Source organism: Tachypleus tridentatus, chromosome 7 (assembly GCF_004210375.1).
Source record: "Tachypleus tridentatus isolate NWPU-2018 chromosome 7, ASM421037v1, whole genome shotgun sequence".
NCBI lineage: Eukaryota > Metazoa > Arthropoda > Merostomata > Xiphosura > Limulidae > Tachypleus > Tachypleus tridentatus.
The window spans coordinates 20,367,166-20,511,344 of NC_134831.1; the positions used below are offsets into that span (position 1 = coordinate 20,367,166).

At 33.2% G+C, this 144,179-nt stretch overlaps 2 protein-coding genes across 4 annotated transcripts; both read right to left on the reverse strand.

The window, feature by feature from the left end:
* Positions 1-24,779: 24,779 nt before the first annotated feature.
* Positions 24,780-106,339, reverse strand: LOC143255255 (TGF-beta-activated kinase 1 and MAP3K7-binding protein 1-like). 3 transcript variants are annotated; one of them, XM_076510645.1, is made up of 8 exons: positions 105,720-106,339; positions 93,982-94,115; positions 81,668-81,917; positions 58,283-58,421; positions 57,034-57,262; positions 47,078-47,213; positions 30,842-31,012; positions 24,780-25,719 (listed from the first exon to the last, which is right to left on the reverse strand). In XM_076510645.1, exons 1-8 carry the CDS (start codon positions 105,828-105,830, stop codon positions 25,348-25,350), a joined length of 1,542 nt encoding a protein of 513 aa, XP_076366760.1. In that variant the 5' UTR covers positions 105,831-106,339; the 3' UTR covers positions 24,780-25,347. The 3 variants fall into 3 exon arrangements, with proteins under 3 accessions (XP_076366760.1, XP_076366759.1, XP_076366761.1); XM_076510644.1 differs by having other exon boundaries at positions 47,078-47,228; XM_076510646.1 differs by lacking the exon at positions 105,720-106,339 and adding an exon at positions 98,079-98,204 and having other exon boundaries at positions 47,078-47,228.
* LOC143255257 (uncharacterized) lies at positions 31,196-36,079 on the reverse strand. Its single transcript, XM_076510647.1, has 2 exons — positions 35,611-36,079; positions 31,196-31,277 (listed from the first exon to the last, which is right to left on the reverse strand). Exons 1-2 carry the CDS (start codon positions 35,982-35,984, stop codon positions 31,247-31,249), a joined length of 405 nt encoding a protein of 134 aa, XP_076366762.1. The 5' UTR covers positions 35,985-36,079; the 3' UTR covers positions 31,196-31,246.
* Positions 106,340-144,179: the final 37,840 nt, after the last annotated feature.

The following is a 144,179-nucleotide window of genomic DNA, read 5'->3' on the forward strand; positions in this document are numbered from 1 at the left end:
TTGTTGAAAATGGTACTTAAAAACAGTTGTCCTCCTAAGTGAGAATGATTATGAAAATATTAGAAGTGGCATAAATATAAACCAAATATTACCAAGTAGGATCTTAAATATGTCAGTCTTGTATTTTTAAATATAAACAAGCTCCTCCAAAACAAAACGTGTGAATATATTAAATTTATAAATTTATTGAAGCAACGTGTTCTGAGATATAAACTGGTTATACCGAACAAAACGTTTGGCCTGGCATGGCCAAGCGCGTAAGGCGTGCGACTCGTAATCCGAGGGTCGCGGGTTCGCATCCCGGTCGCGCTAAATATGCTCGCCCTCTCAGCCGTGGGGTGTAATAATGTGACAGTCAATCCCACTATTCGTTGCTAAAAGAGTAGCCCAAGAGTTGGCGGTGGGTGGTGATGACTAGCTGCCTTCCCTCTAGTCTTACACTGCTAAATTAGGGACAGCTAGCACAGATAGCCCTCGAGTAGCTTTGTGCGAAATTCCAAAACAAACAAACCGATTGATTTATTGATTTAGTGTTTTATGGCACAAAGCAGCGAGGCTATCTCCGCCAGACATTCGGTAAAAATGTAAAAAAAATAAAATAAAAATAAATAAATAAATGTAGTAATAGACATAAATGGAAATGAAGGTAAAACAAAAAAGTATAAAACCAATGTTGACACCTAGTCTACAATGTTAAGATAGAAGGCAGAGTATAAGAAGTTGCAAGGTATTTACTCTAGCAAAAAGGTAATGATCATAACCCGCCAGGAAGATTAACAGGTAAGTTCAAGAACCACCGTCAATCACCTGAAGTTGGCCTTTCCAGTCCTGGTTCCGGGTTATGTGTCATAGCAGCTATTATCAAAATGTAAAAGAATAAAAGTTTTAAAAGACACTCCGCAAAATCGTTATAATGAGTAGCCAAATGTCCAGTAAAAAGATAAAGTCAAGTAAATGGAGTAAAATTTGTAAAAGTAAATGAAGGTAAAAACAAAACAGCAATTAAAACAGAAAATGGTGTAAAAACCAATGGTGACATCCAGTCTTCAAAGTTGTAAAATATTTATTTTAGCAAAATGTTAATGATCATAACCCGCCAGGAAGACTAACAGGTAAGTTCAAGAACCACCGTCAATCACCTGAAGTTGGCCTTTCCAGTCCTGGTTCCGGGTTATGTGTCATAGCAGCTATTATCAAAATGTAAAAGAATAAAAGTTTTAAAAGACACCCGCAAAATCGTAATAATGAGTAGCCAAATGTCCAGTAAAAAGATAAAAGTCAAGTAAATGGAGTAAAATTTGTAAAAGTAATTGAAGATAAAAGCAAAACGGCAATTAAAACAGAAAATGGCGTAAAAACCAATGTTGACATCCAGTCAACAAAGTTGTAAAGAACTACCTGTAGCAGAATGGTAATGATCGTAACCCGCCAGGAAGACTAACAGGTAAGTATAAAAACCACCGTCAGTCACCTGACCTGGTTCCGGGTTATGAGTCAATATGGCCAGTACTAAAAAGTTAAGTAGTAAAAGTGTGAAATGATATGCAGCAAAAGTATAATAACAACTCGCCAGGATGACTAACGCGTAGTTCAAACGGATAGTTCAAACAGGAGCGTTAGTCACCTGAAGTTGGCCTTTCCAGTCCTGGTGTCGAGTTATTTAATGTTCTGGCCATTGTCCAATGTCAAATGGAAGGAGAGAGATTAAAACTGTAAAAAATGAACCACAATTAAAAAGGTGTAATGAATAAATATGCAACACTTAAATGAGATTAAAAAGGTCAATGGCCATTAAAAAATTAAAAACATTATCAAGGTGGACAGAGTCACCATCACCAATAACTCTGTCCAATGTTATAGACTGACCCTGGGAAAAAATATGTTTAAAATATTGCCGTCGTTGAGAATTGTAACGATGGCAAGAAAGTAAAACGTGGCTGATAGTGATTTGAGTGTTACACAAACTACACATTGGTGCATCAGTTCCAGATAAAAGAAAATGATGAGTTAAAAACTGTGACCAATGCGTAGCCTAGTGAGAACAACTTCCTCCTTCCGAACTTTACGGAAGCTAGATGGCCAAAGTCCAATTTTGGGTTTGATTTGAAAAAGTTTGTTGTCACGTTGCTCATTCCAAGTGGACTGCCAGCTGGCACGGAGCCGAGCCTTGAAGACAACACCATAGTCCATGTACGGAATAGGCATAGGAGTGATGGTGCTGAAGCAGACATATTTAGCTGCCATGTCTGCAAGCTCGTTCCCGCGAATACCAACATGGCCTGGTATCCAGAAAAACTGGATTGAAGTAGCTGCTAATGAGAAATGGGCCAGTCGGCTTCGAATATCAGCGAGAATAGGATGTGAGCTAACGTGTAGCGATTCCAAGGCAAGTATAGAACTAAGCGAATCAGTATAAATAGTGCAGTTGGAGTACTGTTCAGCTGCAATATGATCCAGGGCAAGAGATATGGCATACAGTTCAGCAGTGAACACAGAAGCTGTAGAAGGGATTCTGCGTGCAACTACTGACCCATAGCAAACCATAGCAGAGCCCATTGAATTACCTGATTTGGAACCATCTGTATAAATGGGAACTGAATGATTGTTTGAAAGATATTCATTGAATAAAAGACGGTACTTCCAATCTGGAGTATCTGCCTTTTTAGGTGACTGAAAGAAAGGTCACATTTGGGGGCTGTAATAAGCCATGGTGGGATGGGCCGACCTGTGGAATCTGCAATGTTATCCAAGGACAGACCCAATTCATCCAATTGCTCCCGGATGTGAAGGCCAAACGGAGCAATGACAGATCGTCTGTTCTGAAAAAGTACTGCCCACCGAGGAAGGAAAACACATTTCCAGGTGGGATGCTTTGGTAAGGAATGAAGTTTCGAAGTATATTGTAAAGATAGTTGCAAACGGCGAAGGTGTAGAGAAGGTTCATGAGATTCAATGTATATACTTTGAACTGGAGAGGTACGGAAAGCCCCAGTGCAGAGTCGAAGTCCTTGGTGATGAACGGGATCCAGCATCTTTAAGGCCGAGGGTCTGGCAGAGCCATAGACCATTGATCCATAATCGAGTTTCGATCTAATAAGAGCACGATATACCTTTAACATTGAACAGCGATCTGCCCCCAACTGGTAGAAGAGAGAACACGGAGGATGTTCAGTGCTCTTGTGCATTTGACCCGAAGCTGCTTTAAGTGTGGTATAAAGGTCAGTTTATGATCAAAGATAAGCCCCAAGAACTTGGTCTCCGGGACCACTGGCAGCAAAACTTCACCGATATGAAGTTCAGGATCAGGGTGAATACCCCGTCGACGGCAAAAGTGCAGGCATACAGTTTTGGAGAGAGAGAAATTAAAGCCGTTCGCCAGAGTCCACTTCCGTACACAATTGAGGGCGGTTTGTAGTTGCCGCTCAATATATCTCATGTTTGATGACTGACATGAGATGTGAAAGTCGTCGACATGCAGCCCATTCGCAACAGTGAGAGGGAGTTGTTCAGTGATGGCATTTATCTTTATACTGAAGAGTGTAACACTCAATACACAGCCTTGAGGGACTCCAAGTTCCTGTACAAAAGAACGGGAAAGTGTTGAACCCACACGAACTTGGAATCTCCTGTCCATTAAATTTTTTTAATAAATATGGGTAGATGGCCACGTAACCCATATGTATGGAGGTCTCGCAAAACGCCATACCTCCATGTTGTGTCGTAAGCCTTCTCTATGTCAAAGAATATTGATACAAGGTGTTGGCGGTTGAGAAAGGCTTCTCTGATAGATGTTTCAAGACGAATTAGGTGGTCTGTGGTGGAGTGCTGTCGACGGAACCCACACTGGGTAGGCGAGAGGAGGTTGTTTGATTCAAGGAACCAAACAAGACGAGCATTAACCATCCTTTCTAATGTCTTACAGAGACAGCTCGTCAAAGCAATTGGACGGTAGTTTGAAGGAATCTTGGGATCTTTCCCTGGCTTAGAGAAAGGTAAAATAATAGCCTGGCGCCAGGCATCAGGAAAAACATTCTCCTGCCAGATCCGGTTGAAAACAATCAGAAGGACATCAAGAGAAGCAGGAGATAGATGGTGCAGCATGTCATAATGAATATCATCAGGTCCAACAGACGTACTGGCAGACCGATGAAGGGCCATTTTTAGTTCCACCAGGGTAAAGGGACAATTATAGTCAAAGAAACAGTCAGTTCGAAAGGAAAGAGGTGATCGCTCTGCCCGAGTCTTGATGGCCAGGAAGGTGGAGGAACAAGCAGAAGTGCTAGATACCCGGCAAAAGCTTTCACCTAGAGTGTTAGCGATGTTCCGAACATCAGTCACCTCCTGACCATCAGAGTAAGATCGAGAGGGGGATAGAATTGTAGTGTCCATTAACCTTTCGAATCCTGTCCCATATGATCTTGGAACTGGTGGTAGAAGATATACTGGTTGTGAACTTAATCCAAGATTCCTTCTGGCTGTGACGTCTTACCCACCTAGCATGTGCACGGGCCCGTTGGAAAGCAACCCGGTTTGAAAGTGTGGGATATCTACGAAAAGTATCCCAGGCCCGCTTTTGAGCCTTCCGTGCTAAGTGGCAAGCAGGATTCCACCACGGACGAGGATATCGTGGAAAACGTGTCGAGGTTTTAGGAATACACTGAGCAGCTGCATGTGTAATACAGTCAGTTACCGCTGCTACACAGTCGTCTATTGATGGCTGATTTACGATGGCAGGATCAAGTTCTGCGAGAGCAGTGAAAGTGGACCAGTCTGCCTGACCCAGCTTCCACCGGGGCACGCGGGTAGGGTGGCATCGACCACGGCCAGTCTCTCTCAAAAGGATCGGAAAATGATCACTGCCTAGTGGATTACTGTCAACCCTCCATGAAAAATGGGAGAATAATGAAGGGGAGCAAACTGAGAGATCAATAGCGGTAAAGGACTGACTAGGTGTATGAAAGTAAGTGGAAGAACCAGTATTGAAAAGAGAAAGATTGTGATCAGAGAGCATCCGCTCTTCAGATCGGCCCCTCCCATCAATAATAGCACTTCCCAGAGGGATGATGTCCATTAAAATCCCCTAGGATTAGAAATGGAGATGGCAATTGTTCAACGAGAGCATCAAGATCTGATTGATCATATGTCTTTCCAGGGGACAGGTACAGAGAACAAACAGTGATGGTATGACCCAAGGAAACACGGATGGCTACAGCCTCCAAGGGTGTGTTGAGTGACAAAGACAGGGTGGGCACGTGTTGATCAACCAACAGTGCCACCCCTCCATGTACTCGACCATCACACAACCTGTCATTTCTGTACAGAGAAAACTGCCGAATGGAGACAGTATCAGCAGTTTTGAGAAATGTTTCTTGTAAAGAAAGACAAACAGGATGGTAGGAAGCAATCAGCGTTTTGATATCATCCAGATTAGAACGTAAACCTCGACAGTTCCATTGTATCAAGGTGGCCATTTTTAAGAACGGGTAGGTGAAGTGGCTGGAGAACCCTTCGGTTCACGACCTTTTCACGGTCTTTTTTTCTTTACTGTCTTTAGTCGGAGGAGGTCTATAAACCTCCATGGATCCTGCTCTGTGTCGGGTGGGCAGGTTTTTGTTATTGGAAGGGGAATCCAGTGACTGAGGACGCGAACGAATAATTGTTTTGTCTCTTGTGGTGGGAGAAAAAGATGTATCAGAAGAAATGCCTGTATATGAAACTGAAGGACGTGGATCTTGAGGTTTGTTGGAAGGTATGGGAGGAACAGAGATAGGTGTGGAAGTCGATTCATCAACCTTTTTAACCACGGAGGTCAAAGGCTTTTCATTTGTTTCGAAAACGATTCTCTTGGAGGCACAGAGAGATTTGTCTGCACTCCCACTGTAGTTGTGGAATGAAGTGCAGCAGCATATGTCCGAGATGGAGTTGTGGACAGCAATTTCCGAGCCTCAGGATAACTAATGTTATGTGTCGTTTTCAAACGCTGCATCTCTTTTTCCTCCAACCATTTTGGGCAAGAATGAAAGTAAGAGGGGTGAGAACCATTGCAGTTTACGCAATGTGGGTTCATGTCACAGTAATAGGCATCGTGGTCCTTGCCTCCACAACGAGCACATGTCAGGAAACCACGACAGGATGTCTTTGAGTGGCCGAATCTCTGACATTGGAAACATCGAAGAGGGTTTGGTATGTATGGCCGAACCCTGCAAATGAGATAACCTGCCTTGATGGTGGCAGGTGCACGTGGTGAAGTAAATGTTAAAACGAGGGTATTTGTTGGCAGTGTAATTCCATCTTTGCGTGTGGAGATGGGCCTCACTGCAGAAACTCCTTGAGTGGAGAGACCAGCGAGAATCTCTGACTCGGGAACGTTCTTCAAATCCCTTTCAACAATAACTCCTCGTGAAGAATTCAAGGTAGCATGGGGTGTAACCTCAATAGGTATATCCCCAATTGCCTTTGAATTCAATAGGAGTTCACTGTGTTGGGATGTGGATGTTTCAACAAATATGTCACCAGATCGAAGTTTCTTTACTGATTTTGGAGAGCCAGCAAGTACCTCTAGTCCCTTTGAATAAAAAAAAAGGGACATTTGCCCTAAAGGTTTTTCCGAAAGAGAATGTAATATAAGAAAATGAGGTACGTGTGTTACTGATGTTGAAGATTGCTGTTCTGAGTATTCAAGACGTGGTCGCTTACCCATTGACTGTTTTTTATAATTTTATTTAAATTTTTAGAGGATCCATAGGAAAAGGAAAAAATTTCGGTACCCACTGACCCCACCCACCATGGAGCCCTACAAGGGGACGCACTACAAAGTCACGCAAGGACAATGCAGCAACGCCAGGGTTTCGTGAGCACTATACCCAAACACCAGCATCAGGCACAATGTCCACAACACCCGTTGAGAACTTCCAACACTGGTACTTGGTTGACTCTAGCCCAAGTGGACCAGCCGAATGACCCAAGGGGGGCCACCCAAAGGCCGCCCGTCTACAGGAATTCGAGGCCAAAGTGGTGTGTTAGGGTTGGACCCCTAAACCACCAGGATCCTCTCCTCCCCTTCACGGGTCGCCACGCACGGCAAACACGTGGGTGGATGTTTAGATCCCAGAGGAGGTAACCAGATAGAACAGAACCTTCCCTGGGAGGTCCCCTCACCACGTACAGGAATCCACACCGAGGGGAAACAAACCGAACAAAACATTAAACAATAATAAAGTTACTTATGTATGAAAAAAAAAAAAAAAAACTACCTGTCTAAAAATCCTTAAATTGTATAAATTTAATTCTAAATTTTCTGAATTAAATGCGTTTACAGTAATAGTAAAAAAAGGAAAATTCGATAAGTGTCATATTTGTAAAATATTTCTAAGTACAAATTTAGAGAATCACATTCAGATTCAGAAATGCCAGTCACCTTACTCGGTGTTGCGTTCTTTTAATTATGAAATAACAATTTGACTATGAAAGAATATTTTAAAAAGTAGATTTTTATATACGTTTTACAGTTGTGTGAGTGTTTTGTTAAAGCAATGTCACATCTGGCTGACTGTTATGTCCTCTGAGAGGAATCGAACGCCTGACTGTAGTATTGCAAATCTGAATACTTATTAGGTGGAAGGTCGTTGTGTAGAGAGAAATGCATTTTCTGTATTGGAAAATTATGTCTGTGTTTGTTAATCAACACGAACTTGCATTAACATGTAAACAATTACATACATCATACAATCTGTACGATGTAAACGTGGGACTTTGTTTGTATATGAGATAAGTTAAAACAATGGTTCTGAAAATTATATCCCCTCTCCCCTCTGGACGCACGATTATGTTTTTTAAGGGGGTGCATGAGTAACTACGCTTATTTCTGTGAACATCAGCTGTACAACATACAGATAGGTAAATATAAATATGTAATCTAAAACACTCTAGATGTGAAGAGAGGTGTAGGCAAAAAAGCAATGAAATCAAAGTTGGCGTATCAATCTTGACGTATCATGCCCAAACCAAAAGAACTCAGTTAGTAGGTGGCATAGTGTCCGTGATTAGCTTGTTTGTTTGTTTTTGAATTTCGCACAAATCTACTCGAGGGCTATCTGTGCTAGCCGTCCCTAATTTAGCGGTGTAAGACTAGAGGGAAGGCAACTAGTCATCACCACCCACCGCCAACTCTTGGGCTACTCTTTTACCAACGAATAGTGGGATTGACCGTCACATTACAACGCCCCCACAGCTGAAAGGGCGAGCATGTTTGGCGCGACGGGGATGCGAACCTGCGACCCTCAGATTACGAGTCGCACGCCTCAACACGTTTGGTCATGCCGGGCCTTCAATAAAATAATTATTTTGTGTGTGTGTGTGTTTTTTTTTCTTATAGCAAAGCCACAATGGGCTATCTGCTGGGCCCACTATGGGAATCGAACCCCTGATTTTAGCACTGGGGGGCTTTTATATATATATAAAATAAGTTTATATTTTATATACATACATAACTATAAAACTTACGAACCATTTGCTCTATATTCAAGATAAACTCATTTGATACTAATCGTTTCACTTGAACAATTCTAATAGAAAAAGATAAACCTGAGGACACATAACATTAAAAGTCATGTCTTAATACTCGTGGTGGGAAAAATATAGTTAGCTTATTGGGTAATTTTATGCTCAACAACGAACAAATAAGTTTCAATTTATTGTTCAATAAATATTTTAATGAGCATAATATCCTACTCCTATAGGATTTTTATGATTTTTTCAATTTACAAATTCTGTTGTTATAAAACATATAAATTAAAAACAAATTATTATTTATTTTTCTCTTGTTGTTTTAGTTCAAAGCTACACAGTTGGCTATCTGAGCTCTGCAACAAGATTAGAACCCCATACTTTAGCATTTCATGACAACGAGAAACCCACCTGAAATAAAAATGTGTCTCAGAACGGCTGTAATGGATATTAACACTTTTACTAATAAAGCAGAGAACAACATTTCCTTCTTCCTAGGTCATCTTCAGGTTGAGAAAGAGAGAGTTTTGAATGTGACCGTTGACGGATACATGTCTTATGCATGAGAGTATAAAGGGGTCGGGATTGTAGGGAGGGTGCGTGGGACGATTCAGATGGATGTTAAGTTATTAATTAGTATAGGTATAAAGGTGTAGGAAAACAAATATAAACAAACGTAAAATCAAAGAACCTCTACTTATACAGCAACTAAAACCAAAATCAACCCAAAAAAAGAAACACCTTTGTACCTATACTACTTAATAGTCTAACTTACATCTGCAACGCCCCCTAAAATCCCGTCCCCGTTTATACTCTCGTTCCTAAGACTTGTGTCTTATAGTAGTGTAAACGTTGTTCTCTCCTTATCAATAAGTGTTAATATTCATAAGAGCTGTTCTGAGATACATTTTACCATGTAACCTCATAAACATTTTACTAGCCCGGTGGAGGGCAAAAGAAAAGTAAATTTAACTGATGTGTTTCGTATTGGAGATGCTTTTGATATGTTTGTTGTTTTTTCTCTCCATATAACCTACGTTATTATAAGGAATTAATTAATAAAACTATGATCATACACAAAAGCAAAACTTTTTAAAATGTGTATCTAATATGCCTGAAGATTGATTTCCATATACAGTGACAGTGTATATTGTTCCGACTGACGTCATCAACAACGTTAGGTTTTACAGTATTTTAATTAAACTTACGGTACCTTCAAAAAGCACATGAAAACAGGGCAGACGAAGGCACTCGTGATAAATGGTCACTATCCTATAACAGTATAATGTACAGGGTATTATCCCTAACTAGATTAATGACTTCAGTAGTTTCAGCCAATAATAATACAGTGGGTGAAAAGAACCTATTCATAGCAGACGAATGTATGTACATTGTTATTGAATTTGTTTTTTTTTTTTATGTCACATTACTTATATTCACAGAGGGCATGTGGGGCCCTGTTACTAAAGAAATGGCAAATTGTACAAGTAAAATGAAATGGACCTACTTGAGAACGATATTTATGTCAAACGAAGCACTATCATTCAATTGAAGGCAATTGCACACGAAATTCAATTTTGGTCATAAATGGCAAATAAATAACAAGCAGATGAATCTTGAAAAAATAAAGTCTAAGAAAAGTTTAAAATTAATTTTTCAATGAATAATAATTTGAAAATACAAAATATCAAAAGAAAAAACAAAACAGGATAGGGCTTGTAGAGATTTGTAATTGGGAAAAGTTTCATTAACTGTGAAATAGTTAATGATATTCTAAAATAACTGTAAGAAATAAAGGCTTGGTTAAAAATCACTTTATAAGTTAATTACACATCATTTTACTGCTTGTAATGATAATTTGAATTCCATTTTAACACTAAAAGTATTTTTAAATGAAACAAATGATATGTTTTTTGGTTTGGCTTTCATTTTAGGGTTTTACCAATTTCATTTTCAAATACAATACCTTCAGCTCACTGGTTTACTTGCATAAAATAATTGTACATTTTAATTGAGAATTCTGAGATCCAAAACTACAGATGATAATGAAAAAGATTTATTGATTATCATCAAGATCATGTTACAACAAGCACTTTGAAAATAAAAAACTTAAAATGAAAACAGTTTAAACCTTAAATCTAAATATTGGTTGTTGTAGAAGTAAAATTGAAAAAAATAATGTATCTATGAAGTAAAAAAAATTTAACAACTAAATTTAGAAAATCATTTACCTTTACATTAACAAGATTTTCTTTCTCAACCTATCTGTTTCTTATTGTTGCCACCCTTCCAGTTTTATTGGTTGGATGGATCCATGTGATTAAACTATAGACAAAGCATCTGTAACGAAGATGTTTAGAGGAAACAAAAAATGGAAGAATCAGTGCAGAGCATTGTTAAAAATTCAATAAATTGATGTATAAAACTTCTTTATACCCACACAATTTACAATAACTTGCACAGTGTACTTACAAAAAATACTTGTAGATCTTACACAATCTGATTGTTTTGTCTACCTTGAGACATTCAGAGTTTCCATTCTATAGAAAAGTAGTTAGTCAGTACTATCTACTTATTATTCTGTGTGAATTAAACTGAACTTTAAACATGGACATTAAATGATGTTTTAATCTAACTTCTAGTTGTTAACAAAGATCTTTAAATTCTGTTTTGTTCATCATGCATTTTATTTTATACTATTCTTTTAGACCTGTGGATGGATTAGTTAACTGATGAGTTCAGGCTTGCCATGTCTGAAGCTGAAAGATAAAGTGTTCCTTAGTTGTTTTGAGAGAGCTGCATGTGATTATCTGTGTAAGTGCTAAAAATAAAAGAAGTTGGCATTATTCTTATATGATTAATGTAGGAAGAAATAAATTAAAAATGAATTTTACTGGTATGGGGAAAGAAAAAAAAGGTTTCTATTTATAATTACCTGTACATGCCCTTAAATATATACACTGCCACATTAATATTCATGTGAATATAGACTTTGAATATATAGAAGAGGAAATTGGTAGGACTGTAATATTTATTCATTCATCATTTTCAAGTCAGTAAACTTAACTTTGCTTTAGTTATGATATGAAAATTAAGATAATTAATAGCTAAAATATTTTAATATTATGTTGTGATAAGTTCTCTAGAAATTATGAAAGTTCTAGATAAAGAAAGAAATCAGTAAAAATGTATTACAACATATCTATGTAAACTTTAGGTTAATCAGTTACATACTTGTTTTTGTTTTAACATTTTATTACCAGACTTGTTTTTAGTACATAAAGACTCTAGAAAGGTTACATGTTGACAGGTGAATGTGCATTAAAATTGCTTTAAAACTATATTCATGATTAATTGCACTTTGTACATGATAATGCAACAGATCTGAACAGAATTTAATTTTTATATGTTTTATTATTAATTTTCAGTTTAAACATCACAGTACACATACCAAACTGTATTATCAAGGCTGTTCTTATTGTTTTCTGAGATGTTACTCAAAAGTTATAACACACCTGTTCAGCAACAATGAGATATTTTCTTTTCCATATTGGAGAAGCCTCCACAACACTTTTCTAAACAGATTCTTTGGTCTTTTCATAGTGCTGATGATGGGTTATAACCTTGGCTCTGTTGAGTTATAATTTAGGGACAATAATTGGATACTTCTGTATCATGATGATTCACAGTTTTACAAGACAAACAACAGTTCATGGTGAATATTGTATCTGTTGAAGATCACACATAGAGCTTTATTTTACTGTTTTAGGTTACTGGGGGGAGTCATGATCAGAAAATTCTTTTTGGGAACAGTTTGGTTTTACATAAGTATTTTAATATTTTTTGTATATAGTAGGTCAACAGCAGTTATTCTAGATGTATGATAACTATTTGTAGTTTTTTTTAATAAGCTTTGATTCATAGTTTTTACACTATACACTATTATACTGTTCTGTTTTTACTTATTTTTTTTTACTGTGTAACATTCTTTGTTACATATTTTTCTAAATGTAGTGACAATGTATTTTTAATGCAGATGTATTATATGAATACCAATATTTATATCACAGACAAAAGTTATATGCTACAGCTGTTGTGCTATAACAGTTATAATTCTTTTGTGATGTTTGTTATCATTGCCATCATGAAGTGAGACTATGTCATTCCAAGTAGTATTTACTGTGGGTTTACATCTTAAGTGTAATGGTACTTTTTCTTAACTTTTGTTAAAATGCATAACTGTCTGAGTTTGATTTGATAAAGTAATAGCTATAAATAATGTTATGTTGCTCTGTTATATCAGAATAACATACATTTGTTTTCTCTCTTTAGTCTGGCTCAGGTTTTGATGATGCATTAAGAACACAAGACAAAAGAAATAAAGGAACAAAGTTATTGTGTGCTTTCAAATAACATTTGTCTATACCACTGATTAGAAAGCATTTTTATAAACAAGACTTAATTCTTATATTGTCTTTGTAATATACTTTGAATATGGGTTGTATTTTTTACACTTCAGTTCTTACAGCTGTTTGAGTTTACTTGTTTCTTACAAGTAGAATATTGAAATAAGCTTTTCTATTAGTGCTTAAAAGAAATTTTTTTGCTTTCATCTTTTTATACATAAATATCTATGTACGTTTTACTTTGTCAGATCAGTTTATTGGAAAATAAGTATGTCATTAAGGTCACAAATTGGTCACATGCTCAACCTACCTACTTTGTTTTATTTATTGTTTGTAGCTGACAATCTTAATTTCAAAAACTTTGAGCTGAAGCTAAACCCAAAAAACCTAACTGCATGCAAGTTTGGGGTGAGACATATCAATAGATTTGCATAGATTGTTCCAGTTATGGCCCTGTTGTAGTTTAACAAGCTTTTTGATATGGTTGTTGGAATTATTAAAGTTTTTGTATGGAGATCACATGAATGGATAAATTCTCATCTAAGATGTCTCCTTTCCAGTAATTAGTTTGAGGATTTTTGGAGTGAGTTTCCATGCATTGAGAGCAGGAGTGCATTTTTTACTAGGTTTGATTGCTTGGGTTATATAAAATGTTGATTTAGTTGGCATAATTATCAATACCATTTTTGTCAGAAGCACTTACACCCAATTAAGTGTAAGAGTTTAGTGATATTTTCATTAAAAAATAACCAATCAGTGTGTGAGTATTTGAATATTGGCAAGTTACATAGTATGATATTTCTGTGTTCAGGGTAGACTGATAGGGATATCGGATAATGATTGCTTCCCATTGTTTGTCTCTCTGGCTAGAGAGATAGGGGCTATTGCTAGATCTAAGAAAGTTTCAGTGCCATAATGTAAAGTGAGTGTGTGGCATATAGTTCTGTTTAAGGAAATTAAAATGTTGTTACTATCAAAAAATTTTCATGTGCTATTGATTATAAACACTTTGGAAACGTGTAAGTGTCGTGTTTGTGCTTAGGTGAAACATTTTCAATAGTGATAGTAATAGGTGATGCATTAGGGGGATGTACTTGGCAGAGAATTATTTCGTTATCCTTGGGCAGAGAATGCTGGAAAAGTATAGCCTTGATGCCCTTAAGTTACAGCATCACAATGTTGTGTTGGCCCTGACTACAAGGTTTGTGAACTATTTTGTATCCAGAGTTACTGAATTTACTTTGTTTCTTGAGTGAGATTTCATTAATACTAATAATATTGGCATTAATTAATAGACTTAAGTGGAATAATTCTTATTTTTATAGCATAACCCACCTCAAATGAGTTTGATTGGCAGGATTAGGTTATAGTCTTCGAGAGGTTTGAAACAGTAAGATGTTGTGGTGCAGACTTTGGTTGTAAGATAGTCAAAATTGTCGGTGAGTTGGTTTTCACACATGGTCATGAGGACATTGGTGATTAAGGCATTTATTATTCCAAATAGGACTTCAAGCTTAAATGGAAGGTAATCATCTTTTGAACTAATTTTGGTAGTATCTGGGTACGTCTGAGGTTTTTGGGTTGGAGCATGACTGGTTCTGTTGTGGTAAGAAGTAGGGGTATTAGGTCGATGAAAATTTAGAAGAGGACATGACATATAATGATATTCATATCTAGTAATCCATCCACACCAACATGAATGGATAGTTTGGCTCCATGAAAGGCTGTGCTTGACCATGGGTTGAGGACTGGGGCATAACCTTGGGGGTGTTAGCATTTGATCACCACACCACCTCTTGGTAGGCAATGTAAGTGGAAAAAAGTGTTGAGAAAAAGCTGTAATCTCAGATTGATGTACTGTGTTCAGGATACTTTCTATGACAACAGATGGATGCATCTTGGAGGTGGCAGAATCAAAATTCTGATTGAGATCATTTACTAGTCTAGATGCAACTTGGGAAGCTGTCTTGATATGTTCAGTGTTGAAAGTGGTGATAGATCTAAAAGGGACAGTGTACCATGTCCCATGTAGTAGAAATATATTATCTATATCCAGTTTGAGGAATGAAGCTGTACTGTCTGAGATTGATTTGCACCACCTGCTTAAGACTGTGTGCCAGTATCCCAGAATACAGCCATAACACAACAGACAAAATTGTGATTGGTCTTCAGTTCTTGACATCTCATAGATTACTTCTCCCTTTTAGAACAAGCACTGACCTGTTGGTCTTCATGCATTTGGGAGTGCGACCTGAAATTGGTCATAGGTTAAATACATTTGTAAAGGAAACTTTGATCCCATATTTGAAGTGTTCAAAAAGGAAGAGAAGGGTAATGTTATTGGACCATGCTGCCCTTTTCTTCATGCCTTAAGTGCCACCCTATGTTATAGGTTTCAGAAGTTCAGTGTTGTTATCCCTTGATGGCATAGGGCAACTGTCAAAATTTATATTATCATATGCAACAACATAGATCTGATCACAATGATCTTTTTTGAGGCTACATCTAATAGCATCCTGACTGTCAGTCATTTTCTTAGTTGGGCATTTTAATTGGAAATCGGACATTTTCTGAAACTATTCATAACATTTCACTCAATAGAGACACCTCTTATATGATTTTGGTACAGGTAGTGTGTTTTCTATCACCTGTTTGGTTGTTCTCTCATGATTCCAAGTTGCCTACGTATGGACAAAATCTTCTACTCTTTTTTTGTCACAGTTTCAATTTCCTTCCATATTTGTTCACTGAGTCCATTCTGATCTCTCAGCTAATGTAAGTATGAACAGAGTTGAGCCTAGGTGAGGGAGGTAGAGAATTCCTTCCTGGTTTAGCTCCTTAAACTGAATGACCATATCAACAGGATCTCCATGACTCAAGATGTTAACTGAACCCTTTTCATAAGAAGATTGTACCTTATATAGATCATGGAACTTGTCCAAGACCTGTTCAGGAACCATGTCTGACAGATGTTCTACCCTTAAGACATTAATGTTCTATTTTGTCTCCCCTCGGTGTGGATTTCTTTATGTGGTGAGGGGACCTCCCAGGGAAAGTTCTCTTCTTTCAATTTATCTCCTCTTGGATCTAAACATCCACCCACATGTTTGCCATGCAAACAGTTCAATCTGTGAAGGGGAGGAGAGGAACCTGGTGATTGGGGGATCTAACCCAAACACACCACTTTGGCCTTGAATTCCTGTAAATGGGTGGCCCTCGTTGGGTCAGTCGGCTGGTCCAATTGGGCTAGTGTTAACCAAGTAACAGTGTTGGATGTTCTCAACAGGTGTTGCGGACATTGCATCTAATACTGTTGTTTGGGTATAGTGCTCACGAAACCCTGGTGTTGTTGCAGCGTCCTTGTTTGACATTGTAGTGCATCCCCTCATAGGGCTCCATGGTGAGTGCAGTCAGTGGGCACCGAAATTTCCCTTTTTTATTATGGATTCTCCAAATAAAAATTTAATAAAATAGTGAAAAATAGTCCATAGGTAAACAGTACATCTTGAAGATTCTGAGCAGCAATCTTCAACATCTGTAAAACCTGTTGTACCTCATATTCTTATATTACATTCTCTTTTAGACAAACCTTTAGGGCAAATGTCTCCCTTTTCTTTCATAAGGGACTAGAGGGACTTGCTGGCTCTCCAAAGTCAGCAAAGAAGCTTCGATATGGTGACATATGGATGAAATATCCACATCTCAACACAATGAACTCCTCTTGCATCTAAAGGCAATTAGGGATATACCTATTGAGGTTACACTTCATGCTACTTTGAATTCTTCACAAGGAGTTATTGTTGAGAGGGATTTGAAGAACGTCCCCGAGACAGAGTTTCTCCACATAAGGAGTTTCTGCAGTGAGGTGTATCTCCAGTGAGGTTATCTAAATTGCAGGGTACAGGTATTTCCTCGGATACACCTTCTTCTCCCACTTCAAAATGCAAAACAATAATTTGTTCATGTCCTCAGTCACTGGAATTCCCTTCCAATAGCAAAGACCTGCCCAATTGACCCAGAGCAGGATCCATGGAGGTCGACAGACCTCACTGGAATAAAGACAGTAAGGAAAAAAAGATTTGGTCGTAAACAGAAGGGTTCTCCACCCAATTTGCCTACACATAAATAAACATGGCCACCTTGACATAATAGAACTGTCTAGGTTTACATTCTAATCTGGATGACATCAAAACACTGTTTGCTTCCTACTGTCCTATTTTTACTGACTCGCTTTGTTCTTTACTGGCCCTGGAATCACTTCATGTTAGTTCATACCCTGTTCTCACTGATATTCAAAACTGACTGGCCCATTTCTCTTTAACATCTACTTCTATCCAGTTTTTCTGGATACTGAACAACTTTGGTATTCATGGGAATGAGCTTGCTGACACTGCAGCTAAATCTATCTGCTTTGCACTGTCACCATTGTGCCTGTTCTGTACATGGACTATGGTCCTGTATTCAAGGCTAGGCTCCATGCCAGCTTGCAGTCGACATGGAGTGAGCAAAAATAAGCTTTTCCAAATAAAACCCTATATTGGACTTTGGCCGTCTTGCTTCTGTAAGGATTGGAAAGAGGAAGTTGTTCTAACTAGACTATGCATTGGTCACAGTTTTCTAACTTGTTTTCTTTTCTCTGGAACTGATGCACCAATGTGTTGTCTGTATAACACTCAGGTCACATTAAGTCACACTTTATTGTCTTTCCAACATTATGGCTCTCAACGAGGGCACCATGTGAAACATGTTTTGTCCCAAGGTTTATCTGTAACATTAGACAGTCTTACTGGTGATGGTGACACTGTCCACCTTAGAAATTTTTTAGTTTTTTTAAAGGCCATTAATCTTTTTAATGTTATTTCACTTTTTTAATTTATACATTACACCTTTTTTAATGTGATTCTCTTTGAAATTAGAAAATGACCGTAATGTCAAATAACTCAAAACCAGGACTGGAAAGGCTAACTAACTTCAGGTGACTAACGCTGCTGTTTGAACTAGCCATTAGTCGTCCTGGCAAATTATTATTAAAATTTTGCTACAAGTCTTTTAAAACTCTTATTACTTTACTTTTTGAAAATGGCCATAACATCAAATAACTTGGAACTAGGACTGGAAAGGCCAACTTAGGTGACTGATAGTGGTTTTTGTACTTACCTGTTAGTCTTCCTCGCGAGTTACAAGTATTACAGTTATGCTACAGAAAGTCTTTTACTACTTGAATTACTGTAGTTTTTCTTTTAACATTGTAGACTAGATGTAAACAGTGGCTTTATGCTATTTATTTTGTTTTACCTTAATTTCCTTTTATGAATTTTACTAAATTTACTTTAATTTTAACTTTTTACCAGATATTTGGCACAGATAGCCTAGCTGCTTTGTGCCATAAAACACCAAGCAATCAACCAACCATTTTGTCTAAGTACACTACTTCCACTGCCTGGAGAGTTTGTGTTTCTTCCTTGCATCATACTGCCTGGCATAAGTGCACCTACAGTGTCCTAACTACTTGAGAGATGGTTCTTTCAGCATTTCAAATAATAGAATGCTAATGTCTTTTGTGTTGAGAAATTCCTGTTTTTGACTTGTATCTTAGATTGCAGTTTTTACAACCAAAACTGCTTTTACCTATGGCAAATTTAATAGTTCACTGGTAAGGACATTTGGGAGCATGATGGTTGGTATCGTGCAAATTTGGAAAAAATCAAAAGCTCATGAGAACACAGGACACATGCCATCTTTGGAAAGTAAAGCAGCACAAACATGGTTAAGCCGACCCATTCATCTCTGCTCATATAAGTGTTTGATGGTTGGTTTCTTGTTCCCTTATTTGAATTGTCTGCAGTTGCAGACAATAATAGTTTGATTATGACTAGGTGTTGTTGTTATATACGACCCAGTTTCTACTGAGAGTAGAGTTGTCAGCCAATAAAATTGTACCTAGGTCATTATTGTTGGATATAGAGATATATTCTTGTCACACACCTTGCACAGGGAAGCATTATAACTTAAGCTGTCCACTTTTGTGATTTGGCACCTATTTCAAGTGGTAAGTTGAGAGTCAGCTGCACAGGTTTCACTTTAGGTATCTGAGCCAGTATTGGAATTGATTTTATACAACACCTCTATTCCTGATCTTTGGAATTCCCATCCTGCATTGCTGCAGAGTTGCTCAGAAGCTACCATTTCAGGTTGGTGCCATGTACTTTGGATTTGGTCACCACCCTGGCACCTCATGGATGCCAAACCATAGTTTTTATCAATTATTCAACTTTCCATATTGAAAATGTGGCTCACTCTGATATAGGGTACTCAGGTAGCTGATGGAGTTGGTAAGTCCACATCATAGTTTGTTCTGGGGTTGACTTTTTGGACATGTGGTGGTTGATGAGGTCACCATCTGGACTGGAGATGATTTCCCCTGCCTTTGGACACATTTTTTTAAAACAACAAACAAGATCTTAAGGTGATGGGGTTGTCATTCCTCAGGCACCTCATTACCAAACCCCTGAGTAGGCTGACAATAACACTTGTAACAATAGAAGCTAATATATACTTTTCACATCAAAAATTACTTAAAGCAATAATTCTTCTTTCACTTTTCATGTTTTGATATATTCTGAAGAAAGGAGCTATATATCCGGTGTGTCTTTTTCATGCAGTACAACTGTAAGATTTGTATCTGTGAACAATTCAAACCAAGTTTTTGCACGTAGTAAATACTGTTACATAATATGGTACCTCTATAATCAAATTACAAAGCAATATAATTAACTTCTTTATTTGGCCACTTCTTCAGCCACCACTATATAATGCTTCTTTTTTTTATCTATAATAGTACCTTTTTGAAGTTGTACTGCATTTCTAGGTATTTGGTACCCGTTTTACATGATATGGCAATTTTGACAACATATACATTTTTGTCATCTATTACCACAATATCTGATGTATATAACTTGCCTGATATGGTATTATGCATTTTGGGTTTCTAAATAATCATTTTGTGTTTCCTGTGCATTTCTTCCAATTGTTGAGAGCAAGCTTCTGCAGTAATGCTCCTGCACTGTTCAAGATAGTTGTAATGGATGATGCCTTTGGCAAACCACGATACTGTGATTGTAATCTCCTTCTGATGCAACTGTGAGTTTGGGAAGTGTTTAGGGGATTCATCACAGTCAACCCAATGTGAAGATTTCTTTTTGTTGTCATAAAATACCCACTTTTCATTAGAAGTGATTAAGCAATCAAGAAATGGATCGTTTTTGTTGTATGCAAGAAGTGTCTTGCTCAATGCAAAACATCAATTTTTCTGCTCTTCATTGATTTCATGTAGAACACATTTGTCAAGCTTTTTCACTTTTCCAATTTCCTTAAGATGACGTAATATTGTGGAAATTGAAACACCCAATTCCTGTGCCATTTCTTGAACAGTAAGTTGTGAATTTTCTTCCTCTAACACCCTCAAGTTTTCATTGTCAACACAGGAATGACACCCTCTACCCTCCTCATCTTGGAGTATCCTTTTCTATACTTTAGAAATCAATGCTAAAATGTTTTCTCAGAAGTAGCTTCATCTCCCAATGCTTGCTTTATATTGCAACTTACCTGAGCAGCACTGATACAGTTTTAATTCATGCAGAAAAATGTCTGTTAAATGCATTTTTTCCATCTTGAGAAAAGGGCTCTAGAATACTGATAATTAACACTGTAAAAAAACAACAAAGAAAACTGATGAATAGATGACACATTCAAATTTCCCATAATATACAAGTCATGACATAAAACAATCCTTATTTATTACAATGTGTATGTTAAATTACTGAAATTAAATCTGCCATTATTTGCTGAACAATCTAATATTATGTTTAATCATGAATTGATTCTCAGTTATAGTCTTGATTCTGGTGTATTTTCTTTCGGACCATAGTGACAAAGCCATGCATTTATGTGGGTGTTGCAAAAGACTTTTTTCCTTAAAGAAGATTAATGTGATATTTAATTGATAAGATATTCCTGCAATATTCTATCCCAAAAATTATCATCAGCAAGATAAGTCTTTCCTATCTGATGTTTTCTAACATCTGAATTCAAAACAATTTTTATAATGACCATATTAAATAGTAATGGGGATAGTGGGTCATCTTTACACTTTGTCATAGTGGAATTCCCAGTATAGAGATATTTCATAATTTTAGACCAGTAAAACAATCCTTGTATGTATTGGCAATATATTCACTCATATTCTTGTTAATGTTAAATCTTAATGCTCTTTTAATGGAAGTATGTGAGACAGAGTCAAATGCTTTAGCTAGGACAAAGAATGCAATGTGAAATCCACGGGAATAAGTTCTGGCAGATCTTATGACGTAATAAACAGGTGTTAATTTATGTGCCACTGCAGGGCAAGAAAGCAGTTTGTACAGAATTTAAATGGATGATGCTCTGAATCCTTTCAGATAAGACATTATGAAAGGTCTTTACAATTGTCAACATAATAGTAATGGATCTCCAATTCTTGGCTTGTTTAAGGTCTCCTTTCTATGGAATATTTTTATACTTCTTCGAACAGGATATAAACCTTTTTAAGGACTTAAACACGATGCATATAATGTTGACTGGAACTTTCTTTAAATCTTTGGCTGTTATCCCATCAGCTCCCAGTGACATATTAGTTTCCTATATTGTGGTAAATATTATCTAAAATCCTATTATTTAAGTCAAAGGATTGATAGCCTCCTTTCAACATAAAGTGGATGATCTCTTCCCATCTAGAGTGATGAATGCAGAGAAATGGACAGGATATAACATGTGAAACTTATAGGGGATTCCTCATTCTCATCAAACAATTTGTGAATAAAATAATCGATAGGGTCTACATTACTAGTGTAGCCCATGTCTCTAACATTATGTAAAATTAAAAGTCTTGGGAAAAACTATGTTTTGTTGTTGAATTATCAGTAGTAAAATGAGGTCCCTCCTCTTCCTCATTTAAGGCTGGAAGACTAAACAGTTGCCTTTGATCAATCACTTTCTCTTTATATCCATAATTATGTATTTGCCCCTTAATTAAGCTATTAAGCTTCAGTAGTTTGCCTTGGGAATTAACAAGTGTGAATGCTATTAATATTGAGGCTATTGAGGGATAATCTTACTTTCTCATCCAAGGCCAGATTAAGCTAGTGCAGGGCCTGTAGCATATGTTATGAAGGGGCCCTAAATGAAAAAAACACAAATTTTAAAATACACAAAATTTTAACTTGCATAGTAAAGTATTTTTCATTTGCTATACAGCCAGATAATATGACAAATATGTCTGACATTTGAGTAATAGTATTACTTGCATGTAGGCATCAGTTTCAAATGTCAAAAGTAGAAAAACCACAACTTAAAAATTACATTTCCTAGATCTAGCATGAGCACATTTGTTGATGATACTGGAAGTGTGCATTTCATGCAGAAGTTCATGTTCAATGGTCATTAGAGTGAGATTATTCAATCTGTTTTGACCCATGGTGCTCCTTAGTTCATTTTTAATCCTTTTCAGTTTTGAAAATGAGCATTCTTTACTGCATTTGGTAACAATGATTGACAAATAGATGCACAAGAAAATTTCTACATTTGCAAAACAAGACTCCAAAGAATTGTCAATTATCAAATGGTAAAACTGTAACTACAAGGTCTTGTTTGGTGCCAGTATGAGAAGCATTCTTAAAGTGCATAATGAAATGAACAATCCATTTTTATCAACATAGAATTTGGGAATGGCCAACCCATGTTGATAGCTTGAAAGTGCAGGTCCTGTAGCATATGCTACTTTTGTTACTAAAATAATCTGGCACTGTTCTCATCTACCAATAACCACTTCTCTCCCATGGTCCATCTGAGTTTAATATGAAAGGTTACCTGTTCCTGGTTATATTCAGCTGGATGATTTTTAAGTCATTTTTAGGCATTAGGCATTGCATCTAATTCATCATTCAATATTTACATATTTTCACACTGCAGTTTATATTTATGTATTTATATAATATATTTTGTGTTACCTTAGGTGAAAAGAATATAATCATTAAACACCCTCTACCCTGTTAGTTTACTAATATGGTAAGTTAAAAAAAGGACCCAAAACTCCATAAATATTATATACACATCATTATAAAAGGCCTAACTGTATGCCTGTGGTTTGAAGACCCAAGTTGTGCTGATGAGTCTTGAATAGGTGATAGTCTACAGAAGAGGGTATGGCCTACCAAGGAATGTACTAGGCCTTCACAAATCACAGATTATATTTTCTATTTCATCTCTGGTGGAAGTAAAATAAGTCTGTACTATAATTACAGATCAGACTACTGCTCTAAATTTGAGATTTTAACTTAAATAAACTAAATAAAGCCCAAGGAAAATATAAAACAGAATTTAATACCTGTTCACATAAAAGAAGTAAAGAATTTTATGAGAGACTATATCATTATGATATTAGCAACCAATAAAAGAAACTGTACTGAAGTTATGAACATATGAAAAAAATCAAAACTATTATCAGTGAATATTCAAAAGTATTTTAGTCAAAGCCTATAGTAAAATTGAAAATTAAGTAAAGTAAAAACATAAGGCACTGCTTAAAATGGGGGTATTAAATGCATATTATAATAAGAGATTATCACCCTTGAATTGTTGCATGGTGAAGTTCAATAGTTATCTTTTCATTCACTGATATGCCACACAGTTTAAACCGGATTAGATGTTTGTTCAACAAGTAAACTTGAGTGCTCATTAGCTACACATACTTATTCCACATTCCACAGTTTCTTCTTTAAAATTACTTTTAGGTGTTAGTGCTTTCTTGTCATTGAAGAATGACTCAAAATGCAGGGTATCTGTTTGTAGTTATTTTCATGTAGACATCAGTCATGAGGTCCTGAGCAGTTTTTCAAATAATCCATCCATCAGTGACAATTGGTTTATTGGTAGAATTTTCTTATGAGGATTGATAACCTTGATGCTTACTTTTCAAATGAAGTAAACATTTTTTATTAGTATTCTTGCACATAAGATTGTATCACAAATTTAACATCAACAAAACAAAGTTAAAATTTGAAATCATTTTTAAAATATCTCAAAGTATAGCTGCCATATGACAGGTAGTAATGTTGGTCCCATGAAAATACCATCAATCATGTTAAAAAAGGACTTCAAAAAATACTAAGTTAATTTTAAGTTGTTCTAATGAATTGAGTCTTAATGTTCACCTTTTCATAATTCATTCAACACAAGAGAGAGAGCATCTGTGACAAGAACTTTTGTAAGTAAAGATGTAACATCAAGCTTTGCAACAAGATCCATTTCAATAACTACGATGTTATTTAAAATGTCTTTCAAGTGTAAGGAGTCCTTGATAATGGTGTTTATATGTGGCACATATTTTTCTTAAACATTTTATGTACATGTATATTCTTTATAAAATGCCATTTCCTTATAATATTACTTATGTAACAGCATTCATTTTTTTATTGTTTCCTTTCTCATATTTAATTCAGTTATGCTATCCTTCTTATGGTTCATTCATGATGCTTACTGTTGCTTGTTACACATTCTTTGATAACAAATAAACTCTGAAGATTTTGTGAGACTTGCCTTTACTCTTCCAATTATATGAATTGTACTTTAAATCTGAATTCAGTTTTGCTTTATAATAATTCCAGTAAAGTATGCAAATCTTACAATGAACAAATTTCAGTTTGGAGTAAAATCTGTTCATGGAATGTTTCCCACTCACATTTTTGGATGAAAGTTAGAGAAGTGTTATTCTAAATAAAATTCATGTAAAATTATGCTGTTTTTTATATAAAAAAGAACAATACTAAGGTCTGAATAACTGTCACATTTAATCACTTTTATTTTTTGCACTCTAAAGCAACTTTTGCTGTAGTTTTATTATTGATTTCAGACTAACATTGTTTAAATAAGAAAGAATCATAAATTCATCAAAGGTTGGGTACCATACTCTCAGTAATGAATAACTTTCAGAAACTATTTTTAATTTTTACAAATTTCTTCAGTAAAAGTCATCCTCCAGTATAAATAAGAAATATTTAAAGTCATATTTTTTTGTTTCAAACTATTAAAATTTCACATACAAATTGACATAATTTCTGTAGGGTTAAAGGGGTGGGTTTTGAAAAAAAAATTTACACACATAAAAAAATCAGTGAGGCATAGCAAATAATGTGACCTAGTTGTTACATAGTTATTTTAATCAAATCATTTCAGCTTTCTCATATTCTTTAAAACATTCTCAATGTAACAACAACACAAGTCTACTTCAGTTTTTTTATATCCAAACTGAGCAAGTTTTACTTTTAGGCAGTATCACATTAACTTCTTATGCACAAGTGTTAGTCAAGTATTTTGAGTTTAACAAATACACACATATACAATGCTATGGAATGAAGTCTTCTGAGAGATATCCTTGCAGTTTTGCTTCTTCAACTAGTTGAAAATAGCTAGAGAAATCAACATATGGCAATAGTCTGCCATCACTATCCAATGGTAAAGAATGTTTAGATGACTGAAATGGGCTTGATGATTCAGAGCTACTTGTTTCTGTATGAGTTGAGTAAGTAACAGTGGCACTGGCTGCTTCTGGATGAACAGAATACTCGGATGTTTCAAGTGTTGGGTTCACATTAATAGACAGCCCAGCCTTAAACTGACTAATATCTGATGGAGAATGCAATCCCACCAATGGGCTTACTGGTCGTAAAGGACTACCCAGTGGATTAGGAGGAAAGGGTTGGTTAAACTTTCGAACCTAAATAAAAATGATACATTAATGAACTCACTGGGAAATATTCCATACACACACATATACCAACAAATTATCTTAAACAGAGGGTTGAGCGCATTATATAGTAAAATGTTTTCAGCCATTAACACATTGTTAACTTCCAGTAACCATCTTCAGACTTGCTCTATCTGACAAACATGCATCTTGAGAAAAGTTCTGCAGCATAAGTTTCTTCCCTTTTTCCAAAAATCTGACTGAATAGTCCACGGGCACTGCAGTGGATAACTTGTATGTATTCCTACAGAATAGCATGAATATTCTATTCCTAGCTCTTTGAGGTATGTGACAGATGAAAGAGAGGTATAAATGGCAGCCTTATCTGGTTGTACCAATACCCTGCAGGCCAAGTTTCAAGATTAGGGTCCTTCTTGATTATGCTGCATGCTGCTGCTTGGAATAAATCAATGGCTTGTGCTACTGACATTTACATTCACGAATTCTAATCTGTTACAATAGAAAACACTGCACTTTGCTTACCACAACTGAAGTATAATTTATTACTGGTCTCTTTGTGGATAGTCCTAAAGCCTCTGATTATTATTTCTTTGTCATTAAGTTTTGGTGACATCACACTACCTATAAAATGCCAAACAATGTCAAGAAGTAGTTTCAATACAATCTGCTCCATCACAATTTTATATCAAGTGTTGGTGTCAGACAACTTATTGATTTACATATTCAAAATAATTTTATCATAACATAGTAGCTGTACTTATGATGGAATATGATTATGAAAACACTTGAACTTTTCTTCTGATGTTTATAATATTGGTGATCTTTTGCATTGCACCTTATCTTTTTTAATGTTCACACTGGTAAATAACCACTAGTTGAACTAACTGGAAAACAAACCTCAGAAGATATGTGAGCTCATGTTATGCTATGTTTTATTAATTTTATTCTATTTCAAGAGCTTTAAAGGAATGCATACTAAAGGGGCTGCAATAAGTGAAGTGCCCAGTCTTTGTAAACATTGTCTTAGTGTTTTGTTATCTATTCAAATCTGCTGCTGAGAACCTAAAAAATTGTATTTCACTGCATACAAAAAGAAGAGACTTAAAACTGAAATCAGGAAAATGTTGTTGTTGCTTTTTTGTTTTTTTTTAAATACAGAACAGGTACCTCCAAGGAACATACTAAAATAGCAGTGGTGAAAGATTATCCTTAACTTGCAACCAATTAAGAAATCAATACTTCTATTGGTTACCGATCAATGTAGCACCAACTACTTCAAGATAATCTCACAAGTATCAGCTCTTTCTATGGCTTAGATGCATTTTAGATGATATGAGCAAACATTTCATTCCCTAAAATATGCTTCAGTATAAACTCCAGAGTTGGCATATCAACAACAAGACTGTGAATTCCTAATCTGAATTCAAGTATTCTGTAACGAAGAAAGAACCACCTGCAATTGTGGTTTTCATTAAACACTACTGGCATAACTCATACTGTAGAAAATTTACCGTTCTTGTGAATTATGCATCACTTAAATGGCTGATGCATGGAGCATGGCTAAATCATCTAGTTGCTCAACATGGAAATGCAGACAGACTGTTTTACTAAATGTCCTGATCCTTAACATCATATTTTGCTGTAATAATGACAAGTCACAAAACAGGAGACTGTATTTAGTGGATGGACATCACATTTAATGCTTTGACAAAAAATTAAAGGACCCAGATCTAGTGTGGGCACTCCTTGCAGTGTAGCAAAGTAATGCAGGATTAAATCAGGTTAATGAATGTAGAAGTTGTTCATATAACCTATGGTACAAGTACAGAAAGTGTGTAATACCAATTTTTTTTTATCAATCACTAAGCAGTGATTCTTAGCCTGTGTGATGCTGAGTGCTTTGAGGCACAAGATTCTTTAGACTTTGCATGACACAAATGTTGGAGGATATCATACACACTTGTGCTAACATTCAATAGTGGTTCTTTTGGCCATACTTGAATCAATATGTTTAGCTCTGAATGAATGTTATTCTGAAAAATGCAAGAAAAAAAAAACTTGGATAAATAGTAATAAAGAATAAATTAAACGTCTTCTAGTTTATTTGGTACAACATTCTGAGCAGATGCCCTTCTATAAGTAGTAAAGACCTGCATTTCTCTGGTTACTTTGATGTGTTATAGTAACTTGACCTTGGTACTTGATCATCTATGCATACATATGTTGCACCTCAGCTGTGTTAAGTAAATGTGAGCTTTTAAAAGTTGAGAAAAGGGTAATTCTAGTGAGAACTCTGGTTTAGCCAGCACTATAATAATTTATATGAAAGTATTTATTTAAGAGATCAAAATTTAATGGACCTTTTAATCTTTATGTAACACTGACGTGGTCTTTTGAACACTTCCATCACCAGCTATGTCTATGGTTATGAATACTTTACTGAACCTTAAAACCTACGATATATTAACTGTTTATAGTTTAGCTTTTTAGTGTTAGTTTTAATAACCTGCTATTTCTTCCTTTTTTCATTTCTCTATTGTTACTTTTAAGTAGTTATCTTTACAAAATTGGTTGCACACAGATAACTTAACTGGTGAGGCATGCAAACTGAGGTTAAATCTAGTGTGCAGTATATCCTTATCACCCTGCAATGTAAGTTGTAATTTGGTTGCTACCAATGGTGGATTAATACAGGGGCTTTAGAGACTAAAGCCCAGGTCTCTGCAAAAAATAAATACATTTATCTTATTTTCTCTACCCTAACTCTATTCAAGGTCATAACCACCAAAAAAAGATCAAAATAAAGGTAAACTACCCTTGTTTTCCTTCTAGAATGACATTAAATTGTAACACAACCCCATATACTTACCTATTCCAAGGGTTTTGCTTGAAGGAATATAATGGTCAAATTTAGAGTCTGAAATAACTATCATGGTACCCCTTGCAATGTGTAAATTATATAAAAAGAAAGTTAACAAGGAGATAGCATATGGTACTGGTATATGCAAAAGAAATTAATTTAATAGCACTCCACAAATACTAAGTTTTGTTGTCATGCCATGAACAAAAGGTCATAGAGAACTGTCAGAAGAGCAGCAAGTTTGTATAAAAGCTTTACGTGATGCTGGATGCACTCTCTGACAAATTGCTGCAGATGTGAAATGCTCCCCAAACACTGTCATGTACATCTTAGATCAAATGACTGAGACAGGCAAATTTGAAAACAGGAAAGGAAGAGGCAGAACACCTAAACTTTATGATACTGATGTTAAGTTCTTTTATGCAACCTTCAGGACAGAACAAAGACTGCCACTGATCTCAAGCATGAGATAAACTACCATGTATCAAACAACAGAAAAGTGTCCAGATCTCCAAATATTGTCAGGAGACTGTAATTTACTAAAAAGTACAAAAACTGGACTGCTGATGGCTGGAAAAAGTGTTATGGAGAGATGAGTGCAAGTTTGAAATGTCTGGTTCCAAGCATAGGTTGTACACCCAGCAGAAGAAAGGTGAAAAATACTGACCTCAATACCTATCACGAAGCATAGGGGTAACTGTAAATGTTTGAGGGTGTTTTTCTGTTGAGACAACAGGACATATTTTCAAAACAGATTGAATAATGGACAAGCACAAGTACCATCAGATACTGTTCTGTCATAGAATACCTAGTACTATGTGTATTACAGGTAACTGATTCTACTACCAAGAAGATAATGATCCCAGACACTCTCATCCCATCTAGGCAGAAATTACTTAACAAAAAAAAAAGAAGCTGCTGAAGTTATTCACATGATGCAATGGCCCATAAAAAGTTCTGATCTCAACCCAACTGAGAAAATCTGGGATGTGATAGATGAAAAACGTGACAAATCAAGTCAGTTACAAAGAAACTTCATGGGAGTGTAGTCAGGTAAAATCCCAAAAGACTGAATAAGGGAAGCAACAATGCATAAAAAACTTCCTGCAGTTATTAAAACAAAAGGGCAACACATGAAATGTTAACTGTTAGCTGAACTCAATTACTAACCCTGAGTTTCTGTTGTACTAAATATGACGATTAGTAAATTTTGATGTTTCACCCGTGATTTACCTTCCACTGTTCTCTAAAAGTAGCCTGAAATCTACTCATTGATTTTTGTCAAAACACTTTTGCACATTACTATATAAGAAATAGCTTTTAGTTTTTTAATAGTACAAAACTTTCTTATTAATCTATTTAGCACAATGGATTATGTTGTGAAACTTGAAGTCAAAATATGAATAATCAAAACTGAAATTGCAGTTAAAGAATTCTTATAAAACAAAAGTATGGAAAGAGCTGAAAGAATATTTCAGTAAGTGTAATACCAGTTTAGTTTGTCTACACAAATAACCTATACTTAGTTCTTGTTGTTAGGCTGTTCATACGTACTGTGTGTGTCTTGTGACCTGGTGTGTTGTAGCTCAGTTTGTATGAAGTGTGCAGAGGATGGGAAGGTAGCTAAATGACATGTTACACTGTAAAGTTGTACACCTGAAGCATTACATTTTGATGCTAACAAATTCTGTAAATCACCTTACTGAAAAGTATAAATGAATAAGAATGGCTACATACTCATCAAAATAAAGTTCCAATTTATAATCAAAGAAATGGATAGAAAGTCAATAGGTAAAGAAATGGGCAATGCACAGAATGGTCTCAAAATTTAAAAACTCCTGGGCCATCAAAGTTAATCTAGCCCTGTTTGTTGTTCATTATGTTATCCTTCTTGCTGGATTTTTTTAAGCCTGATTTTCACAGTTTACATAACTTAGGTATTTCTCAGATTAATGCATTGCAGTGAATACATATACACACAAACAGGCACGTGTGTAAATTTGTCAAAACATGGCATTTTCACATATTCAATACGAGCTACATAACAGCCATGTGTAAGCAAATATCTGTGTTATAAACAAAATTAAGTAATAAAATTCAAAAAGGCAAAACTGTCCTTACTTTTATCTTGTATAAATGAGATGTTTAACACACAAAAGTACACTGACCCTGTATCATCTGACACTGAATTTGTTTATAAACATAAACCACAGTACATAATTACCTGTTTACAGTACTGGAATTAAATCTACTTTTAATAAAAAGTCATACCAGAAGAGTCATATCGTTACGACGCTCACAACGACGAGCCTCTTCTCCTCCACTCATAAAACGGTCATGATGAATACGTACAACTTTATCTACTACAGCTTGAGCCACTCCGACCAATGTTGACTGCACATGAAATTGTTCCAGGACCATTTCGGCAATGATTTCGTTCACCTGTACATGCAACACAATCTTTAAATGTTCAAAGAGCTCATGGTTCATAAGTTTTCAGGATTTTAAACCATCATTACAACAGCAAATTTTCTTAATCTTTTGGTGTTTACACAACAAAAAACATTAGTTTGTGCCTGTAAAAATTAACTAACTTCAAATAAAGGATTAATACTTTATGTACTTACCATAAACTTTTATTTTTCTTGCACAAAACAATAATTAATACATTTTATGTTACTGCATAATGAAATTTCTTTGTTGGTATCTAAAATAATATCAGAAAAATTATGCATTAGATGTCAGTTTTGAAAAAGAAAAATATATTGGTAATTTTAACTTTTTATTAATTTTTTACATTATGACATACTATAAGACAAGTTTTAAAATGTGGATTACATTTTTGTATTTTGACGTTCAATGCATACAGTTACACAAATATTAACATTAACAAATACTAAATGTTATTAACAACAACAGTTATGGTGAGAATATATTTTTAAAGCTGACAAAGCATGACTATAATTAATTATACTTGTCATCAGGTACTAGTATTAGTCTACTTTTTACTCTGCATTCACTATCTAGTTCCTCACACATTTCCAAGTTACAATATTTTGCATAATCTCTAACCCCATAATCAGCAGCAAGAATATATTTGAATTTTTCAAAAAAATTGAATGAATTTTGTATTCAAAATATAACAAGAAAAATCTCAATTGTAGAAAGTGAAAGTGGGTTTATAAGCTCTATCCTGTAAGTCTTGTCATATTGGACAAATCACAATATAACAGCTGTATTGTGTTACTTCCTGTCAATATCATAATGTTTCAAGAATTATCTGCTTATTTTAGCTTTAAAGCAGCCAATAATATTTGAAAAAAAAATTATTAAAAAGGAATGTGGTAATATTTTTGCACTTGATAGTTGATTTTGCTTATATATTTCAGACAGAAAGCTTTCTTATTTTGTAATAATTATAAATCTAATGACGAAATTTATAGTTTAGGTCACTAAGGATAAACAAGTTAAAAATGCTAAAAAGGCTTACTTCTGATAACAAAGAATAGTTAGACCAAGTTATGTATATATTATACACAGAGATACAGAGATGTTGGTTAAATACAGTAAATCAGGTCTTTCACCTATCAGACAAATTGTATAAAAATGTTTTGTATTTTAAAATTGGTCTAACTCATGCAATGTATACATACAATCAAAGAAAACAGATTGATATTAGATAACACTTGAATTCTGATGATTTAATATCACAAATTTTGAAGATAAAACATCAACTTATAATTATTAAAAGCAAAACCTACAAATAATACGTTTTTAAACACAGTTAATTTATCACCCTTCATAAAAAATAGGCAATGGAGGTTTATTGACTGGACATGACAGTTAAACATGTGAAATTATGACTTCAGTGTCACAAAGGCTACTCACTGGTGGGTAAGTATCAAATAAAAGAAAACCATGAGATAAAAAACTGTAACAAATGAGTAGCCTAGACAAAACAATTTCCTCTTTCCAATCCTCTGGAAACAAGACAGCCAGAGAGCAAGGATAGGTTTAATCTAGAAAAACGTGTTATGATGTTATTCACCTCAGGCCAACTGGCACGAAGCCAAGCCTTATACAGAAGCCTGTAGTCCAAATATAGAAAAGACATGGACATGGTGGAACTACAGCACAGAAACTTAGATGTAGTATCAGCAAGCAATGTCATTCTCTTAACTACCAACATGGTTAGGTGTCCAGAAAAACTGGATGGAAACAGAACATAGACAAAAATAGGCCAGCCATTGGGATGCTCTGGTAAGGATTGAAGCTTGTAGCATAGTGCAAAAAAAGTTATAAACAGTAGACATGAAAGAAAAATCTGTGGAACTCAGCATACAAAATCTGCACTGGAAAAGTGCAGAAAGCTCCCATCCAGAGCTGAAGCCTCAGATGGTGAATGAGGTCTAACATCTTCAAGATAGAGACCCTAGCAGAACCATAGGCCTCAATGAGGGCAGTGGATTGAATGAAGGCATAATATGTCCTGAGTACAGAACATTGGCCCACTCCCCAAGAGGTTGAAGAAAGAACACAGAGGATGTTCAGTGCCCTTGTACACTTGACATGTAGCTGCTTTACATGAGAAATGAAAGTAAGCTTATAGTCATAGATAAGCTCCAAGAACATTGCCTCAAGGACATCAGAAAAAACATCACCACCAAGATGAAGCATGGAATCAGGGCATAAACTCTGTTGGTGGCAAAAGTGGATGAAAGTACTTTTGGACTAAGATAAAACTATTGCTACGGTCCACTTCAACAAGCGACTGAAGGCAGTCTGAAGCTGCTGCTCAAGAAACCCATGTTTAATGACTGATATAAAATATGGAAGTCATCTGCACAGAGACAGAAGGAAGAAATTAAGTAGTGATAGCATTAATATTGATACTGAAAAGTGAGACACTCAAGACAGTTCTGAGGGACTTCAAGGTCCTGGATAAAAGAACAAGAAAGGGTTAAACCCATATGAACTTGGAATCACCTGTCATGTAAAAAAGTATGAATAAAAACAGGCAAATGGCCATACAACCCATATGAATGGGGTCCTGCAAAATGTCGTATCTCTTAAGTAGTGCTTCCCTGATCAAAGTTTCAAGTTGAATCAGGTGGCCCATGCTAGAGTATTGTTGACAGAATCCATGCTGGGTGGGTGAAAGGCATTTGTTTGGTCCTTTAAGTCTCTTTTTTTCCAAGCTTGAACAATTAATTACCTTGCACCTATCAACAGGAAAAATATTATCCTGCCATAGTCATTTAAAAACAACCAGAAGAGCATTAGAGGCAGGAGATAGATAGTGCAGCATTTCACAGTGAATGTCATTTGGACTGGCCAATATATTGCAAGACCAATGAAGAGCAAGCTTAAGTTTCACTAGTGTAAAGGGGCAATTATAACAGCAGAGACAAACAGCCCAAAAGAAAAGAAGCAATTGCTTTGTCTGCAACTTCATGGTCAAGAAGGCAAGGGAAGAAACAGAAATGCTGGAAAGATAAGCAAAGTATCAGGAAATTGAATGTGCTTTGGCTGAAGTTTGATTTGGCAGTAATCACACCTACCAATATCTCTTCTAATGTTCCTATTTCTGTTGTGTGGAATAACAATGACTTTCAAGAGGAAACACTTTCAGGAAAGGATACAACACACTGCCCAACAGGAATTGTTACACAGTTATCTGCTGCTTCTTTTGCTGAAGCACCTTGGACTACAAACTGATATTTCCTCCCACAAAATATCAGTTCAACATATAACACACATATGCCATGGAAAATAAACCGAAGCAACAAATGTTACAGTTGTTCTTGAGTTGAAGACACATTGGAAATTGTTACAGACAAACAACCAGTGTTGTGGCAACAAGCTCACAACAACAATTTATTTCATTTGCTATCATGACTTAATGCTCATTTGCCAATCCCACAGGAAGGTTACAGAGAAAGTATGCCCAGAAGATGTTATTTCAATTAAGTTTTAAAACAGTAATGTGCCATTCCATTTCCACATAAAATTGGCTACCTTTCAGTGATAGACATACCACCTACTGACTTGAATGCTGATGAGGTGGCAAACTGAGACTGTCAGTATGTTTTATGGTGCCAATGATATTACTGACAGCCATATGCCAAATGTACTTTTGGTTTCAGATGAAACAATATATAGTAAGGAATTTGAGATACATTACTCATCATTACACCCTATTCTTCAAAGAAATGTCTTGCAAAAGAGAGTATTTTATATTATCACAAATTTTTTGTCATTCATAGGGCATCGATTTGGCAGTGCAGATCTGTGGGATATACTAATACAGCCATGTTTTGGCAACTGGTTCAGTTGATGCAGTCTTAGAAGGATACTATTACAAAAAAGGTGTGAAGGAACATAACCTGGTATGGGAAGCATCTCATAGATTGCACTTGGCTGCATTTGGCTACATATGACATCTTTTTTTGACAAAAAATCATTTCCAAAAGTTTCACTTGTCACTGGGACAAAAGGACAAGTTTTGGTTAACATACACAAACATTTGTTTCTTCAGTTTACAGTGGCAGTGCCAGGATATTTTCCTTGGGTGGGTTGAGGTAAACTGTGGAGGGGCTTCCCAAATTGCCATCAATATGAAGTAAAGATGGTAAATTATAATAATGTAAATACCAAGGTACATTTCAGAAAGGTGTGCTATTTTGAACTGCGTTTTCATTGGAAACTCATACTCTCATTCATAATTCATTATTACAAATTAGAAATAATCTGTTTATGAAAATATGCATATATGTAAAAGAGGAAGCTCACCTAAATTCCACCCAAGGTAATACATAATAATAAAGAAAATCAAGACTAGCTTAGATTGAACATTTAATATACCATTAAGAGTAAAGCTACAAATCAAAAGAAATATAACATAAAGACATAGTTTACATAGCAGAAATGAATTATCTCATGTGAAGTTAATACACTCTGAGGAAATGTAAGGTCACTATCAGACTAACTATCTTTCATCATGTTGTGTTTATAGTCAATATTACTTCAAAACAATGCACCTGTTTTGGTGATTGGCAGCAAATGTGTCTATAACAGTATCAATATCGAGTTGTTTTGCCCTCCTGGAGTTTACTGATATGACAGCAAGGTTGCTGGTGTGGTTGTTACCACTGCCATTGCAAAAGTATGTCTTGAGAAGCTTCAGACATGAGAAACTTCTCTCACAGGCAGCTGAAGTGACAGGCAGGGTCACAGCAATGCATACAAATTTGTGGAGATCCATGAAAGCATCCTTGTAAGGCTCCAGCATGGTTGCAAGCTCCAATGGAGTGGACACTTCCTGCCCCTTGTCTTTCTTCCTGGTAATTAGCCAGTTCAACTGGTGGGCCTCCACTGTGAGGTCATCCTCTGCCACACCATAGTTTGCTGTCATTTCTAAGAGTGCTTGCTTGTCCAGAAATGTTGAGTGTTTTTGGGTTCAATGCAGTTGCACCCATCAGAACACTGCAGGCATCAGAGGAGAATCTTCTATTCAGCTCGTTGAGCATCCTGTCTATGATGGCATAGAGAGTGTGTTAGTTTATATGAAATGAATGGGAATTTCTCTCCTTATACTGGCATTAGGGCTTACAAAGGATATTCATTTTAAACATCGAAATCTAAGGAAAAAGATATAACATACATACTATTGGGTCATTTCATGAATAAGGAACAAATAACAACTAAACATAGTTCAACATTATGAACAACTGCTCTGCAGCATTGAAATCACCAAATTATATTAATAGCACATGAAAATCCAGAACATATCTGTGAAATACTGTTAGAGAAAGTGTTTATCTTTAACCATATAGCACAAATACTTAATTAGAGGGTAGTGATAATGTAAGATTATGGTGCTAATTAGGGAACACAAACATAGCTTTGATAGGGCATGTTGTGGGCAGCTGATGAGAGTGAGCAGGGGGGAGAGAGGCGTGCGGCTGGCATATGGATCTCGATCAGACTGAACCGATTGTTAGCCGTACGCAGAGCGTACATCATGGACAGCGGCTCGGCGATCATATACTTAAATCATTCAAGGCAGGAATTGCATGCTCAAACAAAGCAAACCTATGGTGCTAATTAGGGAACACAAACATAGCTTTGATAGGGCATGTTGTGGGCAGCTGATGAGAGTGAGCAGGGGGGAGAGAGGCGTGCGGCTGGCATATGGATCTCGATCAGACTGAACCGATTGTTAGCTGATGAGAGTGAGCAGGGGAGAGAGGCGCGGCTGGCATAGGATCTTGCAGGCACATCATGGACAGCGGCTCGGCGATCATATACTGAAATCATTCAAGGCAGGAATCGCATGCTTAAATAAAGCAAACCTGCAGCCTGGATATTGAATGGTCATAGTAACACTAAAACAAAATGTCTAAATGGCAGTTGACCTTCACAGAAAGGCTGGTTTCTTCATAAGTTCACATTATTCATACAGGTCAAACTGTGATTGTGATATTGTTCTTATTATCATAAATGTGACCTGTTACAATAATGTAACTACTACATTACATTAAATTAGGCACTTCTATATAGCCCAATGAGAATTTCAAAATTCATTCTAGAATTGTTTAGAAATATTATTTGGTCAGTTAACATGTAAGGTTATTATCTAATCATAAGTATAACATTAATTGGATTGTAAGTCACAATTTTAAGTGTATGCCACAATCATCAGTACAGTTTTGGATGGCTGATACACAATGCAAAATGATCTAACAGAGGACACAACACCGGCTAAATGCTTCATAGTTTTGACCTATACACAGTACACTTATACATGCATGCTATGTTTTAATTTTCAATAAAAGATAAATAAAATTAATGCGTAAATACCTGTGAAACCTTTGGTTTATCAAGTAAATTCCCTGATGATCTGTTGTAACATGAAATAAACGTGGTTGTCTAATCTTCATCAAAGCTCATGATAGAATTACACAGGGAGAGGCAATACAGCACACGAGTTTCAGTGCATTCAGTATGTTGCTATGGGACGCACGACACGCACTTCCATCTTAATGAGTTCTTTGATGTTAACTGTTAAGCAACAACAACGATTGTCTTTTCCATATTTTATGAATATATGTAGGTAAGAATATTGGGGGGTCTCAAGCCCAAGGTTCTTAAATGATCTTTTTTTTTCAATTTGAAATGGCTGACATTCATTTAAATGTTTCTAAATATAAATGCTTTTATAGATACGTAAACCATTCAAAAATGGTTAAAAAGCTTACTTTTAAATTTGGATGCTAATAAAGTAGCATGGAAATAATTTTGGCATTTATACTGCTTAATAACTGTTGTGTGGTTATCAATTCAGAAGAAACCTGGTAAGTTCTTAAATGTCTGAACAGTAACTTGACATATTCATATAACTAAGTTACAGGATATGAACAGATCTTCACCAAAATTGGTATGGAGGTTCATTAGGTCCATGCAGGAGAACATACAAATTTTCAATTTTGCAGTTATTGAGGACATTTTTCACATTTCAACCACTACCTCCCCTCCTATTGATGAACCTTCACCAAATTTGGCATGAAGGTTTGTTAGGTCCATATAGGGATACAATGAAGTTTGCAATTTCACATTTTGTATTTGCAGTTTGTATGGGTGTTTTATACAACTACAGATAAGACAAGCAACTTTTCATGTCCTAAGATAACCATTCTTTAATTAGAAATTTACACAACTTCCATCCATAAGAAAGGTACTTCAGCTTGTGTATATTACTTTAAAACAAATGGATGGTGTCAGTTTATTGTTGAAATTTAACACTAACTATCCACAGATACCTACTGTAAAGAATATGGCCCCCTATAAAACCTGAAAGATGGCACAGCTGTCATGACAAGCAAATACTCTGGGGTTCAACAGAAAATAAGATAAATCATACCTCAAGCCAACTACATTCATTGTTTTGTTCATTGTATTAAAAAGTATGTTATCTTTTACCCATGTGTCTGACTTTCTCTCAATGCTTCAGACTTACTGGAAGTTTTTAAGTGATTCTAATGCAGAGTTGATTGTTTACAAAAGAAGAAATGAAAACTAAGGTCTAACTGGTTTATTTAATTTCTGTGGCATGTTCACATAAATGACAGCAATTTAGACTCCAGCTAGTTAATTTACATGGAGTAAGCATTTTATATCAATTAAAAAAAATTAAGATTGAGTGGCTTCCATGGTAAGAGACACCTAAAATTTTGGTTAATGTTTTGAAGTTAGCTGCTGTGGTAACAAGTTGATAACTTGTTAGTTGGAATCAAAATGTCATTCTGCTATTTATTAGTTATTATTATTTTTATTTCATGAAAAGTAAAATATATTAATAACCAAAGTTTGTTGTTTCTAACCATTTGAATCTTATCTTATTAAAATCCTGTGGAGGAAGACAATAGACTATACACAGTAGTTTGTGAATATGTACATATGCATTTGTTTGTTCTAGAATAAGACTTTTTAATGCCTATGACTTCAAATTGGATTACATGTGCAAATATGTACTATTCATTCTTGATTTACACAAACCAATGCACCACTTGTATACATTTCCTATTCATTCACCAATTTGTGATGTGTTTTTCTTCAAAATTGTGCTAATAATGAGGACTTGATTTTTGATGGTACTATATGTTTAAGTCCAATCACAATGCAGGCATCTACTTGCCTGATTTAATAACTGGCAGCATTCATTTAATTATTTCTTGTGTACAAAGTAAACTTTTCCTTCATTATTCATGTTTATTTTTACTGTATGGAGTAAAATGAACAAAATTATGAACACATAAAATGAAAATAGACATATCATTTGTTATACCTAGATCTCACTATGGTTTAGACGTAAATTCTAGGACTTCTGAAACATTTAAGTGGAATTTACTAGGTTATTTTCCAAACCTTTTTAAGCACTTCTAGGATCCATGTAAACCTTGAACTACATGGCCTGAAGGTTTTCTGCAAAAAACAGGTTGCAGGTGAACAAAGTGGGAGAATAAAATCCCACTAGACTGAAACCAGTGGATGGCTTCAGATTCATATCACCTTTGTGATCTGCAGTGCGCAACCCTTCAAGAAGGGGGATGTTGGAAAGTATTGAAAGGATGAGAAGACATTCAGGGTATGATCCAATGAGGCTTCCAGTGAACCTGTAGAGACTGCTTGCACTGAACAAAGTGAAAAATAAAAGTAAACAGAAAATGCTACTGACAAGCTAAATTAGCTCAGTTTCCAACAGATGATGAACTCTCCCAAAAACGCCATCATGAACGAAGGTTATCACATGAGAGTCCCTGAGTAAAACTCAGAGAGGCACTTTAGATTTTTAAAAACTAAGGCATTCCACATAAGCAAATGCACTATAAATAAATGCCTGACTCTTCTATACATGTCACAAGTTTCTCAGTTACATTCAAACTTTTATTAAATAGCTTCATTAACAATGTACATCAATAAAACTAGCATTGGAGTGTAGTTTATAATTCAATTTATAGCATTAAAAAAGTTTTAATATATTAATTTCAAAATAAAATACTTAATTTCCATTTCTGTGCACTATGTGACTTAGTGTTCCAACTTCTCATCTTTTAGTTTGTATAATTCAATATTATAATAACTACACTCTGACACATCCTAAATGCAAATCTATAAACAATTACAAGGTCAAATGTACAAGTTCAATACACTAATATCTCCTTCGGTGTAAAGTAAGTAAATTTTTTCAACCCATGATAGAAAGCCCCACTCATTTATACTTAACATTCAAGGCAATTTTCAAAACTACATGCTCTTAGTTATTGAAATACATGTAAAAGTACTGTAAAATGAAAAGAATTTTTTTTCTCAGAATGGAAACACCTTGTACTCAGATAAACTAAATAAAAGACTTGGAAATTCACAAACATTTTTAGTTCAAATACTTTATTACAAAATTTGTCTTTTTGTGTACAATAGACTTTTAATGCTTACTAACTGTTTGTCAAATTTCATCCTGGTACACCTACTATACTCAGAGTTATAGTATGTATAATTTCATGCTTTTATTGTAGTTACAAGGTTGGTCAGATTAAACAAGCCCAAATCTGCTCAGTTAACTGGAACAATACAGAATATTTTAAAAATTGAGGCAGATGGGAAGAACAGGTTGATTCAATTTTACCACCAGTGAAACTTTCATGGTTGACAATGCAAAGCTTCAGAAAGAAGGTGACATGTGAACAAAGAAGCTGAGCAAGAGCAGAATAAAGGTTAAAGAGAGGCAAAGAATAAGTAAGAGGAGATTCCCAGACTGGAAGAAGAGATTCAAAGGACAGAAGCTCGTGGAAAGAATAATAATAACAATGAAACACCATAGAATAAGAATCTTGAGATATCTGTGAAAATGAATCAGATGGAGTTTGGCATGAAGTCATAAGAGAAAGGTATTGCCATAAATATGGGTATTAGAGGATGGGGAAAGAGAAGATTGTCAGGAAGAAACCCGTGCAATAAGGTGGCCCAAAATGTCACATACCAATAAAATAACTTGCAAATGGGAAGGGAAGAAGAACCATAAGCAAAATCAGCTGATGAGAACAATAGGTGAGAATCATGAGAGGATAAAGCAGGCTTAAGTGAAGCAAGGGGACAGAAATCCTGGATCTGAGATTAGAATGGAATCAGCCACCTGTCTCCAATTGCCAATGAGGACAGTAATAGATGAATCCTTCTATAAAGCATCAGAAACACAGATAAACTGATTCATAGTCATGCCAATCCAAAACCTTTTTTTTTAAATCTGGTCTGGTAAGTCCATGGCACATAGAATTTGGCCACTGTTATAATGACAAAACTGGAGATGATGTGATGGAGAATATATCACAGACTCCTAAAATTTTCTAATTTAAAACAGTGAAGAAATAAAATTAATATAATTCAAATTATAAGATCCAGCTTCAATTATTAAAATTTGGTATCTTTTGCAAAGAAACTAAACTACAAATGATAAATAAGTATAAATAAGAAACAACAACAAAAAGAAAATATTATATCATACATAAAAAATAATACCAATGGTTAGCACAAAGCACTTAAGGTATGTGTATGGAGGATGCATTACTTTCCTATTTGGTGGCTACTTTATAATCTAATGCTGATGACATTGTAACTTCGTACAGTATATGTTTATACCTGCATAGGTGGGAGTTTCATTCAAGGACTGATGAATGCACAAAAACCTTTCAGGATTTGACATGAGATAATACCTCTTTGGAAAGTTGAGTATCATTTCTGAACAATGTTTTCAATAAAGATATAAAGTCCTTGTACTACTCTACCACACAATAATAAAATAAATGCATTCAAGTATTTTCTCATCAAAAAAAATTCCTAGACCTTCCATTGATACATTATAAGTATATCTATTTGAGATATTTATAATACTGACTTAAGTTCTAAAGCTGATGAAATTACCAATTTCACAAAGTAACAGAATTATTCCAATAACAATATTAACATCAACATACTAAATTCTTCACATGTGCTTTGCCCCAGTAATAAATCACACAGAATTCCCTTTATTCTTAAATATCACTCATTTAACCTTACCAAGATGGTGCAAAGGCCATGTTATCATGTTTGTAGACTTACACTCATAATTTTATTGCAATATATGTCAGTAAGTTTGGTATCAAACTGTAAACTATAATTCAGATTTTAGTATTATACATTAGATAATTTCTCAAATTAAAAGTACATATGAAAATAATTCCTAAATATTGATGTTTGTGCATCACATAGTATGATGAATGCAGCCTTGATTTAGATTATATGTTTATGATGTCCAAACACAAAAAATCTATAGCTTCTTACCAATTAGGGAGTCAAATTACAGATACTGACAAGCTAAAGCATAAAATAAAAACTTTGTATCTTTTCTATTTGTTAAGATGTTGCTAGATTTAGTGAATCAAACATAGTGGTCCCACCCTCATTTTCCTGTTTTTGGATATACTTATTTACACTTTCTTCTGTTTATAACATGAGAATAAACAATCAAAAACTATCTATACATCGACAAGAAACCCTTTTTTGTCATGGTATGTTTCAAGCAGTATAACATTAATATGTTTTTGTTTTGTTTTTTTAATCCAAATATGGCTTAGTTACAAGGCTTGATAAATTATAATGGAATTCTATTGGATTGAAATAGTTATTTATAATTTTGTTATTTTAAAATGCATATATAAAACTTTAAAAAAATTGTTTTACATTCTCCATGTGCAAAATATGATAAGACTGAGCTAACTATGGCAAACAGCAAATGAGTACAAAGTTCATAACTAAAAGAGATAATTGTTTTCTATATATTTTTAAATACTGTTCTATTTTTTAAGAGAAATAACTGAAATTTAAGAACTTATTTATAAATAGTAATAATGTGTATACATATATATATAAGTATACTGAATTTAAGAGCTTGTTTATAAATAGTAATGATGTGTATACATATATATATGTAATGTATTATAATCAAAACTTAACTGTATTTTACAATATACTGGTCCACTAGAACACAGTCAAAAAAGGTAATTTTATAAACACCAGTTTTGTATTATTGGATATGGCAGCATGAGTGCATGTATGCTGCTTCATTCAACTTCTGTAATATTGGTCTGACACTGTTCAAAAGGTCAACAAAATAAAAATAGTAGATTTTTATACATGTAAAATGTTATAAGATTTAAGCTTTTACACTAAACATATGTGATTTGTATTATAATTTGTGGTAATTCTAGAATGGAAAAACCATACTTTAGGTTTAACTAAACCCATACAAAGATACAATGGAGAAAACAGATAAAATAAAAGTTTCATAATTATCTGGATGATAAAAGAGGGTTATAGAGATTTTGCATGAGAAATCTGACACTTTTCTGTTGCATAATAGTCTTTTTAATCATAAAATCAAAATTACTTTGTATATTAGATAGTATTTATTAGAATATTGCTTCTAGAAAAAAGCATGAACAAATAATTAGTCATGTGAAAAAGTTAAGACACCCTATGAAAGCCTATGTATTTTTGTAACAGTTTTGGATATATAGATATTTAATCTCAATTTCAACAATACTGAGAGATTATAGGAATATAACTAAACAAATAAAACTGAAGAAAAGACTTTTCAAGATCTTCGGTAAATGTAATTCTACAAAAATGCATATTTTAACTGAGGAAAAAGTTAGGACACCCCCACATTTATTCCCACTTAAAATGGCTCAACTCACACACAGGTGCATCACACTCAGACATTTAGTTTGGTATGCTCCTGACTGAAGTGAGAGCGAGCACCATGGTGAGAGCAAAAGAGCTGTCTGAGGCCTTCAGAAAGAAAATTGTAGCAGCTTATGAGTCTGGTAAGGGATTTAAAAAGATCCCATAAGATTTTGAAATCAGCCATTCCACTGTCCGGAAAATAGTCAACAAGTGGAGGGCTTTCAAAACAACTGCCAACATGCCCAGATCTGGTCATCTAAGCAAGTTCAGCCCGAGAGCAGACTGCAAAAGAGGTCTCCAAACACCCTAACATGTCATCACAGGACCTACAGCAGGCTCTGCCTACTGTTGATGTGAAAGTGCATGCTTTTACAATCAGAAAGAGACTGCATAAGTTTAACTTGCATGGGAGGTGTGCAAGGAGGAAACCTTTGCTCTTTAAGAAAAACATCAAGGCCAGACTGAACTTTGCCAGAGAGAATGTAGACAAAGATCAGGACTTCTGGAATAATGTTCTTTGGACAGATGAGTCCAAAATTGAAGTATCTGGACACCAGAACAGAGGACATGTTTGGCATAAACCAAATACAGCATTCCAGGAAAAGAACCCCATACCAACTGTGAAACATGGAGGTGGAAGTGTCATGGTTTGGGGCTGCTTTGCTGCAGCAGGACCTGGACAGTTCACAATCATAGAATCCACCATGAATTCTACTGTGTATCAGAGGGTGCTTGAGGATCATGTGAGACCATCTGTATGAAAATTAAAGCTGATGAGGAACTAGACCCTGCAACACAACAATGACCCAAAACATACCAGTAAATCCACCAAGGACTGGCTAAAAACTAAGAAATGGAGAGTCCTGAAATGGCCGAGTCAAAGTCCAGATCTCAATCCCATTGAGATGCTGTGGGGTGACTTGAAACAGGTTGTACATGCAACAAACCCCTCAAATATCTCACAGCTGACAGAATTCTGCATTGAGGAGTGAGGCAAACTTTCTTCAGACCGATGTCAGAGACTGGCAGATGGCTACAAGAAGCGTCTCACTGTAGTTATTTCAGCCAAAGGGGGTAACACTAGCTATTTGGGGGTAGTGTGTCCTAACTTTTTCCTCAGTTAGAATATGCATTTTTGTAGAATTACATCTACAGAAGATCTTGAAAAGTCATTTCTTCAGTTTTAATTGTTTAGTTATATTCCTATAATCTCTCAGTATTGTTGAAATTGAGATTAAATATCTATATATCCAAAAATGTTACAAAAATACACAGGCTTTCATAGGATGTCCTAACTTTTTCACATTACTGTAATTAAAAAATGTTAAAACTTAATTATAAAATCTAATACTTTGTATACAAATGCCTTATAATGTTTACTGATAATCTGCAAAATTTTGTGAATAGTTATGAACATTTTAAAAAGTACAGTATAACTACTTTATGTTTAGTTTGGAAAATCCAGGCTGGGGGAATATCTTATAATACAAATTCAGAGGTTGAGTATATTATGATTTTGAAGTGTTAATTAATCATCAATCCCCATCACAATATAAAACCACATTCATTTTGATGATTGTTCATCTTGTTAATAGCACTACAGTATTTGTTTCCAAATTTTTTCATAAGACTGTCACGTCTAAAGCTTGCTTCTCCTTCTTGCTTGCATTTCATAAGGTAATTTGAGCATAAGGATCATAGTTTCTAAACATCTGTTTCAACAGTCTGATCTGTATACACCACATCCACCAATATGACTAGTGTTTTCATAGGAAATGACATAAAATCCCAATTTATTCTTCCACTGTTTCAAGTATGCATTAATTGTATGGATACACTGTGGAAAAACTTGTGCAATTTCTAATCTTTCAGCAGTGTCTCACTCATGTTGCTATATCCAATAATACAAAATTGGTGTTTATAAAGGTAATTTTCTTCGCTGTGTTTTAGTGGACCAGCATTTTGTAAAATGCAATTACATTTTGATTATAATACATTATATATACATATATACACTATTACTATTTATAAATATGTTCCTAAATTTCAGTTACTTTTCTTAAAATATAAAATAGTAAATAAAGAAGTGTAGAAAACAATTATCTATTTTAGTTATGGGTTTGTGCTCATTTGCTGTTTGCCATAATATGCTAGGCCTTATCATATTTAGCATGTGGAGAACGTAAAATAAAATAATTTTAAGTTACTATGTCAATACAACAGAATTCCACTGTAATTTATCAGGCTTAGTGACTAATCTGTATTTGGATTTAAACAATATACATATACAGTTTTTTATGCTCAATAATGTTTTACTTTAACCACTTGGAATCTACTATGAAAAGAAAAGATTTTCCACATAAATACTTCACAAAGGTCCAGAAAAGCACATGAGGGACATTCTGAGTTTTTGATTGGTTAATAACATCTCACAGACAGAAGTAGGTGTATGTAAGCCAATACTTTCAAAAATAGGAGGAGGTGGGCTAGGCCACTTTGTTCTGTACACTAGATGCAATAATATCTCAGCAAATAGAAAATACAGGAAGTTCCAATTTTATATCCTAGTTTGTCAATATCAGTAATTTGAATTTATAATTTGTAAAAACTAGATTTAGTATTTATACATCAGAAATACGTAATCTGAATCAATATTGCATTCAACATACCACATAACAAACAAAAACTGATATTTAGGATTTTTTTTAACATGTACTTTTACTCAAAGAAATTACCTAATGTATAATACTAAAACCTGAATTATAATATACAATTTAACACCAAGCCAATCAGCATAAATTTATAAAATAGCAGTTCAACAAAATTTTGAATACAAGTCTACAAATACAATGACATGGTCTTTGACTCATGATCAAGGATAGACACATCAGGCCTGTCTCAGAAAGGCTATACTGAGTTTTAATATGTTAATATTTTATATTTCATCCTTTTTACTTATTCAGTTCTTTTCCTTTTTTTTCTTATCCATTTGTACCCAACTGTAAAACCTGACAGAGCATTGCAAGAAACATTATAAAAAGCAATAAATAAATAATATTTTGGTAAATAATGTGAACAATAAGCCTTTCTTTTATATTTCTATTGTTTCACATTTTACATTACTTTTTTTTAGAAGTGATTGAACTTCCTTATCCTTGAAATGATGTAAGTCAAAATATTGGATAGATTAAGTTTTTCAAACAAAATGCACAAAATTGAATCCTTTACCTGGGAAGTACCTGTAGCTTCTTCAATAGATTTATAAACTCCAACTGACATTAAGACCAGAAACTGGCAAGAAATTTCAATCTCAATTCCACCTTGTATTTGTGGTTCAGCAATTACTGGTTCTTCTTTAGCATCACTGTAGTTACAAAAACTGAATAAGTATTACTTGTTGTTTTTATTACTTTAAAATAAAAACCCAATACAAACTTATTGAAAATATTGTTCTAAACCTATTTCTTAAATGTCAAAGTCTACAAACAAATCATTCAGTCATAATAACAAATTTCCTCTCATTATTGTTAAACTGGTCTATTCAAACACTTTAGGAAGGGCTACAGATTAACTATAAAAATGATACATATTAATCAAAAAAGAGCTAAAGCACTTCAGTATAATGGCTAAAGAAATGCTACAGCTATTGATCACAGAAAATTTTACACATTCCATAACTACAATTACAGAGTTGGTATTTGTTTTTTACCTATAGAATGGCTGTAAACTTCTTTCATAAGGGGAGAAAAAACAACTTATGCTTTAAATAACATAACAATGTATTAACAAACTTGGGTAACTTTAAAAAGAAGAAAATGAAACATTTCATGCTCAGCTTAATGTCATAAAAGGTTCCAGGAAAAGTTGACCAAACTTAATTTAAATTTCAATCCTACAATATGTGTTTGTATTTTAAACAGAAAAGAATGTGCTCAGTCAGTATTTCTCTACTTTCCTCTATGACAGCTCATGCTAATTGGCTTCACAAATACAAGTAAACACAAGCCATGTATATCAACAAAGATTCCTCTGTATATTATCTACATTTCTCAGAGTTAGGTGCTAGTCAACTCTCATAGTGGGGGGAAGGGAAACAGAAGTTTCTGATTCCCCTGGTTGTATTTCATTCTCCTACAGGGAATGAAATATATTTTAAATTAAACTCTCACCATGTTTGGACTGAATCATATTACTGATATTGCCAATATCACTGAAAATGCAATAAAAATATAGCCAACATTAATAACACTACAAACTATACTGAACTTTGCAGATAATGCCATCTTAAACATGATTCCATTAATAGTTTTATATAAATAAGAAATACAATATGGAAAATAAAAATAACACATCTCTCACTGTACACATGGTTTAATAATTCAAAATAATTCTTATCAACTCTTAAAAACACAGCCCTAAATAATGTACTAAGCTGTAAAACAATACCTGGATTAACATGCATAACTGAGGTGTGGGCCAAAGTGTTAACTTAGCAGCAAGCAGAGAATATTTTCATTTACTAGAGATTTTATCTAGCTTAAAGAACCACTAGAATTTGTCCATTCTCTTGTAAGCACAATATCTACTAAAGGATAGTGAATGCCAAAACCACTGTTAAATGATGAACTTTGGTAAGATGTAATCCAAAATTTAGATTTACATACTAGCAAACACGATAGATTAATTACTCATACCAATAACATAAAATAGCTGAAGCAAGACCCAAATAGTTGGATTCTTTCCAAGATATAAGCAGATAAAAGATAAAGAGATAAAAGCCTTTCCTCTGCATGATAATAAAAAAAATAGTCAGGCTAGGTACAGAACAGTTGCAAAAATCACTACCTTCTTTCAAAGCCTGTATTTTAGATATAAAAGCACAACCATAGGTTTATATATGTATAAACTTTATATATAGCTTTCAAAGAAAATAAGAGAAGTATAGAAACCATAGATAAAAAAAATTATTCAGTATGATCCCAATAATAAATAAAGTATGATTGGACAACAAATTGTAAAAGGTACAAGAAAAGGGAGATGCCAAAAAAGTAAGCACCCATTTGAAGTCCCATTTAGAACTATGCAAAGAACTTCTGGGTTACTAAACACAAAAAGCCAGAAACAGGTCTTTGAATACTGAAAACAAAATAAATTAAGGGCTTTCACAGTATCTAAAGGTGGCAAATAAGGCAGCTCTCTGACCACCAACAGAGGAAGCTAACGAGCTATAATTATGAAACAAATACGTAAAGAAAGAATTTGCTGAGTAGTTTGAAATAAGAAAAATTAATTACCTAATACAGTAACTCCATAACAAAACAAAACTGATAAACAACCAGAGAAGAGCATCTACAAGAACAGATTAAAATTTGAGCCACTAATGAAAAAGAATCATATATGAAATTTAAAAATCAGCCTGTGGTGAGAGTATAGAGATTCCATGTTCTTATGAGAAATGGAAATTGAAAGTTTTCAAAAAGATAATTGTATAATAATAATAATAGGATTGGTTCCCTTGAGAAAGTTGAAATGACAAGCAAAAATATAATTTAGCAGATTTTAAGATAAAGCAGTAAGGAAAACCAGGCACTTAGAGAAAATAATATTGACCACAAACTGAGGAAGAAAGGACAATGGAAAATATGTATAAAGAAAAGTTATTCCACAACTGACTCTGGATATCCATTGTCAGAAACTTTAGATTGGGAACTAAAGGCCAGTAGAGTAGGATAATGTGGTTTGCTAATGTAGTGAAGGCATAGATCATCAAACAATCCAGAAGGTCAAAATACACTGAAACACCAAAGTGGATGATCCACTTTGTGAGAAGAAAATGACGAACTCAGAAAAGAGAATCAGTAAAAACGTTTATCCCATCAGAAGCAAAAATACTGCAGTAAAACAAAGGATGTGAATACATGTAGTGCCCTCACTGTTGATGTCTGTAATCATAGTAGAGTTGTGTGCATGAACCAACTCAGAATGGTGATGGAGAAACAAAAGACATGATGGGTAATGCAAAGTTCTAAGATGCTTCATACAAAAACTAAGAACCAGAATGATGTTGATTCCTCTGCAGAGAACCCCAAACCTGACAGAAGTATCTGTGAAAAAAAGGAAAGTTGGAAGGAACATGAAGAAAATAAAATCTCACTGTCATGATACAAAGTCAGACACCATTAAGATGCAAGGCCTTATTGGAAGTGATGCCTGTGAGCAAGCAAAAGGGTATGACTCTGTGATGTAAAGTCATTTTTCCCAAAGAGGCAGTAGTATGGGAACAGTATTCTCTCACCCTTTCTTTTTTATAACCAGAATGCTGTTCCCCCAGAATTTTGAATGAATCTGACCTTACAACTTTGTGATGTTTTGTCCATCATTAAAAAAAAAGAATCAGTAACCCTTTCATCTAGGTTGCAGACAAGTTATCAAAGTAAAATAAAAGGAAAGAGTACAAAATACGAAATGTGTATTTCTGTTAGAATTGATCACAAAGTTCCAAACAACTTACAGTTGGAGTTTGTAGTTCTCACCTTATCACACTTATTTTCTGTAGTTATTACACTGTTAGCAACTGATGGGAAAACTCAGTGAAACAAAGTGAATAATACTGTTTGTACTTTTCATAACAGACCATAAAATTCCAAAGCAAATCTCCTGAGAATATATACTTTTAATCCTTTTGTACCTATTTCCTATGTTTATTTTACTCTTATTTGCTGAAACAGAAACCTATCATAAATAAAGTAATAAACTGCTACTCATTGCATTAGACTATTTATCTGGCACTCTACTTTGACATCATTAACAGCAATGTTCCCAGAATTCTTCTGGCTTCAAAAACACAGTATATGGTTTATAAGCTTGTTTGTAATACAGTGATTTCTAAAGTTCTATATGAATGCGAGAGAAAATATTCATGACATGGCTCTGTAAAAAGTCTGGTAAGATCAAATAAACTTGTTATGTATTCAATCATCAGTTATCCTCCCAGGTGGGGGATGCTTAGTAGTATAGGTGTAAAAGCATCTAAGAGCTTATGAACATTTTGTTTCCTATTTTAACATACTTACACACTTTGTTTCCAGTAATATAAATATGGCTCATTTTGGTTTAGCTGGTATTTCTAACTTAGTCTTCTCACTAATTACAAACTTTCTTTTATCTTAAAAAAAATGCGGACTTAAAATGAGTGAAAAAAAGTAAATAAACATCCCTGCAACCATTTTTCATTAAAAAAATGATGCAGAAGAAATGGAAGAAAGTGCAACATGTGCAAGTGACTATGTGGGTAGCAATGAACATGTAAAAGAAATTTCAGAAGCTACTTGTATTGATACATCAAATTTCAGTGAAGTGACATTGACAAATCTACATACAACTGAATACAAAAATGATGGACTCAAGTCCGTGTGGCCTAAAGTTTGGACTGCTGAGATATGAGAAGACAAGAAAAGGGCTTACCAGTGGCTTGTGAGTGATTCTAGAAATATTGGATGTGCAGCATTCCATTTAACTCACAAGGTGCTAGTTTTTTCAAACAATGGATTTAAGTTTCAGTTACTTTCAGCTGCAGCACATGATCAGTATAACTAATATCATTGAGAAAATTTTACTTTATTCACAGACTCAGCCACACAACAAAGTTGTAAAAACTCTTCACAATGTAAGAGAACAAACACTTCAAATTACTGCAGATCATTTAAATAAATCTGAAGTGTAGACTACCTGCAAAACTATTAAAACTGCATATTCTATAGCCATAAATGATAAGCCACATTTTACAGTTGAAAGAATTAACTGGCACAGGAATTCTACGAGGTTTGTATTCACAATTTAGTGTAACTAAAACAATTGACCCCATTGCACGAAAAATGAGATCAGGAATCTGCAAATGAATACTCAAAATAAAAGGAAAAACAGTTATTCTGATAGATGAGTCTACCATCCTTAGTAGCAAAGTAACTTTGATAGTCTATTTAAAACATGATACAGACAAGTCAAATTATCTATATTTTTGGATTTGGTAGAATTATCTGATAAAACAGTGAAAACAATAAATGAACACTTACTTATGCATATGATAATAATTATTTTCAGATCAATCTTGCTTTTACTTGTGATAGCACCAGTGTAATGCTAAGGAAAAGTCTGGTGTGGCTCAAGAGATATTGAAGAAGTACCCCAATATTATAATACAACATTGCTCAAATCATTGCCTCAAATTTTCAGTTGGAGAATCAATTTCCAAAATATACAGTGCTAGTTATTTTCATTCATTTATGAACAAATTTTCCTCTTTATATGGCTAATCTTCTAAGAACCAAAGAGAAATTCAACAATGCACAGCAAAGCTTAACAAAGAGATGAAAAACATTGGATGCATGTTGAGAACTACATGGGTTGGAAGTTTGTTCAGAATGTTTTAGCTATTTGGAAAGGCTATATGTCTTACTGCTATGGTTTCAAGTCTGTTAGTAGTAGCACTGATAAAAATTGACCAAAATTTTACCAATTCAATTTCAGGGGACTTTATGAATTTCATCAAAAACAATTTCTTCTTGACCTCACACTTATGCATGATGTATTATTCAAACTATCTCTTCTTTCTGAAAGGATATTACTATAACTTATGCAAACAAGTTAATTCATCATAGTGTACAATTTTCAGAAGTAAGGAAGGAATGTCAAGATAAAAAGGTCTTAGAAGCACAGAACAATAGGGGAGATTAAGGATATCTCTAAATATTTCCTTAAAAAATTAAACACATAAAACCTATATAATATCAAAACTTGATTTATTACCTACACTTTGTGGTAAACTTTATTCATATACAGTGAAAATAAAGTAGTTTAATAAATTTTGAATGTAACCCTCTAACAAGTCATGACCTGTGCACTTTCTATCTACCTAAAGCAAGATGGTTAAGGAACAAATGTAGCAAAATGGAGATTGGGTGTAACACTGATACATGCCAGTAGCATAGACATATCTTTGCTCTGAATAGACAGGATCTCACCTTCTGCTCTGATTAGTCAGTCCAATGATGCATGAATTACAGTAGTCAAGTGCACATTAACCAACATCATCTATATATAACTGATCAACTGGTTTGGTCAGAAACCATAACAACAGATCACTGAAACAGAATTAGATCTAGAGATGCAAGATAGCTGCAACAGTTGATCAAACTGCCACTGATGGCCTCACAATCAATATTCCTGTGATTCAACTTGATCATTATTCAGGTTGAAAGATCAATGAAAAAAAACTGGCATTCTTTGCCTTTGAAGCTATCAGGTGACACTGTGAGGTAGAATTTATGTATTATATTATATGATTACATCTCAATCATAATGAATCAAGGGAGTCGTAAGGTCAAGAAATATAATGAGAAAAGTAATATTACTTTCTTTCTGAGCTATTGGGTGGTATGGTAAGTTACAATTTATGCACTAAACTGTAAGATTAATTTTTCATTATCAAAAGTTAGAACATTTGTTGATTTTAAGAGTAATATGACCAAAAATGCTTTGCAACCCTTATTCTCTGACGTACAAAGCAAAGTTTACTTGTAAAAGATATCCAAAGCATACTGAATGGCAGCTGCTCAACAAACACAGTTTGAAGTGGCTGATACTAGTATATGTAATACTTAATGCATCAAAAGTTTGCACAATTAATTAAGATAACTAGGTGTTCAAAAACTCAGTTGAAAGGGTATTGTGATCTTTGCTTTTTAAGTTACTGAGTGGTGTTTCAGAAACAAAGTATCCAAGACTTTTGCAAGAATCACTCACTTCATCTAATGAATGGTGAAAGCTCTAAAAATAATGCCACACACCCTTATTAGATTTTTCTGGTACACTTGAAGTGTGTACATCTTCTTTTGAAGAGTGAGGAAGCTGTGTTTCATCTGTGCTGTCAATTAAAGCCTTTTTACCATATTGGGGACTGGAATGCTGACTTCAAGAGGTAAGCTTTTAATTTACTTACCCCCAAATAATAGTACCATAGTTTTATTTCAATTAATTTTTCTTACTTACTTCAAAGAGCAGTCACCTTCTCACAACTGCCTGCAGGCAGCAAAGAGTGACATAGATGTGGGATGTTATGAGCTTGAGCACTCACATTTCACTTTCCTAATTTCTATTTCTATAGCTATTGCTACTCTTTTATTTCTTCTTTGAGACTGGTGAATGGAGGTTAAGAATGTGTCCTCACTGCAATGTGGATCCTACTTCTTCAGTGACCTCCAAAACCTAGGGTACATTCTATAACCCCACATTATAGTTTGTACCCCAGGATCTTTTCAATTAGTGAAGCATTTTTGGTTTAATTTATTTTTGTTTTGGCTTGTTTTTTAAGTTATAACAAACTAGTATAATTAGTACGAGGCTAGAAGTTAGTATTTTTAATGCAGTCCTTCCTTGTGATTTTGTTTACTTAACTTTATCAAAATGTATTAATGTTCTATGTGGTAACAGCAGAAATATTAATCTAACTTATCAGAAATTTAACTTAAAAATATTAGCTTAGCTGCATTCTGGCATTGTTATTTATTCTGTGATGTCTGGAAAGAAGAATGTGGTGAGTTTCACAGCTGTTATATGGAACTACATTGCAATACCATGACTATCAAAATGCAGTCTCACAATCACAATCCAAACACATTATCAAAGTACTTTGCATGAAAATCAGATGCAGGCTATCTTAAACTATTAATGTTCATGACAACATATAATGAAAATATAAGTATATATACATATAAAAGCAAATGTATGTAAATGGTCCTATACATATGAAGAGGAATTATTTGAAGTCATACATGAATGCTGAATAACATAAAAAGAAAGCCAATTATTAAGCAACATATGAATGGATCTCATTTGTATATTAAGATGTTATGATATAAGGTTAACTGTTTACTGGCCTATATTTTCTCAACCCAAACAAGCCGTTTTTGCATATATATTTCTCTACAAGTGGGTTTTCTCGACATCACTGTTTACTGGCCTGTAAGGGTTGGTTAAGCACCAGGAAAGCAAACATAAAGTGTCTGCTGCAGTTTGAGAAGCACCACTGCAACAATGGCAGTAAACATCACCACAAAGAACCAGAGTCAGCAAGATAAGAAGACCTCACTGCCTGTGTCAACACCACACTATCAACAACTATGAGGATCTTCAATCTAAATAAGGGAGCATCCATCATGATGGACATCTTCACACAATCAAAATGAAACAGGAAGCCTCTCCAAAATTTGGTTCACCAAAAATTGACACATCCCATAAAACCACCCAGCAGCAGCTGATAGATACTCCTAAAGCTATCACCAACAACTCTATAGCATAATAGATCCCTTTCTCAACAAATACTGCCAAAATGTGGTAGCCTGTTGGACCAAGGCTACTGGTTATAACAGAAGGTAATGTATCTATCACAGTCTGTTACTTGCAATCTGATCTGGCAAATGTATAGAAACCCTGGATTAAAACCATAAAACAACAGTAGCCAGTCATCAATAAACAGCTTCAATGGAGGGTGAAGGAGTAGGATTTTGGACTTATTTTTGTGTATTATTTTATTAAAGTTGTGTATTTGCATGAATAAATGTAAATTTATTTCATACTGAATATTTGTATGTTGTATAGTATGTTTTATTAATGATTCTTTTTCTGTGTTTTTCATATATTCATATTTTGGTTAATTATGTATTATTTGTCTTTTAAAGTTCATATTTGAAATGTTTATTAATTTTTGGCATAACTTGGAGTTCTCCTTACTCTATGAGGCTTAGTTATGTAAGCCTCATGAATTACATTTGGCCAGAGGCTAAAATATCTCTGCAGATGATACTGTCATAACATCCACGGGCATCTGCTGACATGAAGTAATCAACAGTAAAACACAGGAAGGGAAAATAAAACATAAAAAAAAACAACTATAAATGGGAATATACAGATACAGAATTATGCATATGATCCAAAGAAAATATTTTAAGATCATTTAGTTTTAAGTTAAAAGTTATTTACATATTTTTATTTCTTAATTTTAAACAAACATTTCATTACACTATATATTGATTATAACAGATATTGTTAGTTATATGGCAGAAAAGATCGAAAATGAAATATAAACATTTACTTTTTAAAAAGATTTGATATTCATATGGAAGATTTTATAGATTATACAAATGCAATTTAAAAACTGTAAGACAAAAAATATTTTTACTTAACAAGAAAATCACCTTACAAGTAAAATATTCTGAGTCTCAGTACAAATAACTACAGTAAAAATAAATTTTAGTAGAAATAGCAGAAAAAATTCAAAATTAAATATTTGATTTTTTCTTCAGAAAAGTTTTTGTCAAATTTCAAACAATGTCACTCACTAGTTTTATTTTTGTAATGACATTTCATGAAAGTTACATAACTTACTTACAATGTAAGTAGATTAGATGGTCCTGATCAGGGTAAAAATTAAATTGTTATGGGAACTGCACAAAAATTATCATAAATATCATTAAATACATTTAAATTTTTGACATTTGTCCATGAAAACTTCATCTGTTTACATTCATATTTATGAAGTCTGTTAATAAAATATGTTACAAGCTTTTGAATTAAAAGATACAGTACACTGTACATGTAGTATGTTACAAGTTTCTTATGTGAACAAAAATTACATACTTCAAAGAGAAGTATATTAAATTTCTTCTAAATCAACATACACATATACAAGAAGTTTATCCACATTTTGCAAGTGTGCATGCAAATCAATTTTAAACTTTATACAAGTTCAGGGTAAAAATAGGCAACCTGCATCAGTGAATAAATTACATTATATATGTTTTGTATGTTTATGTTACAACTAAGGTTTATAAACTTGTATGCTCTATGTATCTTTTTGATAACTCTCACAATATCTTTGCATGAACTGTCTCACATAAAAATCAAGATGATCAAATCTCTCCATGTGGTATGAATAGATTTATTGTGTGCATTTGTGTCTCTTTCCCCTTTATGTATGTATATGAAAGTATACACACACACACACACACACACACTACATATAATGTTCTGGTTGGCCTTTTTATTCTACGATACTCCAAGTATTTATTTTCTGTATTACAATACATAATTTCTTTGTATCACAAAATATTACTAAACACTTATTTTACCTGAGAAAATCAAGTTCAGTATATCCTCCTTTCAACATGTAGTTACCTATGCATCTTGTGTTATGTAAAGAGCCTAACTTGTTTCCTTGACGAATTTTTTCAATATCTAGCCCTATATGAGACAGTCGCAACAATTCATCTTCATTATAAATATCATGGTTTGTTGTAAGCTGGATGATTCGTAAAGATCCATCACTATTAGTTTTCACCAAAAGTGCTCGGCAGTCCCCTACATGTGAAGAAAATGTGGTTTTCATTAACAGAATAGTCTCTTTATAAATTAAATATTAAATTTTTGAATATAAATATACATTTCAAAAACTCATCAATGCTATCAGTAGTTAAAATGTTGAGAAAGAATTTGATTAAAAAAAAGCTTTAAAAGTTACCTGATGAAATATGATAAAATAAAATAAAATCAGCATATATTTATCAAAAAAAGAATTTTTGCCTAACTAATCTGTTAACACATGGGGATAGGATGAGAAATTCCAATTTATAGGGTGAGATGCAATATTGAGAGCTTACTCCAAGCTACATCTTAGACCTATTCACAGATGAAGTATCAGATTGAAGGATATTTCCTTATCTACACTAGCAGAACCACCTTACTCAAGTTGAAAGGATTTATTATTTTTTGTACTGTTTATCATTATCACATTCATGAAGATACTTCTGTGGTTCCACCACCCCAATAACTTGAAAATGGAAAGTGGTAAGGACACTCACATTCCACTGGAATAATAATAATAAAAAAAAAATGTGGTGAAGAGTTAAAATGAACAACAACACCTGAGACAGTGCTATAGGTGACCATGAAAACACTATTCTGAAAAGCAGACTACTCTTGATTTATTCAATCTAAGGAATGGCAGAGATGAGCAGCTATCCCCTTCTGCTTTACCCATGAAGACTATGGGTCAGTATGGGCAGGAACAAATACATTTTTTTATTAAAGATATTACACATCTTTCATTGCTAAAACACAATGCTCAATTTGACACCTGAATAACTATTTTACATAGAATATGACCATGCTCAAGCAAAACAGGGGATACAGATCTAGTGTGATGTGCTCAAAAACAATAATTTGTATGTAGTCAATTTAAATGTTTTCAATACTTGGGCTGAAATATTATTTGTGTCCAGATTAGTATGAAAACAATCCTAGCAAATTCTATGACAAAATGTCATAAGACCCAACATGATTTCACAAATGTATACAAATTTTAAATAATATTTGACTTACCAACACTGGCAACATACAGTCTGTTTTTAAATATCAATGCTACCACTGCAGCAGTTCCTGCCGATATCTCCCGTATAACATCCTGTAGTTGGTTAACTATATCGGGAAATTTTGTGTATGCTTGATAATCAGTCAAACCCTGTGAAATAATAAATAAAATTCTGAAGCTTTGAAGCATGAAGATTAACAGTATGTGGGGGACAGCAAAAACATCATAAATATTAATTTCATATTACATTAAGATAAAATATTTACAGCAAAACTAAAATACCAATTAATCAATATAGCTAATTAAACAAATATTTATGCTGTAAAGGTTGCAATGCTCTGTTTTGTTAGTCAGGCACATTTACTGTTAGTGATATTTTCAGCCATAATTGAAATTATACCTTATGATACTTGGTCAATTTAAAAAAACTCATGTTAGTCCTAAATACACATTATGGCAATAATGCAAAAAAAATATCTATATTAAAGGTGTAATAATAAACAGCACATCAAAATAAAAGAAACAACATTCAATATACTAAAACTAAATAACATAATATTTCAAAGAAAAAATTGCAATTTTCAAAGAGGCAAAAGCAATACACATTCTATGCATTTAAACTATAAAACCTAAAAATTTCCATTGGTCATAGACTTCAAGTTTTCCAAAATCTTTCAATCCGTATACTGTTAATAACGTACTGAATAGTAAACAAAATGATCATTTTCTACAATAAGATAAAACAAATAAGTGAAAGACTGAATTTTTCAGAAATTGACTCTGAATAACATAAATTCTGTTCTTAGTTTTGAAAACAATTAATAAACTTGTGTTTTGGTTCAAAGTGTGTAATCAAAGCCATATATTAAATAGCAAACTACTACTGTGTATAGACAGCATTATCTAAAATGCTGCAGGACTGCAAGTCCTAAATCATGAATCAAAAAATTCATGAAAAAAACAAACAAAAAACTTAATTCAAGGATCAGGATATTTAGTCCTGCAAATTTGGTCCACAAGAAATTCAGTTCTAGAATGTTTGGTCCCAGAATTTTCAGTCCCTAGATGGACCACAGTGCCTGATACAACAATACAAAAATTACTGCTTACACCTATGAGCATAACCACACTGCAAGTTCAGTCAAGGTTTAGGTACCCACAATGCAATGTAGGTTCCAATAAATTATTCATATAAGAATAGAAATAGGTAAGGAAGTAAAACAAGTATTTTTCTATTAGGTAGTTTGGTGAATGACAACTAAACATAGGTGATATCCTATAGGTAAAAGGATCACTGTTGAAAGGGTGAAACTAGAAAGAATCAGTTGGCAAATTTAATGTTATGATGCAAGATAGCACCTGCATCTTCATCCAGAAAGGAATAAATGATCCAGATGACTTGAGAGATCCATCAAATAAGGATAAAGAGCATGAGGACTCTGAAAGAAGAGGGAATCCCATAGCACACAACCATACCTCCCCAAAAGAAAGAATCGTGGGAACTTCAAATAAAGCCTTGCTTCTCATTTAACACCTATCCACATGAACTGGTCATAAAAGACTGTCAGGATCAGTATGATAAAAAAGGAGCAAAAGAAGAAAAAAAAAGAGAAAGAAGGAGTAATCTCTTCCCAAGCCAACAAAGTTATAGGAAAAAATCACCAGTCATGAAACAAGATTAATGATGATATGTGAAACTAAGTACAAGGGACATGCAGTACATAAAGACCAGATTTAAGGTGACTAAAAGCAAGAAGGAGAAAGAAATAGGTTTTGAAAGAGATATGTTACACTGAACAAGCAGCCCAGTATTTAAATAGGCCCTGTATAACAACATTACATTTTCAGTTGAATAATGGAAGTGGACAAGAAGAAAAAAGAATAACTGAAACAGGTTAGAAAAACAGGGGTATAAAAAATGGAACCACACCAAAAAAAAGTTGAAAGGCAGTAAATAAGATTGTTTGATAGTCTACTATGGGAAAAACAGACAATCCTTAGTCAAACAATAAAAGAAAGAAGGCTGAAATGTGGGTAACATAAAGATAGCTTGGTAGGAGGAGCTTGACAAATAGATTAGTGGTAAGACAAATCAGTATTCCTGATAGACAAACTAAGAAAATGGGCAACACAAATGAGATAAAAGAATAAATACATGGTAGGAAAAACCTGACCAATAAGCAAGGTTGGATGAATCCCACATATGAAGACAAAGGAATGACACTTCTAGGCAAAAGAAAAATGTAGAAGGTTGTGGCTAAGGGTTTAAATACAACACAAGACCAGCACTAAATTCAAAGCTTCCAAGGGCATGACAGGCAGACAAACCCATATTGAAAGAATTCAAAAAAGAAAGTCCAACATGTGAAAGCAAAGGTCTTTGGAATAAGTCTTACTAATGATTGATATGGGAAGCAACTGCAGAATTGTCAGAGTTGATCATAACCACTCCACACAAGCTAAAATTGGAAACATAAACTTGTTTGATGGGCTGCCAAAAGTTCTGGAATACTGACTTTGAAAGTATGCTCCATGTCAGACAAACCTCGGAGGTGATGCACAACAACCTGTAAAAAATGCAATGGTGAAGTGATGAAGATCAACATTGGGTGGCAGCAGAATGCATAATCCAGCCATTAAGACAGTGTTCTCTCTTGCTGCTGGTTTCTTTTCTTGAGGGTGGTGGCAGCAAAATGCATGATCCAGCCATTAAGACAAACCCTCAAGAAAAGAAACCAGCAGCAAGAGAGAACACTAATTTGTTGGAAATATTAAATGTTGGACTCTCATAGTCCATTGAAGAAAGCTCATGTGAGCTTCATCAAAAAGGACAAGATGTTTAAAACATGGAAAAATCCCCAAAAGAGACAGAACCTTTCATATAAGAAGTATAGGAGAGGCAAAAGTTGAGGTGACTTGACATTCCATACATTGCAGACAAATGGGGTGAGGGACTTAAGCCTGACTAAGTTGAAAATTGAAAAGATGCCAAAGTGGAGCAAGTACTGAATTAGAATGAGGGATAATTGGAATGGTTTGACAAGTTAACTCAAACAAATAGTTTTTCGGAGAGTAAGTGATGTGGCTAAAAAAATTGTCACCTAAGAAGAGGCAAGAAGAGTAACTCAACCTTGTAATAATGGAAACAAAGGCCAAATATATGGATATGACAAGCAAACACTCCCATTACTCCATAGAAAGCATAAAGAGCCAAAGTGATGCTAAAGGAGATAGAGAGCTTGAAACCAATAAACCTAAGCCCAGGAAGTGAAACAGAGAAAAACATTTGGAAAAATAGAAACTTTGAATGTGTAGAAAGATGTCAAAGACATCCATCTGGGTAATCTCCAATCTGAGTGTAAAGGCCCAATAAAGAGGAAGAAATTACGACATCTTTAACTGAGGGACTATTAAAGAGTAGTTAAGAGAAGAAACATCAATGATTGGATGCCAATCTCTGGTCTTTGGGAGACAACCAAAAGATGAGAAGTGAAGCACTTTCTCATTGATTCTCTTGAAAAAAAAGATTCAATACTGTCACTTTGAGACACAGAAGAACCTGAGGACTAGAAGATGAAGATAAAGAAACCAAAAAAGCAGGTAGAGAGAAAGAAATGAAGAGAAAATCTGTGTATAATAAATTGAATGAACCAACAGCCAGCTGTAAATGATAGTTATTAACATAATGTGTAATGACAACTCAATGGGAAAGATGATAATGAGATATGAGAAGAGAGAGGTGGAAGTTTCACAGAGTCAAAAAAGAGGTGTGAATACATAAGGCTGGAAAAGATAAAAAGCCAAGGAAGAATTGGTGTCAGGTTACTTACATCTTCAAAGCATTACAAACACCACTAAAAACTTTACGGTGAAAAAAAGGAGCCAGAGTAAGTTAAGAATGGGAAATACAAGTATCAGTGAGAAATCAATCATATGCAAGAAAGTTGCAACAACAGAAGAGCCAAGTAATCCATAAGACAAAACTCTAGCAAAGGTATTAAAAAATACTAAACATACGTCTTTAAAAAACCCACCAAAACCACAGGAGAAGGATTTGGAGAAGAAATAAAGAGAGGATAGCTGGTGAAGAGGTCAGGAGGTAACCCCCATCCAAAGCAGATAAAAGGGACCCCAAGGATTGGGAACTAAAGAATGGAGAAGGGCAATGGCAATAAACAAGTATTCTTGAATGTGAGGAGAATAAGCCAATTAAAAGTGTAAACAAAGCTGATCCAGAAATAAGACAGCATGTACAAGTAAGTCTGGATAATGAGGAAAAATCAAATAACCTTCAGCATGAGAGGCATTTTGTATATAATTAAATTAAAAGAGAATGAAAAAGCAAACCTAATAAACCAAATCCATAATGAGATTTGGAGAAAGAACACTAGCCTCCTCAGGTAGAAAAACATAGTACAAACCTAGGAGGTAGAAAGAGTCAATCAAATTCATTGTCCTCATGATCAGGTTCAGAAAGAGGGGAACACATTCCCAACAAAGGAGTAGGAAAATGAAGACAGTAACAAACTCACATCACATTGAATAATCACAATAAAATCATTCACAATCTTCACTGGTCACTGACAAAATGGGATAAGTGTTAGCAAAACTGCCAAAATCTTGTGAAAAACAACACCAGCACTTGATAATTCACTGTGATTAAGGGAATTCTCCTTTTATATGTAGTAATTGATGTAAGTTGAAATCAAATTAATGATGGGGAAAGTAGTACAAATTTCATTGTACTGCACAAAATTTAAACTTTGAAAAACATGCTCAATCACAAGAATGCTGAGAAAAAGAAGTTAATTTTGAATGCAAAAGCTTTTGGGGAGTTACTGCATAAAGGATATGTTGCCCTCCTATGGGTAGAGGGGTATTGTCATATAATGATTAGATCATACACTGGCACAGTTCACGTTAAAACCTGCTTTAGGTTGGAAATAGCTCAAGGTTAGTGGCATCCATAAAATCTCAAAGGCATACACATGAGGAATAGCTATTGCATATAGAAGTAAAGATATCATTTTGGAAGCATGTTTTGCACTTTTCAGAAACGTTTACTGAATTTTGAGGACAGAAATTAACCTTTTATTTGAGAATGCTCAAAATTATCTCAAAGTCCAGTTTTTATTTCTCTGCACTCTGTTCTACCTGTAGATCAATTCATTTTTGTCATTTTCCTTATTTCACAATGTAATTGTCACCACAATCCAAATCATCTACTTTTCCTCTTTTATTTTAAACAATGTTTTACTATATTCTTATTTCAACATCATGTCTTGTGACTGGCCACTCAAATTTCACCTATAACAAATCACTACAGTTGTCCTTCCACATAATGAAAACATCAACCAATGCTTTGCTTAAAAAAAATATGGATATTAGCAATTGCTTCATTAAATAAATTTAAGTAGCAGTTGGAAAAAAAATCACATAGCATTGTACTATCACTGTTGTTTCACACAAGTGCAATTCTCAACCTGGAAAATGCTAATGTACAATGGCTCTCCTCACCAGGGATACTCACATAATCTATTTTTAAGTTTGTTCTGAAAGAATTATAAAATTATATTATGTACAAAAAATCATCATTTATAACAGGTAGGAAATACCTGGTATGTACAACAGCTAAAGTATGTGTATTGTAAAATTATTATACATTTGCAATTGAGATTACAACTGCACATTTTTTGCAGAATAAGCTCAAATATGGAAAAGCATCATACAAGTGATAAAGATGGAATTCACGAGAGAACGTTATAATTTAGTATTCGCAGTTTTCATAATCATGTAACTTACAAACTGTGATTTCCCTTTAGATACAAGTAAAGAGCAACAGGTAATTATTTGCCATTTTAGTATTTCAAAAAGTTTCTAATGAATTGAATCGATTATATTTTTGTCAGTTGGTGACATGGTATAGTGAATAATTCAACTTTATAAATCTAGTAATAAAAGCACTTAATATTGGAAATATTTTGCACTGTATTTAAACCTGACACTAACCAAAACCTACATTAGCAGGTCATATCCTGATATGGTAAATGTTCATGAAATCTGATGATTTGAGAACTTTATTTTAAGAAAATGTTAATTATATAAAACATTAACACTTATTTCTTTTTTGCTCTGATAAGTGAACAGTTTATTTCAATGTAGCTTATGTGTTAACATTTACAGTTAACATACTTCATGAAAGACATACCAGTTTTGAATATGCAGCCTTGGGTTTGAGGATTACCTTTATCAAAACTGAAATTCTTTCAGCTCCCACACTAATAGAGGAAGACCAAGTGATAACTATCACTATTTTCCATTTGATAAAAACATCAAATGATAATTCATAAAAGCTGTTGATGGAGAATTTGAGTGGCAGTTAAATTCTGGCTAGTCCCTCTGTTACCTTTGAACTTATGCAGGTAGATGGTACACTACCTGGATTGTTCTCCAGTGATCTTGGTGCCTTCTATTCCAATCATTAAGAGAATTCGCTACAGAAGAGGTGTTTAAAAAGCTGAGTGGCATTTCAACTCCAATTTCCTGGGACAATGCAGGGAGTGAGCACATCTGCACCATTTCCTGTGATTAAGGTGCTTCATCTTCCAAAACACTAAAAGAACCAGTCACAAACAAAGCAGAATAATCCAACACCAGCCAAAGTTACAAACAACTTGGCCATCAAAAACTGGATTGCATGGTACTTGGCTGCTGGAAAGATACCACAATAACAATGAAATTCAATGATGTTGAGAAAACCCACTTGTAGAAAAAAATATATATGTAAAAATGGTTCGTTTGGGTTGAGAAAATTTTTTATGTAGAGGATATTTAAACATTTTAGCACACCCTCTACATTCCGACACTCAGTTACACAACCCCTTTCAAACATGTGGTCAGCTTCCGGTCAGTTACCTCTTTCTTTCTTTGTGAACCTGACGATGAACGAAGAAGGTCGATACATTGTTCGCTTCTCTATGTAAAAAAATTTTCTCAATCCAAACGAGCTGTTTTTACATATACTTTTTTTTCTACAAATGAAATTCAGGTTCACATCCAGAAGGTACAGGGATAAAGAAACAAAGAGGCATGTATGTTAAGTTGCCATACAGAAGAGCTATAGCAAAATTGTAATATAACACATGAACAAATTCCATCTCAGCAAGAAAGCTCAAATAAGCTACTGATAAAGATTCTAAATGGTCCAAGAAAAATATGTCTCTGGTTCTTGTTGTAGTTTTGGCAGCTATGTCATTTATGATAGGTCAAATCAGAACACAGGAACTAACAGTGGAACACAAATCATTCAGGGTGAATTTGATAACTTAGAGTAAAGCACTGACATTGTAACTGTTAAATCAGGATGCTTTTATGGATAAACTGTAAATTCAATCTCTGATAAGAATATTGTATAAAAGTGAAGAAGTGACAAGAGTTTAGGGCCTCAAAAGAACTATGAAAACGTAAAAAAAGACCTTACTGAATACCAGAGAAAGCTCATCTGAACCACTAAAGGTATCTAGCAGCTGGTATTGGTATATAAAGAGATCAACTATGGTCCTGAATAATTTGTTGACTTCCTTGGTCTAACTGGTGCATCTGAGAGTGTACACATATTTGTATGTGCATATATATATATGCTGAAAATTAAATATCATTTACCTTTTTGGGGATCATATATGCAATTTTATACTTTTCTAAAGTTTTGCACATTTACTTGGTTATTTTTGTATGCTTGTTAAGATTAATTTATAGCACCTATATTTTATAAAGTTTTTGTGAATGTACTGTACATTTTGTAATTATGCTATTCCATTAAGGGTTTTTATATGGTTAAGACTGTGTCTGTAATTACTTATTATTTCCTTTTCACATCTTTGAATTCTAATATATAAAGATAATTTCTAATCAAATAGTTTGATTTTATTGTTAATTTTTTAACTTCCCTGTATAATATCATTTTGAGGTTTATTTCATATTATTATAGGAACTGTGAAGATTTTCATTTTTTGCATTTAATTTCATGTTGCTCTGCCTTTTTTTTCTTACTAATAAATACTTTGATTTTATTGATTGCTCTTATAAGACACTGATTTTTTTAGCCATATTTTAGTGTCCAACTGCAATTGAATCAGGTTCTAAACTAGCTTACTTCCTAGTACTTGGTTAAATTGTATTAATGTAATTACTTTCTTCTACACTTCATAAAAATAAAATCACTTTTTAATATTCCTTTTCAGTCAAAACACTATATCAAAATAAATCATTGTGAAATTCAAGCTAATTACAGTAAATATTTTTAATTTTGAACCACAGTTTGAAGTTCACCTGTGAAGCAAACATATCTGATCAAACTAAACAAAACCTTAATCTTTAAATTTTCCTCCCTGACATACACATGACAATTGCAAATATAAGCAAACAAAAAAACTGTTATAGATATGTGTCTCAAAGTTTTTCAGTGTAAAATTCAATTTATCCTTCTCTATAGATTGCCTATTTTGTTTTTATTTTCATAGTAAATGTGTATTAATAAGCTGTTAAGACAGAAGGTTTAACCCATCATCTCTGTATTCATTCATATTTATCCTTCTCCACATTTTATTTCTCTAACTTGACTTACATGTTTGCACTTGCATATGAAGAAATTAATGAAATTTCTTCACCTTGGTTCCGAGCTTCAAATTACACTGTTTTACTTGCTTTGAATTCTAATCAGTGTATAGCACTTCAGGCAACCTCTGCAAAAGCAAGATACAATGATACTTTTGGACATTAAAAATGTTCCCCTTCATCAGCTAGTGTTTTGGTGGAGAAATTGGTAGGGTAAGCTAAAATTTCAGTCTGTACTTTATCCTACTTGTTTTCTTAAAGTCATGGTTTTAAACATTAGGAGAAATGTGTATTCGTAAACTATACTTTGATATTAAAATATCAATTACTTGCATGGGTTGAAGGAGGATGAAGCAATAAAATGCTACCATTTATAAAATGTTTACTGAACATGGCTGTTTCTTAAAAAACTGTTTATTGAAAACACATACCTGAGTTTAACCTGCCTGAATGCTAACTGTTAAAAGTTAATGACTGTCAAGCACTGAATGCAATGTAGATTAACTGCTGCACTAAACAGGTCAGTATGAGTAATATAATATGTTGTATGAACATATGCAAATATAGAAGTGAGGTCAATGTTTGTTTTCTGCAGACATTATTAATTGTATTTTTTCATGTCATATAAACAGGTGATGATCTAGAAGATCCAAGAAAGATGAGCTCCTCCACCTATGTTTTTTCAGAAATTAATTACTATATTATATAAACTGATGAGGATCTCAAGGAGGAGGGAGAAGTATATGAACTTGGAATCCCATTATTTCAAGAATTAATAGAGTTATCCTTTAAATATTGTATAAGAATGGATGACTCCAGAGGAGATATTCTTGGGAAGAGGGATAAATTCCCTCATTACATTTTTTTTCAGGAATTAATAACTGTATTATACAATGTTGTAATAAGTGCGTGCAGATCTAGAGGGCATTCCTCCTTCTTCCACATTTCTTTTTTTCTTTCCTTTCCCAGAGGGTAATAAACAAACAACCAGACATCCTTTAACAACCATATATTACCAAAAAATATTTTTTAGGTTTTCTAAAATAAACACAACTGGAGTCTACAGCAATTCAGTTAAGACCTCAATCAATAAGTGATTATTCCTAAGCTAATACAACAATATGATCATCAAAGAAATGTTGCCATGGTAATTTTCAATTCTAATGCTTTCAATTTTTTCTGATACTCTAGCAATGTGTCTGGACTTTAGATTTGTTTTAATCTAGATTAGTACTTTTTAGAACACCTGCAGCTTCTACTATGTTGACTAGTTACAAAATTATAAACATGAACAAAAACACTAAATTGTCTGGAAATGCAGATGTAGCAGTGTTGCAACACGTAACTGACGACTGAATAAATCTTTTACTGTTTCTAAATGTTGTTAAACAATGCAGTTTTACTGCTTATATGATACATTTCCATGTATGCAATGCAGGATTAAAAATTAACTTAATTCTAAATTATTATGCCTAAAATCTTGAGACAGAGTTTTTTCTTTAACTTTTTATAATATTTTTGCCACTTGATAAAATTTTTAAATATAAATATTAAGTACATTTCAGATGATAGCACACATTATATTTCAATACTTTTAAGTGAAAATATATTTGAGAATCAATATTTTACATTTTCTGACATTTGCTCAAAGTAATTCATGAAGAAAAAAATATATTAAAAAGTTAATATTTTCATTTCTGCGCATCTGCAAAGAGTTTTGATTGTAAACAAATCCAAAGTCAATTATTTTTTTACTGTTTCTGCTCATTACAAAAAATAATATTTACTAAGAATCTATCAGTGCTCAAGAATATGTTATCCATTTCTTGATTCTCAAACATTTCTCTATAAACCTTGGATGAAACTTTGTTATAGTGCTACTCCAAGCAATCAGATCATTTACTAATAAAACACAGCTTTGAAAACAGGTATAAATTAAGTTTAAATATGATTAGATAGAGAAATATTTGTATCATGATGTTAGGGTAGAGTAAATATATGGGTTTGAGATCTGTAACTGTTTCTCTTGTTTGTGAATTGTGAACGTATTTGAATACTAAATTATCTCTTTGAGAGCTGCAGAAGTTTTCTAATGAGAAGACATCAGATAATCTGAGATAAGTTAAAACTACATTTCAGAAACAGGCTGAATGAATAACATAGAAACTTTACTACAAGTTTAATACAGTAACAAATACAATGTTTGAAGAAGGTTTCAACTAACATCAGGTAAAGGTAGCTTGGTTCTATGATATTTTACTGCTGTCATATGACTCCACAGCAGTTTTCTGCCATAGTAAATGACTGCTGGTGTATTTTTATGCCAGCAAAGGGATGCAACAACTAATTACTTCACTTTAAGGTTTTCTGTATGAAAAGAAATATTATTAGAATATTATAAAAGCAACCATTATTATGTTCAAAACCCTGAACATGAAAATTGCATCATAATATTTGTAACTGTGCAAAATAAATAATAGTATATGTATTTGCATAATAGTGATAGCCTTTTTTTTTTCCCAGCAAGTTATTCAGTTACTTTATTATTTTGCTTTTCTAACAAGTTATTCAATAATTTTATTATTCAATTTTATTTTTAATCAAGTTTAGTGCAACAGTTTATTAGTTCAACATAAGTTTTTAGAATAAAGCTGTTCCCATGTTAGGAGATGTTTTGTTTTGAGAATATAATGACTTGTTAATAGTAAAATACCCTGGAAGTCATTCACTATAGTAAAGTGTCACTGTAGTTATATGCTGGCAGTCAAATAACCAACAATAAAATGCTGTGATACCAAGTTTGTTTAACCCTCTTACTGGGGGCTCTGTATAATATACACAAGTTTATCTACACATCTGCACATTAAGTATTTGCACAATAATGTTTGATACATCACGTGCATCTTCACAAAATTTGGTGGATGTTTTAATAGATTTTTAAAAATATTTTTGTTACTAAAGCTTGGTTTGTGAAAATAGATCTGGTTTCATTACTAGTCTAGATGCAAAGTGATTTCATGTTACAAGTAAAGAAAGCTATTCATCCCAAAAATCTGAAATATTATTCATAATATTTAAACTTCCAAAATACACTTCAAATACTTATCTTCATTAAGACTTTATATTTTATGTTATTTTCTATACTCCAACTCTGCAAGGTCTGTCACTTGACTAACCTTGTTACCATCATAAAAAAAATTAGGAAATATAAATTATGCTTTTTATCATGCTAGATTGACTACACCTTGAAAATACAAATGTTTAGTCTAAGTAGCATAAGCATCATAATGCAATATATTTACATTTTTACAATATTAACCTTCCAGTCATGTCTACCTAACACTATATAACTGCCACTGATATGGTGCATGTGCACTCACATCACCAACCCAGTAATATAAAGTCACATTTCAATTATTATACATTATATATATAGATTATTACTATTTACAAATAAAATGTAAAAATTATTTTTCCTTAAAATATACAACAATAAATCAAGAAGTAAAGCAAACAATTATCTCTTCTCATTATGACCTTTGTACTCAGTTGCTGCTGGATATTGGTTGCTAAACCTTTTAAAGTTTTAAACATGGAAAATAGCAATCAATTTTTTTAGATTTATATGTACAGTTAAATAACAAAAAATCATAAATACCTTACCTACCTACACTGATACCCCAGAATTTCACTAAAATTTATTAAGCTTAGTAACTAAGATGCATTTTAATTTTAAAAAGTATGATACTTCAAGTAAACTAAAGACACAACCTACTTCCTTGAAATCTTGGAAGAATGTGGTAACATTTTCACACATTAAAATAGCTGAGAAGACCACACTGGAGGCATTCTAAGCTGTTAAATGGTTATTCACATATCATACATTGAAATAAGTGTACAGCAGGAATCATTTTCAAAAACAGAAAAAAAGTGAAAAGGGCCACTGTGTTTGATTCAGTACATAATACATGTGGAATGCTGAGTTATGCTCATTAATTGACTAAGTTTCAACTAATAGAATATTCTCACATGAAGTTAACATTTTTATCACCACCCTGTTTTGGTTTTCTGAAGAAATTTCCAAACTACCCATCATTTAATCCTTGTGCACAATAATTTAGAATTAAATAACTTTTTAACATTAAACTTCCAAACATGAAAATGTATCATACACTAATAAATTAAACTAAAAATCTTGATCAAAAATAATAATGAGAAACAACATTTTGATCACTTGGAAATTTGCTTCCAATTAATTTGACTATGCAGTTTCTAAAAATTATGTTGAAAAATACTGATCACTCCTAGTTTCCATGTTATAAATTTATTTTAAATATTCACATATATTATGAAAATAACTTTCTTTAATAACCTTATTTATTTATTGAAAATTGTATTTACGAATGCTCAAAAACAATATACAATAGCAATACCAGTTTGAAAAAGCAATGAGTATAATACAATTAAACTATTTTATGACACTGATCAATACAACCAATGCTCAAATGTAACTGATTATAGTGTTTAATCACTCAGTACTATACAACTCTTCTAATTTTTTTGTAGGTATTGTTTTTTTGTATAAAATGTGTGTAACTGAGGCTTTATCTTGTTCATCTTGTGTTGCACTGCGTACATGTGAGATATTGAACTAGACTTTTGAAATGTCTGTAAGTTTGATCTGTACGCACGAATTTAATAAAAAGTGTATTTTAAAAAGTGTTATTGATGTTTAAGTTTCATTGGAGTTTAATTTTGTGCATTATATTTTGTAACCTTTATATATTTATTATCTTTTTTGTACTCTTAAGTTGTTCTTTTTCTAAAAATAAAAAACAATCAATGTAAAGCTACCAAAATACGAGTCTTTAATTTTGATCAGTTGGCCAAATAAAAATTTATTAAGCATTTTAAACAATAATCTAGTGTTTATTTTCAAAAAATTATTGCACAAGTTCCTGTCATTGTATTTTCAAAATTGTTCTTTTTGTATTTTATATGAATGGAAAAACTACTAAGGATATTTGCTACTATATCTAATTTTGAATTACTAACAATAGGGAAGGCAGCCAGTGAACAGTACCCTACCACCTACTACCAATGACAGCTACCAAATCCAGAGCTTTACCACTGAGCCAACCTGTGCTTCAAACTGTTCTAAGTTATAGTTTTAGATATTACTTTCTGTAGCAATTACATTACTGAGATACCTGTGAGTCTAGTCACCTATGTTAGTATAGTTTGCTAAATGAAATTATAAGAAAGATTTAAAATATAAACACACACTTTATCAGAAAGTGTTTTCTCTTTATCAATAAAAGTGTTAATACCCATACCAGCTGTTATGAGATACAAGTGTTTATTCATTTGAAAGTTAGGTAAAAGTGAATCTTTTAGACTATTTAGAATATTGGGGAGATTGTTTAATATCATTTGTTTGTCGTTGATCCAGATGTGTATCATTTTTTCAATGGTTTTTCTGAGGAAATTTGTTGATGTTGATGAAGTGTTGTTTTATTTTGTTGATTTCATCGTTAATTTTATCAGGTGAACATAGTTTTGTGGCTGTGTTTACTTGGTTTCTTAATATGCTGAGTTTTTTTATTTGTTTCATGTGCCGAGTCCCAGGGAATGTATAATGCAGTATGGGTGATTTTTCTGTGGATTTCTGTTTTGAACTGTGTATCAGTTCTAATAATTGGTGAACTTAATGTTGGGGTGTATTGAGAAACATATGGTGTTGTCAGAAACATGCTTATGAATATGTAAACAGTATTAAATTGTTTGAAATAACTCATATAGAATAGCATAAACAACACCCTTTTAACAAGTAACTGAAATCTATTTTCTTTTTAAATTTTAAACAATACAGTTGTGTTGCATGATGACAGATTTTAATTACAAAGCTTATGAATAGTAAGTAATTCCATTCTAAATTACTGTACTTTAAGATTGAAAAGTGTTTCCTGTGAGTCTGCATTTTTTATTTCTTGATAATTTTTTAAGATATAAATTTCAATGCTAATTTTAAATATTCATTCTACATATATTTCAATATATTTAGCTCAAAACATTTGAAAATCAGTATTTTGTTATTTTCTGACATTTATTTTATGTAATTTATGAAGATAAAGAAATTATATTTTCATTTGTGTCCACAAAACAGCAAACTTTTAAATTTGTTTTAAAGGTTCTCTTCCTGTACCAAAGAATAACTTTAGTTTTGCTAAAAAAAAACCTTCACTCATTGTGAATACATTATTCATTTCTTGAATTTGAAGCATGTACCTTTGCTTTTGTAAAAGTCTTGAATATATCTGTATAACTGTCATGATACCATATCAAATGCTTTGTTCACTTGCCAATGAAATGCAGCCTTGAAAAAAAAAAAAAAAAAAACATTTACACGTGACTGGATAGAGAAATAAGAAGACTATTCTGTATGTAACAGTATCGGTCAATCTATACATATAAAAGGCTTTTCTGTAGTTCCATTAAATGTCCTTTCAGTTCCTCTCTTTTAATGAACTGTGGAAATATCTGTGTTAAATTATGTTTGACAGCTACAGAAATTTTCATTCGTAAAAGACATCACATTAAGTAAGATAATATAATTTAAAGACAGGTTGAACATGTAACATGGAAAACTTTATTAAAACGTTAATACAATAACAATTGTACAATGTATGAAGAAAGTTTTGTTATCATCAGGCACATGTGGTTTTCTTAAACAAAGGAATATATACTTGTACACAGAGTATGAAAAGAAATTACATGACTGCAGATTGCTTAAGGCTTAATAAAGGTATCTTGTTAATTTTTGGTTCTTAGTTTTATATTATGGTATTTTTGCTTTTTTAACAGAAATAATACTGTTTATTTGAGTAGCACTGTTTGAAACCATAAGGATTTGTTTTCTTTATATTTAAATGTAAAAGTTGTCATCAAATCAGATAAGTTCATTGTTTATTGAATATGGTAGGTGAATGCAAAATATTCTAGTAACTCAAATCTTTACTAGTATTATTTTTATGTTTATATTACTCAAACAATATATACAATTAAATTGCTAATGGCTACTTTATTGGTTCTTATTGTGATATGATTTAAGTAAAATATGTTTTCTTTGTTTAATTAACTGTTTGTGTGATTTACAAAAGACCAGTGATATATGTTTTCTTTGTTTAATTAACTGTTTGTGTGATTTACAAAAGACCAGTGATGGATTAGTGCATGTCGTAAAAGAAATAGTGACCACATAGTTAAATTTAAGAGATATTAGCAATTCATTCAACACGTAGAAAATGTATATATTACAATTATGTTAATTTTTTTAAACAATTTTTCTTTGAAAATGAACAAATTGTCACATTCAGAATAATACAGTGGTTGAAAAATTGATATACGCAGCTCTCACCCAGTGACTGTTCTGACAAGGGAAGTCATGTTCTAAGCAATTAAACAAATCTAATCAATTAATGAGCCTGTCAATTAATCAACTGGAAAATATTCCTGATCATCCAACTTTAATTCAGAAAGGGAATTTAGAATGTACAAGACAGAAATATAAATTATACTTAATAGCATTAGATAACAAAGGAATATAAGTCAATTTGCAAAACCCAGACCATCAAAGAAGTGACTTGCAACAAATAATATCCAAACCACATGATAACCAAAATGTTGCTTCTTGTAACAGATGAGAATCCACAAACACAAACATCAGTGACAAAAGTGACATATCCAATGCAGAAAGTATATAACCTAATTAAGATGGAAATCCTTCTGGAAAAGCTACACCAGCCAAGTGTATAAATAAGTTGCATAAATGATATATATTTTAAACTGTCACACACCTTAACTCTCTGACTATATGCTCAGTCTCAGATACAAAGCTCATAACCATTTTGTACTTATGATTTCCACACTATAAATATCAATACAGAATGTACATCTTTGTGAAATTTTCTATATTATCAATAAATATTACAATGCTTTTATACATAAATATAATATTTTTTAAAATAAGTTTTAAGATTTTTTATGTGATGGTTTGTGTTGCTTTTTTTCATTTTTGAATGTCGATTAACAAACATGCAAAGTAATTTTGATATTAATAGTTAAAATACTTCTATGCATCAGAAAATCGTTAAATTTCACATGCAAAATCTTTATAATCTCCTAATAACCTCCAGATAACTGTCAAACAGTATTCAGAAAAAAAAAAAAATTCTAATATTGTATTATAAGGTTAGTTCAATTTCACCAACCTTGTAACCACTATTAGAAATCAGAAAATAGATACAAATTATATTTTTTTTAGTTCTAGAAATGAAAACAAATTATAGCACACAACCATAAATAAAATCTTTAGTCGAAATAGCTTAAATTTCTTAATATTGTACATCTACATATATTTATTACATTTATTTTATTGATGTTTCAGCTGTGTTTGACTTATAATACAGAAGATTCAATGATACAGCGCAAGTGAATTCACATTACCATATCCAACAGTACAAAATCTGACCTTTACGACATAACCTGTATTGGCTTTGTTTATGTGGCCTAATATTTTGTAAAATACAGTCACATTTTGGTTATAATACATTACATGTGTATGTACATATTATTTACAAATAACTCAAGTTTCAATCACTTTTCTTAAATACAGAACAATAAATAAATAAAGCATAAAAACAATGATTTCTTCCACTTACACACTTTGTGCTCACTTGCCATAATGTGCTAAGCCTTATCAGATTTTGCACATGAAGGAAATAAAATTCTTCGTTTAGTTTTACATATACATTTTGAAATAAAAAAAATCCTAAATAATTATATCAAGATCACAAAATTCCTCTATACTTTATCAGGCATAGTAACTAAGCTATATTTGTGTTTACAAAAACATAATTATTTCAAACTCCAATTTCTCTTTTCTTTCTATTTGAAATCTGGCATAAAAACAAAGTTCCCTATGCAAATACTTCACAGAGGTTGAAGCAAACATGAGAAGAGCATTCTGATCTTTTAATTGGCTATACATACACCAGAGAGTGAAGCATGTGTACATAAGCATGTATTTCCAAAAATTGAAGAGATAAGTGGGGACACTTACACTGACAAAAATATATTTCCAATATATACTTACCTCACCTCAAATATGTAGTTACTCTTGTTCAGTTCTATCCTCCATACACAAACATTTTCATGTGTTAGAAGGCTTACATTCCCACTACCCCACAATTTAATTGGTTTCACTGCAAATCATCATATGACAACCCTCCAACAATAAAAATCCATGACAACCTCCTGATACATGTTGCTCCCTCTGTTTAATTTTCACAAACTATCATACTGAATTTAGGTGGAGAAGGAAGGGCAGGAGAAGAGGTCAGTATCTACTGGGAATATATTTTTGCTATAGAAACATTATAATTTCCAATACAGTACAATTACCTCTTCTCACATAAATAGCTTGAATCCTATATTGAATAGGTAGAGGTAGTGATGTGTAGAATGCAAAGAAACACCCTTTGAAAGCATCTGAAAAATAACCCATGCTGGTAATTCTCTTAATAAAAAAAATCATAGCAGACTGCACCACTTCTGTACCAAGCATACTCTTTGCCCAATAAACACATAAGCAGAAAAGGGAAGGCCACAACAAAAAGGGAGAAAAATGGTTGGATTGGAATCTGAACTACAGGAGAACATACACTCAGTCCCAACAAAGAGAGAATATAGATCAGTCCACTACTGACAGTAATTTGGAGGAAAGCAAAATTGAATGTGCTCCAAGGCATAGAGTTCAAAACCAAGTTGTATCTGGAATATAACTTCCAATCTGTGGTGGAAGGAGGGTCCACACTATCTTCACATCAAATTCCATAGAACATAAGTATATACTACATACACTTATCTGTGAAACAGGAACATGCATTTCACAGGTAACCATATAACTGGGAACACAATATTTGAATAATGGTTGTAACAGCAACGTATGTGTCAGGAATTACATTGACTGGTCTTGCTTGAAATCCATCACCATACACAAGGAACTGACATCCATGTTATCATACACTGTAGAAGCATATCAAAAATTTCTGAATATCATCACATAAAAGTGTACTGCCTCTATAAATGATATGTACCATCACCCTCCAGACAATCACAGAAGCTTGGCAAAATATCAATCCTGGGAGTCCACCAGACAGAAGTGATGCAAATAAGTCAAGGCCCAGTGTTATTTACAAAAGCAGAACACCACCACCTTACTCTCAAATGAATCAAGTTGTATATTTTATTATTTGTGTTAAATCACATGCATGAGGATAACTCCATGGTCCACCATCCCAACAGCAGTGCAGATTTATGGTTCATTATGTATACTTGGACAGGCAATCCTCACCATAAAGCAGGATCCTAACAGTAAAAAAAGAGGCATGCCTGAAAGGAAATATATATATATAAAAAAATAACTTACACAGTTGCAATCTAAGATAAATATAGTGCTTTTTCTTTACTCACAATGTATTCAGAGCCAGCTACTTCTATGCCAAGTCCCATGTCAATATCTCTAGTAATCATAGATAGATTACTGCAGGATTTCTCCTTATATCAGATCATCACCTTCATTAACAAGGTTAAACTTGGAGTACCCCTTGGCCTAGCTGAAATTCAGATCCCACAAGAAAGTGGAATTTTTGCCCAGTTTTCAACCTCAGCTGATCTATGTTACCTATAATATAACCCATGGAACACTAATCTTAATGTAACTTGTAGAACCACCAAGAGCACCCTAATCTTTCCTCTGTTTTTCTTAGGGACATCTGATCTTTTGTCATGCCAAAAGAAATTCAGTACTCCCTTGGAGCCAACAAGTCTAAACTTTGTGAAGTTCACAGGTCACATCACTCAGTTTATTAAAGTTGCAATCACATTCAAGTATGCAGCAAATTACACTTTATCTAATAGGTATTTTTACCATTTCTTTTGTTTCAGAGCTGCATGCCCTCATTGATAAGCTTTTCATCCTTTTAACAATGCCAGCAAGCCTTCTCTATGTCAGACTTAAACATCTAGACTATTTATGCATCATACAGTGCCACCAACTTCTAATGTAATCCAAGATACCCCCTCAGCTCAAGGATAACACTATCCAGACAGTTACAGCTGACAGCTGTAAACCAAAGGAAACAGCTAAACACCACTGCAAGAGTACTAAGACTCCACAAATTTCACAAATCACCAAAGTTAACTCTTCAACATCCACCAACAGCACCACAATTTCAAAACAAAGGTAAACCCACATAACCAAAAATGACAAAAAAGTCCATACTGAAGAAGAACAAGATAATGACTACCACAGATTCCTGCACACAACCTCAAGTCATCTTTAACCTGCATGTTCTCAGTCTTGTCCAGAAAACCATTCAATTTTGACAAAGGTCACAATGAATTTTCCTTAGCCTGTCATTTCAGAGTTCTAAAATTTATATTAAAGGTCTCTCATATTTTATGTAATCCTTTGTTTTGATAACTCTTGTATTTTTTCTTGAACTGATGCAATGACACCTGAAAAAGATCTCAGGGAAAAAGGAAAGGAAAAAGTCAACTGGATCAAAAGCTAAAACCTAACTGGTAAGTGTTGAAGAAAAAAGTCACAAACAGAGGTATGCTGCAGAGGTTGAAAAAATGTGAAAAAAAAAGAAAAACAACAAAAGGAAGCCATTTAGGAAATGTAACAACTAAAAGCACATATGGGACATGAAAGCCTGTCCAGATCTGAATGGAAATAAAGATGGAAGAAAGTGAAATCAGCAAGAAGGAAGAATTACTTTCCCAAGATGCTGAAGTTTAAAAAAGTATAGATCAATCCACATGTGGAATTGTACAAAGTGTAGGAGACATTGATAGCAAATATATTAGGCCAGGCTAATAGGAGTAGAATTTGTCTTAAAAGACAAGTAATGCAAAAAAAAAGATGACAAAAGTTCAAACAGACAAAGTAATGCACTGAAGAAGTACACTGACATCCTAATTCAGAAGAAATGCTTGACAAAGAGGTCTGCAAATCCAGAAAGAATAGAAGTGACCACAAGATGGTACTAGAAAAAAAAAAGAAGTGTGTGACAAGGCTGCTTGATATCTAATGATTCAAGAGACAGAAGTCCCCAGATCAAACAAAAAATCAATGAAACTGGTAAAAAGAGAAAAGGTTACCAACAGCAGAAGATGTTCCACTTAAACTGATAAACCATCACTGAGAAAGGGCAAATGAAATAAACTAAAAAGAAGCAATCTGTTGAAACAATTAGGATATCCTTAACAAAAACCTGATTACCTGATCAATGCCAGGTGTGAAGATGGATGGTAGGAAGAGCAGTATGAGATACCAATGAGTTAGGTTGATGGATAAAGAATGGAATGAAAAGAATTGGCAACAGAAGGGATACCATGTTTAAGTAGTTGAGAAAATCAGGGTTATGCTGCTGGCCAGTAGGGCACAATTAAAAAAAACAAAAAACTGACACTATGTGCAATGGACAATAAAAATCATCCTGGGAAGAAGAGGGATGGGAGGATAAACATAAAGATATTGGCTAGTCCAATCCTAACTGAATGCATTGACAGCAGGGCTTGTAGATTAGGAATCAAAGACCAAAAAAAAAAGTATTTAGACATTCAGAAATTTGGTTAGTGCATCCAGATGAGGTGTACCTTACTATATATATTGCCACTAGAAAGCATGAGGGCTGATGGAAAACTCCATGAGATAAATTTCATCTCTGGGCTGGGAAGAAGATCCATCAATAAGGTTGGAAGCATCCAGAACATATGATGGCTAAACAAGCACAATAGCTCTCTGTAACAGAAGAATCTGGGCTGCCTTGGATAGATGTTGACTGGTAATAGGATCAAGAGTTAATAAAAAAGATATGGGTACAAGAAACAGTAGGAGTGAGGAAAAGGAACTGGATGACAAGGTCTACTGAAAAGACCTGAAGAATCCAATTACTGGTAAAGAATTCCAGATCTATGTTAACAAAATTAGTCAGACAAGCCCCACCATGAAACTTACAAGACAGTCACTGGTACTGCTAGCAATGTTGAGACCTGAATTGATAAAAATGACAAACTGAAGAACTTCTAGTAGGAGGAGCAGGTAAATGATAGGAGAGTGTCAGACTCAGAACAATGGTTTGCAAGGGTTCACTCTGAGACACATGAACAACCAAGGAAGAAAGGGTCAGATAGCAACTTACAGATTTAAACATTTAAGGAATATCCCTAAAAATGAACTATTGGTGAAATGGAACCATATGCAATTCCCAAAAATAAGCTGATGGTAAAAAAAAATCTGAGATGAGGGAGATAACTTAGGAAGACAATCTTACCAATGTAGAGTTAATATGGGAGAATTTCTCTCTCAAATTAACAGTGGTATACTTCAGAAATGAGGTGCATGTTGTACAAGTACAGTAGGAGAGCCATTAGAGTAAGATGAAGGTGGAAACTGAATTTAGTATAAATGGACAGGACTTGCAGAATCAGCCTACCAAACTGGTACTAGTGATTGTGGTACTAGTTGAGAATTAAGAAAGGAATAATTTGCCTGATGGCAAGCCTTGGTAAACTGATCTGTTGGCTGAAGAGAGAGAATAATGCTAGCGCCAACTCGTGACTAAGAAACAAACTGCTAGCATGAACCCTGACTTTAGGAGGAGAAATGAAAAAAGCAAATACTTAAAAAGAAAGAATGTCATATAATAAGGAAGGAATAGGATTATAGGAAATTGAGGAAAATGGATAAAACAGAACATACCTAAGAAATCGTGCCTTAAAAGTCTGAAATATACCTGGCAGATTCCACAGGATAGATGTAGGAAAGAATGGCATAATAGGGAGAAGGAAATCAATCACTACTGAGAGAAGAAGGTTGACTCAAGTGATGTCAATTCCCCAATGAATAAAAGCCAAAAATTCCCCAGCTGACACAATGGAACCATGATAATCATGAGGGTAGAGAGAGTGCAAGACTCATGACATGCAAAAAAATTTTGTACACTGAGGGTAACACCAAATGAAAATAGCTACATATATGAGTGTAGGTGATGTACTACAATGGAAGCTCCATTCAAAATGCTGTGTGTCACTACAATTAACATTCAGTAAAAAATATTACCTTTACTCTTTCTGGAAACTGTTATAAAAGTTTACCCACATTTTAATTGATAAAATTTTAATGTAATGTTATGAAAACACACTTTGAAAAAGTGTTTCATGATAAAACATCTTCTACACAACAAATTAAGTTAACTATAAATGTTACATTGAAAGCCCAAAGAAGTTTCTCCATGAGCTAAAATGTTAGATATATAGTCTATTACCTCAACCAACATTTGTTTTATAAATTAGTGATTCACTTTCAATATTGATACCACACCCTTGTTTGCTTGGCAAGACTATTTTTCTTTGTTATATTTCTTATCACTAATTTTACAACAAATGTACATACTGCTTTAATAAAATGGCAAGCCATAACAGAATATGCAATCAGTTACATTTAAGCATGACTGAGCTCCTGAAACTTACATGTGCATTAAAATTATTTACATCAAACAAGTATGGTACTTAAATATAAACCCAAAATAAGTTACTAAAACAAAAATACATTAGGCTTTTTTTGTGTGTGCATGCATACCTTTGTACATAAATATACATCATTCTTTCATTTTAAAAAATTCTCAACTAAAACACTAAAGCAACTTTCTTACATTTAGATGGAGCTGTAAAGTTATTTTTTCGGCTAGTAAATCATCAATTGAATCAAAAAATCCCTTTTCCACAGCATGAAAAGCTTCTTGGAGAATTTTCCGAACATCACTGTCAGTTTCTTTTCCATCTAACTGTCCCAGAAGGATTTCAGCTGGCATTCGCTGTGCAGCAAAATCTGAAGTTCGACTTCCATGATGTCCATCAAACACTCCGTAAAAAAAAGTGTCTTCCCCATCCTGAGAAGTTTGCCTACAAATGGTTAAAAGGAATTAAATGCAAATAAAAAATATATACACATGATTTTTCTCACCTTATATCCATTATTGTGTCCAAGTCACATTATTTTATGTAAATGAATTAAATGATCAAACGAATGAAATTTTGCAAAAGTTTACAAGTTAGGTGAAAATTAGTTTAGAGAAAAATATTTCATTATTACTAGCATCTGTATTAATTTCATAATGTAGTTAATAAACAGCTTTGTTCTTTTCTAACATAAAAAACTACAATTTAAGCTTTATTTAAGAGATGATACAAGTAGATTTTTTGTTCCATGAAATAGTGACTTAAACTAGATTATTCAAGTCAAACTGACTATGATTAACTCTCAAAACTACAAGGAATTTTGTTTCACCTACCTTTTGTCAAGGAAGATGACAGCACCATTTTATGTTAGAAAATTATTACACCTATCAATGATATTTTACTCTTCCCATAAATAAAACTGTAGCATAATATACTTAAGCTTTATAAAGACACCAGCATTTAACCTGTGCAAACATATGCTAAAAGTTCCACTGTCATAGATAAACTGTACAGGAATAGATTTTGCCTCATAAATAGCTGTTTCACAACTTTATATCATTCAAAGCAAAATATGTTCAATTTGTCAACCATATCACAACTGCATTATCCAGTGTTGATGAAACCTTTTGCAAAAGTATCAGGAAACATCATACAAGCAGAGATATGACATGATTTAGTTAGCAGTTTTGATATTATTTATATTATTGGCTTTCATGAACAGTGATTGCTATGGTACATATTAGATAAGTTAATTCTAATCATTATAAAGTTTATTTAAATTATGTACTAATCAGATGTTTAAAGTAAACAAAATAACAACATAATCTCATGTATATTTATATTCAACATAAAATATTGGTTAAATAACCAGCAACCACAACATTAATAACTTATGAATGAAAACAAAACAGAACCTGTTATAATATTTCATCATCAACTACACTACATCTGCCACATCCAGTGCAAGTGAGCCCTTTCACACAATACTAAACCTCACTGGGCCAGTTTGAGTATAATAAACAAAGTGATCTAAGCATTACTTATATCATAATCTTTCATGAATAATAACTGTTAGGTTGTGAATCAGGTCACTAAATGTACGATGTTTCAAAATATTTTTACCTTTACAATACTTAAACATCTAAAGATTTAATACTAAATGAAAACACATTTTACTATTTATTCAATTTCAGTTTAAGGTAACTGATCAATACTTTCCTTTATATGCAACTAAAATTATATTTTTGCCTTTGAGAAGATTCTAGTATTCCTCTTCATAACAAGTTTTCAGTCACTGGTTTAGCTGATTGTTATAGTATCTTTGGGATTAATGAAAATTTATTGAGACTTTAAGATCAGAGCTGAATTTAAACCAGACTTCAATACTACTTTAAAAACCTTATCAAGTTTTAATAAATTTATCAAAATGCATAAAATAACAATATGAAACACAAGTTCTTAACTTCTCAGGGAAATTTTGAGAAAAACATTAAAACTGAACTTCAAAGAAATAAAATCACATTGAAACTAAAACTAATTTTTCATTTTTATAAATTTCTGGTTTATTTGAAAAACTGACTAATTTTACTATACATTATTTCTGTGTTTTTATTGTAAAAAAATCCATGACTGTATTTCATGAATAAACTTCAGATATTATTTATACTTCTCATATAAAATGATTAACACCAGAAAATTCATAATTTTTAAAACAAGGCCATTTGGCCTTAGATTTTCTTTTAATTTTAAAGGCATCAAGACAAAAAGCTATAGCATTATAGACAAAAACAAATTCATATTAATGTTAACAGAAAAGAAAGAAGTTTCCCAATTAAAAATATGGTATTAATTTGCTTCACTGGATGCTTGGGAAACTGGCCTATCCTTTCAGATAATGTTTATCAGGTAGGTAAGTTAACTTTAACTAATTAGATTTATGAAATAATAGTACATAAGCTTTAAAATTAAAAACTAGGTATTATGCTGATCTAAAATGCCTTGTGACCCTAATAAGATTCCTAGTTTTTGGTGCGTTCCTCCCGACGCCAAATGACGAATGATTTGAAAATTACGTCCACCTTTTAGGCAATTATCTCCAGTTATTAACTTTCTAACTTTGAAAAGGATCAAACAAAATTCCTAGAAAAAGAAATGTTTTAAAGATGTATTATGAGTACCAATATACTAAGAATCTAATATTTTGGTTCAAGACCCATGAATAGGGGAGAATCTATGATTCCCTGTAGAGACCAATGAAATTTGATACTTCAACAATAACTGAGAGGAATGTAGAAGCCAAAAATTGAGCCAATGGGCATGCTAACATGTAATCCAGCTTATCATTAACTCCAGATTAAATACAAATCCACCTTAGAACCAAAAAATTCAACAATCAGAAGTATTATTTGAAAGAAAAAAATGCTTTCACCTGGTGATGGTAAAATAAAATTAAAGTTCCTGTACTGTATCAGATAAGGCATAACTGTCCTGCAATATAAATGAGAAATAAGTTTTCCAGCATGAACCACAATGTACATGGATTTTATAATAAACTAAAAATTTGTTCACAAACCTTTCAGCTATCAAATAAGGAACAGACTCAAAAGCAATCTGAAAAATCTCAAAACATCACACTCTTAAAGAACCAACAAAATAGAACAACTGAAGTGTAGCTGATCCAAAACTGACCTTTTCTTTCTTTTCCCTTTAAATATTGTGTTGACGACCAATGACTAGAACAATCTCTAATGAGGCAAGTTTGTTTGAGGAAAGCAATTTTGAGCCATCCACTATATCCACCTGAGGGTATCAAACTCCAGACCTCAATTCTACAAGTCCCCAAACTCACCACTGTCCCACAGGAGGACTAAAATGCCAACAGACTAAAAAAAGAAGGCACAGGGAAATGATATCTAAAGTTTCTCCAATATATCAAGGGCTGCCATCAATTGTGACCTCAGAGCCCCCAAATGACCATCACAGATCCAAATATGTCTTTATCTCACAAACAATAAGATCCCCAACATACTCAAAAGTGCAGAAGTGTCTACACACCATCTACACCAGAAGAACATTGCTGCTTTACTCTGAACTGAATAAAACTGAGCACACTCAGGAGAAAGTCTGCATGTCCTACTATCCAAATGGCTAGGAGCTTAAAAGTGGTAAGGAAAAATGTAGCAGGAGGGAGAGAGAGAGAGAGAGAGAGTCGGAGAATCTGAAGAAACACAACATTAGAGACATAGCAATATAGTTGACTGTCAAACTTTATTTCAGAAAGCAGACAGTTGCTGATACAACCAAACAAAAATCAGCAGGGATAGGCAGCAAATTCCTTCTGCTTTACTTATGTTTAGTTTATGAGGGTAATGTTTCAGACAAACACATTTATGATGCAAAACGCCACAAGGAAAACATACAATCTGTCTTGCAGAAACGAAGAAATCCCTATATCAGTGGTGGATGTCATAGACTTGGATGATTGGTATCATGCAGGTTTAAGAATAAATATGGAATGAAGATAAAGGTGAAAAATGGTAAGGAAGGAAATGGGAATGAGATCAAATTTGCTCTCATGTGTGGCCAAAGTTTTGGGCAGGAAAGACAAATCAGGTGGAGAATGATATAGGACCTGTGATATGTGTAAACAAAATTTGAATGTTTACATACACATGCCAAGAGGTGGAGGAAAAATGTCTTTTAAGGAGAAAAGATATAAGGACCAAGAATGCATGGGCTTATAGGGAGGAAGTATGAGGAAATGGAAGATGACAAAAAGGTTACAGTCAGGAATGGCAGTAAGATGCAGAAGACAGGAAACAAAAGGATAAGAACCAGAGATGTCAAAATAAGGCTGGAAATGTTGTACAACAACCAGCAACAGTGGATACCAATAGCCCCATGTTAAAAAGGCAGGTAAGAAAGGAAGTTTGTTGTGGAAAAATAGGATGGGATAAATGACAACCATGACAAGAAGAACAATAAGGACAGACATACCACTTTTGTTGGTAAACTGTCATGAAAGAAGGACACATTAAATGGGAAATCAAGGAAACAGCCTGTCTGGCAAGGGACCATACAAAAACCAAACCAGAAGATAGAGCATGAAAAGAGAAGAATGTAGCATGCCCAACTAAGGTTGCCTGAGAAGATAAAAGCCACTGCTGAACCAGCTAAATTGGTGCCACCAAGAGAACTCAACTTGGAAAGACATATATATAAAACTTTAATGACATGAGGAAAACAGATGTGTAAAGATAATGACCAGCCACTCCTGCCTAAGGGCAACAGCTACAACCAAAGGATGAAGAATAGAAAACCAAAACCTTGGAAGTTTGAAATTTATGTGGGTAGCAAATTCATCCAGTTCCAGAATATGCCATTGTGAACACCTTAGGGTTAAGGAATCATTCTTCTGTTGGGAGAATATCTTCAGGGTACAATAAATGATCTGTAACAAAACTGACAGCACCTAGTATATGACATACCATTAATCAAACATGATGGCTATGGGCCCAAAACAGGAGGCTCAAAATGTGAAAAAAAAAAAATTTCAACTAAGTGTCTCTTGCTGAGTAATGTACATTACAACTGTAGAGTTCTCAGAATGAACCATAACCAACTGGTTCCAAAAAGATGGAAAGGCAATGAACCAAAGCCAAATAAACAGCAAGTAGTTCTATGGCAATGATTTGCAAAGATGACTCCCCTTACAGATCAACACCCTAACATCTCATGCATGTCCAGATACTCCAACCTGAAAGAGACCACCCATGAAGAAATGCAACTCTGGATGAGTAAGAGAAACAGATTCAACCACCAGGCAAGGAGCACATGAAAAGAAAGCAGGGAGATGGTTAGGGACATTGAGGAATCCCACACAATGTTTCAGTGGTCTTGTAAAACCATTGAAGAGATCATATGTTGATCAATTGAAGGTGATGAGAGCTTCGAAACGAGTCCATGCCTCTAAGAGAGATAGAATATCTCATGCAGTTGGAGAAGGAGAAGATTATATGGGAGACAAGGACAAAATGTAGCAAACCTAACTGATCAATTCCAGGAAAGGGAGAAGCTTGGGTGCATCCCCTGGAACTAACTATGACTGCATGGCATAAGATGGGCTAGGAAACAGTCTACCAAAATCATCTTCCTCCTGTTCAGATAGAGTTGAACAAGGTAAGATGGGAGAATATTCAGGCAAATCAGAAATTTGCAATAAGGTAGCCAACTTTCAACAAACCAAGGCTGATATGTCTTCCACCTATAACTGTGGTTCTCAAGTCTTACAGATAAAATGAGTTTCAGTAAGAAAACAACAGCAGTAGTTATAACAAAAAACCAAATTCATGATAACTATCACTGTAAATAGTAAAAAAAAAAAAAAATGCATATACAGAAGTAAAAAATACACGTAATAATAATGTGTAGAAATTAAAATTTAGAGAACTGAAGTACTGCAAAGAAGGCAGTATAAGTCCCTTATTGGAAATCATTTTGTAGTCATAATGTTATTTTCCAATGAAATATTTGCAGTTGAACCTTCTACCATTAAAACTGTGTTTTATTATATATGAAAAATAACACTATGATAAAAAAATAGCATGTAGTACAAAACAATGCATCTTGTGTGTTAAACATTCTCTAGTTAGAAGCACAACTAACTTCACAAAATAACATTACAAGACAGGAGCATAAAGGATTAATAGACTTCTAAGTAGAAATTGGCATGTAGGTGTCACTGACATTAAATGTTTCTTTCTGCTTAAAGTGCATTTTTCATCAGCTTATGTCATTTTTAAAATTATAGATAATTCACTAAATATGAATATTAATGATTTTTTTCATATGTGCCATTATAAAATTCAACATTCATTTTTTGTACTAATCAGTTTAAGGCATTTCTTTCTTAAACAAATATTCTATACAAAATTTACAAATGTTATTCACTATCAACCACAAAACCTTTAAACATTACAAGCAGATGTTATTTTTTCCCTAAATAAATTGTGGTAACACAAAATAAAGCAACAGAATTCCCACATTTTTTATGCTTACAAATCTTTTGAGTTTAATCTATCCCAAAATTGCTTTTAAAACACTGATTTAGTAGAAATAAAGTCTTTCTTGATTTGTATGGCAAAAGAGCATTTGATAGGTAGTGTGTTAAAATATGCCAAGGTAAAAAGTGTTACATTATTCAAACAATGTTGTTCACTTATAATAGATAAATTACTGCCCTCTGTTTGAATTTTTCAACAGTTTATATAAACATGACTCAGTGTAAGTACATTATTCTCCCATGTTATAAAAAGAAATATGCAACTATGAAAAACAGATATCTTGTTTCAAAATTAAACCTGGTCTAGCAGATAAAAATGAGTAAACAAAAATTTATGAACATATTCTTACATAACTGACAATATTTAATTTTTCTTTTCACAAAAGTCTATTCACAATAACAGCTCAGAATACTACGTGAAATTTACAGTATATTCATATTTGTAAAATCCAAACATAAGAATAATACCAAGCAGTTATGACAATTATTCATTCCATACCAAGGATATATTCATCGTGAGAAGCAGATGTTGTGTAATCACAAAATATGCATGCATCTAGTGTTCTACTAACATGAACAAATTCACACAAGCCTGTGATAGTCTTGAGATTTATATATTCTATGGTAATTCCTCTACAATGAATCTGAAAATATCAATTTTTCTCCATCACATACAGATTTTTCACAAAGGTCATATGTACTTTTACATACATGTAAGTGAATTATATTCACTGAAATTGGGCCACATTTTTTATGCTTAAAATGTTGACAACCACTGGCTATAGATTTCTCTAGACCAAATGCAGCATGAGAGTCTTACTGATCATTCTTGAACCCACAAGAAACACACCACTAGTGGCTAATCAATTAACAGGCCCATAATGTGCCACTTCTGGATAGTATTTGTTTGCACATGCACCTTGATATTGTTTTTTTCTTTTCAATATTAGTGATTCATTGCCATGGCAATAAGAGATTGTGTAAGTAACACAAATATATTCTGCTATATTTGTGGTAAATTTGTTGCAAAGAAACAAAGATTAAACATTATAGAATTTGTCAAGAACAAATATTATATGCATTTTGGAATAAAACTTGAGGACCAAGAAAATCATGTGGGTCCACACACAGTTTGCAACATTTTTGTCAAAGATTGGTTTGGTTTTTGGAATTTCGCACAAAGTTACTCGAGGGCTATCTGTGCTAGCCGTCCCTAATTTAGCAGTGTAAGACTAGAGGGAAGGCAGCTAGTCATCACCACCCATCGCCAACTCTTGGGCTACTCTTTTACCAACGAATAGTGGGATTGACCGTCACATTATAACGCCCCCACGGCTGGGAGGGCGAGCATGTTTGGTACGACTCGGGTGCGAACCTGCGACCCTCAGATTACGAAACGCACGCCTTAATGCGCTAGGCCATGCCAGGCCCTTTTGTCAAAGAGTCAAGATAATAAGAGTCAAGAATTAGTCTTTGACTTTTGGAATTTAAAGGTCTGATGTGAGCTCAGAAATCATAGAGATAACTGCTATTTTTGCTGATATAATGTGCAAGGCTACAACATCCTAAATAAAAAGGAAATTTCTTATCTGAGCATCAATTTGCTATTAAGACCTGTTGCTCATGGACCTGATACATCTACTCTACTATAGACTCTTGTACAGTTTCTTCTGATTCTGAACCTGATGTTAATAGAAATGATGATTGGGACTATTTTCAACCAGAAACATTTCGTGAACCACAACTTTTCACAAAAGTGAACTTAATTATTTAGTAACAGATTTAGGGCTTTCCAAAGGATTCCTCAGAAATTTTGGAGTCCACAATTTAAGCTTAGAACTTTCTTTTTCCAGGAGCATGTACTGGTAAAGTAATTGTGAGAAAGAGCATATACCATACTTTTTGCAAAAAGGTTCACCTGTTTATTGCAACAATATTCCTAAATTAATACCAATGTTAGGTGTTGCAGTCTGTAAACCAAGTGAGTGGCAATGTTCATTGATTCCCCTGAAACAAGTCCAAAAAGTGTTCTTCACAATGGTAATATACATGCATCTATTTCTTTTGCTCATTCTCAACACTCTCTAACTTCTTCTTAATAAGATCAAATACATAGCCTGTTTACATTAAGTTATTAGAGTTTGTCACCAAAGAGACTAATTTTTTTAATGGCTGTCATTATGAACAACTTAATAAGGTGTCTATGGGTTCAGTCTTGCTCCAGGTTTGGCAAATCACTTAAGTCATCAAGAAGAAAGACAGAAAGTTGTTTTGAAAGGTTTAAACAGTTATACTATTGAAGATATGTTGACTATATGTTTGTGTTTTTGAAATATAAATTTGATATTCCAGAATTTCAAAATTACTCAAACAGGAAATATTAAATTAACAATAGAAGAACAAACAGTTAATGTTTTATCCCTTTTTAGACACCAAAATAATTAATTTATGTAGAAGTTTGAGACGAAGTGGTATCGTAAACCATCATTCACTGGGCAGTAATTTCATTTTAATTGTTTTTACCTTTTGAATTTAAGAACCTACATCATAATTTAATTCATTGGGCTTAAAACATAATTCTTTTTTCAGTATTCCATGAAGAAGTACAAAATATAAAAGTTATTTTACAAAATGTTTTCCTGTATAGTTAACAGAATTATCAAGAATTATTTAAAAACTTTGTGCATCCCAAAAACCAGTAAATAGGTTTAAACCACAGAAATACTTTATTGCATTCTGCTCTTCACTGGTAAACATTTAATAGATTTTTTTAAAAAATAAAAGCAATCTTTTGAATAATAAAATATCTTCACAAATTAAGTTTAGAACTGTTTTGAAACCAAAATTTCATGTAAGTAATTTTTTTTTAATTTAAAGACTATATGTATAACCCATTGCTCTTACACCACCTAAAAATGTATATGTCCAAGGCGTATCTTTGGCTATGTGGGCTCTATAATTCATTGTTTTAGTGTAAGAATTAAAAAAGCATGTACAAAATACAGTACATAATCAGTTTGAGTGCAAATTGATTTTCATTTTAAGATTAGAAATACTTTTCTTTATTTAAACTTTTCCAATTTAATTTGTATAACTACTAAGGCCTCCTAAATAAATAAAATATTTTTTGTCCATCACACTTCATCTCTAATTTTCTCAACCCTAACACTATATGAGCTTGGTTGATTTGACTGACCTTGTAACCACATACAAAAATACAAAATAAATCTAAATTATTGAATCTAATTTTCTATAATGTGTGTAAATTCAACAGAAAACCACATTTGTTTATCTTAGATAGCTTAATAACACAGCATAACAAATACAAAGCAGATAGTGTCCTGTAACTATCGTAATTTAACTAGCTTTTAAACAATGGAATGACAGCCTTAAAATTAATTCCATAAACTTCTTAATATGAATAATATCAGAAAATCATTTGAACTGAAAATAAACATATGATTAACAGTTTGAAAGATAAAACTGAGTTAAAGGATAAGTGTGGTATGCATAAAATTTCATACACTTGTAGTCTAAGGTATATTGTACAGACAAGAGGAACTTAAAATTTAGAATAAAACAACATCCAATTATTGTGGATAAATTAAAAATGGGTGAGATAGCTTTGGCAAAACATGGTGAGTTATGTATGTTACTCTTTGGGATAATATAAAAATACTTAAAAAGGTGATGCAAAACAATGAACATAAGAGAATCTTTAGAAATTGTCAAAAATAAAATGAATATAAATAGAGATATGGGCCCAAGACCCTTGAAAATGCACTATTGTAAAAACATGCTAATTATACACATACACAAGTTTATAAGAAACTCCATGTGTAACTCAAGTTTTATTCACCCGAAGATGGTGAAATTACTTCCACTAAATCATGTACAACTTTCACAATTTTTTAAACTCTCTCAACACAGGCTCAGTAAATATGACCAACCATGTAACCTCTTTGTACTTGTTTAAAGTCTTTATAGATTTAATACTTCTAACTTTCAATGTATTGTGTATATCTTTAAAAATGTGGAAGTGTTTCAATTAACAAAAGTCTTTCACATAAAAATTCATATCTCTTAATGAAGTATTTTTAATAAACTAAAATAAAGATTTGTCAAGAAATATATTAAGCAATTATTTTAAATAATCCAAGTTCAAAGTAACTTTGGTGTTGAGATCAACAATATGTTTTCTTACCTCAGAAATCTCAAATTTCCTTTGTGTATACTCTTAAAACCTCCTAAATACTTTTCAAACATTTTTTTTCAATAAAACTTTATATCACATCTGTTATTTTTCTCTACCAAATTTCAAAACTAGGTCAGTCAATTTGACCAACCTTGTGATCACCAAAACAAAAAAGGAAAAATATCTAAATTCCCCTTTTTCTTTCTAGAATGACTTCAAATTATAACACAAAAATATGTTGTTTTCTCCTAAGTAGCTTTAAACACATTATAATATACATCTATTTATAATTAAGTTATTTTTACTGCCTTTTGATAACTCTTTGGACCATGTTTAACTTCTGTCTGAGCAATTATAAGCTGTAAATCACTTGGTACATGTGTAGCTCACATTATGCTATTGAATTAAATTACCCATGAGTTGCTATGAGCTGCTTGCATAAGTGCCTCAGAAATATTTTTATCATATTATTATTATTTATTTCACCTAATTTAATCTTAACTAGCCTACAGATCCTTATTTTTACATTTTAGTTACTTTTATAATAATAAATAAATAAACATGAAAAACAAGAAATAAATTACTTACCAAAACTTTTCTTGCTCTCAAATTTTTTTTATACTAATGGTAGTAATGTACTAAATAATTTTAATTTAATTAAACAATGTACCAAAGAAGACTAATAATATGCAAAAAACAGATTTTTTTGGCTTTCTAACTATATGCCATAAGGGCTGTTTTAAATTATTTGAAGCTAACCATTGCAATTCCTATGAGAATGACACTTCTATTCTGAGAGAAACTGATATTTATCTGTTCAGGACATAATGTAATATAATACAGCATTTGATAGATAAAATCCTTTACTTTCTATAGGTTAGAAATAATATATAAATAAACATAAGACAAAACTATTAACAAATTTTGAAAGAAAGGATGCAACAGGATGGAACTGATTTTCTATTCAATAGTTCTGTAACCAAACAAAATTTTAAGCTATAAAAATTATGGTTTGTCTTAGCAATGATTTTGTATTGGGTAACTTACATTTAATTTTGTATGTTTTGAAGGGGCAGTAAATAAAATATAGAAAATGCCTGGAGAAAATGTCACACTAGAGGAAATTCAGGATTTGTTTTAAATACTGCCGTGTAGAATTGAGAACTTAAACATACATACTATTAAAAATGGATTATTAGTTAATATTGTATACCATAATAATTGATATAACTTAAAAATTACTTCAATAAAATTGTGAATATAAGATACTAAACTGTGTCATGTGCAGTAAAGGACACCTTGAGCAAGAAAGTTGAGTTGTATTATTTAAAAACTTTACAAATAAATTATTGTGTAAGTAAAAAAATATTGGTCTTATTTTATTAATTGTATTCACATATTATTGTTGTTGTAATGAGCTGCAAGTTTCTTTTTATTTGGGTATCTTTATAAAACTGTAAGTTAAGCATATACACATACACACATACAGCAAATATCAGATTACTATTTATTTCTCAAACCCATAATGTAAAGATAAAACTAAGATGGCAAATACAAATCAAAAGGTCATTAGTATTCCTCGTCTTCTGAATAAATTATCAAAATTAATAACAAAAGGGAGTTCTACTTATTTCAAAATTCCAAAGTGACAAAAGGATAAGTATATTCTAAAATACCTTATTTCCATTAATTTAATTGCATGCATTAAATCAAACTTAATACCTTAAAAAAAAGTAAAAAAAACTGTATACCTAAAATGAAAACTTCTGTCTTCATATGGATGTTCCTCTCTTGGAAGACCATCTTCTCGATAAATTTGGTTTGTGGACTGTCCGACACCAGACAGATGGCATACTGGCAAATCATCTGTCCAGCTCCTAGATGACTGAAAACAAACAGTATGAATGGTATGTTATGAAAAAATCATATAGTAATAACTCTAATCCAAACTGTATTAGAGTACATTACTTCTGTTTGTGTTAAAAAAAATGTACAGTAGTTCAAGCTTCAAAATTATTACACATTCACATGAATATAAGATATAACAATAGCAAAAATTCCCTAAGTCCTTCATTTCTATCTGATTTTTTTTAACAAGTTATATTCCACAACAATTAATCATAGTTAGATTTCAATTCAGATTACATTATTCTTCTTATAGCTATGTGCACACATAATATATTTTTAAGCTACCTTTAACCTAACAAAACTTTGTAGGGTGGACAGCAACTGCCTATTGTGGAGACACAAATGTAGAGGACGATGTTTTGAAAGTCTTCTGCCTTTCGTCTTCAGGTTACTAAACTAAACTAACGTGGCAGGGGTTCAGTTTAGAGAGAGAGAAATCAGAAGAGTTCTCTCTCCAACTGGGGTGTTCAGGAACTTTGTAGTTCCTCTTAGGTCCCCTTCGTGGATTGTTATTAAGATTAAGTGGTGGTTTTTTTTTTTTATTATTATTTTAATAAATTAATTATCGTTATTATTCTTGACTTTTTGGGTGAAGAATGTCTCACTAAATGTTCTTTTGGGTGGAGGCAAAGGCAGCAGTGGAAAGAAAGGCCGGGACCTGTCCCGAAATGAAAAAGTTGGGGAGATGTGAACATGAATGTAATTCATTCAAATTCAGATCAAACCAAACAGCCCGATTCTGGGTCTGGCAAAAAGGTTGCCTAGGCTGGGATCTAGAAATCAATGCCTGAAGAATTTGATGTGGGGAAATGGGAGTGCCCGAGAAAACCCACTTTCACCACGACAGGCGCCTAAAGTTTTGCCTGTCGTGTGCCCTGTATCTGAAAAAAAGGAATTCATGTTAATAACATAGATTTTATTTATTTAGATTCTTTGTTGAGTGGATTGTGATTCTTGAAATATGTTGTAAGGTGATATGTATTTCGTTGGTGCACTTGATAATTTGTGTAGTGATGCCGTTAGTTTGTTTCTATTTTCTGCTTTTAGATAATATTTGAGAGAAAGTTCTGTTATTCTGTCTCTTATAGTTGGTAAATTACTAATTTGGTGTAGATAATTTGTTGGCGTAAAGATGGTAAACTGAATGCGGATTTTAATATTTTGTTTTGTTGCACTTGGATTTTTTGGAGTGTGTTGTTTGACATATTGTATGTTACTTGACATCCGTACTCTATTAGTGGACGGATGTAAGCCTTGTATATTTGTATAATGGTGTTCAGTGCGCATTTCGATTGTTTACCAGTTATAGTCTTTAGATATGAAATTCTTTTCTGATTGATGAGTGTATATTGTTTATGTGTTTTTCCATGTTAGTTTTGTGTCGAAAGTGACGCCAGTTTTTTTGCTCATGTTAATGGTTGTGTTTCCAAGTGATAGTTTTATTTTTTCTAGATTTTTTCTTTGCTTCTTTAGTTTTCTATAGAAGGTGATTGCTTGTGTTTTTGTCGGATTTAACACGACTCTCCACTTGTTGCTTCATGTTAAGACGTTGTTTAGTGATTCTTGTACGCGAGACATGGCCATTACTGGGTTTCTGGAGGTGCTCCAGATTGCGATGGCGCCTGCGTATTGTGAATTGTGTGTGTATGTTAGATTTGGAAAAGGTATGTCACTGACGAAAATTATGTATAGAAGTGGAGAGAGGACTGATCCTTGGGGCACTCCTGCCGTTATATTAAATAATTTGGATATGGTTTTATTGACTTTTACTTGTGCTGTTCTATTGGTTAAAAAATTTGAAATCCATTTGACTATCGTAGGATTTATTTGTAGGTCATTTAGTTTGTATCTGATGGCGTTGTGCCAAACGCTGTCGAATGCTTTTGACATCTAGGAATACCCGATGGTTACTTGATTGTTGTTGTAAGCTTTGTAGATTGATTCGGTGAGTCGTGTGAGGTGATCTGTTGTTTGTCTATTTTTCTGGAGGCATTTTGAGATTCTGGAAGGATGTTGTTTGATTCGCAAAAATGGAGGAGACGGTTGGAGATAATTCTCTCCATCAGTTTGCCAAGGCAGCTTAACAGACTGATGGGGCGGAAATTATCTGGATTTGTTCTGTTAGTTTGTTTCTTGGGGATCGTTGTTATGATGGCTTTTTTCCACGTGTCAGGGTAATACCGGTTGCTAGTGAAATGTTCATGATGTTTGTGAGGTGTTGTAGTAGGAGAGTGGAACTTTTTTTGAGAATAATATTTGGTATTTGGTCATGTCCGGGAAGTGTTCTTCAAGTTTTGATATTAATCTTTAGTTCGATATGGTTATTTTTCTATTGATTGAATTTGAGTATGCTTCTAGTGTCTCTCCGGAAATCCTGGTGAGAATGAAGCTTGGTTTGTATTTATGTAGTTGTTGACATGGTGTTGGTGTTGTGTGTCGAAATCTACTGAATTTAAATCGCTAAAAGCGGATTTGTAATAGTCAGCTAATAAGTCAGCTTTCTCTTTGTCCGTCCTTGCGATTTTATTGTTGTGTGTGATGTGTTGTAGCATGTGATTTGTGTTTTTGTCTGAAGCAATACTCTTGAATTTTTTTCCAGAATTCTTTTGGATTGTTCTTGGTTTTTTCTAAGTTTTTGCAGAAGTTATGCCAATTGTTTTCTCTGACTTTTTTAATTTCTTGTTTAATTTTTGTATTAGTTCTATTGATTTCTGTTTTAATGTGTGGATCGCGTGTGATATAGTGTGTTCGTCTTAATTGTCTGCGTTTGATTATTAGTGCGTGAATTTCTGGTGTTAGAGTCCATTGAATAAGTGATTGTTTTCTTTTTGATTTAGGAATTGTGTTTTTTATGGCTTTCTTTATGGCTTCTGTAATTTGATCAACATAGTTGTCTAGTTCTGCTTTGTTATTTACATGTTCGATTGGATGGGGTAGGTATGAGTCCAGAGAGGCATTAAAAGTGAGCCAGTCTGTTTCAGTGTAGGTGTATGCGGAAGGTGTCACGTACGCCACAGCAGGGTGGTGCGGGTGAATCATACATGACATGGGGAATTGGTCACTGGTGATTTCATCATGCACTTTAAAGTTAGATATTCTGTTAACCATGTCTTCAGGTTAGTGTGCGTGTTGGTCTTTTATAGTGTCCTGGTGGATTGTGGAGCTTGTGTTATGATTGGTTGGATTATCACTGTTTCTGATTGGAGGAGAGATTTCCTGTGGATTCAACCAATGGCAGCCACAGGTTACTCACCTCTAACCTAGAATCTCTGTTTAGTGAAGGTTTAATAGTGTTAATATAAAATGATTGTTTGATTTTTTTTTGTGTTCCAGAATTTGTCTTTGTTGATGATTCTAGTTTTATTCCAGTTTATTCTGTGTCCAGTTGATGTGGCATGCTCTGCAAAGGCTGAATTTTGTGTTTTCATGAGTCTTGTACTTTCTTTACGTTCTTTTATTTTTCTTGCGAGTTTTCTTGCTGTTTCTCCAATGTATGTATCATTGCAGGAACATGGAATAAACTGGGAGAAAATTAATCATTGACACAGACAAATTCTGGAAGACAAGAAAAATAAAAGAATAAATTTATATTAACACTATTAAACCTTCATTAAACAGAGATTCTGGATTAGAGGTGAGTAACCTGTGGCTGCCATTGTTTGAATCTACAGGAAATCTCTCCTCCAATCAGAAACAGTGATAATCCAACCAATTATAACACGAGCTCCACAATCCACCAGGACACTATAAAAAACCAACACGCACACTAACCTGAAGACAAAAGGCAGAAGACTTTCAAAATGTCACCCTCTACACTTGCGTCTCCACAACAGGCAGTCACCATCCATTCTACAAACTTTCATCATGAATACTCTGCCTAAACAATCTATAAAAGATGAAAGGTATTCTTTGAATTAAAGACTCAGTAGAATCTACCTACCTCATTACCATGAAGGTATCCACAAGAGTAATTAAACTGCGACATTTTGATAATGTTTGCATATCTTTAGAAAATTTTGCAGATTATTACTAAACATTACATGGTTTGGAGGAATTTTTTTTCTAGAACCACTACTGAATATAACTCACAAATACAAATGTTTAATCTCAATAGCTTAAATGTAATAATATTATACCTTTATATATTAACATATTTTTATTATATTGACCTTTCAGCCATTACTGGCTGAGACAAGCATTACAATGACATGGTGAACATGCTCTTATGTTACTGTGTCCAAGAATATAAAGCTGAACTTTAGTCTTTACAGAGTAACCTGTCCTGGCTGTGTTTTAGTGGACTAGTATTTTGTAAAATACAATCACATATCAGTTATAATACTATACACATGCATATATATCATTACTATTTAGAAATAAAATTTTAAACTTATTTTTCTTAAAACATAAAACATTAAATAAATAATTAAACAAACATTGCTTCTAGTTACAACCTTTGTACTTGGTCACTATTTGCTGTAGGTTGCTAAGCCTTAAACAAAATTTGCATGTGGACAATGTGAAATACCTTATTTTAGGTTTTATATAAACATTTGAATTACTAAAAAATAGTACATTACTCTATCAATACCACAGAAATCTATTATAATTTATCAAGTTTTATAATAAAACTATACGAGTCACAGAAAAAATTGAATATGCTAAAGACTCAAAAGGTTTGTCTCAAAGAAACAATGCTATTATATTTGAAAATGGATAAGAAAACCATTTGTGGGAAGTTCTAAACTTTTAATTGGTTATTCACATGCCACATATAGAATTAAGTACATATAAGTGACCATTTTCAAAAAAATGAGTTTGATTCAGTAAAGTAGTGATAGCTTAGTAAATAGAAAGAACATCAAATAAGAATCACTTGTCTAGCTTGTCAATATAGGTAATTTCAGTTACTAACTCGTATTAAGTTATAAACTTTGTATTTTGACATGGAAAACATCTAATCTGAACCAGTGCTACATTCAAAATCCCACCTAAAAATTAAATCATTTGTAATATAAAATCTTTAATTATAATCTCTAGTTTGACACCAAACTTAATGGCATAAATTCATAAAATAGCAGTTGAATAAAATTTTGAATGCAAGTGAACAAATGAGATGCCATGGCCTTTGACCAATGACCCATTGCAACAGAATTAAAAATTTCACGTGAATATGATACTTTCCCAATTTAGAGACTCTTGAAGTATATTCCCTAAATCCACAAAAACTTAATATTTTATGCAATCTTTGTTGCATGACTTAAAAGTTAACATTTTAAAAATCAAAGATGTATTGAAAATAATACTTACTTGCCCCCCATGCTTACAGCCATTAATTGACTGCCATAGTTTTCTCCTTTAACTATCAAAGCATTGTTCAAATTTTTGTCTCACTTGCTCCAGTCTTCTGTATCCCATATAAATGCTCTTAACAATTTGTCTCATGACACTTTCCACCTCTGTCAATGTGCTCTCTGCTATAGCACTGTATATAAGTATGTCATTAAGATATTATCATCACGTTTTCAAAATTACTCAATCCTCAGTCTCTAACACTGACTCTTAGTGGGGAGGAAGAGTAAGATCATGTAAACGTATACAAGTATTATTGGAAATACATTTTAAATTTAGGAAAATGTTAGTTTCCCAAACACATTTACTTCCCTTTACACTCAACTAGATTTCCACATTGAGAAGATGGAGGGGTTATTGAGAGTAGTATGTATACAGAAAGGACCTAAAGAGATCATGGGTTTCAAAAGGTGACTGGAACCCAAATGGAATAACTGCACTGTATACACAACAGGTATGACCACCTAGAACTTAATTCATAATTTATCATCTCTACTGGCCAGGCCCCAACCAGACAGCCAAGATTATGTGGCTCAGGGTTGGAATTATGGGGTCATGAGCTCTATATCCTACAATGGTGGCAAATAAATGGCCTTAATACCATCTTGTGAAGCTTTAATTTCTATATCAAGTTCATGATTAGTTCATTTTTACTTTTGTGTATATACATACACATACAGAGATATATACACACACACACACTTTCGAGTAGATCTCAACCTCCAACCACAGAGTGGTGCATTTTAAGTCATCAAAATCATGATTGGAAAGTAACAAAACTGAAGTAAACAAGACTTCTCCTCAACCTGAAGAAGTGTGAAAGGCAAAACATCAGGCTCAAAATGATGGGAACTTTTATGCCTTACTCAACCTAATGAAACAGAACTCATCCAATCTGAAATTACAAACACATCCTCAATCCTCAACCACGTGGACAAGATAAATTCCACTTGCACCTAGAATAATGCAGATGATGTGGAACAAACTGTGCTCAACCAAGGACCGAGGATGGGACACACTGCATTCAGAATTATGTTGAGACAAATGACCATCTACCATGTACTGAATCAATATTGATCAAAAAAGAAGAACCACACTAAACCCATCAAGATAGCTAAGCATTAAATCTAAACTAGTATTGAAAGTAAGCCCTCCATGTAGGCTGGTGCCTATCCCACCAACATCTGGGAAAACATCCAGAGACTTAAAGTAGGGGAGCATGCAACCTTGCTCTCTTCTTCAAGAGTGGAAGATTTCACCTTAACAACCTGGAGGATAAACCTCCATCCACCACCTCAGTGACTAGAAATTGGATTTGGTAAGGACTCCCTAGCCCTTGATATAAAATCTGAGGGTAATGAGCATTGAGGAATCCTGAAGAACAGTGCTTTAGAAACAATGCAATAGATAAGGAATCCTAAAGAGTAACTGAAAATACCATTTCGTATAATCTAATTAAAGTGGTTAAGAAAGCTATAAGTGGTAGACAAAAACCATTAGACACATATACTGTCAGGTAATGTAAATAGTCTGTGATAAAATTATTGCAAGAGGTCCACACAATTTCCTCCAGTGGCAATTCAACTAGGTCTCTAAGGACACAGAAATGTGAAAAACCTAACTGAGCATAATTTATAAAAAATTCCCTGCTTTCAAAAGATAGCCCAGAATAAAAATTATTGGTCGTTTTGTACCCATATCATTAATGTAACTGGGTATAAATTTTGGGAAATTGAATGACCTCAATGAATAAAAGTTATCTAGCATATTTAAACATATTAGTGCAAGCAACAAAATCTTCAAGACCCTCACTGAAAATAAGTTATAATTTCATTAGCCATAGAAGTGAGAAAATACTGATAAGATGAATCAATGAAAAGAATTTATCCCCTTCCATAACTGGCAGTGTCTTAGGTGAGAAGAACCACTCTAAAGATGTATATAGAATGATAAAACCTCTTGTTGATAAAGAGTGCAAACCACCCCAACTGACAATGTCTATAGGACTGTAGTAACAAAATATAAACCTTTAGGTAAAGGTGATACAAAGCATATCAGAATATGGTCACAAATGGATTTTGAGAAAGGGGATGTATGGTAATCTTAATACACTATAGTTAGGTAACTGTAATGACCATTTAGAAGAAAGGATACAAAGCAGCTTAAGAATCTGGAGAGTACCAGACACCCCAAACACATTTTGTCAGAAGTAGCAAACAATTGTCAACAAGACTGCTTTATACAGGGCAACTGTAGAAGATGCAAAAACTTTTGCCAAAGAGTCAGGTAAAAAAAATGGATTAGAGTTAGCACTTCTGATTGAAGTGGGTTCCACTTCCTTTCAATGTATTATTGCTAATGTGTGCCATTACTATTTATAAATGCCCACTTCAAGACTAAGCAAAGACTAAGACATGTATGGTATTATCAGAAATTACACTCCAATGCCATTCAAAAGATTACATAACTTTAATGCCTGAAGCTTGAGCTTCTGGATAGTTAGACGTTCTGTGTCAAATCATGGTTGCCTCCGCAGGAACAGCCAAAGAAGAAGTGGAAGAGGTAGACACTCCTGATGGTACTGCAAAACCCAGGGTGAAGTTGCCAATTCAACAGGACCAACAATGGGCTGGAACAAATTACAGATAGTACTTTGGATAATATGCATTGAATGGAAGGCCTAAAGTTGTAACCCCATTCTAAAATGCATCCCTTCCCAAAGCCCAAAGATAAGGTACTAGACAGAAAATTGCCAGAACTTGAGTTTTCCAATGATTGGCTAACCTGTTAATCATCAGTGTTGCAAAAATGAGAGCTAATCCAACAGAACCTCGCAATGCTGCATTCAGTCTGTTGGGAGAATCTTTCTGGGCTAAAACAACTGATCTGTTACTGCAGTGATCACCCATGGAACATGGCAAGCTAATAGAGTAATATGATAGGTGTGATCCCAAGAAAAGAGGTCCAAGGTTCAAAAACAAGGAGACCTGAAACAAGTGCCTCCTTGATGAAAAGCTCAAACACCACCACAGAATATGGATTTCCCCTTAGTAACCCTAAACCATGAAGCATTGCTTTTTTAAAAGCAAGAGAGACTAAAATATTGTTTAGAGAAGCCTTGTTATCCATAGGTAGATCCTGAAATTCCTAAAAGTTTGTATATGCATTATATCTTTGCAGTAAGACATTTGTCAAGAGACAGAACTCTCTAAAGTCTAAAAGGTAAAGCAGAGGAATATCTTAATAGCATCACACCTTAACAACCACTCAAGATCAAAGAATGATAACAGCACAAAAACTGGGTATTCCAGAGAACTTGCATTTATGATCAGTTGGTTGCATAAAGGCTGTTGGAAGGATCTCTAGTATTCTAATCACAAAAGCATGAGAGATTTAGGTGATGCCCACATACCCAAAACAGAAAAAAAACATTGTACAATTAGAAAAGGAAGGAGGAGTAGGAATTGGGCTTCCTGTTCTATAGCTAAGCCTGACTTAGAAATGTGATGATAAAAAATCCAGTTTGATGATATATTGAATGAGAGCAAGGATAAATGTCTTAGCTCTGAGAACAAAGCCCGCCTTGAATATTTCTGAAAGAAAAAGGAGAGTGTAACATTCAGACAATTGATGAGAAGGGTGCCAGCAATAACCAGAATGGAGGTTATGAGAAAAAAATTCATACAATTTACCAGAACTCATGTGATGCCGATGCCAGTCCGAAGGTAAGTTACTTGAACTGCAAAACCTAAACCTTTTACACAAAAAATACTGATGTTAGCAAGATACCACTTCAATGGCAATATACAGATAGAACCCAAACTACAATTCCAGTAAAGAATGTAAACCCTGATTGTGAAATAACATGTGAAACCTTGGAGAATCTAGGCATTGATATACATACAGTAAAGGCTAATGAAGGCACACCATTCTCCTGTCTTCTTAGGCCCAACAACCAATAGGAATAAAATCTTGAATGAACCAGTGCAACTTTCTCACTATCCCCAGACTAACCAAACTCTTATAGCCCTAGAATTAAGTTACACATCCCAAGGATCTGTAGGACATAAGAGTGGATAATGGTGATGAAGATGTGAGGTGAATGACTAACCCTGACAAAATGACCTATAGTGCCAGATCCATGGTTAAACTTACCACACATCCAGAATTTCTTGAAATCAAGCTCCACACAGACTGTGAAGGAATACAGATTATGCTGATGGTGTTCTAATTGAGAAGCAAAACCCTTGGATATGGACAAAAATCTATTCTGGGTACCAAGGTAAGGAGGGCCTCATATTACAACTTGAGATCCTTGAAAAGACAAAACTGTGGACATCTGTACGAGTCAATGAAAGTTAGGATGCCAGTGACAACAGGAATAAATGTAGAAGCCCACAATCAAACCAATGGGCATGCTATCAATGATTCCAGCTTTTCATCAAGGATGTTGCTAGTTATTTCAGCCAGTAAGTAAGGTGCAGACTCAAAACATCTCATTATCGATGAAACAACTGAACAAATTAAATTAAAAGTAGTTTATCCTGAAATGGCTATCTTTGTATTTCATTCTATTTAAAGACTATGACTGTTACAGTCGTTTGGAACAACATAATATTTAGGGACAACAAGGGAATTGTTAATCCATCTCGGCTATCCTATTCCCTAAGCTAAACTAAAACTATTAAATAAATAAAAAAATATAAAGCCAACTTTTATCAAACTATCTTTTCAACTTGTTAAAATGCCCCCACAATATCTGACTGCAACCCATTCCATAGGCTTACCATTCTATTTGAAAAACAAAATTGCCCTAGTTGAAGATGGATTCTCACTGTTAAGCATAAAAATGTTGATGCATCAACATTATAAATTCCTTTTACAACCTTAAACACTTCAATCAAATACCTTCTAACTCTTTGTAATATCTCTTTGGCACATACATAGAGATATAGCCACTGTGTGTGCAGAAACGAGATATCATCTTGTAAGATATAGTATGGCAAAGAAAGTCAAACTGCAAATTAACTCTTCCACTACAGATTCACTCAAATATACAAAGTCTATGACCTGATATTAAAGTTTACATTTTTCACACTATAACTTCTAATATATTTTGTGTATATTCACAAAATTTTACAAACTTCAGTAGTAATTATTAAGAGTCATTTGCAGACAAAAAATTGTAGCTTTTAATGAAGTATTTTTACTGAAAATTTCTTCCTGAATATAGGGAGTCAAATTGTTGGCTGTTTCAACTGCAAGTGATTTTCATGTTAAGATCAAAATAATTTTTTCACCTCTTAAAGAAAACCTCAGATTTCGTTTGTGTAATCTCTAAAACCTGTTAAACAAATTCCACATTTTTTTATGTTATTTTCTCTACTCTAACACAGTATGATGATGGTCAATTTGACTAGCCTTGTAACTATGAAAAGGAAATTTAAAAGAAAAAATCTGAATTACCTATTTTTTCTGTCTAGAATGACTTTATATTGGAACATGAAATTAAAACTTTTTTTCCTAAACAGTTTAAATGCATAACAGTATACATCTGCTTATACTCCAATATTATTGTTTTATTGATCTTTAAACATAACTAAATGATATTCGTGCCATAAAATTTGTATATAATTTGGTAAATGTGCAATTAGGATGATTCCAGGGAAGCAATGGTTTTCTATCATATGGTGATTTTATCCTATATTACTATAATAGTATACTATGTACACTATTACTACACATCTATCAGTGTCACCAGCATTTACCAATTAGGACAACAATTAAAGTTTGCATTAGCAGTTTCTGAAAATACCATTTCAAGAGGATTTTAACAAGTTTTTAGAAAGTATATCCTGTGGTGTACTATGACTAAATTTTGTCTTGTGAGGTTAGGAGCTCTATGCAATGATTAACACTAACAGGAACAGTTATGATAACAATAGTAACAGTAAATATTGAAATTAAGTTAGACTTGAAAGAAAGATTTTTTTCCCCTTCTTTTCAACCACTGGCAAAGAGTCTTAACTTATAACTTAATATCTAAACTCCAGGGCTTATGTTTATATTTTATGTCAACTATCACTATCATTCCATGTATAAAGAAATAATTTACAAATATGGATACCGGCTGGTAGGGGCGAGTTTTTTGTTGCTTTTTTCTTATTCTTGACAACAGTTATAAACCTACTTAAATAAACAGCGATTCAATGAATACCTAATCACTCACCTCTAACTGTGTCGGATGTGAAGGTACTAAACCTAATGTTAAGCCTAAAGATGCGGGAACATTCGTCAAGCCCACTCCAGGTCGAACGTTCATTTCTGCACGAGTCGGCATTTTTAAATGACCTATTAAACTATCACATATATACTGTATTATAACTTTTGTATTTTCCTTATTCTTAATGCTTAAATAAAAATTAAAATATGCACATGACAAGCTGTTACATTTACAAATTTGATGTTTCTTTGACCACGTTAGTATTACTTTTTCAAATTAACTATTTATAAACTGTATATAATATTTTTAAGTCCACTACGCTGTCTAATGCTACCTAATTAAGATTTCGTTCATTATTAAACCGTAAAGCTATACATCGAATTCTCTCTGCCGTGTCCACCACGGGTATCCAAAACCTGATATTTAGCATTGTAAGTCCTTAGATAGGCTTATATTTGAACACTAGGGGCTAGGGTGGGGATTAAAATATTAACTGGATGTACCGTACATTTTCTACTCTTTTTAATTTAAAGGTCCAGTCAGTTTTTCTTTACCTCTATATTACAAGGTTTAAATTAGTAGCAGACTAACATGCCACGCAACTGAGCAAATTTCCAACTCGCCACCTCCTAGAATTCTAGCAGTGTTTCCACCTCCATATTTAAAGTTTACCTTTTAAAGGTGAATTTTCAACAAACTTAATAGTTCCCTTAGAAACTGTACTTTGGTTAGGTATAATTCCTGTGTGGTTGCCATCTTTTTAAACACTTTAGTTTTTGAGTAAAAAATGAAACAAAATATGAAGGTCCTCGAACTCCAGTTCCTCTCGGTCGTTCAGCTGTTTCCGTGACGTTTCACAACTATGACGTAATACTTGCCAAACACGCTTCGTTGCGCGCCGACCATTTTGTTTCTTTCAGTGCTGGTGTCGTAATCTGAGGGTCGCGGGTTCGCATTCCCGTCGCGCCAAACATGCTCGCCCTTTCACTCGAGGGGGCGATATAATGTAACGGTCAATCCCATTATTCGTTGGTAAAAGAGTTGCCCAAGAGTTGGCGGTGAGTGGTGATTACTAGCTGCCTTCCCTGTAGTCTTACACTGCTAAATTAGGGACGGCTAGCACAGATAGCCCTTGAGTAGCTTTGTGCGAAATTCAAAAAACAAACAAAACAGTGCTGGTGTTTTATGTAAAGCTATCGGTGCTTTTTTCGAATTACATACTTTGTGAGACTACTTTTGTCTTGATATTGCTACTTTATGTTTGTTTCATGATAACATGGTTTACTGCGTTGCTTATGGTTGTAAAAACGGTTCGGCATCGAGCAAAACTTCTTTTCGTTTCCGTGCAAGGAGAAGGAACCGGCAAAGTGGCGACAGTTGGTGCGGATGGTCAATAGGAAGAACTGGACACCTTCACACCATGCAAAGCTTTGTCAAGATCACTTTGAACACTCATGTTTTGTGTTGGATCCCACTGTTTTGGATTCCATGGGTTTCAAGCCAGGCAGGTTGAAACTGAAAAACCATCGGCACTAGACAGAATCGTCTCAACCATCTTTCCTTGTATAGAGCTGAGGACTGATCTCAGCCTGCTGCATACAGGTTCCACCCCTCTGAAGACATCCCTTGCCATCACGAAAAGAACAAACTTAAAGGTATGTGTGCAGTATAAAGTGATAAACAATAACTAGTATAATATAATAATTTAAAAAGTACAAGTTTTTGAAGAATGCAACTAGACATACACATTTTACATTCTGTAACTACCCAGCCAGAAACTCTTCCAACAATAGATTTTGCTTGTGGTACTGGTAAGTTAGTTTGAATATGAATATGACATTTTTATTCATGATTTAACAGTATTCAATAGTCAGATTAGTCTTGTTAATATTATTTTGATTATTTATTATAAACTATTGCTGGTAAACAGTACATTGTTCATATACATGTAATTCTTTCACTGATTTTTGCAGAATCATCACCTGCTGCTAAGAAGTCCTCTGTATCCCAAGTGACAGATGCTGATGATACTGATGATGTTCATATGAGTGATGATGAAGGGGCTGATCATGACTAGAACTTGTCAGATCTGTGTCAAAAGTAGCTGTTCTAGGTTCGTTCAGAGTAGGTTCGAATTGATATGGCGCCACTCGACACTGTTCAGAACACAAAGTCAAAACAGACTCCACCTCTGTTTCTCCGTATGCACTGGCCATGTTTATTTATATTCAACGCGCTGGCGTTGGCGGTTTGTTTGGCAACTATTACGTCACATAAATTTTCCTAGCGTCAAAAGTAAAAACTAAAACGTTCGGATTGCCGCTCGGAAAGGGCTCTTTCTGCACCAAGTTCTATGTTTCATTTATTAGCACATATTTTTATAAAAAATGTATACCTGGAAAATTAATCAGTATGAGTAGTTCTTTTGACTGTAAAGTTTTCTTTTTTCTGTAAAATTCACCTTTAATAACATTTTAATACCCGTGTTCATAAATTTTGTGTGTTTGTCTTGTTTTTTTTTTAATTTCGTGCAAAGCTACTTGAGCCGTCTCTAATTTAGCAGTGTAAAACTAGAGGTTAAAACCTGTGTGTGTGTTTTCTTTTAGCAAAGCCACAAAGGCTATCTGCTCAGCCCACCGAGGGGAATCGAACCCCTGATTTTAGCGTTGTAAATCCGGAGACATACCGCTGTACTAGAGGGGGGCCGGTTGAAACATTCTTGTCAATGTTCACAAAACTTGCCGCGTTCACAGAAGCATCTGCATCAGTCTTCACAATTAGAGTTTGGATTTCACAAGAATCGTGATAACAAACAACTTCACCATAATCTCCGCCATTATCAAGAATAAATTGACACTTTCGAAAGTACTTTACTACGCATTCATCTTTTACGCATTTGATTGAATTATTTAAAATGCAATTGCATCTAACACATCAATTCTCATGGTCATTTCAGATGTTCTCTTACAGTCGTCCATGTTTGCAATAATGTGCTTAAACATCAATTTTCTGTATTTCAATTTTATACACTGTATAATTCCATTATCTAGTGGCTGTAAAACTGGTGTTGTACATAGAGGTAGAAAGTTGAAACGAACATTCGAAAGTTGAATTTCTGAGTGACAAGTTGCATTATCTAAGAAAAGTAGAATATTCCTATTTTCTTGTTACATTATTTTGTTTAATTTAACTGCAAAAATAATGACGGCAAAAAATAACATAATATATTTAACCAATACTTATTACTGTAACAAAATGTCCGAGAATTTATTAATATTTAAACAAATTATTAATTAAACAAGAATTTATTAATATTTGAAGAAATTATGAAGTAAATAAGAAATTAATATTTAATCAAAAACATTTTTCCACCTTACTCAGGTTCTAAACCTACTTGTTGATAGATGAGGTAGGTGAAAGATAGTTTTCTTCCACATTACGCTGGTTCCACCCTATAGAGAGCCTTTTATAAAAGAAATCTTGAGATGATGCTACAAAATTTTGATATTTACGGTTGTATTGGTTTTACTGTATTTATATTTTTATAGTCCTTCCAGACAAAGGAACGTTTATTCCCACGAATTATTAAAACTGCCAACTGTAACAAGAATCAATGTTGTGTCAGATTAGGTGTTTGGGTGTATAATGTTATAATAATGCATTATCATAAATGAAACTTACAACTCTTATACTCAGTGGCGGCGTCAAGGGGGGCTTGGGGGGTTGAGCCCCCAAATGAGCCAAGGCCCCCTCAGTCCCAAATATTGTGACCTACATATATTCATAAAATATAGGAAACACAATCGTCGTTGTTGCTTAACAATTAACACCAAAGAAACACAGGTCTGTGAAACTCAACGTCTTCATTAAGACGGAAGTACATGTCATACGTCCCATAGCAACGTGCTGAATGCGCTGAAACTCATGCGCTGTATTGCCGCTCGCTGTGTAATGCCATTCTATCTTGAGCTTTGACGAAGATTAGACAACCACGTTGATTTCAAGTTACAACAGATCATCAGGGATTTTACTTGATAAACCCATTAGCTGCCCACAGTTTTACAACATGCCCTATAAAAGCTGTGTTTGTGTTCCCTAATTAGCCCTGTAATTTTACATTATCACTACCCTCTAATTAAGTACTTGTGCTATATGGTTAAAGATAAACACTTTCTCTAACAGTATTTCACGGATATGTTCTGGATTTTCATGTGCTATTAATATAATTTGGTGATTTCAATGCCACAGAGCAGTCATTCGTAATGTTGAACTATGTTTAGTTGTTATTTGTTCCTTATTCATGAAATGATCCAATAGTATGTATGTTATATCTTTTTCCTTAGATTTTAATGTTTAAAATGAATATCCTCTGTAAGCCCTAATGCCAATATAAGGAGAGAAATTCCCATTCGTTTCATATAAACTAACACACCCTCTATGCCATCATAGACAGGATGCTCGACGAGCTGAATAGAAGATTCACCTCTTATGTCTGCAGTGTTCTGATGGGTGCAACTACATTGAACCCCAAACACTCCACATTTCTGGACAAGTAAGCACTCTTAGGAATGGCAGCAAACTATGGTGTGGCAGAGGATGACCTCGCAGTGGAGGTCCACCAGTTGAGCCGGCTAATTGCCAGGAAGAAAGACAAGGGGCAGGAAGTATCCACACCATTGAGCTTGCAACCATGCTGGAGCCATACAAAGATGCTTTCGTGGATCTCCACAAACTTGTACGCATCATCGCTGTGACCCTGCCTGTCACTTCAGCTGTCTGTGAGAGAAGTTTCTTATGTATGAAGCTTCTCAAGACATACTTTTGCAACGGCAGTGGTGAAACCACACCACCAACCTTGCTGTCATATCACTAAACTCCAGGAGGGCAAAATAACTCGATATTGATACTGTTATAGACACATTTGCTGCCAATCACCAGAACAGGTGCATTGTTTTGAAGTTATATTGACTATAAACACAACATGATGAAAGATAGTTAGCCTGATAGTGACCTTACTTTTCCTCAAAGTGTATTAACTTCACATGAGATAATTCGTTTCTGCTATATAAACTATGTATTTATGTTATATTTCTTTTGATTTGTAGCTTTACTCTTAATGGTATATTAAATGTTCAATCTAAGCTAGTCTTGGTTTTCTTTATTATTATGTATTACCTTGGGTGGAATTTAGGTGAGCTTCCTCTTTTACATATATGCATATTTTCATAAACAGATTATTTCTAATTTGTAATAATAAATTATTAATCAGAGTATGAGTTTCCAATGAAAACGCAGTTCAAAATATCACACCTTTCTGAAATGTACCTTGGTATTTACATTATTATAATTTACCATCTATACTTCATATTGATGGCATTTTGGGAAGCCCCTCCACAGTTTACATCAGCTCCCCCAACGAAAATATCCTGGCGCCGCCACTGGTTATACTGGGATTAATTAGCTTGTTGTGCCTGGCAATTTTGCTGGCTAATTTTATCAGCAAAAATTTGCCGATACTTTTCAATATCAGCCAGCAATAGTCGGTCTAACAATATATACCTAGTTTCGTATTTTAGTGGCAAGTTTATTGATACCTTGCATATAAGTAATCATTTTGTTTGCAACTTGGCGAATATAATGCTTAACAGACGCTCATATAACACGCTGAATACTTATTACTAGGTCTGTTAATTGCTCATACTGTTCGCGAGGAAATAAATATGTGCAAAACAGTCTCGCGTCTGTATATATTTTTACGTCATCAGTATTTCATGTACGCTCATGCATTGTGTACAATATTACATATTTTAGTCAATTAAAATCATATTAAGACAAATAGCATTTAAACGTTTATAAAAGAAATTCATTTATTTGGTTTGCTCACATATGATCAATTTTTAAAACATATCGGACCCTACCAAGTAACACGATGATCTGACAAACCCATCTACTGGTTAGTACAGATCTGGTCCATAATAACTCTGTTGTAGTGTATCGCGTGTTTAGCAACAGCAAATTTTGCTTTAATAAAAGTTTGGTAATGGTATTCAGTGGAAGTTGCTGAATATATTAAGCTGGAAAACTCTTATGAAAAGATGTTCGAGGTATGATAAAAAGATTTTTAAGACTGCTGTTACAGGTGCCAATACAGAAGCAGTGACTTTCACTGAGGTATGATAACAATTCATATAGTGACCTACTCCAGGAAAAACCAATTTGTTCACCCTTTATATCTGTGTTGCAAACTACAAGGAACACAAAAATATGAAATTACTGAAAAGGTTGTTTCAGTTACTTTCATCAGTAAAATAAAAGTAAAAATGACGTCTTAATCGAGAATATTATAAAGTTAGTTATATCAGATGAAGCTAGAAACATTATTTGTATTTGACAGGAAAAAAAAACCTTTTAAAAGAATACAAACTTAAATGTCTGAACATAATCTCTGCCGAACAAAAATTGTTAGCTAGAATAGCAGCATAACAGGTGTCTGTTTGTTTGTTTATGTTTTGAATTTTGTGCAAACTTATACGAGAATTATCCGCATTAGCTGTCCTTGATTTAGCAGTGTAAGACTAAAGGGAAAGCAGCTATTCATCTCTTGGACTACTCTTATCAATGAATAGTGGGATTGACCCTACATTGTAACATCCTCACGGCTGAAAGGGTGAGCATGTTTGGTGTGACGGGGATTTGAACCCATGATCCTCAGATTATGAGTCAAGTGCTTTAACAGCCGGGCCAACAGGAGTCATGTAGGTATGTAGCACTACTACTGCTTGAAGTTTGTTGCATGCAAGAATAATTTGAAGCACGCAAATTAAGGAGTGCATTGGGAGTGAAAGACTTGTGGTATGTGAAAAATTTGAGGGCAGCACTGAACAAGGATAGGTACGTAAGCGAGCAGAAGTAAGTTACTTTGTTGAAATTGGTATAGAAAATCAAGTCTAATTTTAACATACCTTCCACAAGTTATACAAGTTTTGAATCTAATTAAACTAATTTTGGTACACATATATATATATATATTCCAAAAAAGGAGTACTGCTAATGCCTTATTTCAAAATTAATCATTATACATTATCATAACAATAAGCTGAAAGACAAGTTAGCCATAAATGAGGTAATTTGAAGCAACTATCAAAACAACTAAAGAAAACACTGCTATGACAGGGTCAAACAAAAATAACTTATTAAAGTATAACAACAGAAATCCAAAATAAAACTTTTTAACAACTAGAATACAAATTCTACCACTTCCAAAAAACAATTAGTAAACTAATGTCTGTTCAAGTCTTGATACAAACATTAATAAACAATACATCATAAATCTCAATGTTATTAATTTCATTAAATGTTGAGGAAAGTAGGTAAAAGAACCAGAAGAAGAAAAAACCTTTTTTTACCAGAGAATAACACAATGTTTCAAAATTTAACCACTTAAAATCTCACACAATAACAAGCAATAATTCTAAATCATTTAAGATCAAGGGAAGTTTTGATTTAGTAATTTAGACAACAAGGTCAAATCTACATAATCTTTCACAACATTAAAATTTATATATCACCACTGGAGGAAGCTTGTGTCAGTTTCATAATATACACAAACCCAAAATCAACACGCTCTGAACAAAGTGGAAGTTAGTGATTTAAGAGAACTAAAAACTCATAGCTGAACTAAATTACAGAAGGTGTAAGAAATGAATGGTAACAAAACTATCACAAAATAAAAGTAGAATTTGTTGTTTGACAAGTGTTTACAAATGTCCGTGATGCATTACATTATTTTAGTAATTCAGTATTAGGAACAAATTATTTCTAAAACCAGTATTTCACTCAGAAAATGCATCCAAGTGTTACTATTTGATATTATTGTGGCCAATCTTACAAGATAAACATGTCATAGATCAGCAGAACAAGCATGTGAATGTAAATCATAAGTAATTAGGACCAAAACTATAAGTAGACCTGTTATGAAAATAAAATGCTTCAAATTTAAAAGTTCAATTAGCATGACTGTCACTAGTCACTTCAAAGTAATACTTCCTGGACAATAAACCACTCAAAAAAACAAGGTGAAATTAACTAACGTCATATGGGTTACTTTCCAGTACCCATGTAAAAGACAAGGAAATATTCTGTTTTATAGAAAAATCTTCTTCTTCTTATAGTTACTAAAAAAAAAAGGTCACATTTTAAGAATGAAGAAAAGGTAAGATTGTTAATACATTGAGATCATCTTAATATGATATACAACTTTCTTTGGAAAAGTTATTAATTTGAATATTTATTCATATTCACAAACATTTTATATTATATTCATCTAATTGAATTTTGAAAAATAGGTAAATAATTGTGTATAAAGGAACTTTGCTCTTTCTGTGATGTTGCTTTACCATGGATCTGTATAGTAGGTAGAACTTCATTTTTTACACAATTTATGATTGTACTTTCAAATTCATGTAAGTCTACATTTCCTACTGTAAGTTTCATGTTTTAGCTAGAATAACAAGGCCTGTCCAAGAAAAGAACATCTAATGGATAGAACAAAGGCTATACTCACTTGAAGATTTACAGACTTGGGGTGAATTCTTTCTCCAGAGCTATATTTAGTATTAAATGATTGTATTAAAAGATTATTTCTTTTATGAATAAAAGAATATTTTGTGCAATAAAAAATAACAATATTAAGTAGATATTTACACATCATAAGAATAATATGTGTATACTGTATGAATGTAATTTTTTTAGAAAAAAAATTGCTGTAAAAGGTGATCATCACGAAGAATAAAAACATGCCTCAATAGTTTTTTTTTTTCTCAGATTTAAATCTAAAAGATATTATTAATCTTTCTTTACACAATCTGGGAAAAACATGTCAAAACTTATGAGTATGTGGCAAATACCAGCAAGTTTGCTATATGGCTATATTTGAGACTGAAAGAACCATCAGGCAATGCAATAATCCAATTTGGTAAACAGATGTTTAATTTATTATCAAACAATTTCTATTGCTTATGTTTCACACATTGTACAATTATTTTTGTTTTAAAACCCCAATAATAAAATAATTTTATTTTGTACAGATTACAGAATGAAGCACAGAATTAATTGCCTAATTATATAAATATTAATATTATTAAAAATAAACAATGTGTGTGTTTTGTTATGGCAAAGCCACATCAGATTATCTGTTGTGTCCACTGAGGGAAACATAACCCCTGATTTTAGTATTGTAAATCTGAAGACTTATATTTTACCACAGGGGAACTATAAATAAAGAAATTATTTTATAACAGTTATGTAACTGAATGTATCTTTTTTTTTTTTTCACTGAGGTTTGTCTACAAGTAAAACTACATCACATCAAGTACATTCAGGCCATTTTTTGGAGCCATAAAAAGAGGTTCCCTTCCACTATCAGCAATAGATATATTGTAATATTGCAATTTATTGTAATATGGTAGTAATAAGGAATAAACTTATTTATGTAAATGAAGTGTGTAAATGGAGTAGATACATATCTGACTTACAAATTCATAACAAATTAACAAATATTATATTGTATGTTTACCAGGCTATAAAACCAGTGATTTTATATTAGGTGTTTAAATTGAGCACTATTTCAAACCAAATTTTATGAAACACCATTACAAAGATGTCAGGTCTGTAACAGTAGCAAAATTGAAGATTCATTTAATTGTACAATATAATTAGTTGATTTTTTTTTCAAGAAAGTTGCCACATTTTGAATTTATTTATGAAAGTTTTATACACAGTTCAATAAAATATTTATTGTAACATGGTCTTGGGCTGACTTGCAGGCAGACCGAGTGAGTTGTTTCAGCTTAGTCATTGGAGTTTCGACTAATACTACCTGTTGTTACATGAAATATTTATTTGAAGAGAGGATACAGTGGGCAAATAGAGCACACAGGTACTAATTCAAGGGTTTAAAGTTAAAACAAAGAGACTTGAGACTAAGACTTCCAATAACACTTTTATTTAAGTCATCAAACAATTAATATTTACACACATATAAATATATACATAATTTATTTTATTCATGTTTATCATTAGCATTCATTTTAACTCTACTAACATAATGACTGATGTTTAAGAAAGAATGACATGATAATACTTACAAAGAGCTTGGGCTAAAAATGGTATAACTAAGTATAGCACCATGATGTCAGCTGACTTCCTGTTTGTGATTTTTTACACTTGTCATCACATGGTCAAGGCTTCTCTCTTGTTTAAGAACTTCTAAGTTTATTAGTTAATGATCCTCTTGGAAAGAATAGCTCATAATGTAGCATAGGTCCACCATCTAAGGTTTTCTTGGTTTTAACATCCAAATTTGCTTAACCCCTTTAACCTCAATAGCATCAATTCACTTCATTTCAAACATACAATGGACAGTTTCTCATCTTTAGTTTATAGCTTGCATAACCCCTTTTAATGTTGATAGTGTCTATCTGTTCCAATCTAAACAATTAGAGGATGTTTTCAGCAGCTTTCTCTGAATCTCTGTTTTAAATAACTTTTCTGTTATACTTGATAGCATCAGTTTATCTTAAACTAGATATTATTTGATCATACAGCAACAACTTTCTTTGTATGTTCTTGGGAGCTATCATTGTTCTATAAACATCATTGCTTCATAAACATATTTTCTTATATTTCATTACTTCCTGTTTATTAAAATAATTATTCGAGGCATGTAGATATCTAGTGATTCCTCATTATTGTATTGCTAGAAAATTTATCTCTTGGTGACAGGATGATCAGGTCAATAATACCTTTTAGTAAATTGCAATTATACTCTTAATGTAAGCTATCCAGTGGATGATTCATGAAGAAATAATACTGGCAGCCTACATAAAATATACTGGTAATGTAGGAAATCCAATGGTATATTCATCATGAAAAGTTGATAGCTGGGTGACTCACGAGATGGACAAGTTACCTGGGAACACTTATTGGAGTTTTTTGGATCTTATGCCTCAATAAATCATTTTCTACTTCTAATGACACTGAATTAAATGAAGATCTTCTTGTTTCCTGTTCATGTGAAGCAGCAGCAACACTGATTAAAAGTGTAAGAAGATTGTCTAAAGGTCCTTGTCCACGCAAATGTCTTTAGCAAATTTCTTCAATTTTTTTTTTCTTGGAAAAGAAGAAAGATCCATCAATAAAATATATGTAATGAAAGCTATGTTTATTTTAGTGTTTACAGTTCAATGTCCACTTGCACATGTATTTTAATCAGTTGGATGTTTGTATTAACTAAATTACATGTTTAAAGAGGTGGACTAAGGTAGCCATTAATTGCCTAAGTGTGTAAATAACAAATACAGGTGATATTGTTTTATTTTTTTATTTAGGTGTTATAATTTTCCTACACTGAAGGTACTTACCTACTCCCACAATATTAGGTATTAGATATTGTTCAATGCTGTTCCCTATATGTGAACTTTTTCTTTATGCATGTCAAACCTTTCACTACCATGAAATTACTATATTTTTCAACATGTCTCTCATGTATATCATCATGTGACACTTCTTAACCAATAGTAGCATGATATGCTCACATGACATATGCGACTTCCTCTACCAAACTATCACTTCAAAGTTTTGTGAACAACTAAAAATAAATCTAGCAACTGTTGATCTGAAAATGGATAGTCCACATGATGGTAAAAAATGGGTGAACTGATCAAAGGTTCTCAGGGGGCATAGCATGCTGATCCTCTCACTCAATTATGAGACAAACTGATCAGCATGTACCCAAATATCAGAGGAGTAAGGAAAAATAAAAAAATGTTTGGGAAGCTTGTTCATGCAGTAAGGAAGAACAAGGTGAATAAGAGATAAGGAAAAGGGATAAAACATCGTGAACCTCAGACAAAATTTGTAAAGATCAAATTAGGCATAGGTGATTCCTCAGACTGTCAATGGGAAGGAACAAAAAAAAACTATAGGTGGGAAAAGACAATCAAAATCCTTGTTATGATGCATTACATGTTATTTTACTGACATAATAGTAGGACCAAATTAGTTCTTAAACCAGCATTTCTCTCAGAAAATACATCTAAGTGAAATCACCAGAATAACAAGTAAAGGTTCATGAAATTGAAGTGCAGAAATATAGTGACAAGAATGAACCATTTGTAGAATGGACAGCAACTGCCTGTTGTGGAGAGACAAGTGTAGAGGACTTTTGAAAAGTAATCACTCTGTATGGTGGAAGAAAAAAAAAGATTTGTCATACGAGAAGCACTAGGCACACAAAAGAGTGTCTTAAACACTGTCAAATTAGAAGTGATAGTTTGGTAGAGGAGTGTAGAGGGAGTCACATGCTACTATTGGTTAAGAGGTGACACTATTTAAATGTGAGATATGTTGGTTGAAAGAAAGGTGGAGGAGTGGAAGGCTTGTGGCACATGTAAAGAAAAATTTGCATATTGAGAGCAGCATTGAATGAGAGTAGCTTGTGAATGGAGGTAAGTACTATATCGTAATTTACAAGTGATGAACCATGACACTTACAACCTGAATATATCAGAAATAATGAATCTATACCTGCATAAGTATTGTACATGAAATTACACTTTCAAAAAAAAAAAACTTGTCAAAAGACTTTACCCTTTCTCTGTAGATGAGAAACTATTCTCATTCCATTTGTATTTAGTTGGCCCTTCTGGTTTTCCCTTAGGAAAGAAGTGCCACCTACAATACCTGCTGTTAGAGGTTGGTGTGAAATACTTGCACCTATTAAATGTTAAGGTAGTTGGAAAACTCTATGCTACCATTATTTATTTTTACATATGAATGTGTGTAGTGCCTTTCATGTTTACAACTTTAATTATAGATTTTTTTTATATGTAAATTACAATAATCAATACAAGAACTAGGTCTGATGCCAAATTAATCTTGCAAAAATGTTAGATTTACATTTCAAATTTTAACTTAGCATTCCATTCAAACAAATGAACCCTGCAGGTATTCATTAATAATGGCAGTAATTAGTATTATACAATACTGGCACTTGGTACAACATGGATTGATACTTATCAATGTTTTGTAAAATAGTAATTTCATTTTGATTATACTATAGTCATATATCCAAAATGACTGAGGAAAGGCAAACACTTTGGCAACTTGAAAACTTCTTTGCACCATGAGAAAACTACTATATTACTAAAGAATACCAGGTATATTTAATACTATCAAAATCAGTGTGAAGGAAAGAAAATAAAAGCACATAACATATAGAGATATTCCAAATATCTGAAAGTTCTGTGATGATTATGACAATTTCTTTGCTTCACGAGAAAAAATTTGCATATAAGTAAAGAGAAAAACCAGAGAAATCCGATGACACAAAAACTGGCATGGAACAACGAAATTAAAGAGCCTATCATGTAAGCAGATGTATATGATTATACTATAAACACATATCCAAAATGACTTAGGTATGACAAACATTTATTGTTTTGAAATTTCTTTGCAACAAAACTTATAAATTACTTAAAAGAAAAATCACATGAATTCAATGACACCACACCAGTGAAGATCAAAGAGAACATAAGATTATAATACACTCACACATCCAAACCACCTAGGTAGGAAAGCCTTTTGGTGACTCTGATAACGTATTTGCTCCATTAACAAAATTTATACATTGAAAAGGAAAATAGGTAAATTTGATGGAGAAAGTGTGGAGCAAAGAAATTAAGAGACTATAATATACACAGGTATATGCACTTTTACTTTGTGCTTATATTGTAATTGATTAATGTGAATGAAACATTCTGGTGACTCTAAAAATTTCTTTACTCCCTGAAAAAAACTTGCTATTATTACAGAATTAAAATACAAATTCAAGGACACCAAACTCAGCAAGGATTAAAGAAAATAATGGCCTGTAACATAAACAGACATACTATAAGGATATATCTGAAATAAATGAAGATTGAATAACCTTCTAGCAACTCTAATAATTTCTTTGTTTCACAACAAAACTTGAATATTTTCAAAGAGAGAAAGCAGACACATTCATTCACATCACATAAGCATGGAGAAAAGAATTTATGGAAGTATGATATATATCCCAATTGACTGAGACATGGAAACCCTCTAATGACTCTCATAATTTATTTGCTCCACAACAAAACTTGCATATTATTGAAGAAGAAAACCAGATGAATACAATGACAACAAACCTGGTGAAGAGCAAAGAAAATAATGGACTATAACATATGCATTTAAACAAAATACTTTCGGCAAGAAAATCCCTCTGATGATTTTTTTGCAATGTGACAAAACAAGATGAATCCTTTGATGCTTAATTTGACTTGAAGCAAAGTAAACAAGGACTTGTATAAAAAAATATATATACACACACACACAGATAACTGTGTTTGTACTAAATGTATATATCCAAAACAAGCTAGTTATTGGTGGCTCTGAAAATTTTCATGCATTACAACAAAACTTTTATGTTATTACAGAAGAAACCCTAAAAAATTCACTGACATTTTGGTGTAGGCACAAAGTGGAAGTACATATATCTATGTATATTATGGGACATTATTTTCTTTCCTACATATTAATATTTTTCTTTTTTTTTTGTTGGTGGCACTGGAATAATTTAGGTTCCCCTCTAGCACTTTGCAAGTTTTGTTATGGAGCAAAGAAATTATTATAGTTGCCAGAGGATTTTTCTCACCATAATCACATTAGGTATATTTATATATTATAGTCTCTTAATTTCTTTGTTTCATGGTGATGTGATTTCCCTGATTTCAACTGCTATTCTTCTTCAATAATGTGTATATATTCATTCATTAAGCAAATTAATTATTAAATTCACCAGGTTTTTTCCATACTTCAGTCATACTGGGTGGGTGCATACAGTGCAACTACTTATTTGCCAAGCCATTATAATACTTATGCCATGCCCATTTTAGCATTGCTGGATTTTTCTGGTCCTTTTCTTCAATAATGTGCAAGTTTTTTTGCAGAACCAAGAAATTATCGGTGTAGTCAGTGTGTTTTCCCATATCCGAGTCATTTTTGGAGAATAAACATTGCATAACTGCATGTACTTGTGTATATTACAGTCCCTTACTTTCTTTGTTCCATAATGATTTAGGTGCTGTTGAATTCAATTGCTATTTGTATTTAATAATATATGTTTTATTGCAGAGCATAGACATTCTGTCTACAAAGACAGAAACACTGATGCAGTTTCTGTATTAAATTTTCTGACATTACTTATGGCATGATTTGATACATTCCATTTGATTTTTTCATTATTGCTGTATACTGGCTTTAATTTCAATGCTTTTTAATACTGTTGTTTAATGTAATGATTTTTATTATATCTACTAATTTTATCATATTTATTTTATTGTGCTGAAATTGTTCTGCAATCTTTTGGATTAATAATGCTTAATAAATTCATTTTTTTTTATTTTATTCTGTATTGTTGGACAAGTGCTTTAATGGGGTAAGAGAAAATTAATTTGATTGGCATATATATAAGTTCAATTTTAATTGGTTTTAAGTTTTTGAGGTTAGAGATGGCCAGAGTAGTAGCAAATAAAATGGAGAAGAAAAGTGTGGTATGCAAATGTATCATATTTTTACTTTCTTGGTTTTAAATATATTTTTTAGATTTTCACTGTATTTTAAGGTTTGTTCTTAAATATAGAAATTTTGTGAAGGGAGCTTCTAAACTTGGTTATTTACAGGATTGTGTGAGATACTGAGGGCATCATGCATGTTTTTTGTTAGAGATGATCATTGTAGCATGAAAGATGCTATAGATAAAAACAGTGGTCTTTTCTGATGGTGAACCATATCACAGCCCAAAGATGTGATGCCTCTTTTGGAAATGAGTGGGAAACACATGTACCCGATGAAACTGCCTTCCCCATCTGTATATCTATTTTTTTATATTGAGTATATGAAGTTTTTCTATATGTGCAACCTCTGGAATAAGCTGATTTATCCTATTTGGATATTTTGTTGCATTAAATAGGTGAAGAGGCATCTGAGAAGTTAGATTTTATCTTGCTGTTATGTTTTCTTGAAACATATATCTGTTCCCTAGATAAATCTTTTTTTTTTATAAGTGTTTTTAACTTCTGTAGTACCTTTAATGCACATTTTACTTTTTACCCCTTTAAGATTTTTGTAATTTATTTTGTACCAATTAATCTTTTAGAATATTGCTTCTTTTAAAATACTAACATTTTTTTGTTACCACTTTGTTTAATGTTATTATCATCTCTATTCTGATTATTGCTTTGTTACTTTTTTATTATTTATATTTAACTTTTGGGAGTTGTGCCACATAACTGTATTTGCTCTAAATAGAATACAAATAGCAAGTATACACATAGTATAAATCATTTTGTAACTTAAAAAGTCATTATCTCTGTTTTTGTGAGTAACATATTGTGTTTAATGAATTCTGTGTCTTAACTTTAAAAAAGATGTTCCCAAGTATTCTATTTGTTCTTTCGTCAAGTTTGTAATACATTAAGAAAGGATCTTCTGTTACTAATTTACATATTTGTATCATATATTATTTCCACAACACTTTTATTAAGAGGCCCATTTTGTTAAAACATTATTAAAATATTTTGACCCTGCATTCTCTAATAATTTAAAGAACTTATTAGAATCTGTTGTTTATTGCATTATAATTAATATCATACATTGAAGTTGAAGACTATTATATTGATGCAGACCATTAGGCTGTTGAAATTCTTATACATGCACATTGAAGTATTCACCTTGGTTTGAAAGTACTACTCCAAGGTACTTCTTGAAATGATGCATTATTTTCGTGAAACTTTCTCATTACTGATTGTTTATATCTACACTACTTTAGTCTAAGTGGAGTTTGTTTCAAACTAACCTGGAACTTGTAATTCCTTAGAAGCAATACTTACAATGTAGAACTTGTGCAAATCTATCATTCATCAAAGACATAGCAACTGTTTATTGAAATTCCCTCCAAGTTAACTTAATATTAGTCTTGCTTGCATGCATTGATAGATATTTTTGTTATCTGGTCTGAGAAATAGAGGAGAATTTATAATTTCTGTTTTACTGACATTGCAATGTTTTATGCCTACAATTGCATAGTGTGTCCATGGTAATGCTTGTACACCACCAACTCATGTCATCACTACCAGTTCTCATTATTTCATGTCACCATATACTAGTAATACTTGGGTTAATCTGAATTTTCCTTAAGTGAGATAAGTTTATCTAAAGTTTTGTACTTGGATGGTTGGCATTGGAATTGTCAGAAGTATACTTGAGAGATTGGATTAGGTAAGGGTGCAATATGTGTAATATTAAGAGATTTGTTTATATTCCAATTTACCCATTAATGATAAAGTTTTGAATTGAATGAAAGTAACTGAAACCATAGTCAGTTAGAGTTTTAGGGGCACCTCAGATTTCCAAACCATTCATGTATTTCTTTCTTTGCTTGTTCTAACATGATATTTCTGGGCATACAAAGTGATAAATTTAATGTAAAATCATGTAAATCTTTTTAATTATATTGGAAAGTATATGGTACAAGCTAATATTTGTTGCTCTTTTCAAGCCATGTTAAACATGAAGTTGCTGTAACTAAACAATTCTTCTAACTATAAAATTGATAGAATATGTCATGAATTAATATACTTGTGATGTAACTGATCTGTTAAATAAAGTAAAATCACATACTGTATTGCCCCTTCCCTTGTATTTTATTATATACTTTTATAAAGCATACATTTTGTGACCAGTATACATCTAATGTATCATCCACTTTTATTACCATAATTTGATTTGAAAACACACACACAAATTAACATTGATTAGCTGACCCCCTTTACAGTTTAAAATGCCCTCAGGGGCATTAATTTGGGTAAAATTGTATTTATCAGTTAGTTTGTTTTTGTGTTTTTTAATAGATGGAAGACCTTCACCACGGCCACAGATGTAAATATTTTTCCAGTTAGTACTTCAATTCTCAAGTAGCTCAAAGGGGGAACTACTAAAACTGGTTCCATACAAATAAGATCCTCACTGCCTGAAGGTTTCTCAAAGTGTTCAGCTCTTTGTTTTTTAACATTTTTAATATTTATTGTATTAAGAGCAATTTCAATAGTAACACAAACTGGTATTTTTTAAATTTGTTTGCACTGTTGTACCAATGTTTGATGGCACTTAGTGCAACATATAATTTTGTTACTCACCAACTCAGTTCATTTGTTTACTTTGTTAGTCAGTCAAGCAACTGATTCCTTTCCACCTTTGAATTGGCATTACATGCAAAAACACTACTCTCATTACCCATGGTAAGGCCATGTTTGTTGGAGAAGTATTATGTTTCTAAAATAGCCTATTTATATATGTAATACATGTACATTGAGATATACTTTACACAAATTTACCCAGCATGTGGCTGGGACATAGTGCACATGTAATGATCCTTTTACAGAGATATGTCAAATACATAATGAAACAATCTTATTACCAATGTATGTCAGTAAGCGTGGCGTCAAAACATAGTTTATAATTCAAACGTTTATATTAGCTAAGTTCTATATTCTCAATTTGAAAAGGAAATATTAAAATATTAAATTTTAATCTCTACCTACCTGTGTCACATGCACATTTTCACTCTGAATGTTTTTCATTTATAAGAAAGGCATTAAGTTGTTTGAAAGGAGTCAGCTGAAAGTTAGTGAAATGGAACCTGGGATGAAGGGGTTATCTGATGAGGGGAAATTTAGATCCTTAAATTTGTTTTCACTGAAATAAAAGACAACTTATAGAATATCTCACTGTAGTGTTTAAGGTTGTAAATGAATTGATAATGTTGATGCATCGACATCTTTCATACTTAATGGCGATAATTTTAAAATTTGAGTAGAATAATATGCATCTAGACATGGTGGAAGACGTCTTCACCAAAGACAAATTTATTTTTGAAATAAAATTGTTGGCATTTGATATTTTTGGAGGCATTAAATTTAAGTAAGTTTAAAAAAAAAGCTTGGAAAAGGTATGAATGACATGGCTGACTTAAAGTGTTTTTTTTTTGTTATTTAATCATTTTAGTTTGACTTTAGAGGTTGGGACAGTCGAAATAGATCATCAGGCCCCTTGTTGTCCCTAAACATTGTTATGATGAGGGTGCAGTTAATTTGAATGTGAACTACCAAATAGCAATTTATATTAACGTGTCACTAAATTTATAATAACAATGAATTATTAAAATTCAAATTTTATGTAATTTACTAAAGGAAGTTATTTTATAATTATCAACTCCTCGGGTTAAGTACTATAATAAACGAAGTAGCACTGATGACTGACGTAATCCTTTGACTGAGATTCAGTTACATTTCCAGCTGACCCAACGAGATTTGACATGAGTGATGGGCCTCAGAGGAAGACACGTACGTCATAAGGTGCATACAGTCAAAGTGCTTATATATTTCTTCTCTTTGAAGACTTGAGATGAAGGACCAGAAAAGAAAGACTCATAAAGAAGTATTATCAGTTTTATTGATATGCGTCAGATAATTCTCTAATTCAAGAAAACATAATCGCGCATTTTTTGTAACTCTTGATACTAATCATGGAGGCCCGGCATGGCCAAGCGTATTAAGACGTGCGACTCGTAATCTGAGGGTCGCGGGTTCGCATCTCCGTCGCGCCAAACCTGCTCGCCCTTTCAGCCGTGGGGACGTTATAATGTCACGGTCAATCCCACTATTCGTTGGTAAAAGAGTAGTCCAAGAGTTGGCGGTGGGTGGTGATTACTAGCTGCCTTCCCTGTAGTCTTACACTGCTAAATTAGGGACGGCTAGCACAGATAGCCCTCGAGTAACTTTGTGCGAAATTCAAAAACAAACAAACTAACTAATCATGGGCACTATGCCACCAACTAACTGAGTTCTTTTGGTTTGGGCATGATACCTCAAGATTGATACCAAACACATGTCCGTGAAATTTTCCTTTTGGCTGATTAAAATAGGCACTTAACTAGCAACAAATTACACTTACATCACAAAAGTGTTTTGTTTTTAGTATTTTTTCCAGATTAATATCGAAACAGTAACAGTGTTTCTTCTCTTATCTTATCAAGACTAATAGTAATTATCATATTGTATATGACTACGAAAAACCGTGGTATACAAATTGTTGTTAAAATGACTGGAAGAATGTCATGATTGTAAATGAGTCGTGTAAAATTTAAATTTTTTTGTAACTTTTGAGAAGAAAACTTATGCTTTCGCGTTGATCAGAAAACTTCTCTAAAATTTGACAAGATATTTTTTATTTATATGTCTTTGTTGCCGAATTTGTAATCTATGCTAAAAGAAAAAATAATCAGTCTGATTAAAATTTATGCTTTTGGTGTGTACACAAATGTATATTCCTACGAAATGCTATGTGAATAAGGTTAACCTCTGTCTGTGAAATTTCAGACATGGAACAGAATGTATCCAAATTATTTTATAAGATATAATAAATAAGTATTTAACCTGATTGCTCAATCACTGAGAGAAAATGTTAGTAATAGTTAATTATTTGCAAATAATAAACATTCGAATGCAACCATTCGTGGTCATCTGTTTAATAAATCGCTCAGAATAAGATTCGAAAATATCAGGTTCTTGCAATTACAGGACGTAGGGTATACTTCGTCAGTGTGTAAATACACAGTTGCACCATGGGATATCTTTGCTCCACCTAGGGGAAGTATCTATGAATATAGATACCACTTAAAGGTGGTAAGTAAAGTATCTATAAGAGCAATTTTTTGTAATGCTAATTGTAAGCACATTAAACAAACATATAAAGAAGAATTAACAATCGAGGAATAATTTGTAATATGGGATAAACAACGAAACCTAAACGTCTATTTTCATTTTTCCTGTCCGTTGAAATACCTTTGAGTTTATTGTAGTTCACTTCCGATACTCGTTTGTTAGCTATTTTGCTCTGAATGTACATTTATAAAGAGAGAAAAGTGAGTTCCAACAAGTACCTAATAAATGTGGATCAGTGATGACGAGAAAACCCACTTGTAGAGAAAGATATATCTGTAAAAACGGCTGCTATGAGTTCAGAAAATTTTTTATGTAGAGGAGCGAACAACGTTTCGACCTCCTTCGGTCGTCGTTGTTCGCTCCTCTACATAAACATTTTCTCAACCCATACCAACCGTTTTCACAAGTATAAATATGGATCAGATCCTGAGGTTTGCTCTAAACGATGGGAATGACATGATTACGTACGGATTCCGAAGATGTCTCATCGGATAGTATTACTGTATGGGGTTTTACCAGATATGGGAGTAAACAAGGACAATGCCTAAACCAAATATTTTGTATATAGCTTATTTTTTATTTAGTTTTTATTACTTTTTTGAATGCATCTTGAAAGTATGTTTGTTTGAAATTTAAGGTTTCTTTGTTTTGAAGTGAGAACTTGGGTATGTCAGGTAAATTACTTCAAAACAGCGTTTGTTTGCAACTGAAAATCAAAACAGGTAGCTAGTTTTGTAATTGTAGATTGTATTTTTAAGATGAGAAATTACATATTCTTGCAAAAAGATTCGGTAACCTACTGCATAAAATTGACATCTCATTAGAAAGAAATAGATGCATTTCAGTAAAACAATTCTCAAAAACATTTTGAGTCGAATATAGGAGATAATAATTTTCCAAAATCATTAGAAAACACAAGAGACATATTTATAAGATAAAAATGATTGACAATAAAACAAAAATTAAAACGATTTAATTTATGTGAAGTTAAACTTAAAGTAATTGGCCACAATCGAAACATCGTTAAAAGAATCTTCAATATTTGTTGTTTTGAATTAAGCACAAAGCTACACAATGGGTTATCTGTGCTATGCCCATAATGGGTATCGAAACCCGGATTTTAGTGTTGTAAGTCCGCAGACTTAAAAAATTAGATAATTTTTGGTGGTCGACTGCAGTTGATTACCGATTTTCAAGACTTATAGTTTTTCAGATAGTGTGCACTTATGTTTTATTGAAGTAACGCAAAATGTTTGAAAAGCTCTCTATTTATGCATAGCAATGCAAGATGAAATTTTAGTTTTTAAAACTTGTGTCAATGACAATGGAGGTGAGACATTCACTTGGATCCAATTTCGTGGAGCGGTTATTACAAAGTAAACGATAATTCGAGATTTCTCTGTGTTGTTATTCAGTGTTTTGTTGTCCCTCTGGCTCGAACATTCTATGACCAAAAGTCACCTATATATTTAAACTACAAAAAACTAGAAGTTAACAAAGCACGACTGCGTGATTTCCAGGTGATAGAACTGTGTGTCCAATATGCATATCATCATTATCTTCGTAGAAGATATTTATTTTCTATTAAGATCAAACGGGGACTTTGCAGTGAAGAACAAAGACTTTGATAAAATATACATGTCCAGGAGTCTTTTAGTACATATAGTACAAATGGGAAACGGAGAATACTACTGCCTCTTATACTGCCCGGCATGACAATGTGGTTAAAGCACTCTACTGATGATCGGTGGGTCGAATCCCTGTCTGAAACGTACTCGCCATTTTAGCCTTTTGTGATAGCTAATCCCGCTAATTTTTGTATAAACGACGTAGCTCAAGAGTAGGCGGTGAGTGGTGACGACTAACTTCCTTCAATTTCGTATTTCGCTGCTAAAGTAGGGCTGACTGATCTATCGGACACGGCATTGCTGACAAGATCACAGTTTTAGTTTTTGAATGATCGATTTCGGCCATTTTACATAAACGTTTGAAACTTTACACACACGTCTTAGATATCTATCTTTACAGTATTGTTAAAGCATTAATTCAAAAAACACCACGTAGCTCAGTTTCGGACATCGGATCGGCAGTTACAGTGACGTCTGTTGGTAAGTGTCGAACTGCAGCCAATTCTGCTTGATTACAATTTTATGGATACTGCACATAGAAAAGCCGTTCTTGAAGCTGATAATAACAAGTAGCAAACTATGTGTGAACAGAAGACGGCAGTGATACAGTAGTATTGTATCTATATATTTTATTCAAAAAATATTTAGTTGCAGATAAAGTATGCAGCAGTGACAACTAAATAGAGTTTAGGGTCGTCATATTGGCGTCATACATTGGCACATCGGGATGTCTCCGGACATAAGACACTAGAAACAGGATTTCGATACTCGTTTCTGAAGCTGTGTGCTTAACTACAAACAAACATTCAGAAAGATTAAAATACCATCGCTATGTTGTTTTTTTACCACTGCCCAGGCTCTTCTGAAATAATACCATTTGCTTGAAAAGTTAGGTTTGTCGCTGTGGTATTAGAATACAGATTGTATTGTGTACATTTCTGATGAATTTAATGATTCATCTCAAGAGGATTTTGCATCACAAGAACCACAGATACTTACATGATAATGAGAAGTCCTGTTGAAATATAGAGGATTTACTTTTAATTTTGTTGAAAGAAGAAATTCATGTTCTCAGTAATGAATAGTAAACAATGATTAATGTGATGCGAGTCCTGTTCTATAGAACCTCTTATTAATGTCATGTGTTACAAGAAGTGATGAATCACTATTTGTAAGCAAAACTTTAAATTTTTACCAACACGTTATCCATCCTCTTCCTATGTCTTGGTTTTACGGTGAATTTTAAATAGTATATGCCAGAAAAATGCAAATATTTCTTAGATTCAATTTGTCTGTGAAATACATGAAAAATTTCCTGATTATTTATGGTCTGATAAATCAAATATTTTATTATTGATGATGTTACGAGTGAAAGTATGGAAATTAAACAAGTTTAACTAGCAAGTTACCATTTCAGTCTATTAGTGTTTTATATTGTATTAATTCTTATTTCATTAGAGTACAAAATGTATAAACCAATTGAAATTCTCAATACATAATGTTGTTGAAAATTGTCAGTTATACAACTCAGTTAAATGTTTTAAAATGACAAATATTTCCATCATGTATAAAACGTTTTGAAAACGTTTATCATGATGCAACGAGATAACCATATGGTACTTACTTATATTTACTTAAAAAACTAGCATTCGAGTGAATGTCTTGGAGGTACGGATTATCGTTAGTGTGAAATGGTGACTTGCTACATTAATCGGTGTAAAAAATGACACGTTTCATTCATCAGTGTGAATTGGTGACATGCTACGTTCATCACATTTTCTTGAAGGTATCGAACTGATTCAGATACAAATGTCTCTAATTTCGAAATACTAATAGCGCCTACAGCTACTAGGATTTTGAACGGAGGAAGTATGTTAACTATCATTTCTATTATGTACCATTAGCTTCAAGTAAATATCATATTAAGGAGTATCACGTTTCATATCCAATACCCTTCAACGAACAGATCGATTGGCTAATAAGTAGGACACAACAACTAAATTATGAGTCTCCATGCTGTACAGCACTAAGGTTAGAGTCACACTAGGACAAAAGACGGAGTTCGATTCCAAGGAGTGAACACAGGAGATTGGATAATATAATTCTTCTCTATAATAAAGAACAAACAAAGAATCTATCACGACAAAAAGTAAGTTTCTTCTAGATATATGTAATCATAACACAGGTACTTTCAAAAACAATTTTTAAAGAAAGTAATTTGCAAAAGGTTTTTAAATTATCAGTTGATTGAAGTTTATGATTGTGTCCATATTTTCTATCGTACGTAACTACAAAGATTTATTTTAGACGTCCTATATGCGGTAGAATAGTGGTATGTCTGATGACTTATACAGCAATAAATCAGGTTTCGATACCCGTGGTGGGCAGAGCTGAGATGATCCTTTGTGTAACATTGTGTTTAATAACACCAATTGTGGCCGTATCCTGGATTTCTGTGCTTGGAGCTCCTGGTGTTCTGAATAATGGGGTTATAAAGGAGAAATGATTCACTGCTATTTGCTTCGAGTTTGTTCTGTACAAACATTTAGAATAAATGATTTTATAATATGATCACAGTGTGATCTTCTTGTAAATGATAGAATGAAAAGCTATCTTTGATGCTTAGAAAAGTACCTAGAATTTTTTTGTCAAATAGATGAATTATAGATAGAGACATTTTCAGCTTTGTTGGAAACAATAATATTTTGTGAAGTGATTTTGTTAAATGTTATCACGATTATCTTTCAAATGTTTTAAATTTATTTTTAGTCAGAAACTGCTACTATAAGCTACGTATATCTATAGCTCAGTGGTAGAGCACTGCTCTCAAAAATTAGTGGTGGTGAATTCGAATCTCACTGGTGGCGGAGAATTGTTTATTATTTATTTTAAATTTCGCGCAAAGCAATACAAGGGCTATCTGCGCTATGCATCCCTAATTTAGTAGTCTAAGAGTAGATGGAAGGCAGCTAGTCATCACCACCAACCGCCAACTCTTGGACTTCTCTTTTACCAACGAATAACGGGATTGACCGTCACATTACAGTGCCCTCGCGGTTGAGAGGGCGAGCAGGTTTGGTGTGATGGTGATTCGAACTCGCGACCCTCGGATTACCAGTCGAACACCTTAACCCACCTGACTAGAATAGGAAGAAGAAAGATCGTCATTTATGTTTTCGTGTTTATCCCATATAAGAAACTGTTCCTTGATTGTTAATTTTTCATTATATATTTGTTTAATACGATTACATTTATCATGACTAAACAATTGATCTTACACATATTTTGTGTACCACCTTTAAGATGTATATATATTCAATACTTTTCTCTCTGTGCTTAGTAACGAAAATAAAATGAATTAACACATTTATATCTTTGATAGTAAATACTCGGGTGAACATGTAACGTCTCAGATGATACAGGCTCAACATCTAGTTCAAAATTTCTCATATACTTTTATACTTTATATTTTTAACGTGAATACCAAGTCATGCGACACGACTAAGATAGAGACCCCATAGTTCAGACATAGTCATTTCTAATTTAGAGCTGTTGCTTAGATGTAGCGTAACCAGTCAACAGTATCTGAAAGAGAACCTCTTCTTCAACCTTCCCATTCAATAGATCGCAACGTTAATTACTAGGACTAATCCAGTCCAACTTGTTTAGCGTGTTAAAGTATATAATTTATAACATGATTCAAAGTCACAAAGTTCCCTGTACCTGAAACGTTCAGGAACAGTCGCATAATCGGTAAGCAGTTTAAGATATAAACACAAGGTGACATAACTTATAAGATAAAATCGATTTGTAACGGTTTTCACCGATAATCAGATTTTATAATGCACGTATAAGTTTAAGGACATTGCAGTCGCTCAGCATAGATATATAACAGCAAGAGGGAAAATAACCTCTTTCTAGAATTATTAAAGTGCGCCTTTCTTTCTACATCAGATTAAAAACAAAATTATTTGCTATTGGTTTGTAAAGTAACTAAAGGAACAACATAACATTTAGCTGCATCATTGCGGCTCAAAGAATGTGTTTGAGTTATTTTTGTTTTTTTCATAAATGTGAACATTTAGCTCATACTCCGTTCTCTCTTGACCGGTATGAGACATAGTTACAGTTCTCGACTCGTAAGATTAAACCCTTTTCATTGATGCATTAGACCATGCCCAAGGCCTCATATATTACTTTACTCTAATTCTGCTTGAATCAATTTCAGTTTGGGGAAAAGGTGCTAGAGATTTTGATGACTAATAAAATTAAATCGGGTATATGACGCCCAAAAATTAGTATAACTAGAGTAGAAAAATATATTTCTCAAAAACAAGGAAAGGTCTAAGAGATTAATTAACTCTATTTCTGCCTAAGAGGATTTCAAGTGCCGTAGCTGTTGAAGATTCCCACTAGTTTAATTATGAAGAATACCCAAGGCGCCAGTGACTAGACACGCTATATTATTTGGTCTGTATTAACTGACACAAGAGAAACAACCAGTTATTTGACATGCTGTATACGACGCGTATAATAATTGACTATAACCGTACATGTAACAGTCAATTTAGAAATGTAACTTTATGGGTATGGTTATTGTCGCGAAGTCACGTGTTTAATTTTCCACTACATTATCATTTCGTAATATATATATATATACACTACTGGAGTTCAGCCAAACCCAATAAATGTTGCAAGTGCTGTAACACATAGCTCAGTCTTAGAACCATTGTTCCTTTTCATTTACGTTAATGGCGTAGATGAAGAGATTGTCAATATATTGCTTAAGATTAAGATCCTTGAATTTGCTTAAGCAGAATATCTGACTGAAGTGTTTAAGAATGTAAATGAATTGATAATGTTGATGCATCATTATTTTTCATACTTATCGGCGATACTTGTAAAATTAGAGACAGTGATATTGATTTAGACATAGCAGAAGACGTCTTTTCCTTATAGAATTTTATTTTTCAAAGTGAGTGTGTGGCTATGGAATTGGTTGCTTTTGAATTTTGTGGAAGCGGTAAATTTGAGTGAGTTTAAAAGAAAGCTTGATAGACGTATAAATGTTTAATCATTTTAGTTTGATTCAGAGGTTGTGACAGTCGAGATAGATCACCAAGTCCATTGTTGTCCATAAACATTATGTTATATGATGATGAAGGTGCAGATAGTTGAGATGTGATCCACCAGAGGCTAATCTGAATTAACGTATCACCAACTTTACAATAACAATCAATTATTAAAAGTCAAATTTTATATAATTTACAGAAATAAATTTTACAATTATGAACTCCTCGAGTTAAGTACTATAATAAATGATGTAACACTGATGATTGACATTGTCTTTTTACTAAGATTTAGTTGCATTTCTAGCTGACTCAACAAGATCTGATATGAGTGAGAGGCCTTAGAGGAAGACACGCACGTCATAAGGTGCGTATAGTTAAAGTGCTTATATACCTCTCCTCCTGGAAAACTTGAGATGAAGGACCATAAAGAAAGACTCATAAAGAAGTATTATCAGTTTTATTGATATGCGTCAGATAATTCTCTAATTCAAGAAAACATAATCGCTTATTTTTTTGAAACTCTTGATACAAATCATGGACACTATTTCACCTGCTAACTGAGTGTTTCTGGTTTGGGTATGAGACCTCGAGACTGATATGAAACAAATATCCGTGAATACTTCCTTTTGACTTATTAAAATACACACTTCACTCGCAAAAGATTCCACGTTGTACACCGATTTCTTCTTAATATGGAAACATAATTTTTTTTTATGTGTGATAACTTGTTATGGCTTTCTCTTATTTTTGTTAATACAATGAACTTTACTAATTTTTGTAAAGTTTATAACCATTTTGTTGACCATTAAGATATAACAACTAAATGTATGTCACAATGTTATACTTTAGCGCTAATACTATCTTAACTATAATAATCATTGTCTTTGGCCAGCACTCTCTGAAAATAAATATAGTCACGTTGGTGAATGTTTGACGTGATTTTTTATGTGAACACTCTTCATCAACGGAAAATATGTAAAATAATAGATACGTTTTTGTTTTTTTTGTGTACCATATCTTTTCGGGTATTGTTTCAATCATACAGGGCTCGGTATGGCCAGATGGTTCGGGGCGCTCGCATCGTGATGTAAGAGTCTCCGATTCGAATCCCTGTCATAATAAACATGCTCGTCTTTCAGCTATGAGTTGGTTATATTGATACGGTCAATCCCACTATTTGCTGGTAAAAAAGTAGCCGAGTAGTGGTGAGTAGCTGCCTTATCCATAGTCTTATAGTGCTAAATTGTGGACGGCTTACACGATATTAAAAACAATAAACAAACCAATCAATGATAGAGTGATGTAACTTTAAAGTATTTAACAAATTTTCAATCCTTTATAATGTAGAAAAACAATATGTATAAAAGATAAACTCTAATAGAAATAATATAAGACGAACATGATAAGCAAAAGTTGTATGAAAGTTAAGATGTTATTTTATCAATTTGTTAGGGTATTTTGAAGTTGTGTAAATAAACGTTTCAGTATGTTTGTCAAATAGGTGATTGTTCGTTGCATTTATAAAGATAAAAAATAAAAATTTGGATTTATAAAATGTGAAAGTGGAATTACTTGATTTATAATTTAAAGTTCTTTTAAGATTATGATTGTCAACTCTTTTTTTTCAGTTATAAACTTTCATTATTTGTGAAAATGTACTTGATGTTTTGATGAAATATAAAGAATAAATGTCCTAGTGTAACATATTTCTAATTTGTCAACAAATATTTAACATAAAAAACTGATTCATTATGAAGGGAAATGACATTAGACTGAAAAAAATATAATTCATAAGATATAATATTCTTTATTAAAAAAAGTATATTTCTTTATGCTACAAATTTCTTTGATTGTAGACCTTTATTTTCAATGGTATTTTATATCACCAGTTTTAAGAGAGGGAACTGGTTTATATATGAACGTGACGACCTCTCCGGTCAATGATACTTTGTATTTCCGAAAATCAACGTTTATCGAGTATATCAGTGATCTGAAAGATCGAAAACTTATGTACTCTGACTAGCATTGTAGCCTTAGATCAATATGTCTGCTTCAAGAAGTATTAGTGAAGTGGTTTATAAATCAGCTAAATATATAATTGTAAAGAACGTATATTGGTTAAAGTACTGGTTACGCCATAATTTTTGCTTTATTTAAATAATGGTTTTACTTGTGAAAGCAAAGCAGCAGGTATCTTAACATCCTACAGAACTATAGAAATCCAGTTCGTAATTACATAGCTCACCTAAAGTTACACTATTCCATATAATATATAAGTGTCAACGAATGTAAAAAAAAAAAAAATATATTCAGTCAATAATTGATTTCTTGTCATTTCCAATGGAATAAATAAAAATAATGTATTTATATGGGTAAGGAGGTAAGATAAAAAGTTATTTACATTATAGAACTTAACTAATGTAACCAATTAAATGATTTTGGTTGGTTTGTTTTGAATTTCGCGCAAAGCTACTGCAGGGCTATTTGCGCTAGTCATTCCTAATTTAGTAGTGTAAGATTAGAGGGAAGGCAGCTTGTCACCACCACCCACCGCCAACTCTTTTACCAACTAATAGTGGAAGTGATCGTCACGTTATAATGCCCCCTTCTAAGAAAGCGAGCATGTTTTGTGTGACGGGGATTCGAACCCGCGACGATGAAAGTTCGAGTCGAGTGCCTTAACTACCTGTACATGCCGGGCCCGTATTACATGAAAATCAATCTTGTTTTTAAATTACTACATGGTGTATAGAGATGTTATCATGAAGAATCTGCCTTTTTTTTGGGCATATATTTGTAAAACATACGTTATACAAAAAAGGTAAAATATTATTAATTAATCTATCGTCTTACCAACCAAGGTTACATTTTTCTTGGAGGCATTATCCGCCTAGAGAAATAACACCCATCTTTATAGAACATACACAATTAAATATATGACCTAAAACTATAATGTTAATAAGAAATAGAGATAAAAATTGGAGATTTAATGTTTTACTGATGCGGCAAGTCTCTAAATCATGATGACATACTTTTCAGTACTCTTGCTGGTTAGCACAGTGTTATTTAAGCGAGAAAAAATATTAATTTTATAATTATTTTTGCTATAATGTTGGTGATATGTCAATCTATACCATTCCTTATGGTTCGCTTACAAACTGTTTGTGCGCTCATTATACCAATGTGTCTTCTGGTTCTACTTTATGGAACTATGAAATACAAAGGCGCTCTCTGCCATTAGGTGGTGGAGCTATGCAGTCACTCAGCCTTAGTCTGATGTAACAAACTGAAATTGTTGAAAAGGAAACCGTTGTAACTTTTATTGCAACAGTATGTTATTGTAACGAATTTACTGTTATACCTTTTTTTTAATATCTACGTTGTTTTTTGTTTCTTGCTGTTATTGGATGTAACGTATATTATTAAATGTGTAAATCGCAAGTCCCACCTGTTCTCTGAGATCTTGAAAGATGCCCACAAGCAATAATACACGTTTTATGAAAATTGTAGTGTATCCTGCAATATTGTAGAATGGTTGAGAATCTTGCCTAATTGGCATAAAAGATAGCCGAGAGACAGTAATGTAGTATTATTGGCCAGTTGCAGTCAGTTTTCAACAAGCCTCGAATCTATAACTGTTACTAACGTTTATCAGGGATTCGATTCCTCTCGGTGGACTCAGCAAATACCCCGAGGTGGCTTTGCTAAATGAAAACACAAACTAAATTGTTATTCATCACAAAACTACATCTGTCTGACGAGGACAGAGTTTAGATTTCGAACATTACAGTTTCACTTCAGTGAATTAACTTCGGACGTTAATATTTCAACGAAGCTATCGCATAACTTCAGCAGAAACAATTGCTTTGTGTGAAGACTAGAACTAGTTAGCATTCTCGTTAATTAATGGATACCTTTACAGAAATATGAAAGTAATTTGCGACTCGTTGATCTGGGCTCTCCATAAAATATCCAGTTCCGACAAGATAGAACACCCGGTACAGTTTTTAAGTTTGTAAAACTTTGTACATGAATTATTATTTGTAATAATCGTTAAGATTAATTGTATTATTATTTGTTTATTAAAATATATTTGTGTCAGAAAAGAAAATTGTGTGCATGAAACTTGTTGGCGTGTGTGTGTGTTTTCTTATAACAAAGCCACATGGGGCTATCTGCTGAGCTCACGGAGGGGAATCGATTTTAGTGTTGTAAATCCGAAAACATACCGCTGTACTAGCGGGGGGCAACTTGTTGGCAAATACCAGAAATATAATATATAATGAACTTCTAAATTAAAATTAAAATTTTCAGTTAATTTAAATCGTGATATATAAAGTACGTAACATAATAAACCGGAGATTCGTCCGAGAAAATAAATGATAATACATATCACTTGTTTCTATTACAATGAATTGTTTATATCCCTTGTTGTGTAGTTATCCAGAATGTACGACATTGTCGTCCTTTAGTTCTTATACAAAATAAATCCCTATAGTTCTTTGGTTAAACCTAATTTTAATGACAAAACTTGACTAGACCATTGGGCAACAAATCCTATGCCATGGTCAGATAGATGTATCCTGCATATTCAGTTGTATCGGATACCATATTAAAATACCCAACTTCACAGGAGATTTCCACAATTACTTTTGGTTATTTAGTGAAACCACAACGAAGAAATATCTAACAATATCTAACCTATATTTATATAAACACTACAGTATGTCATGTCAGACGCAATTTCTTGAAAGAGGAAGTGCCATTATAACGGTACTGCATTTATCTAGATAGAATAGTTCCATTACTGTCACCCCTTATGTATTTACTGACGGAGTTGAAAGAGTTCCTTGAAACCTTATAAATTTAGTGAGTATCGGTAAAGTAACTTTAAAGTTACAATATAGGGTGGGATTACCTACCCTAGAGCTAAGTGCAAAATACGTATAGTAAAATTAAAAATATCTTTAATTATTTTTCTCTCAAACACCGAACGTTAAATACCGTGCAATTTCTCAGCAACCAGTGAGATTATACTCACTAACGCTAATTTATGAGACCAGTGCTCTTCCACTGACTTCTCGTGGCTTATAAATTGTACATTTGGATAGAAGTAAAAACAAACACATTTCAAACATAATCGTAGTAAGATTTAACAAAATCGCTTTCATAACATATTTCTGTTTCCATCAAGGATAGCTGAAAATGTCTGAACCTATAATTTATTTATTTTGCAATGAAAAACTTCAAGGTACTTGTTTAATTATCAAAGATAGCTTTTCATTCTGTTATTTACAAAGAGATCACATTGTGATTCATATTGGAAAAGTTTAGTTTGTTTTCAATGTCGCGCAAAGCTACATAAGAGCTATCTACGCTAGCCGTCCCTAATTTAGCAGTGAAACCGGGTTTCAATATCCGTGGTGGGAATAGTAGAAATAGACCATTGAGTATCTATGTACTTAATTTCAAAAGAAACACATTTATTTAATTTATACTGAAAATGATTTATAAATTACTTGAAAAACTTTACATCCAATAAAGTCAGAAAAACTCTTTAAATTCTAATGCTAATTACTAATGTTTCGTTTGCGCCATTCTGAGAAATGAAATTCAAAACGAAATCTGAGAAAAACTAATTACCAGTATTCATCCAATGAGTATGATGTTTTGTCTTTAAATTCAACGTTCCTGTGACAAAGGATAAGCAGGATGGCTTTGAAGTATGATAATTGCTTGTTATGTGGTGTTATCAAAGTGACCCTCAAACATCGGAACACGGATATGCCATAGAATTGTTCAAACGAAAGTCAACAGACATTTATGATTGTCTCACGTAAGTTAAAACATTTTCATGATTCTTATCTATCTTTGAGATAATCTCTCATCCAGTTGCTAAACATCAATTCAACAAATATTTAATGACGTCATTACAGAACTTCGTTTATACTTTTGTTTATAATTATTATTTCTGTTTTAAATTTTAACTTCAGAGTAACGATTTTAATAGTTCTGTTATTTTTTTAAAATGTTTGACATTATCTCTTGCATTTGTTTGTTTCTTTAAATTGTATTATTATTTTAGCTATTATATTCTGAAGATATATACATTTTGTTTGAAAGAATATTGGTATTTCATTATTACTTTGATTTATTATAATTTGATTTACATACGCATTTTATAAACCTATAATTTTATTTATTGATATTGTTAAATATACCGATTTTGATAGAGTAATATAATTGCTTTTCGCCATAAATTGATAAAGGATACATACCTCGAGTGGACTGAGCAGATAGCCCGATGTGGCTTTGCTATTAGAAAACACACAGACACACACACACACACACAGACACACACATATATCCCTACTTCTGTCGGTCGCAGCTATTATTTACCTTAAGATATCAAATTATTAAGTAAGTTATTATGTATGATTATAAAATATAAACGTTCCAGTAGGTTTATAACATTGTATCAGATAGTGGTCGATTTAAAATCATTATTGATCTATTTTATTTATATTGAATATTCAAAAATCAGTAACTTTTCTGCCAACTGTATCTAATCGTGGACAAAATCCATTTCATTTACACTAATAAACTTTGGAAAATTCTTGGTAGATGAACCATACTTGTCAATTCAAGGGTTGTAAATTTTATTATCAATATTTTAAACACATACATATTTTTTATTAAAAACTATTTAAAACCAAACTGATACTTTTACGTTCATGAGAAAAGTTCTTTATGAAATATAACAAAACTTTTTTATTATTTATGTGTCTTTCAGAAAAATTTGTAATTTATGCTGAAAGAAAAAATATTCTAGTTATCAGCATTTATGCTTTTAGTGTGTGCACAGGTGTATATTCCTACAAAATGTTGTGTTAACAAGGTAAATCTCTATCTGCGAAATTTCAGAAATGGAACAGAACGAAGTCAAGTTGCATAACCATTGTTACAAAACGTTGTACGCGGGGGCACAGTAGTAAGTCTATGGATTGAAAAATCAGAAGTTTGATTGCCTGTCTAGACACAGCAGATAACCCGATACTGCTTTTATATGTGAAATACACACAAACATATAAACCAAGTATAACTAAATATTATGCAATTAAGAATATTTCTAGGCTTGGTAGAGCGCATCATAGAACACCTAGAAGTTTTGTTGGTTTTTCTTTTTTTTTCGTTTGTGTGTGTTGTTGTTTTTTTCAAGTGATTTTGGTTCACGGCTTTACCCTCTCTTGACGAGTTGGTGGTCTCATGACAGTTTTAGACTCAGGACTTCCAATAGTTTTGATTGGTGTATTTGACTAAGCCTGAGATCTCATTGGCTAATTTCCTTTAATTCTGTCTCAAAAAATTTAAATATCAAGACTGAGTTGCAGAGGTCCTGATGAGCAATAAATCTTAATCGGGTATACGCGTTTTCAAGATGGATATTGCTTGCAAACATATGTATAGCCAATAAAAGGGGTAAATGGTCTCTTTGGTTCATTTACTCTAAATACGCCCCCCGCTAGTACAGCGGTATGTCTACGGATTTACAACTCAAAATCAGGGGTTCGATTCCCCTCGGTTTGTGGCTTTGCTCTAAGAAAACACACATACTCTAAATATACCTTAAAGAATTTCAAGTGCCACGGCTATTCTGCATTCCCTCTGGTTTAGCTGAGCATAGGAAAAAGACCATCTTGATAAGACTTGGCAAATAAGTAATTAACGTACCCCTTCAATAAATGAGAGAAATTGTGAATAAAATTTAAACAATTTGTAGGTGTTTTCACACCAAAAAACATTGATATGCAATAGTGCTAGGATATTAATTTAAAAACTCGCTCAGAATAAGTTTACGATTTATCAGGTTCTTACAATTACGGAACGTAGGTTGGACTTGCTTAGTTTGTAAGAACAAAGTTACACCATTAAATATCTTTGCTCCGCATAATGCGATTAACTGTGAATAGAGATACATCTTAAAAGTGGTACAAAAAGTATGTGTACAAGCAGTTACTTTCCCAAGCAAACTGTAAGCGTATTAAACAAATATATAAAGGAGAATTAACCATTAAGGAACAGTTTCTAATATGGGATAAATACCTACCGATAGAAGTACTTTGATCAGAACAAATATGTTATTATCTACATATAGCTTAAAATACATATCATATTCAGCAGGATCACGTCTCTAACTCGTATCCTTTAATCAACAGATTGATTGGCTAATAAGTGGCCCACACCAGCTTTATCGTGAGTTTCTTTGTGGTATTAGTTTAAATAACTTTATGTTGTTGTTTTGAATTAAGCACAAAGCTGCACAATGGGCTATCTGTGCTCTGCCCACCACGGGTATAGAAACCGGTTTTTTAGCGGTGTAAGTTCGCAGACATACCGCTGAGCCACTGGGGGCGTAAGTTTATGATTGTGTCCATATTTTATATCATACGTAACTACAAGCGCTTACAAAACCGAACAAAGAAGTATCAGAAATCAGCTTTATATGTATTACACCCTTAACTTATTTGTAGCTATTCGTTAATCAGGATAACTCGATGACGTATACAAAAATGATCTAAGTGTTGGACTATGTATATGACGTACAAAAGTTTGAAAATTTTGCAACCGCTGTAAGCCTTATGGCTTATAATGCTCAAAATCGATGTTCATCCCATACCAGAAACTCTTCCTTGATGGTTAATTCTTCTATATATATGTTTATTGAATACGCTTACAGTTTGCATGAAAAACAATTGTTCTTTTACATATTTTGTGCGGATTTACAACGCTAAAATCAGGGGTTCGATTCCCCTCGGTGGGCTCAGCTGATAGCCCGATGCGGCTTTGCTAGAAGAAAAAAACACACACACATATTTTGTGAATCACTAATAAGATGTATATATAATCACTGATATTCCAACTGGGCGGGAAAGATATTCTGCGGTGTAACTTTAGGTTTATTAACTAACGAAGTCTAGTCTACATTCTGTAATATTAAGAACCAGCTAAATTAAAAACTTTATATCTACCCACAATTTCTGTCATTTCTTCAGCGGTTAAGAAATTCCTTATTTACCAAGACTTATCAATATGGTCTTTTTATGCTCCAGATAAACAAGAGCTATGGTACGTGAAATTATTTTAGGTAGGATTAGAGTAAATAAGCCTATGATACTCCCCTTTTTTTTAGCTGTTTTATTAACTGTTGAGACTTGAAAATTAGTTGTCTTGGGATTTTAATGTTTTGTAGTGTCATCAATAACAATTTCACTAGCTATACATTTTTATACAGGGGTATTACAGCTTGAACAGTTTGTTGTCTTGGCAGTGTTCATAAACACAGTGACTCAAATGAATTATCACTAAATATACGTTTATCTCTAATCTTTTTCTATGTGGCTTTTAAAACAGAAACAGTGAGTTTTATCTTACTGTTTTGTGGTTTACATTTACACAATTAACTGTACCACTAGTTTAAGTTTGTCTGTATATGTTTTTAGGTTTTGGTCTACAACGAGTTAATCTGGAACTTTTGATATATTGCAATGTTTCCGGCTTTCTCCGGATTTCAACTTTCTTTTCGAAAATTGTGTGGCAGTATGGGATATTATCTTTGATAAAATGCTGTGAAGAATCCTTGCAGTTATAACATATCAGGAACAATTAATGGGTTTTACTTGATTGCAAAATATGCACAAATTTATCTTCGACAAGCTTGATCGGACTTTTCGAGAACAATATTGAACTGAGTTGCCATCTTCACGACTTGTACGAATCATTTGATAAACAATGGAATATCAGGTAATTATAATAGAATGATTATATTGATGAGCTTTAATTATATACAAGTAAGATACATAGTTAGAGAGAAATGTGTGTGTAATACGCAATAGTATAAAAGGGAATTGGAGATTAAGACAATACTCCTACACGTACACATACGTATCTCGTAGTGATTGATCTATTACTAGAATATTAATTGACTATATCACTTATAGTGTGGTTAAAGCATTTTTTGTGAATGTAGAAAATATACGCGGATTTTGCAGTTTTAGCTATAACTCATTAGAAAATTATAATAAGAAGACCTGCAATGGTTACTTATGTTAGTTACATTTATACCACCAGGACCAAACATTTGAAGAAATGTTCTACAAATCCCAGGAGAACTATAGAGGACAAAATACATATAACTAACTCATTGTTCAAGATACCTTTGTATATTAATTGAAATTATAGATTTTATTTCTATTATTTTTCAAAATTTAAAGGAATTAATAAGTTTTTTAATTCATAGATATATATGTTAAATTAAGCTCTTAAGATATTTTAAATAACATTATTGACAACGAATTTAACTTAAAATAAAGGATGGATAGAGTTAATGTGATATTTACGAATATCCATCTAGTTGCGATTTTGACATACAAAAGAATACACTTCTCAAATGTTACAAAAATCAAATCTTTTAGACGTGACATTTACAATCTTGACATTTTTCTAGTCATTTTAATGACATATAGAATATTAAAGGTTTTATGGCCAATTGAAATGTGTCAATTTTTCATTGACCTTCTTTTCAAAAACGTGCAATATTTAGGAAAGTCAGAATAGGGATTTGTAACTTGAGGAAATAATGTGAACAATGTGTCTCACAATAGTTGTTACTTTTCGCAATTGAATTTTTACTTTAATCTCCCGGTCCATTTTGTGTATTATTCATGGTCGCAGTTTCACTTTAGAAATTAAAAAGCTGTACATATAGATGGTCACGTGTATTTCTTCAAGTTATACTGACATGCGTATACTTTTAACACCAGTGTATGACGTGTCATAAATTATGCTATACTAAGTATTTTTGATATTTCTTATAGTTGTTATATTTTTCGTTCCTTTTCGTAAACC

What these genes read in the sequence shown, in the direction of transcription:
- LOC143255257 (XM_076510647.1), bottom strand. Translation starts at nt 35,984, where the DNA reads ATGACAGCAAACTATGGTGTGGCAGAGGATGACCTCACAGTGGAGGCC. An exon ending in GCTGCCAATCACCAAAACAG is followed by an intron (nt 31,278 to 35,610) that starts GTGCATTGTTTT and finishes ATATTATTTTAG; the next exon opens with ATACCAACAAAGAAATTTCA.
- LOC143255255 (XM_076510644.1), bottom strand. Translation starts at nt 105,830, where the DNA reads ATGCCGACTCGTGCAGAAATGAACGTTCGACCTGGAGTGGGCTTGACG. An exon ending in CACATCCGACACAGTTAGAG is followed by an intron (nt 94,116 to 105,719) that starts GTGAGTGATTAG and finishes GTTTGTTTTCAG; the next exon opens with TCATCTAGGAGCTGGACAGA. An exon ending in ACTGTATGTTGCCAGTGTTG is followed by an intron (nt 57,263 to 58,282) that starts GTAAGTCAAATA and finishes CTTCACATGTAG; the next exon opens with GGGACTGCCGAGCACTTTTG.